The following is a 144,179-nucleotide window of genomic DNA, read 5'->3' as shown; positions in this document are numbered from 1 at the left end:
TACCCAAGCATCATAGGTAGTTCTCTCTATGTAATATATATTTGGGGTGCTTCACTGGGGAAACTGAACTCTAGTTTCTCCAAGAAGCAGATGAGGGATCATGAAAATATACATTTCATGTACTGTATCAGTTCCTATATATTAGAGAGAATTATTGTGTATTTTGGTATTTGGGATCTGGATCAAAGATATCATCCAGTACATAACTTTTTGCATTTTCTTTGTCATTGGGCATCCCAAGTAATATCTTCCTTATAAGAAGAATTTAGTTAGTAAATGAAGGAGTCAAAGGTTCTTTTCCTGTGTACGTAACCTGGCCCCCTGTGGGTATTAGGAGGGGTGAATAGGTTGACGGACTACTTCTTAACTAATTAAAGATATATTGGGATGATCAAGGGGGGTGCTGAATAATGAGCTCCTAGAAATCTATTGCTAGCACATGTTGGTCAAAGGCCATCCTCCTCAACACTTAATCCTTAAGTAGGGGTGTAAACATTCCTGTTTGTTAGGATTTTAAAAACTTATCAGGGTGGAGAAAATCTTACATTTATGGCGACCAGAAGTGGGATTTAGAACCCGTAATTCTCTCCCTCAGTGAGTAGAATAGTTTGAAAAACAAAAACAAAAACACATTTCTCCTGCCACAGCCTTTCCTCGCCACCCCCCCTTCCCCCCCCCCCCCACTCTCTTTGGAGTTTTCTCAGTGATGCTGCTGCTCCTGCTCCTGCTGCTGTTGACTGCTGCATCTGCCTCCCTTGCTAACTGCTTGAGTGGTCCTTGCTGAGCCTGAGCCCGCCTGCTGCTGATGTGAACCTGACCATGTCAACCTGGGGGTTCTTGAGAGCTACTTTCCATAGCCCTTGCATTGACAACAGCCTTGATTGCTGCTACCTGGTAAGCCAGGAGTGTGTGTGTGTGTGTTTTAGCAACAATTAGCTTCTAACCCTTTGTGTAATTAGAAAATTTTGTACCCTTGAACTACATTTCCCAGCATCCCTTTCCTCTTTATTGCCACATTTGCATTTGTTACATGTACATATAGTTCTGTAACTCCTCCCTAGTTCTCTCTCTTCTCTTAGTACCATGGTTGAGTTAACTCCCTTTTTACTCTGGCTTTTTATTTTAGCTATTATTAATAAATCTTATTAAATATGATACTTGGAGTTATTGTATATTAATTTTTGGATCTGGAGAACTTGTAATAGGTATCCATGAGCTTCAAAGGTTTGGGTTTTTTTTAAATGTCACAGCAAGTGGCTATAGAGACTCATGTGAATCCTAATGATAGCAGCTTTGTTTGCTATTGTCATTAAATGGGTTCTTGTAATTTGGGAGATTCTGGTACTTCTTTTAATGTGCATTACTTGTTATACTACTATTTTATAAAACTATTTTCTTAGTGAAAATCATTTGCACTCACACTGTGGATTATGCCCAAGTTAAAAAGGAAATGGATCTCATATTTGGGTGAGAAACTTTTGTATTGTGTCTCTCCTTGGACAAAGACAATGTGTCACTGATTGTGAACTATATACTTTTGGTTTTAAAAAATTTTATCAGTTTTTCCTTGTATGTACAATAGAGTATTTGAATTTTTCTCTCATTTTTGGACTGAAGCACATGTTAACAGTATTTATGGTGTTTTTTTTAATCTTGCACTAATATAAGTTTATAATATCCATTAGCCCTAATATTAATGCATATCCAAAAGCTTTAGACTATGGAAACCTACCATTGATTGTTAAATATTATGGGACTTTGATTAATGATTGTGTCTAATTCTGGGAGAAGGGATCACAAAAGAGCCATTATACAGTGCCAAGAAGCACAGGGTCAAGGAGATCAACCAGTCCCAGTGGGATTGATGAGAATCTGCACCAAGACAAAGGACTTTTTTTGGTGTTTGAGACAACATCAGATGCAGGATTTCCCCATGCCAGGTTCAAACAAAGTACCTCAGCTTAGCTATAATTCTGGCTCCCCTATCCCTGAGAGTGAAGGTAAAATCAGACCAGGGAATGATATTTCCCATTAATTTCAAAAATCTAGTCCCTTTTCTGTCTTTCATAGGTGTGGCAATTTTCTGTAGTCCTGGTTGCTGATTGGGTGAGTGCATGTTGCTAAAATGGTCCTACAGGCCTGTGGGACATAAATCACTTTATTTGGCCCTGATTCTAGGACCTGTTATGGGCTTATTCTTACTTACTCAGAATTTTTTTTATGCATTATTATACATACATATACATATACATACACATGCATTATATACAAAAGTATACAATTTAATTTTGATTTTTTACCTTTTCTTCTATATATGTATTTTTTATGTTTTTTACTTCCTTTTTACAATTGATTTACATACCTCATACCTCAGCCATGTATCCCTGGGTGATCCATGTATTTGTCAACATCCTTCTCAGGGGAGATTGTAAAATTGGAATATAATTCTACATTTATAAAGTTTTTCTTGTTTGAGAATAATTTTAGGATAAGAAATTTGCTTCCTTCTCTAATCAAGAAAGTGAACTGTTTAAAGAAGGAACCATGGAGATGCCTGCAGAAACCTCACACTGCACTAAAACATCCAGAATGAGCTTTGGGATGTAGTGAAATTGAACTGTGGGGGTTTGAACGCATTTATTTTGAATTTACATTCTTATGCCAAAGGAGACTGCCCCTAATTGGCTTTTGTCAATGCACCTAGAAAAACATTGGCTTTGTTCTCTTTCTTTTTTATTTCCTTCTTATCCTCAAATTATTGTAATTTCCCCTTAGGAAATACAATATTGTATAGACCTCTAGTTATAGATCTTTAGAGATATAAGTTGGTTATGTGTACTGATTCCAGGGGAAACTAGGCATGTAAATCTCAGAGATTTCTACAAGCTCGTTTTCCATGGGAATAATAAGGGGGATTGTGTAATTAGAATCTGTTTACCCTAAAAACTATGATGCCCAGCAGTCCACTCTCTTTCTCATGTTATGTGCTGCTGTATGGAGGTTATACATTTTGTCTAGCTCTGCCCCATGCTCTTCCTGTGATCCCTTTTGGTGGAGGTGGTATGAGGTGAGTGGCATGGCAGGAGAATCTACTCATGGGGATAATTTGCCTTTTTATTCCTTTACTTCAAGTGATTATTAATAAACTATAAAATATAATACTTGGAGTATTAGACATTAATTTAAATCTTACAGCTGGAGATTCTGTTTTTTGTTGTTCAGTCTTTTTCAGTTATGTCCAACTCTTCAGGATCCCATTTGTCATTTTCTTTACACAGATATTGGAGTGGTTTGCCATTTCCTTCTCCAGTTCATTTTACAAATGAAGAAAGTGAGGCAAGTAAGACTAAGTGACTTGCCCAGGGTCACAGAGCTAAGGGTCACAAGTAGTCTGAGGCCAGATTTGAATCCAGGAAGACGAGTCTTCCTGACTCCAGGCCCAGCACTCTACATCCACTGTGCCACCTAGCTACCCACAGAGATTCAGATAGCTGGCAAAATAAGGATCTGGAATTGGTCACTACTTAAATAGAAAACCACAACTTCCTTTTCCTGCTGTTGGGGAATCAGAAACTGAAGTGACTCAACTCAGTTCTAGAAGAGTTTATACCCCTGATTGAATGTTAAAATTTTCTCCTGTTCAGACTAACTTTATACATTTCTTAGCCTTTCAAATTGAGCTTCAAAGCTTTAAGTCTATAGTGAGTTGGTATAAACTATCTTTAATGCTGTTCCTCCTTTTAAAAAATTATTGACTAATCAATCCTGGTCTTTGTTGGTCCTTACAAATCTTTTCGTTGATTCATTAATTCACTTTTTAATATGGCTAATTTATTTCCCTACTTTCAAGGCTTAGTTAAAAAGGGATTTTAATTTAGGTACCTTTTGGTCCATTTACTCTTTTAAAAAAATCATCGTGATTTACTTATGTCTCTCAAAATTATTGCCAACCTTTGCTCCTAGGTGATGAGACCTGAAACTTCGAGATTTTCCTGCAAGTTGTTCATTTTTGTCACATAAGACATTTCCACTTGGCTTCCTACCTCACAAACGCATGATCTGGAATCCTTTTTAGATGCTTTTATCTCTAATTTATTAAGCAACTAAAAGATGTCATATCATTGAGAAGTTCATTGTATTCAGGTAAACTAAACCCTTAAGATCAAATTTTGTCCTCTTTCCTTTTTCCCCTAAAAAGTATTTTCCTTGAATTTTTCTGAGAGAATTCCCTCACACGGGATAGAGAAAAATAAGAAGAAAATAACCACCGAGTAGAATTCTAAAGCACCAGTTAAGGCTGAGCGTCTGTAAACTAACCAAGGAAACGACTTTTTCGGCTTTTTCTGCTTTTGGAGTCACTTTTCAAGTCGCTTCACTTCTCCGGTAGCATCTTTTTTGCTGAAAAGATATGAACACCCTCGCATAAAAGACGGAGCAACATTTCTGTAGCTCGCAACAAGCATGCAGTGCTCAAGACCTCATATTTGTCAACACAGAACAGATCCAGAGATATTAAATATTAAACAAGCCACCCACAAAGAATGAAGAAAGTGTCCCACATAACTTTGCCATTTGGGAGAGCGCGAATAGATCTATGGAGTTTGGGATTCCAAGAGTGAGTGAACACAATTCAACTCTTATTCAAAGAACAGATCCCTAGGCTCAGGCAATCTGCTGTCTAGATCCAAAGCCCAAATGCTTCACCTAGGGTAAGGAAGACTTCCTATACACTACAAATAAAGATGGTGATAAACACTGGCATGACCAAAAAATGTCGGGCACTTAGTAGGTGATTTTCAAAGCATGGATGGAGCAGCGATAGGGAACCAGACCGGAATCAGGAGGTCCTGGGTTCAAATTGGACTTCAGCCACTTCCTAACTATGTGACCATGGGCAAGTCATTTAACCCCCATTGTCTAGCTCTTTCTACTCTTCTATCTTGGAACCAAAACTTAGTATCGATCCGAAGACAAGATTCCAAGGTAAGGGTTTAAAAAAATGATTATGGGTTCATTGATTGCTATTTATATGACAAAGTTCCTATTTCTCTGAAATGGTTATATTTTACTAGCCTAAAAAGGAGTTAACAAGGCTGGGGCAGCTCTGCTCCAAGAAACTTCCTGTTTTTTCTTCATTTTAACGTAGTTGGCCATGGAAGTCTTTCAAGAGAAAACTCCCTGAGCCCGAGCTAACTGTCAAAGAAAAATCTATCAATGTGTCAGAAATGATTTTATATGTTAACATCACTCTATTAGACAATCATATCTAGCTTGGAGAGGCATGTCTGAGGGCAAAGCAAAGGGGAAATATGCCAGTTTGGACCTCTAAGTCAAAATTGTTTGGTGTATTAATGTTCAATTAAGTAAAATTATTTCTGGATGTCATTCCTAAACTCAGAGTGGTTGCTATTCAGTTGTGTCTGATTCTTTGGGACCCTGTTTAGGGTTTTCTTGGGAAAGATACTGGAGTGGATTGCCATTTTTTTTTCTTCAGTTCATTTTACAGATGAGGAAACTGAGGCAAACAGGGTTAAGTGTTTTGTGATTTGCCCACAGTCACACACTACTAAGTTTCAAGGCCAGATGTGAACTTAGAGTCTTCCTTAGTTCAGGCCTGACCCTCTTTCCATTCTGCCACCCAACTGCCCCAAACTCAGAGTACCATATCATATTTTCTGCATCTGATACAAAAATATTTGTGTCAGATCTTTCTGTAATAGCCTTTCACTGGAAACTATGGAGGTACTCACCTCTTAGGGAATAAATAGCTAAACAAATTGAGGCATGTGAATAATGGAATAATTGTGCCACAAAAAGATGAAGGAGTTCCAAAGGAAGCTGGGAAAATCTCTGTGAGTTGTTACAGACTGAAGTGAAAAGGGCTAGAACAACTGACATAATGGAAATATTATTTTTTTAAAAACAGCTTTCAGGGACTAAAACTGATGATTGCAAAGATAAATTAATTTCAAATCCAGAGGGTTGAAGATGAAATACACTACGTACCTCCTGTCAAAAAATAATTAACATTTAGCTAAGTAGCAGTGCATAGAATGTCAGATTTGGAGTCAGGAAGACCTGGATTCAAATCAAGGCTCAGCCACTTCTTAGCTGTCACCGTGGGAAGTCACTTCATCCCAATGACCTAATCCTTACTTGCTCTTCTGCCTTAGAATTGGAATTTAATATCAATTCTAAGAGGGAAGATAGGGATTTTTAAAGGGTTTTGTTTTTTTTTTTTTAGACTTGACCATATTTAGATTTTAAATGTGGAAATTTGTTTTGCACATGTGATGAGGATTTTAGTTGTCATTTTTTCATCTTGTCCAATGAGTGGAAGAGCTCCAGTCCTATGTTTTGGCAGTTGCTGCTTCTCTCGCTAGCCTTTCTGGCTTCTCCCTTTTCTCCCTTTTCCAGGGGTTCCTCGCTGCAATCAGGGGCCAAATTCCTCTCCGTCTGTTTCCTGGTCATCCTCATCTGTGGCCTCCTCGTTCTCCGTCCTGTCACATATTCGTTAAGCAGGGAGCCCCTGGCTGCATTTTGCTCTTGTTAGTCGGTCGTTTTCAACCACGTCCGCCTCTTGGGACTTCACGTGGGGTTCTCTTGGCACAAACACGAGTGGGTTTCCACTGGCTACCCCTCGTGTGGCAGAGAGTGGGCAGTGAGGGCAATGGGACCCTCAGACTGAAATCCAGCACGCCTCCCTGCTTAGCACTAGTTAAACATCACCTGCAGCACCTGCGGTTTCAGCATCAATCAAACATGAATGTGGACTGTTCCGTTCTCTATTTGGTGTACCTGATCCGGAACATTCCACGCTAGGCATCTGCTATGTACCCACTCGCTTGTACTCATTGCTTATGTGTTCTCAGAAATAATGAACGACCTCCAGCGGTCCTCCAGTTCCCCCGCGGCCCCCCCCCCCCCCCACTTTACCACCAAAACTGCTTCTTCAAAAGAACTTTTCTTACTTCGGGACTGAGCAGTTTGGGTCGCCCAGTCTTCCGGAGAGACCCTGCTACAGACTCGGGCGCTTTTCGAAACACTGTGCTGGAGCTGCCCTCAGTCAGAGGCAAGGAAAAGGTCTCCTTTAGCCCCTGCTCCCCAGCGGCCCCATGGCCTTAGTCTACCGGAGCTGTGCTCATGGCACGGGCCTGGGACCCCCAGAAACTCGGGCAAACTACTCAGAGGGAAATCCCTTTGCTCCCTCCCCCCGGGACCCTGAGAGGACTGTCCTCCCGCGATGGTCTCTGGGATCCAAATCTGACGACCCAGCCCATGGCTTCAGGGAGCGCTCCTCCCGGACCCCTGGCCGCCAGTCCCGTCCTCACGCAATAGAGACCCCCAGAACAGAGGCATTCTGGGAACCACCTCCCAGGCTGCTCTGCTCCGCTCGTGCTGTCTTGCTCGCCAAAGCTCAACTTTAGGAATAAATGTCTGGAGTCTTGCAGTGTTGCAATGGGACCCTTCCCGAGCCCCAGGGGTGCATGTGTGCACCCCACGACAATGGGATTATTTTGCCCAGGCCAGAACACGGCTTAGACTGTCTGGGAACTCGGACGTTGTCTCCTCCACTAATGACGGCTTCAACTCTCACTTGTTTCTAGACTGAGAACAGAGGGAAGGCTTCCTTGGTTCCCAGCTTTCAGGTTGATGACAGCTTCCTGTCTAAGCTTGAGAAGCTTCGCTCCCATAGATGTTCCACCCTAAATGGACAGTTTCCAGTTTCTCCTTTTTAAGGTGCCATCGAGAAGCCCCCAGACTCCTCGCCTGGAAAGATTCCTGGGACCCCGCTTTGTTAGCTTGCAGGAGGAAGCCACCCTGGGAGTGTCACGCCCCTACGGAAAGTCTCAGACCAACTATAGACCAACGAGGAGTTTAAGGGGGTGTTAAGTACCCTTGTGCCCCCGTGGTTTCTCCCCTTGGGTCAAAGTCCCTTACTTAGAAGGCCCAGCCCTGCGGGGCAGCGCGAGAAGGACCCGAAGGGTTCCGTGGGGTCCCCTAGTGAAGCCGATCTTAGGACAAAGCACAGGCTTGACCAGATGCCCGTATATACATGTTTCCTCCCAGCCCCACAAGGTACCTCCGCAGCTCCAGCTGTACAGGGTGACGGGCTCGTGTGCCCGTCCTGTGCGGGATTCATTCATTCTCCCTGTGCTGTGGCTGTTGATTCCGGGCTGTGGAGGGGAAAAAGAAGACGGCCAAGAGGAGAGCCGGGAGCTTGCCTTCACCCTGGTTGAGGCAGCAGCAGGACCTTTTCTTGCTAAGACCAGGCCCCGCGGCAAACACTGCCCACCGCGGTATAATACCGTGAGATCCTGGCGCTGTGTCAGGTGAGCCCCGGCTTTCTGCCTGCTTCATGGGCTGTGAGGCCCTTCTCCGAGGGTACAAGACAGCGTGCCCAGCGCAGAGACCTTTACTCGCAGGCTTGCGTGTTCCACACCAGAGAGCAATGTAGAATGTCTGGACAAGAGGCAGAGCGAATTCTGCCCCCTTTGGCCTTCCCAATAGACACAAGAAGGGTCAACAACGCTCAGAATACAAACTGGCCTGCACTACGGCTCTGATTATTGGGGATGCTGTGAACCACTCAAAATGCTCTTGGAAGTTGCCAAAATGACATAAAATAATTTTCTGTAGTTGAGGTGATGCGTTGTCTCACTTGATCCTGTAAATGTCCTGTAAACCTAAGCAGACATATATTAAAATCTCCATTTGAAAAGAGGCCAGAGGGTGGAAGAAGAGGCCTTTGAGAGCCTCAAGGCCGAATGCCTTTCATTTTACAGATGAGACGGATCAGAAATCATGAAGAGCGCCCACGCCTTCTGCCTCCTTCCCTTCCCCATCATATTACCATTTGGGGATGATTTGCCCGAGAAATTGCATGCCCTCTTCCTGCATCTAGTCCGACTCCTTAGTCTAGTACTGAAGACCCTTTTTTAACATGGAACTGTACCATTTCCCGTGTTCCCTTCTACTTCCCAATGTATAGCCTAGATCCCCACCTAACCAGATGACTTGTCCTTCTTTTTGCTGCCTCTGTACGGTGGTTCTAGCTCTGACTTCAACTCCTTTTTATTGCTCTTCTTCCTCCTTGAAATAGATCCCCAGACTATAGCCAGCGAATACACATTTATTGTCTTCTGGGAAAACAATATTCCATCCGTTCATATACCACAATTTGTCCAGCCCTCCCCCAGCTGTTGGGAAGCCCCTTTATTTCCACTTATTTGCGGCACTACAAAAAGTGGCTGTTTTTGTACTTGCAGGCAATTTCCTTCTCATTCTGGGTTCCAGCAGCATTTCTGGATGGGGAGAGGATGGACATTTCAGCGATCTTTTGTGCATAACTCCCGACTGCTCTCCAGAAGGATGAATCCGATTATGAAGCTGCGATTCCCAGGCATAACACAGGGAGCCTTGATCGGAGTCACTTGCTTATCAGTAAGACAATGTGATAGAAAGTTTCTTGGCTCTAGCCAAGGTGGCCTGATCTTAAGTCCTCCTTCAGATACCGGCTTGCTTAGTGAAAACGAATGTCATTAAAAATTAGTTTCCCATCTATAAAATGAGGGTCCCAGACATTAAGCTGGGAGGGAGTCCCGGGCTCACTGAGTAAAATTTAGTTTGACAGATGAATCCTCCAGGCCACTGGTCCAAGGCCGAAGAAGTCACAGTTCAAGTTCAGGTTTTCAACTCTAAGTAGGAGGTCAAGGCAGGCACCATGATTGTGCCTAGCAGGCACTCTAAAATGTTTTTCTTTCCTTGAGTGACTATTGAATTTGTCACGTCATTACCAGAAATTCACATTGAGAACGGACTCGCGTCAGCTACTAGTAAGCACGAGAGAAAGAGTGTGCTTATAATCTAATATGTAGAAAGCAAATAGGGATTTTTTCTGCATCAAAGGATAAAGATTTGGTATTTTTTAAATTGCTTCTCTGAAAAGGCACGAATGGCTTGGTTATTTTGCTTTTATTTAACTCGGGGAAGGCGGCTGAGGAGGAGATGGCCTTTCAGGAGCACACGCGGGTATAGAAGAGAGATCCTGTCAGTATGATATGCAAGCAGAGTTGAATTCCATTTTACTGAGTAGATAAGAAGTAGAGCAAGGGAGAATCCTGCTAGTTTGCAGTCTGATACCTTCCTATGAAGTGTGGTTTTACGAAACAATCATCTATTTCTACCTAATAAGCATCAACGTTTCCCTGTGAGTCTCACACAAATGGCAAAGTTCTCTATAAATTAAAATGCAACATCATTTGGGGTGCTGCAAGTGTAGCCTTTATTTGTCTCCTGAAACATAATAATAAAAGACAGTTTAGATACTATCTATGGATTTGAATCACTTTCTACTTGAAAAGTTTAGCCATTGTTGTTTAGAAGTTACATATGTGGGGGGCAGCTGGGTAGCTCAGTGGATTGAGAGCTAGCCCTAGAGACGGGAGGTCCTGGGTTCAAATCTGGCCTCAGCCACTTCCTAGCTGTGTGACCCTGGGCAAGTCACTTGACCCCCATGGCCTAGCCCTTACCACTCTTCTGCCTTGGAGCCAATACACAGTATTGACTCCAAGACGGAAGGTGAGGGTTATTTTAAAATTTAAAAATTAAAAAAAAAAGTTACATATGTACATATAAAGAACATTTCCTATTAAAGGTAGGACTAAAAGAATCCCCAGAATTCTCCACGTTACATATTCCCTCTGACTTTCTACGCTTTCCTTAGCAGATGTCATAATTATCCCTTTAAGTATTTCATTATTCCTTTGTTGCTCATTGAGGGCAATGGGACCTAATCTACTGAAAATACAGGACTCAACTTATCAACAATGTGCTTCATTTCTTTTTTCCCCTTTTATGTTTTACAATAAAAACAAAACAGAAGATATCATTTTATATTGGAATCAACCCTGTTTGTGGGCATATCCATATAGTTTTCATTTTTTAAACCCGTGTAAATCGGGCAGTGTCTAAAATGACTGAAGAACAACAAAATGAACCATTAACTCTAGTATTCTTTAGTTTTGTGGTCTTTGCTTGCCAGCATTGTTGCAACCTTGCTTCTTATTTAAAGTATTCCATTAACCATTTTTGCTTTTTAAGGTAATATTATGCCTGAAAGTTCTGTCCTACGGATTATCACTTAGTATGAATAAAATGTAAAATAACTCATCATGCTTCAATCCATTTAACGGGATTCCATAAATGAAATATGGAATCCATAAAATGAATCCACTTCATTTAAAAGAAGCTTATGTATACACACATATGTGTATGTGCAATAGTTGTACAGTTGTATAGTTAAAATGGCTCTGAACCCTGGGAGACTACATTTCCCAGGGCCCTCTATCCCAGCTTCCTCAGACACATCCCTCTTCCTTTGTGGGAGGCGTCTGAAAGACGTAAAAAACGAGAGAAGCGCCTTTTCTGCAGAAGAGCCTTTTCCTGGGAGGGAGCCTTTGGTCCCTGCATAGCTGCAGGAGATCTAATTTTCTCTAGCCTGTCCCCAACCTTTACTTTCCTAGCCCAATAAACATATCTAACTCTCCCTAGAGTCTGGCTTGATTCAATTTAATTCCAGAGCCATAGTTATAGCTAAAAAGAAAAGCCTGGTCAATTTCCCTAGTGGAGGGGGGGGGGCTGCCCCCTCCCTTCCTTTCCCTACCTTTTCTCCCTTATTCTCCCCATCAACACAGTATCGTACACTATTCCTAGTCTTCTTCAGTTGCATATGTGTAGAAGCATGAAAAGATCGCTATTTCGGGATAGTAAGAGATGCACCATCATACACTGGGAATCAGACTGGATGTGCAGGCAGAGCTCATAGGTTTGAATATTGGCTCGGCCCCTTACCAGCTCATACATGTAACTCACTTGGACACGTAACATCTTGGCCTTAGTTTCTTCATCTAAAAAAAATGAAGGTGCTTCACCGGAGGACCTCTGAGGTCTTTCCTACTTCTATGATCCTTTTGTCAAGGGGCTGAGATTTTGTATGTGTTCCCAGCTCAGCTGAGATAGTTACAAGAGGTTGATCATCTATTATTACCGCTTTAGGAACTATGGACATCTTTTTGATTGGAATCAGTCTGAATTGTCATTTCTTTGGACAAGCCCCTAATACCCGCTTGCCCACATCAAAAGCAACCCATCTTGGAAACAGAGTGGATGTGGGGAGTGAGAGATAGTGAAGAATGCGGGATAATTCCTCCATCGCAAGCCCGAAGGACTGGGAGGATAATTAAAGGAATGGGAAAAGCAAGTGGCTAGGGAGGATTTAGGGAGAAAATTAATGAGTTTAAAATTATTTTTTCCCTTTTTTTCCATGGTTACATGCTTCTTGTTGTCTCCCTCCCCCCTTTCCTTGCCCGTCCTGGAGCTGACCAGCAGTTCCACTGGGTTATACATGGATTATCACTCAAAACCCATTTCCATGGTATTTCATTTTTGTAATAATCTTTTAAAACCCCAACTCCAAATCATACCCCCTAGAGAGAAGAAACAGATCCTATGTTTCCTCTGCATTTCTGCTCCCGCAGCCCTTTCTCTGGAGGTGGAGAGCATCTTTCTCATAAGTCCCTCAGAATGGTCCTGGATCAGTGCATTGCTAGAGCAAAGTCAGGCTCATCTGATCGCCCCAGGGTTTCAGTTACTGTGTAGAATGTTCTCCTGCTTTTGCTTATTTCACTCCACATCGGTTCATTTGCTTGTTCCAGTCCTTCTAGAAATCCATCAATTCATCATTCTTCATAGCTTTTTATCTTATCTCTTGATTTCCGACAAATAGCAGCATGGAGGGAACCGCTGGCTGCGATGGGAGACTGGATTTTTCCCTCCAGTTAGAAAGGTGGGAAGCCTGCCTCTCTCTCTCTCTCTCTTTCTCTTTTGTTAAGGGCTTATCAGTCTAGTAATATTAATTTTTATTTATAGCAACATCAGGATGAGGACAAAGTATAGGGGTTCATCAGGGAAGGCAGAGGAAGAAGCTTGCAGCCACAGGAGACAGGAGACCCTGGTCACAACTCCAAGGTATGCAAGAGCACTGAGGCTTCCTCACTCTAATGGCATCGATTACATCACAGAACAGAGAAGAGGCCATTAACACACCGCTCCTTATATCATCCCACCTTGGAAGAACTGAAAGCAGGGAGATCCCCAGTGCCAGTTCTGAAGGCAGCTGCACAAAGAACCTGAAGCTTGGAACACTGCTTCCTTCACCACAGTTATAAAGCCCAAATTTAACAGTTATTTTAAACTAAAAGAAAAGAAAAAGGAAGGGAAATGAGCAAACAACAATAAAAAAGAAACTCAATGTAAAAAGTTATTTTCGTGACAGGATAGATTCAAACTCAGAAGCAGACAACAGTCATCCAAAGCCAACAAGAAAAAAATTTTTTTCTTAAATTTTACTTTAATTTCTTTTTAAACCCTTACCTTCCATCTTAGAATCAATACTGGATATTGGTTCCAAGGCAAAAGAGAGGTAAGGGCTAGGCAATGGGGGTTAAGTGACTTGCCCAGGGTCACACAGCTGGGAAGTGTCTGAGGGCAGATTTGAACCTAGGACCTCCCATCTCTAGGCCTGGCTCTCAATCACTGTGCTACCCAGCTGCCCCCCTCCAAGAAAAATATTAACTTTTCTCAAGTCCAAAAAGAATTAATGGAAGAGCTCAAAAAATATTTTAAAAACCAAATAAGAGAGATAGAAGAAAAATTTGGAAAAGAAATGAGAGTGATATAGGAAAATAATTTTTTAAAGAGTCAACAGCTTGGTAAAGGAGTCACCAAAAAGATATTAATACCTTAAAAATAGTATAGGTCAGTGATGGTGAGCCAATGGCATAGGTACCAAAGATGGCACACAGAGCACTCTTTGTGGGCATGTGGCCACTCTGCCCCCCAAGTTCATTACTAGAAAGGTAGAGGGACTCAGGCAGAGTCCCTTCCCCCTCTCCATCATGCCTGATGACATTTTTTTTCACATCCCCCATCCCTCTGCCCAGCAGCCCAATGGGAGCACATAAGGGTAAGGTGGGCAGCTCACAGGCAGCAGAGCTGGAGGGAAGCAGAATGCTCAGGCCACTCCCCTACCCTCCCCCTCTCTACAATTGCTGAGGACATTCCTCACTTTTTCTGCCCCTCCACCCAGAAGTCTAATGGGAGCACTTCCTCTCTCCCCTGTGTGCGGTAAGGTGTGCACCCAATGCTAAATTTTGGGGGGAAGGACACAGCATACAGTCTTTGGGGGGAGCTGGTATGGCACTCAGTTTGGCGGGGTTGGATGGGGGCAGGGCCTGGCACTCCATGTCTAAAAGACTTGCTATCACTGGTATAGGTCAATTGGTAAAGGGGGTATAAAAATCCAAAGAAAAGAAGAACTTTTTAAAAAGCAGAATTAGCCAAATTGGAAAAGATAAACAAAAATGCACTGAAATGAATAACTTCTTAAAAGATATAAGGAAAAAGAGGTACAAATATCCACTGAGGAAATGAACTCTCTACAAAGTAGAATTGGCCAAATGGAAAGGGAGGTACAAAAAAGCTCACTCAAGAAAATTATATCTTCAAAATTAGAAATGGGAGTGGGAGCTGATAACACCACAAGACATCAAGAAACAAACAAATTCTAATGAATGGGGAAAAAAAAACAGAAGAAAATTTGAACTATCTTATGGGAAAAACAACTGACCTGGAAAATGAATCCAAGGAGAGGTAATTTAAGAATTATTAGACTACCTGAAAACCATGATAGAAAAGAGCTTAAATATAATCTTTCAAGAAATTATCAAGGAAAACTGCCCTGATATTCTAGAACTAGAGGGCAAAAGAGAAATTGAAAGAATCCACTGACCTCATCCTGAAAGAGATCCCAAAAAGATAATGTCCAGGAATGTTACAGCTGAATTCCAAAGATCAATGAGAAAGTATTGCAAGCAACCAAAAAGAAACAATTCAAATATAATGGAACCATAGTCAAGATAATACAAAACTTAGCAGCTTCTAAATTAAAAGATCAGAGGGCCTGGTATGTGACATTCTAAAGAGTAAAGGAGCTAAGACTTCAGTCAAGAATTACTTACCCAGCAAAACTGGGCACAATACTTCATATAGGTTTTCAATGAAATAGAGGACTCTCAGACATTCCTGATGAAAAGGCCAGAGGTTAGAAGAAAATTTGTCTCTCAAACACAAGACTTAAGAGAACCATAAAAAGGTAAACAGAAAGGAGAAATCAAAAGGCAGTCAATAAGGTTAAATTGTGTATCTGGGGAAATTATTCTTGAAATGAGAAAGAACTTTTTCATTATTACGGCAGTTTGGAGTACACATAGAAAGAGGGCAAAGTTGTGAGTTGAATATGATGGGATGATACAAAAAATAAAACAAAATTAATACACAAGAAATACATTGGGAGAAGAGGAAGGGAAAACTAGAATGGAGAGGCATGAAAGAGTATCACAGTGGAGGACAAGATGAGGGAGATAGGGAGAGCATGTGAACCTTACTCATTAGAATTAGCTCAGTGGGAGAACACACACAACTGGGCATAGAAAAAGATATATGAAAAACTATACAAGAAAGTAGGAAGGGAAGAGGGTAAGAGAAGGGGGTAGGACTGAAAAAATGAGGACAAATTGGGGGATGTGGTGGTCAGAAACAGGGTAAAAAAGACAAAAAGGAATACACAGTAATCATAAAAGTACAAAAAAAATTTTACAAGTCTCTAATAAAGGCCTCATTTTTCAAAAAACAGAGAAATGAGTTGAATATATAAGAATACAAGTCATTCTCCAATTGATAAATGATCAAAGGATATGAACAGGCAATTCTCAAATAATTAAAGCTTTTGCAAAAAAAAATAAAAGCTCTAAATCACTATTATTTAGAGAAATGCAATTTAAAACAACTCTGAAGTATCACCCTATTCCTATGATAGTAGTCATTAAAATGACAAAACTTGGAGGGGTTGTGGGAAAGCTGGAACATGAAAGCACCGTTATGGGAGTTGTGAACTGATTCAATCATTCAGAAGAGCAATTTGGATGTATACCAAAAGGGCTATAAAACAGTACGCACACCCTTTGGCACAGTAATATTGTTACTAAGTTTGTATCCCAAAGAGATTAAAAAAAAAAAAGGATGGGTCTATATGTATAAAAATACTTAAAGCAGCTCTTTTTAGGAGGACAAAGATTTATAAATGAGGGGCTACTCATCAACTGAGTTTAAGTTATAGTATATGATTATAATGGAATATTAGTGTGTTGTAATAAATGACAAGCAGGGGGCAGCTGGGTAGCTCAATGGGTTGAGAGTCAGGCCTAGAGATGGGAGGTCCTGGGTTCAAATCTGGCCTCAGACACTTCCCAGCTGTGTGACCCTGGGCAAGTCACTTGACCCCCATGGCCTAGCCCTTACCACTCTTCTGCCTTGGAACCAATATACAGTATTGATTCCAAGTTGGAAGGTAAGAGTTTAAAAAGAAAAAAAAAAGAAAAAGAAATGACAAGCAGGAGGAGCTCAGAAAAACCTGGAAAGACTTAAAACTGAGGAGAGCCATCCAGCAGTCTCTCTGAGGGCTCGAGGTTTTTCTCCATCTAAGTGTGACGATTGGGTTGAGTTATGAGGTGAGAGACATTATGTGTTCAAACCCGTGTATATACACAGGCATCACACACAGTGTTCTGCCATAGTACAGTGGTTTGTTTATTATACAGGGTTTCAAGTACATACTTCTTTGGAATACAATCAATTTTCTACACGTGATATTCTGCATTCTGATTGGATAGTATCAAGTCACTTAATCAACACTCTTGTGATGTTACGACGACAAAGAATTCCGTGATCATTTACTACTTTCTACAAGACTCTGTGACGTATATGACTACCACGAATAAAGTCGTTTGTAGCTTGGTACCCCTTGACCTGCTGAGAGGATCATTGTGCTTTTGGTCAGTGTTCACTATCCATCATAATTGCTTGGGAGATGACTAATAAAACATTTTTGTATCTAAGTGCAAAGTTAAAAGGTGATTTAAAGCAGACGGAATTTGGGGTTTTCCTCAATTTACAAGTTCTGTTTTTCTTGAGTTACTTTGAAGTGCCTAGCAATGCTGCCTGGTGTCTGTTCATCAACAAATTCATTGGAGTGGGATAACTGTAAGGAAAGATTTATTGTGGTGCTCAAGTATTTGGCCAGTGTTTATTGTGGGGCCTTGAAGTGTACCTCTGCTTGAGTGAGAGAAAGGAGGGGTGATGGGCAATCATCTTTGGGCTTTAATTCTGTAAATGTGATCTTTTGGGGGTAATAACCTAGGGGGATTAAAGTGGGATAGATATATAGATATATATAGATATATATTGATCTTATAACTATTTGCTCTCATAGTATTTATCCTATATTAGGAGAGAATGATAATCATAACATGTCCATTAGTTAGGAAAATTGGAGGGAGAGAAGTCACAGAAGGTGGTCAATGCAGGGAGGGCTTGTCATAGGGGGAAGGGGGGCTGCCTTGCAGTTCCCGTCTCCCAAACTGCGACCTTGTCAGTCAGTGGGGGTCTGTTGGCTCCCCACATTTAACAAGCTGTGCACATTGTACACAGTGACAGCAATACTTTACAAGGAACAAATGTGAATAACAACTATTCTCAATGATAAAAAATGCCATCTGCTTTCAGAGAAAAAGAATTAGTAGAGTTTTTTTACAAGTAACAGGTAGATTTGACAATTATGATTCATAACATCATTTGAGATCTGGTCCTGGTAGACCCTCTGTGCCTTCCTCTGATTAGTGCCCATACTTTGTGCCACTCTACAATATGCCATCCTGTCTTGTAACCCTGGATGGCAAAGGGTTGCCAAGACAAAACAAGGAACCAGCATCCCAAGAAGTGGCAATAGGCAAAGAAAGAGGTCTTACGTGGAATATTATTTGTACTACGTGTTCGAGGTAGAGCACAGGATTCCAGAGAGTGAAGAAATGTGGATAGTATAGGTAAATTCAAAGCGAGAGGTTAAGACCAGAATAAGCAGCGGTCATGATAGCCATCAATCAAGAGGGCACAGAGACAGAAGAAACCCATCACTCCTCCAGTCAGCAAACAGGCAAAACATTCAAACAAGCAGTAATCAGGAATTTAGATTCACTGGTACCACTTTCCATTACATAAACAGATCATAAATCTTGTGTTGGGGACACATATTCTTAACTTAGTGCTCTTTAATACTCAATACAGCAAAAAGAGTGAGATGTATTATTTTTATAAATAACTTTCAATTGCTGAAAGTTGGTAATTTGATTAATATTAAGTAATTTAAAACTAGATGTAAATGTTATATAGTTATTATTTCTCCATAAATATAACTTTAACAATCTGTTGGTCTTAGACAATAACATATTAGTTGGTGGTAGCTGGGTGGCTCAGTGGATGGAGAGTCAGGTCCAGAGACAGGAGGTCCTGGGTTCAAATCTGACCTCAGACACTTCCTAGCTGTGTGACCCTGGGCAAGTCACTTAAACCCTCATTGCCTAGACCTTACCACTCTTTTGCCTTAGAACCAATACACAGTAGTGATTCTAAGACAGAAGATAGGGGTTTAAAAACAAACAAAAATATCAGTCAATTTAAATCAGAGGAATATTTGAAGCTCTCCATTGAAACTGTCATATGTATATAATTTATAAATGTTAGTATAGTTTTTAAGTGCTAATCTTAATTTGGATTCGAGAAGCCAAGAAAATCTATAACAATGAAAAATGATTTGATAGGGAATATCACATAGCTAAAATATCAAATCTGACTGAATTAAAAATTATTATTCTCAGTAGGAAATGGACTGGCAGTATTGCTGGCAATCTACCAGATATAAAAGGATGAATTGGCTTTAGTATCTGAATTGTACTTTCATGTTTAGAGGTGTATAAAAGGTTCATACAATGATAAGATAATAGATTTAGTGCTAAAAGGTCCAGAAAAGTTAAATGATTTGCCCCAAATCACACAGATAGTAAATAGAACAGCTAAGCAGGTCTGATGACTCAAAAATACTGGTCTCTCCAGAGCCCTGTTGTCAAACCTATGGCATGCCTGAGGACATTTCTCACATGACCGGCTCCTCTTCCCAGCAGCCCAATGGGAGGGCTTCCTCCCTCCACTCTGAAGTGAAGTGGGGGCTCACATGCAGTGCGAGAGTTGCAGTTTAGGCACTTGGTCTCTCAAAGGTTTGCCATCACTGCAACTTGGAGGGCCATAAACTTGTTCTTCTTTTAATATTTTGACAATTCTATTTCTACTTAGGCAGTTTCCTTTGACCCTTATTTTTATTTTATCAATTTAAAAATATTCTGACAATGGCTTCCCCAGACGGCTAATGAGGTCTGAGACACCAAAAAGATCAGCACCCCTCGCTGTAAATCACTGTAGACCTTTGCTTTTATATATGCATACATACATATTATATCGATATCCCAAGTGCTAAATTAATTTCGTATCCTTTCAGATCATTAATTATAGAAAACTTTGATGATCTTCAAAGGAGCAAAATCCTCTGAACATCCCGGTGTCTGGATATAAGAATAAACACTTATATCCACATCTACCTACATTCAAATACGTATTGGACCTTCCCAAAAGCACAGTCTTTAAGAATAATACTGGTTTGAATGATATTGTGTATCATTTTATGTACAAACGTTCAAAGCATTCTTAGATAGAAAATGAGTCGTTAAATTAATTATAAAACGCAGCTGGGTCAGCCAGTTCTGGGCCTGAAAGCAGAAAGACGCATCTTCGAGAGTTTAGATGGAGCCTCTGGGTGGCATCCCAGGTATGTTCCAGTCTTGGGAGCGTCATTGATGCACTAATGCTGCAACCTGTGCGCTGACGCACCAGACTCGCGGGCATATTGTTTCTTGATCATTGTAGGCTCTGACCACTCTCCAAACGTACAGCCCAAAGGGCAGGAGACTTCCTGGGCAGGACATTGGCTGCTGCGGGGTCCTGGCTCCCACCGAGATAGACCAGATTCCCTACCAGGTCACGTGTTTGATTGACCTCCTCCTCTTTGAGCTTGTGGCAGTCCATGGAGCCAGTGTTAAATCCTAGGGCCCGTCACATGTTCATTGGCTGCCTTCGTGGCTCCTCCAATAAGAGTGGGGAGACGCGCGGCTCTCAGAGGAGCGCACGCTGGAGCCCATGTTGTTGAACTCTGTCTTGAAGTGGGGCACTTCATAAAGCGAGCCGGACACCCAGAAGTTCAATGAATGGAGCCAATATGATTTATTAGCAACACATAATGACTGGCGAGGGCAGCCTTCCTCGTGAGAGCTGCACGGGACCGGAGGGACAGCGCAGCTTTTATAGGGCGCAAGATACAAAGCAAGCAATGTTCATTAGGAGGCCTAGCCTCGATGGAGCCAGCGAGCAGCCTTAGCGTCTGGAAGCTGAATTGGTCGCTGGTGTGGGGTGCGAGTCATTCCATCCATCTCTCATCCCAGCTGCCCGCACGAAGGCAGTTCTTTTCTCGTGGATTCTCACTGTTCTCAGCTGGCTGGCCTTCCCAGGAAAGCTCAGTTCTGATTTCCACTTTCCCAGGGAAAAGAGAGTCTTCTGGCCAATGGCTTAGTTCACCTCCCTTCAGCCTCCAAGTCTTCTGCCTTTATTGTGCTCCCTCCCTCTCTCTCTATCCCTTTCACCCATTTCCTCACTCTCAGTTTCTCACTTTCCTTCTCAGCTGTCCACCCCCAAGATATTCATTTGTGGCCGCAGGCTGTTACACTCAGGCTAGCTATGTGACACGGGGAAGGTCACTTCAGCCTTTCTGCCTCAGTGTCCTCATCTGTAAAATGGGATTGTAGTCCAAAGTGTCACTCTCCTGATCTTACGGATCCTTGCAGCAGTACAGAAGAAATGAGTCCGCAGAGTCATACAGAAAGCCGAGAAGATACAATGACATGAACATTAGCTTCCCATCAGGCTCCTCTGCAGTTTAGTAACTTGGCCCCGAGAGCAGCACAGCTCCCCTCAGATCTCCGTGTCTCAGGGAGCTGGTCGAGTTTCAGACGCGCTTTTCTGTGACAGTCTCGGACAGGTCTGTCTCCCTCTCTCGGCAGATTGGCTTCTTTGGTTCCCCGTGGCCTGTGGAGACCTTTAGATGTTCCTGCTCGGTCTTGTGCACAGCAGATCTCCCTAGAAGAGCCGGACGCAGCGGTTACCACGTTCTTGTGCATAGATTCCCCCCAAGTTCAGTGACGGCACAAATGAATTAACCTGTGCATCGTCAGAAAGAAATGGAAGTCGGCCACAGAGGGAGGGAAAGCCTGGCACGTTCCACAGCTGGGGCCTGGAAGCTCTGCAGATCCCGAGTCTCCGGAGGGAGGCGCTTGCTCTCCTCCATACGCTTTTCACTAGTCAATCAACTCCGGATGAGAAGGAAGCTGCAGAACCGAGAACTCAGCCCCGAACACCCACCTCCAAACCACTTGCTGCTGCCTTTAAGCAGCGGGACCTGGAACAGGATGAGGAAGAGGACGGTAAGGCTTGTGGCCTTTGCCAGGAACAAGCACTGTTTATTGCAGCTGCCCTGTCCCACCGACACCTTCCCAGAAGAAGCCAGCTGCAGACAAAATGGGGCTACTCCAGAGCACCCTGTTTTCTTTGTGGGAAAGAGAGCTCTGGGGTACCCTGAGAACCGCGACAAGCAGGGTTTGCCTTCAGTGGGGAGAAGCGGAACAGAAAGAGCAAGCCCGGCCCCCACTCTTCCCATCACTAGGGGGACTGGACGTGCGCTAAGGCCATGTTCCTCACTGCTGCAAGTGGCCTTCCCCAGGCCTGTGCTCCCACAAAACCTCAGCAGGAAGCAGTGCTATGGCCACGCCGCCACCCTCCACATTTGGGCTCACGTGCTGGATTTCCTACAGGGTGGCTCTCAGAATCTGCCGTCTTACTCCTTAATTGTGCCAAACTGGGGCGATTTCTGAGTGTCACATCGGAATTCAGGCTCTGCTGGGTGTCTCGCTACCTAGCCGACTCCTATCTGCCAATTAAACCTTCCTGCCAAAATAATCAGCCTTCCGGTTAGCCAGAAATCTAGCACTAACCGGAAGTTGTTCTGAGATCAGCCGGCAGCCAACAAGCGAGTGAGGAGCAATTAAGAAGGAAGACTTCCCAGTCACCAAGCAATACTCCCAAGCTCCTTGCTGTAGCTAGCATTTGGTAGCTGAGGAAAAAACACAGAATCATTAGTCAGAAAAAGCCCTCTTTAAATGAGGAAAGGGGTTCAGCCTCGCAGAGCTGCCCGCCCCACACCTACGCAGAGTCCCAGGATTGAACTCTGCTGCCAACCGCCCTCCATTGGACCATTCCGAGGAGCCATTAAAGCTGAGAAGCTTAAATGCCTTTCTAGGGAAGCCTGGGGCCTGAGGATGAGAGGGGCAGTTGATTGACTTTTCAATGGTAAGAAAGGAAAATTAGGGGGTCCAGACCCGAATAACAGTGAGGGGCTGATGCTTTACATTGGAAACAAAAGGGAAAGACCCAGCCCGGTTCTTGGCAGACAGAACTACTTGCCACTCTGCCAGCCCAACAAGTCAGGCACCTCATCTCAGTGCAGCTCAGACCACTTCAGACCACTTCGTGTGCCTCCAGCGGCCTCCCCTCTCATCCTCCACCGAACTGTTGCCCAAGAGACCGAGCCTCGCCTGGGTTCTCGAGGGCCGCGGACCTCGGATCCATTCCGTTTGACAGAGGACAGGCCGGAACCGGAGCCCTTCTCCCTTGCCCGGGCTCCTCCGTATGGCGCAGGGAGAGTCTTCCTCACCAGGAACACTGTTGGACCATTGCAGAGAATTGGCACTCAGCCTTGGCCACAGAGGAAGGATCAGATGATGCTGGCAAAGAACTCTCCAGACTGAACCCCGAAATCCCGCTTGTCCGTGTGCGCTCTGCTGGGCCGTCCCCTGCGGCTCTTCCGCGGCCTCCCTGCACCTCTGAGGACGGCCTCTAAGCCCGCCTTCAGCCATTGGATTTCACGTGAACTTGGTGGGGCGCGGCCATTTAGGCAGAACCATTGACTGGTCCTCTTGTGGGGTCAATTGCTCCGCTGCGGACTCTTCTACCATCCCAACACCGAGAGCCTCCTCGGACCCCCAGACGCTCCCTTTTCACAAGCAGAGTCCGATACTTACGCTTTAAGCTACTGAGTCACAAAGCCAGCATTAAGCACATGAGAAATCCAGATGAAAAACGACAGAAGATCCTCGACCATCAGCAAGAAATGCTGTGACTGGAAGCTCTGAAATAGGAACGTGGAGGCAGCCCGGCAGCCCGGCACCAGGAGGACTCCTCTTCCGAGTTCGGATCTGGGTTCAGAACCTTCCTGGGTGCATGACCCGGACCCATCCATACCGTGACCCGGACAACTGCAGGGTCTTCGCCAAGAAAACCCCATGTGGGGCCTCAGAGAATCCAACAAATGCCCGTGTTAAACCACTAAACAGGAACAAGGAAACGATCAAGCCTGCGTGGATCACATGAGAAACCACGTGTCAGACACAGCACAGTGCCTGGCGGGTAGCAGGTACTGCGGGAATGTTTTAGCCCCTCCCCTTTTCCCTTTTCTCGGAGAACAGCAGCAAGAAGCAGCAGACTTATTACAGTACAGCAATACGATTCTATTGTACATCAACAGGTAATAATCGGGTAACAGTGATCACGGGGACATCATCAAACACAAGCGTGTGTATGGAATATGCAGAAATACAGCAAAATCAAGGAAAGCTGTTCCACAGAAAAAAGGAAGCGACTAATCCCAAACAAAACAGCATTCAAAACGCCACCCTGACTAATGGCTTCAGACAGAGAAGAAAAGAAAATAGTACAGAGAAAAATGAAAGCACACTTCAGAAGGAAACTGTGTGTGTGTATATATGTGTGTGTGTGTGTGTGTGTGTGTGTGTGTGTGTGTATTTATTTATTTATTTAAATCTAGAAAATAGGGAGGCGGTTGCTTAGCTCAGTGGATGGAGAGCCAGGCCTAGACATGGGAGGTCCTGGGTTCAAATCTGGCCTCAGATATTTCCCAGCTGGATGACCCTGGGTGAGTCACTTCACCCCCATTGCCTAGCCCTTGCCACTCTCCTGCCTTGGAATCAATACACAGTATTCCAAGACTGAAGGTAAAGATTTAAAAAAAATCTAGAAAATGTAAATTAAAAAAATTTAATTTAATATCTAATATTTTTTCTCAAAAATAGTCAATCTGGGATTAAACTTTAAATACCAGGTTAGCTAATGAATTAATATATAATATTTTAAATTAAAATAAAAAAAGAACTCTTTTTAGTAAGGCATAGTGAATGAATGTGCCACTTAATGCAAGAGATTTTGCTTAATGAAAAGGTAGTAGAAACTTCATTTTTTAATCAAAGTAGAGAACCAAAGATCCTCAAACAAAAATAATATTCCTCAAGTTCCCACCTGCAGCCACTAGATGGTGGAATCTAACAATGGATGAAGTTCTAGGCATGTGAAAGAACCCCAAATCCCAGAAGTTTAGCCGCCTGCATCCTGCTTACTCCTAGGACTGAACAGCTTAGGGATGAACGCTATGGAGCCTCGTGACTCATCCATTTCTGCCATTTAACAACTATGAGCGTCAGTGAAAGCATCCACAGGACGAATAAAAGCAGTCAAACATTAAAACGCAGATTCTTTGTCGTTGGCTCCGGCTCTCTAGAAAGGAGATAGGAGGGAGACCTAAAGGATGTCAGACAGCAAAGAGTCGCCCTTTCCTCCTCTTTATTCCGCACCACAAGCTCCTCACGAGCTCCAGCCTCCACGTCCTGCTGCCATTCCTTGGGGTAGAGGCCCCGGCTGGAAACACTGCGAACATTCTGTATGACGTTCTGGTTTCCTAACCCTGTGGGGAAGAGTCAGCCTATTGATTCCCTGCCGAGTCAGGACTGAACATGCTCAAAGGAACTCAAGAGCCACAAGGCTGCTCTTGGCTGCTCCTGTGCTGTGTGGGTGATGACATGCCCTGTAAGCCTCGGAATGGGGGAGAAAAGGCTTAACTCATCGGAAAAGACAGCACAGAATGCTTGCTGATGCTAGGAGGAAGCAAGGAAGGCGAGAGAGTGAAATCTTTCCTGTGCTTCTGTTCATCCCAAAGAGCAGCAACAACCCTCGGTGTCAGTCCAATCCAGTCTCTGGATTCCAACTTCAAACGAGAGAGAAAAGAATTTAATGTTGCTTTGAGATATGATTATGGACCGTACGACTCACCTGCTGTGCTGATAGAACACAGCCAACCTTCTGTAGTTGCTTTATTAGCACTGAGAACGTAGAGGCCATCCCTGACATTCTCTCTTCAGAGTGCTCAGTCCAAGCAACGCCTTAAGCCCAGACCGTCATCCTCGTTTTTCTTCTCGGGAGATGCTGGAAATAAAACCCGAAGGCTCATCATCATCTCTGACTCCTCCGGATCTCATGGAAAAGCCGAGGCCACATGATTGCGTGTCTGTGAAGCAGGGCAGCAGTGATTTTGGACGCGTGTGGAAGGAGGGGGACGGTCTATTCGTTTCATCACTGCCTGCTGCCATGTTGGGAAGCTGTCTTCTCTCACCACCTGCCTTGGACTTGCTTCTTGTGGCTCATCGGTTCTCCATTCGTGTCTGTGATTCCTAGACACAATCCAACTCTTTGGGTGCTCCTCTGGGTCAAATAAAAAAAAGGAAGGAGTTCTTAAAAGAAGAAACCTGGGCTATCAACAACAATATGGGGGAAATGTTCCAAATCACAAATGATTTGAGAAATGCACGTTCAAACTGTTCTGCTGTTTCACGTCAAGTAGATGGCATGGATGCAGCAAAAAAGGGAAATAGCAATTTTTGGAGAAGCCGGGGGGAAACAGGCTGTTGATGGAGACAGAAATTAGTTTAGTTACTCTGGAAAGCCACTTGGAACTATGTTCAAAAGTCCCTCAACTCTGCACATCCTTTCACCATGATATCACTACTGGGCCTGTCTATACACGGAAGGGATCAAAAGAAGAAGAAAAGTGTCTCAATGACCAAACTCTTTGTATTTTGGTAAAGCACTATGGGGTTAACCCATCCCCAAACGAACACTTATGCCATAGGGAGAAATATAATCCTTGTGTATAATGACAATGGAAATTTTTATTATTGCTTTTAAGATCCAGATAAAAGTTCAAATATCATTACGATAGCCTGAAGAGCTATGCTGGAATATTAAGAGAAAAGCAACTAGAAAGGAAACGCATTTTTATGAGGTCATGTGTCCATGCCCATCGGGCTGCCGTTTTAAAACACTCCAGAAAATGGCCCCATTTCTTCCTAATGAGTCTCGAGAAGGTTTAGCACACAAGAAGGAGGAAAGGAGACGATTCTCCTCATCGTGGACTGTTCTCTGGCTTTGTTGAAAAGAAAAAAAGAGGAAAAACTGATCCTGAAGGGAAATGTGAAGAAGCACTTTGAAAACACTGGCATGATTATGTGGAGTAGATTGAATGATTTGGAATTGAGTTTCCAGGCATGCTCATGTATGTGTGTGTGTGTGTGTGTCTATCGAAATGGAGAGGAATGACATGTTACTGTAGCTTGCTGTTATGCCAGCTTGTCAATAGATTAGAGATCCAGCAATGTCATTGGGTAATTTCTGTTTTATGGATTCGAATGGGAGCTCAGACGATTTAGGGGGGATGTGCATTCTCCACTGGCTTGAGAGTTATTGATGCCAGAGTAAAGGGAAGTTCAGCAGGGAGTGAAGTGGGAGGCTGAATTGGGTGAGCGTGTCCAGATTCAGACCCAGTTACTGCCCAGACATCCTGAAACCTGGGCACTAAAACGTTCTTGTCCAGGCAGCCCAATGCGTCATCCCGAAGCTTTCATCTTGCTCAGCTAGCGTCGCCCAGCCAGCAGATGCCCGAGCAGCCTTGTTCCATGATCCTCTCCGGCCTCTTCAGTCCTTCTTGACGGTTTCCCCCTTGGGTTAGTCCTGAGCCTTCACTAAACATATTCATCACACAAAATCTTTTCCTGCACACACCGTAGAGCACTTGCTCTCTACAACACAAAGGGGATGCTTAATACATAGCGAATAGAGAAACCGAGGCAGATGTCCACGGCTAAAGCGGAGCTGAGTATCTCCAGTCCAGTAACTCTGAGAGCTCCCCTGAGTCAGGGCCCTGAAGTGTGGTCAGAGCTCGCGCTTGGCCATGCCTTCTGCACGGGCCTCTTCAGTGTTGCTCAAGATGCTCCCTGCTGCTGCTGCTGCTGCTCACACAGAGGCCTTTTCTTGGCACGACCGTCCCGTTAGTGTGAAAAGTGAGACAAGTGACCCGCCACGCCCAGAACACCTGTTTAACTAAGTCTTGGGCAGCAGATCAGAAACATTTCTGTGGGTTTGCTTCAGTCACTCTATTGTCACAACGCTTGCGTGAATCCCTTTGGAACTTTAAGGTAACCACGTTGTGTTTGTTATAAAGACATAAAGCCGTCACAAAGCTCTAAATGTTAGGAAAGAGCTTTTCTTGAAATATCCCTTCGTTTGCTTTTCCAGCATTTATTCTTACTACTTGCAGAAAATGGACATTTCATTGATTTTAAAATTTGTATTATCAAATTTGAAGGTGACATTTTCAAACAATCCAAGAGTGCTTCTGAGCCAGCTTTCTGGGGCTGCTGAAAGGAATAAGACTATTGACCTATTCCAAGTTTGGGGTTGTTTTTTTTTTAAACAAAATACTTCTTTTAAGAGGCTCCAAATGTTCTAGACACAGCATTCAGAACCCATTAACAACTGTTTCTTCCTGGGGTGAGGCTGGTAAATGTTTAACAACCCTCTAAGACAGGAAAAAAATGTATGTCTTGACCTACTTTTGAGTTTAATCTACATTATTCACACTTTTTAAAGTCTAATCAACAAACCAATAAATCAAGCCCTGATTGGAGTTTCAGAGGAATCCCTTCTCGCTACCCCACTGGAGCAGACTTCAGCACAGTGTCTTTTTCCATTGCTCTTTTATCACACTTTGTAGGCCTTGATTTACTCTCTCTTCTAGCTATCTAATCACACTAACAGTCAATCCCTCCCTCCCTGTCTCTCTCTGTCTCCCTCTCCCTCTCCCTCTCCCTCTCTCTCTCTTGAGACAGCAAAGGGGAAGTCTGATCTGAGACTGGATCCCGAGCACTAGACTAAATCCCCCCTTGAACCTGAGCACTGTCATCCCCCCTCAAAGATCCCAGCAAGAAGTGTGGCAGAAACCTGCGAAGACTAAGCAGCAGCCCAACAAGATCTCACACAGCTCCTTGACACTCTGGGTCTGGCCTTTGCTCTGCTGTGACAAAGACACTAAAGCTGAACCTCTCAAAGGCCAGGCTCTCACTTTGGAGGGAGGGAAGGGAGATGGAGGCAGACAGGGACCCCAACCCTTCAGACATCTTCCTATCTTACCCTGACCATAACTGTTAGAATAAAGACTGTCATTGACCCAAAACTGACTTCCTTGTGAGTGAAGGAAATAGGCACCGTGGAAGAGGGAGAGCTGATTTCTCTCTCTTCCTCCAAGGGAAGAAGTTCATCTACAAGCCCAGTTATTAGAGGGGAGTAAAGGCAGGGTTAGTGAGGAGTCATAGTTGAGGAGGACTGACGTGGGGAATAGCCCACCTCACCCTCCTTCTGCCTTCTGGTACATATCATCACCTCCTTCTATCCCTTGTCCTAACCTTGAAACAGGAAGACTCCATTCTTCCTCCCTTCATCCATAACACCCAAACCAGCCCTCTAACACACACTCATTGTGCTTCTCTGATTGGAGGGTAGAACAAAGAAGTCTTCCCACATCTAGAGCCAGCCTGACATTTAGCACAGCACCGGACACATAGCACGTGTTAAATACATGTTTATTAGCTGATATAAGATGGCACTCCATATTTATCACAGGATTTCTCCAAACATTTCGGATGTCAGCCTTCAGATAGCTGCCAGAGGATAGATCTAGATAATTCAATTGTTCATACTGTTCTTGGGAAAAACAAGCACAATTGGGATGAAGTACAATCACCACATCACTTCTATGGAATTAACGGACAAAGATGACAACCAACTTTGCAATTTCATTGTCCGAAAAATCACTAATTGGGGCATTCTAAGCAGTCCGATTGCATGTTTTCTCCAAATTCCAGTCTAATTGGGCATTATCATCCACATCTCACATGAGACTAGGATCCCAGCTCGTTTGCTTTTCAATGATGTTTCTGTAATTAGCCCCGGAGTAATCAATTTATTAGAAGGTCTATTTCAAAGATATTAGTAAATATCAGTTCCTGAGCCTCTTTTCTGAGGGCAACATCAAACAAATCTCAATTGATATGAATGCAAACCTACTTGAGCCCATTCACAAGTGCATTGACTAGGGAGCACATGAAGTATTGGACTTATATTCGATGAAGATATCTACTTCATTAATCTCAATGCTCTTAAAATTGGCACAGGAGCCTTCCAAGAATGGAAAATATGTCGAATATCCTCTCTAGGGATAATATTCTGGGTTACCTACCTGATAAAATCAGCTGTTCAATTACTGTCATCTTTACATCCAGCAAAAGCATGATAAAATAGAATCTGAAAAGTTAGTGAGCAATAAGGCAAGGTCCTACCTCAGAAGAGATGGTGATCTAATTTAAGCCCTTCCAACAGGTAGAATGAGTTCTTCATTATGACTTCTTGAACACGTATTTCAGAGAAACGCTCGATTACCAGGAGGCACCATTTAAATTAGTGACGGTGACACTACTATTTTCAAGTAAGTACACTTAGTAACTTGTACCCAGACAACAACTTGACCAGCAGAATTATAATATATGTGTGTGTATATTATAAATACATGTAAGTATGTATATGTGTGTGCCCTAAAAGAGTATGGTTGTTATTTACATCCTTGACCAAGAAAAAAATTCGCATTGCAGGTAACCAGTAAATGAATAAAAACAAAAGCTACCACCATAGCAAACAGGATAAATCTAGTCATCAAGGAAACATGCAATCTTTTCATTTTGGAGCCTATTAGAAAAGTAAACATTTTGAAATTACAACTGAAATTATGAATGCTATCAAAATAGAATAATATAGAAGTCAACCCACGCTACTGCAAACCCTTTAGAATACAGGGATCTCAGTGCACTTCAACTTTTTGCACAGGTGAAAATGCACACTTTAGTCTCTTAACAGGAGTCATTGTCCACTTTTGGTTTGGAGCTCATTTAACATGGCTGGGATATATCCAAATTTGCCATTTGGATCACCAACAATACTCAACAGAGTTTTTCCCAACAGACAGTCCATTCTGAAAATGGAAGACTTTCACATTCACTCTATCTCCCAGTGGGTACTGATGACACTTGGGTGGCTTTTGTTAGGCTTGACTTACTTGCTGTGGCACTTTTCCTAAAGGGGATCATAATCCCTTCCAAGATTGTACATAATTATATTTGGTTTCAAGACTATCTGGGAGAGGAGAAGGATGCATCTCTAACTCAAGGAGGAGATGCAATGCTTACTGGAAGGAGTAGCATGAATCTTTATTAAGGTTAGTCTTTATAGTCTATTGTATTTGGGATAAAGAATTCTTCAGTGTTCTATTTATTCTTTCTTTTTTATTTTAACTTTTCCAGGTTACATATTGATCTATCTTTTATATCAATTTTCTGATATTTTGCAATCCATATTCTCTCCCTGCCTCCCATCCCTTCTCCTCCCCAAGAAGACAGGTAATATGATATAGGTTTTACATATATTATCACATAATACATATTTCTATGTTCATCATGTTATGAAACAAGACTCATATTATTTACACTAGAGAAAAATTCAGAGAGAAAATAAAGTGAACAAAGGCATGTTTCCATCAGAATTCAGACTCCGTCTGTTTCTTTTATGGTGGTGGATGTGTTTTTTCATCATGAGTCCCTTGGAATTATCCTAGGTCCTTGCCTTGTTGATAATAGTTTATCACCATTCATTATTGTTGTTTGTTGAATGAGGGTTCCAACTTTCAGAGAAAAAGTAGACAGAGAGAGAGAGGGGTACAAAGCAAGGGCCAGACAGGCTGATGCATGATCTCCATAATCTCCTTTTATTATGACAGAGACAAACTTATAATGAGAGAGTTCTGTTAGGCAACAGATCCATATATCAAGATGTTCATTAGTGAAATGTGAGATGGTGCCTGTGAGGTGACAAAAAGATTTTTTTTGTTTATGTTGGATTGGTACAAGAAGTCTAAATTTTTTCCAGGAACAGAACATAAACATTTCTTAGAGGCTTATGAAAACACTTCATAATGAACCTTGAACATTTCCCTAGATAAGACTTGAAGCTTGCCGAAACGTCTCAGCTTTGTACGTGACTTTTGGCCAAGAGTAGCAGTGCCTCTGAGATTTGAACCTTGCCAGAAATCTAACGCAAACTTACAAGCATGTCTTTTATGGCTGCTTTTCCTCAGTGGTCCTAATTTGTCCTAGGTTCCTCCATAGTTGTTACTGTGTACAGCATTCTCCTGGTTCTCCTTACTTTACCTTGCATCACTTCATATAAGTTTTTCCACTTTTTTTTTTTTTGATGTGTGTGTGATCATCTTGTTTGTCATTTCTTTTTTTAAAAACAATATTTTATTTGGTCATTTCAAAACATTATTCATTGGAGACAAAGATCATTTTCTTTTCCTCCTTCCCACCCCCATAGCCGATGCATGATTCCACTGGGTATTACATGTGTCCTTAATTCAAACCCATTTCCATGTTGTTGGTATTTGCATTAGAGTGTTCCTTTAGAGTCTCTCTTCAATCATGTCTCATCAACCCCTGTAGTCAAGCAGTTGCTTTTCCTCGGTGTTTTTACTCCCACAGTTTGTCCTCTGCTTGTGGATAGTGCTTTTTTCTCATAGTTTCCTCCAGGTTGTTCATGATCACTGCATTGACACTAATGGAGAAGTCCATTACATTTGATTGTACCACAGTGTATCCGTCTCTGTGTACAATGTTTTCCTGCTTCTGCTCCTTTTGCTCTGCATCACTTCCTGGAGGTTGTTCCAGTCCCCATGGAATTCCTCCGCTTTATTATTCCTTTGAGCACAATAGTATTCAAACACTAACATATACAATTTGTTCAGCCATTCCCCAACTGAAGGGCATCCCCTCATTTTCCAATTTTTGGCCACCACAAAGAGCGTAGCTATGAATATTCTTGTACATGTCTTTTTCCTTATTTTCTCTTTGGGGTACAAACCCAGCAGTGCTATGGCTGGATCAAAGGGCAGACAGTCTTTTATCGCCCTTTGGGCATAGTTCCAAATTGCCCTCCAGAATGGTGGCATCAATTCCCAACTCCACCAGCAATGCATTTATGTCCCAATTTTGCCACATCCCCTCCAACATTCATTACTTTCCTTTGCTGTCATGTTAGCCAATCTGCTGGGTGTGAGGTGATACCTCCGAGTTGTTTTGATTTGCATCTCTCTGATTATCAGAGATTTAGAGCACTTTTTCATGTGCTTATTAATAGTTTTGATTTCTTTGGCTGAAAACTGCCTGTTCATGTCCCTTGCCCATTTATCAATTGGAAAATGGCTTGATTTTTTTGTACAACTGGTTAACTCTTTATAAATTTGAGTAATTAGACCTTTGTCAGAGGTCTTTGTTATGAAGATTGTTTCCCAATTGGTTGCTTCCCTTCTCATTTTTATTGCATTGGTTTTGTTTGTACAAAAACTTTTTAACTTAATATAATCAAAATTGTTTATTTTACATTTTGTGACTCTTTCTATATCTTGCTTGGTTTTAAAGTTTTTCCCATCCCACAGGTCTGACAAGTATACTATTCTGTGTTCACTTAATTTGCTTATAGTTTCCTTCTTTATGTTCAAGTCATTCACCTATTCTGAGTTTATCTTGGTGTAGGGTGTGAGATGTTGATCTAAACCTAATCTCTCCCACACTGTTTCCCAATTTTCCCAGCAGTTTTTGTCAAAAAGTGGATTTTTGTCCTAAAAGGTGGGGTTTTTGGGTTTGTCATAGACTGTCTTGCTGAGGTCACTTACCCCAAGTCTATTCCACTGATCCTCCTTTCTGACTCTTAGCCAGTACCAAATTGTTTTGATGACCACTGCTTTGTAATAGCATTTGAGATCTGGGACTGCAAGGCCACCTTCCTTTGTATTTTTTTTTTTCATGATTTCCCTGGATATCCTTGATCCTTTGTTCTTCCAAATGAACTTTGCTATGTTTTTTTCTAATTCAGTAAAAAAAATTTTTTTGGAAGTTCAATGGGTATGGCACTAAATAGATAAATACGTTTGGGTAGGATGTTTGATTTTATTATATTGGCTCATCCTACCCATGAGCAGTTAATGTTTTTCCAATTGTTCAAGTCTAGTTTTAATTGTGTGGAGAGTGTTTTGTAGTTGTGTTCATATAGTTCCTGTCTTTGTCTTGGCAGATAGATTCCTAAGTATTTTATTTTGTCTAAGGTGATTTTGAATGGAATTTCTCTTTCTAATTCTTGCTGCTGAGCTGTGTTGGAAATATATAGAAATGCTGATGACTTATGTGGATTTATTTGGTATCCTGCAACTTTGCTAAAGTTGTTGATCATTTCGATTAGCTTTTTGGTTGAATCTCTAGGATTCTTTAAGTAGACCATCATGTCATCTGCAAAGAGCGATAGCTTGGTCTCCTCCTTGCCTATTTTGATACCTTCAATTTCTTTTTCTTCTCTAATTGCTACTGCTAGTGTTTCTAGTACAATGTCAAATAGTAGAGGTGATAATGGGCATCCTTGTTTCACTCCTGATCTTATTGGGAATGCATCTAGTTTATCCCCATTGCAGATGATATTAGCTGATGGTTTTAGATATATACTGTTTATTATTTTTAGGAATGACCCTTCTATTCCTATGCTTTCTAATGTTTTTAATAGGAATGGGTGTTGTATTTTATCAAAGGCTTTTTCTGCGTCTATTGAGATAATCATGTGGTTCTTGTTGGTTTGCTTCTTAATGTGGTCAATTATGTGGATGGTTTTCCTAATATTGAACCAGCCCTGCATCCCTGGTATAAATCCCACTTGATCATGGTGGATGACCCTTCTGATCACTTGCTGGAGTCTTTTTGCTAGTATCCTATTTAAGATTTTTGCATCTATATTCATTAGGGAGATTGGTCTATAGTTTTCTTTCTCTGTTTTTGACCTGCCTGGCTTTGGGATCAGAACCATGTTTGTGTCATAAAAGGAGTTTGGTAGAACTCCCTCTTTGCTTATTATGTTAAATAGTTTTTATAGTATTGGGATTAACTGTTCTCTGAATGTTTGATAGAATTCACTGGTGAATCCATCAGGCCCTGGGGATTTTTTCTTAGGAAGTTCTTTGATGGCCTGTTGGATTTCATTTTCTGATATGGGATTATTTAAGAATTCTATTTCTTCTTCTGTTAGTCTAGGCAGTTTGTATTTTTGTATATATTCATCCATATCACTTAAATAGGTATATTTATTGCCATATAATTGGGCAAAGTAATTTTTAATGATTGCCTTAATTTCCTCTTCATCAGAGGTGATGTCCCCCTTTTCATCTTTGATGCTGTTAATTTGCTTTTCTTCCTTCCTTTTTTTAATTAGATTGACCAGTACTTTGTCTATTTTGTTTGTTTTTTCAAAGTACCAGCTTCTTGTCTTATTTATTAAATCAATAGTTCTATCACTTTCGATTTTATTAATTTCTCCCTTAATTTTTAGGATTTCTAGTTTGGTTTTCTGCTGGGGGGTTTTAATTTGGTCGCTTTCGAGTTTTTTTATTTGCATTTCCAATTGATTGATCTCTGATCTCCCTAGGTTGTCAATATATGCACTCAGGGATATGAATTTACCTCTGATTACCACTTTGGCTGCATCCCAAAAGGTTTGAAAGGATGTCTCGCCATTGTTATTTTCCTCAAAATTATTAATTGTTTCTATGATTTCTTCTCTAACTAAACGATTTTGGAGTATCATATTGTTTAGTTTCCAATTAGTTTTTTATTTAGTTTTCCATGAACCATTACTGATTGTTATTTTTATTGCCTTGTGATCTGAAAAGGCTGCATTTGTTATTTCTGCTTTTCTGCATTTGTGTGCCATGTTTCTGTGACCTAATATATGGTCAGTCTTTGTGAATGTGCCATGTGGTGCTGAGAAGGTATATTCCTTTTTATCCCTATTTATTTTTCTCCATATGTCTATTAATTCTAATTTTTCTAAGATTTCATTCGCTTCTTTTACCTCTTTCTTATTTATTTTTTGATTTGATTTATCTAAATTTGATAATGGTTGGTTCAAGTCTCCCACTAATATGGTTTTACTGTCTATTTCTTCCTTCAATTCTCCTAGTTTCTCCATTAGAAATTTGGGTGCTCTATTATTTGGTGCATACATGTTGATTAGTGATATTTCCTCATTATCTAAAGTCCCTTTTAACAAAATATAATTACCTTCCCTATCCCTTTTGATCAGGTCTATTTTTGCTTTGGCTTTATCAGATATCATGATTGCCACTCCTGCCTTCTTTCTGTCAGTTGAGGCCCAGAAGGTCTTACTCTATCCTTTAATTCTGACCTTGTGGGTGTCTACCTGCCTCATGTGTATTTCTTGGAGACAACATATGGTAGGGTTTTGGATTCTAATCCATTCTTCTATTTGTCTACGTTTTATGGGTGAGTTCATCCCATTCACGTTCAGAGTTCTGACTGTCACTTGTGGACTCCCTGGCATTTTGATATCCTTCCCTAATTCTAACCTTTCTTCTTCAGTTCTACCTTTTAGTCCAGTGCTTTACTTTAAATCAATCCCCCTTGTACTTCCCTTTCTACCCCCCTCTCTTCTTATTCCCTCCCTTATTTTCCCCTGTAGTCTTTTTAAAATTCCCCCCCCCCACCGTCTCCCTCCCTTGTACTGCTCCCCTCCCCACCAGTCTGTTTTTTACCCTTCCACTCCCGTATAGGGTGCAAATCTATTCCATTCTCCAATGGATTGGATGGTTCTTCCCTCTTTGGGTCAGTTTCAAAGTACGTAAGAGTTGAGTATTTCCTATCTCCAACCTCTTTACCCTTCCAGTGTATCGATGTTCTCCCCCCTCCCAACATGAGCTTCTTTGTGACATAAATTTACCCCCATTTGTTTCTTTTCCCATTTCTCTTAGTCATAACCTCTTTTCTTTTTTAGCTTTAGTCATGTATATATATATACATATACGTGTATATGTATTTATGCATGCATATATCTATATACCTATTTATGTCTTGTCCTTTCATCCTATACAGTTTGTCACTGTTCCCTCTGAGTGTAGTTCTTCTAGCTGCTTAGGTGATAGCAACAGTTTTTAAGAGTTGCCAATGACTTTGTTTCTTATAGGGATACATATCATTTTAACTTATTGAGTCTCTTAAAAAAACTTTTGTTGTTGTTGTTTTTCCCCTCTTTTTAAATTACCTTTTGATGATTCTCTTGAGTTCTGTGGTTGGACTTCAAATTTTCTGTTCAGGTCTGGTCTTTTATTTATGAATGCTTGGAATTCCTCTGTTGTGTTAAATGACCATACTTTCCCCTGTAAGAATATAGTCAGTTTTGATGGGTATTTTATTCTTGGCTGTAGGCCTAGTTCCCTTGCTTTCCAGAATATCATATTCCATGCCTTTTGGTCCTTCAGTGTGGATGCAGACAGATCCTGTGTTATCCTCACTGTGTTTCCATGGTATCTGAATGGCTTCTTCTTGGCAGCTTGTAATACCTGTTCTTTCATCTGATTGTTTTTGAATTTGGCTATAACATTTCTTGGTGTTGTCAGTTGGGGATTAAATACAGGGGGGGGGGGGGTCTGTGGATTCTTTCAATCTCCACTTTCCCCTCTTGTTCTAGGATCTCGGGACAGTTTTCCTGGATAATTTCCTCTAGTATTATGTCCAGGCTTTTTCTTTTGTCATGGTCTTCTGGTAGTCCAATTATTCCTAAATTGTCTCTTCTTGAACGATTTTCTAAATCGTCTGTTTTGTGAATGAGATGCTTCACATTTTCCTCAATTTTTTCATTCTTTTTGTTTTGTTTTATAGTGTCCTGCTGCCTTGTGAGGTCTCTTGATTCTAGTTGTTTTACTCTGGTTCTTAAAGATTGGATTTCATCTTTGGCTTTTTGGTCGTCTTTTTCCTTCTGGTCTGATTTTCTTTGAAGATCGTCTTTCATCCTCTTTATCTCGTCTTTCATCTCCTTTGCTTCATCTTTTATCTCCTTTGCCTCATTTTCCAGCTGGATGATTTTGGCTTTCAGGACACTATTTTCTTGTTTTAGTTCAAGTGCCTCTGTTTCCAGATGACTTATGTTAATTTTTAAGTTCTTTTCCCAATTGTCTTCAGCCTCTCTTAGTTGTGTTTTGAGTTCTTCCACAGCCTGTACCAATTCGCTGGGATTTCTGGTTTATCGTTTGCTGATCTCTCCCCCTCTGTTCCATTTGGTGAGTAGTAGCTGTCTATTGTAGTTTCTTTCTTCTGTTTCTGTTGTTTGTTCAAATTCACCCCTTCTTTACTCCCCATATTTGTCTGTGCTCTTGTTCCTCTCATTTTTTTGTTTTTTGGGGACTTCTATCAGTCTCCCCTCTTGGAGCTTTAACAGAGGATCTCTTGGTGTAATCTCTGGGGGAGGGTTGTTGCGGGTTTGAGCTTTCCTGTCCTCTGGAGGCTTTTGATTGGCTTAAAGTCCAGCAGTCAATGAGGATGGATGGGGAGCCTGGGCTTCCCTGTGTTCTGGAGACTTTTGATGGGATTGAGTTCTGCTTAGTTGGGCTGGGTTTACTCTGAGTTTTAAAATTTCTGGATGGCTTGAGCAGATATGGAGGATCTCCAAAGCTCTGGGCAGGCTGCCAGGTCTATGCTCCTTCTAGGCTGCCATCTTGACTTCGCCTCTTGGTTTCTGTTTTTTCAGAAACCCCCTGCTCTCTAAGGGGGTAGATGCGTGGCCTCTCTGGGCTCTGAGGGGTCCTGATGGGATTAGGTTCACCTGGTTTGGGCCGAATGAGCCCTGATACAATAAGCCTCCTCCTCCACAGTCTGTGTTGAATGCCTGGAGACTGGCCCGGGTTGTTTTCAAGGTAAGCCCTTTGCCGGTCCTGAGGTTTTTGTTCTTTCAGAAGCTCTGAGGGCTCCTGATGGGATTAGGTTCAGGTGGTGTGGGCCGAATGATCCCCGAGCCAAAAAAAGGAAGGAAAAGAAAAGCAGCAACCTCCTCTTCCACAGTCTGTGTTGAATGCCCGGAAACTGGTCCGGGTTACTTTCAAGGTAAGCTCTTTGGAGCAACCCCTTTGCCAGCCCTGAGTTTTCTGTTCTTTCCGTAGCTCTGAGGGCTCGTGATGGGATTGGGTTCAGCTGGTGCCCTATAGCTGGGACCTCCCTTGAAACTCAGATGGAAGGACCCAGCCAGGGGGCTACCGGCTTCCCCCTTCTCTCTATGTTTCCCTGCCGTCTGTGTTGGGCGCCCCGGAGACTGGCTCAGGTTGCTTTCAAGGTGAGTCCTCAGAGCCCTGAGGTTCCCGCTGCTGCCATGGGCTCAGCACTCTGGGTTGGGGGGATGGGTCCTGGGACCTTCTTTCTGTCTACCCCTTAGATCCGAGTGATCTAGGGTTCTGGCTCTTGGGGTGTGGTACCTTTTGATCCAGGTCCAGTAGGAGGTTTCCCCAGGTCTATCCTGTTCAGCTTGAATTTCGGTGGCCTAGGAGCACTCTGTTTGCGATCTGTAAGGAAGGGTTTCTGAGGTCTGAACTTTTGCTCCTTCTACGCCGCCATCTTGACCGGAAGTCTAAAGTCTCGGGGATTTCTTTTAGAAGGTGATTAGATTTTTTTCAATTTCTATTTTCCTCTCTTGTTCAAGAACATCAGGACAACTTCCCTATATAATTTAAAGCAATATGTTGCCCAGGTTTTGTTCTTTTTTTACCCCCTTCTTGTCATCACTTTTAAGCAATGAAATGATTCTTAGATATCTCCTGGATCTTTTTTCTAGATCAGTTGTTTTTCCAGTGACAGATTTCAGATTTTCTTATATATTTTTTCATTCTTCTGAATTTGTTTTGTTTCCTGCTATCTTATGAAGTCATCAGGTTTCATTTGTCCATTTCTAATTTCTAATGTCCTTTCTTCTTTGAGGCTTTGTGAATCTTTTCTTAGGGAGTTATTTTCCTATTTTCAGTTTTTGTTCTAAGTTGTTGACTTTTTCTGTCATTTTCTAATTTCTCTGCCAAGTCCCTTAGTGTTCATTTTGGACTTGACATCCTTTCACATTTTCCTTTGAGACTTCATGTTTTCCTTTTTTTTATTGCTGTCCTCTTCTGAGCTTACATTTTGATCATCTCTGTTGTTGAAATATTTTTCTAAGCATTGGGTTTTTTTCTGTCTTTTGCTCATTTGGGGGTAATTTTTTCCTTTGATTTTTGTCTAAATCCTGAAGCTTTTTCTCATTCTTGGGGTGAAGGGAATACTGTCTTGTGCTTGTATTGTGCCTGGGATTGGCTCTGTTGTCTTATTCCCAGACTGAACACTCCGCAGAAGTGGCTTGGTTGGCCAGTTGTGTGGAGGTTTACAGCTGTTCCATTCAGATGTGATTTAAACTGGGTCAATTAAGTTCTGCCCATTTCTGTCTAGGTTCAACCATGGACTAAATTCCTCCCAAGCTTGGTTGTATCCAGCTTCTGTTATAGCTGGATTATGCCAGGCTGCTTTCTTCCGACTGCTGCCTGTTCTGTACTGCACTGGTTTATGCTTTCCCCTGCTGAGGCTGGACTAAGCTGGTTGTCCCCTGCCCCTTGAGCTGTATTACATTGGTTCTGCTGAGGCTTGCTCAGTGTTCTCTCTCCTCATACCCCAATGAGATGAGCCCTCCTTACTCTTTCATCTTGTTGTTCTGGGCTGGTGCACTGCTTCACCCCTTGTTATGTTGATTCTATCACTCTAGGATTCATTTTGGAGTATTTTTGTTCTTCTGTGGTCTTTTGGAGGGTGTTTGGTGGGCTCTTGAGTATTTCTTACTCTGCCAATTTGGCAAATGGAAATTCAACCTATTTATTTTTTCAATTAGTCTACACATCTGGGGATGGCAAGGAGTGTGAAAGAACAGAGGAATTTGTTGACACTGGCAAAATTCTTGAAGGAACTTAGCTATAAAATGGCTACCTCTGCCAGAGTCCAGTTCTGATATTAGAAAAGTAGGAATAATATTATTTATCAGGGCCCTAACTACTACTTGAGTTTGGAAAAGCTTCCTGTCAACTTGACATCATACACATAAGGACTAGACCATTTCTTACCTTTACTTGGATTTAATGCAATTACATTCATTTGCTATCAAGTGCCAGGAAGTGAAGACTTTAGAAATTCTGCAGGTCTTCTTACATTTGGATTAGGTTATAAACATTTCTTCTGACAGGCTGAATACTTTGCTAAAATTCCTTTTATACCAATTTCCTTGTGACAAAAACAATATGTACTGAAAACCTTGAGTGTAATATGTACTGAAAGCCAAAGCCATCCAAGCACATAAGGTTTGAGATATGCATATAACTCCACTGGACAGTTCCCTTCAGTTTAGAAGCTCTTCATAGTCTTCCATCTTCAAACTTCTTTTCTGTTGGCATAATTTTGAAACTGTTTGAAATAATCTCCAGCTCTTACCATAGTATTTTTGTGGGTAAGGATTCCCTTTCCTACTGAAGCTCCTTTGCTTCTTTATCCACAAAATTATTCCCTTTAAAAATATGATCATCTTACCTAATGTGAGTTTGGCAACCATGAGGCTTCTAGAAAAGAGATAATCAATAGTCCAGGGGATCCCTTAGTTTCCTTGGAGGTAAGAAAGCCTTGATTTTTGGCAAGTTCCCCAAATATACTTACTCTCTGTATATATGTTTACTCTCTTGTCTGTACCTAATATTGAAGCTAGTCATAGCTATCAATTCAGCTGCCTAGGCACACTGAATTTCAGGTATAACATGGCCTCCCTTATATCATGGAGATTCACCATACCATAGGAATGAATTTCTTAGGTTTCCTTGAAAATTCTATCGACAAGAGCCATCTGTAAATAATATTAAATTAGGGTTCTGTAAAGGGATATCTGAAAGTTCTTTTTTTCCCTCAATTGCCACTAGGCATTCATGATCCCCCAGATCCTTTTTTCCTAAAAACAGAGGAGAGAAATTTATTAAATTACATCACCATAGAATAGTATTTAGGTTGGATGATAGGTCTTGTTTACAAGAAAAGTGCTGATTTACAGAGATATCGTGGCTAATGGACTTGCAATATAACCATTACTGAATGGGGAATATGCAGATAGGCAAAATTTCCTAGGATAAGACCTGTGCTTTCTTCTCTATACTAGCAACTGCCACCATTGTTTGTAGGCATTCCAGCATCCTCAGGGCTCCAGGATCCAAATGAACTGAAAAACAAGCTATGGGTGGATAATCTGGATTTAATTTGAAGATTCTACTTGCCACCCCTTCTCTCTCATATTAAAATAAATTGAAAGGTTTATTAAAATTGCATCTATCTATAACTATAGGGGATACAATGGCTGTCTTAAGGGTTAAAAAATCCTATTCAGATTATTCTCCCTGTTCTAAGGAATTAGGGGAATTATCATGCAGCATCAAAATTAAAGGCCTAGGAATTTTAGCAAAAGTAGGAATTCTCTGTTTGCAAAGCCTACCTAAATGAGAATTTGGTGTAACTGTTTCTTCGTATGGGGAAATCTCATTCTTAGAACTGGTTCAGTTCTGGAGGACAATGCCTTCCTTCCTTCTGCTGAGAGGACACATCCTATCTATCTCTGACAGGTAATACTGCAGCTTGTCCAAAAATGTCTTGTGTCCAAGAACTTAAACAATGCAAATGTATTGATTTTATTTTGTTCCTCAGTTTCAGAAGCTAGAAACAAATCAATACATTGAATAAAAAATTCTTGGTGCAATAAACAACTTTAAATTCTTCTGCAAAGGTCTAGAAAAGACAATAGATGAATTATGGAACACTTGGGGTTGCCATACATAGAGATTCCTCATAAGGAAAGACAAATAAAAATTAAGATTCTTTAACTAATGGAATGAAAAAGAAAGTTTGGTTGATTACAGATTGATTACTGCAAAGAATCACATGGTCATAAATATAAAAGTTATAATAAAAGCAGGATTAGGAACAACCATAGCCATTGGAATTAGAAATTTATTCATAGTCTTTAAATTCTTGTATGAAATAATAACCATGTCAATTTCTTTGCCTAATTTTCCCTTTTTTTTTCTTCCCTTAGTAGTAAGATGGGATATTAAATGGGGATTGTCCCTTTCTGATAACTCCTTGGTTTTCTAAATCTTCTATTATTGGTCCTATTCCTTCAATTTGAGTTTTAGACATAGAGTATTACTTAATGTATGGTCATGATTTATCTTTATAAGATTTTAACTTATTTAATTCCTTTTATCAAGCTAGTAGCTTTATTGGAGTGAGCCCTCAAGACAGAACCCATCTCCTTCAATTTGAGGTGCTTTTCTAGCATGAGATGGAACTGCTACTTTCTCCCATCTTTCTCCTGAACCTGAAGACACAAAATAACCAAATTAGGGGACTTTTTTTCCAGGGAGTTCCAAAAACATTCCCTCTGGAATACAGAATGTGACAGCCCATAATTTACATAGTAGGTCTCTTCCTAACAGATTCATTTTAGGTGCCTATGCCCTAAGACCATACTGTTACAATACAACCCTCCACTTGTTCCTTACAAAGCAATCTATTAGTCTCTTATGGATGGCTCTCCCTGTATGCACACTTTCCTTCCATTAGAACTGTGAAGGTGGTATTCAGAACTGTGTTGAGCAAGAGCTTATGCTCTCTCCTTCTTTCTCTCCTTTTTTCACCTTACTTGGAATTCCTTCTCTCAGGGACTTCCCAGAGGGAGTTGGGGAAGGAATGTCTACTTCCCAAAGACTGCTCATACAGGGCCACTCAGTGCTTCTCAAGGTGAGCCCACGTTGGCCTCTCAAGACCCTATTATGTCTTCTGCTTTGCATTTTCTGCCTGAACTTGGGTGACAAAACAAAGGATGCCCAGGTGGACATTATCAGCCTTATTGAAAACCTTGTGAGTCTGAGAGATGAGGGTCACCTGGGTGCCACTGTTGGTAACCACTGTTCAATGGGAGTTGTCCCCCAGGACTACCGCAGTGTTTCTGGAAGACGACCCCTGACCAAAGGATGAGCACCACGCTTGGCTTGGTTTACCACAAGAGATGGCCTTTGGGGGTTTTTTACACCATGTATACAAGGTGAAATGCCTGCTCAACAGTTTGTATCTTGATGTGTTCAGTTTCCCAGGGCAGTATAATAGTCCAGTAGTTATGAATTTCTGCTTCATGTTTAACATATTGGCAATGAATATTCATTTTTGGGTTCCAAGATTTTTTTTTTTTGTGGTGTAAATAACCTTCCTAAACCACATCTGTATTGTACACTTAGTGCCTTCCTTTTTGAAGAGACCCTCGTGAGCAGCCAAATCTAAGGTTTAAGTGATTCTCTTTGGGTCTTTGGGACAGAGATATAAAGGATTAAATAGAGTGGGAGATTTAGAAAAGACTGACTCCTCCCTTTAGAGAGAAGCGGGCTCCCCTACTGCTCAACCATGTTTATACATCTGGAAGCAGAGCTCTGAGGCCCTTTACAGGTGAATGGATAAACTTATTTGTTTTGTTGTTATTTCTAAAAGTTGAAAAATTTGTTAGGCTTCTGTAGTGACTGATATAATACAGGAATCTCAATCTCTCTCTCCCTCCCTTTCCTCTCTCTCTGTCTCTGTCTCTGTCCCTCCCTCCCTTCTGTCTCTCTCTTTTTCTCTGTCTCTCTCTCTGTCTCTCTCTCTCTGTCTCCCCCCTCTCTGTCTTCCCTCTCTCTCTGTGTCCCTCTCTGTCTCTCTCCCTCTCTCTCTCTCTCTCTCTCTTCTCTCTCTCTCTCTCTCTCTCTCTCTCTCTCTCTCTCTCTCTCTCTGTCTTTCTGTCTCTCTCCCTCTCCTCTCTCTCTGTCTCTCTCCCTCTCTTCTCTCTCTGTCTCTCTCCCTCGCCTCTCTCAGTCTCTCTCCATCTCTCTCTGTCTCCCTCCCTCCCTCCTCTCTCTCCCTCTCCTCTTTCTGTCTCCTTCTCTCTCTCTGTCTGTCTCTCTCTCTATCTGTCTCTCTCTGTGTATCTCTGTCTCTGTCTCTCTCCTCTCTCTCTGCACCCCCTCCCTCTCTGTCTCTGTCTCTCCCTCTCTCTGTCTCTCCCTCTCTCTCTCTCTCTCTCCCCCCTCCCTCCCTCTCCCTGTCTCTCTCCCTCCTTCCTTGCTCTCTGTCTCTGTCTCTCTCTCTGTCTCTCTCCCTCCCTCCCTCTCTCTCCCTCTCTGTCTCTGTCTCCCTCTCCCTCTTTCTCTGTCTCTCTCCCCCCTTTCCCCCTTCCTCTCTCACTCTCCCCCCTCCCTCCCTCTCTCTGTCTCCTCTCTCTGTCTATCTCTCTCTCCCCCTCCCTCTCTCTGTCTCTCTCCCTCTCCCCCTCCCTCCCTGCACCCCCTCCCTCTCTGTCTCTGTCTTTCCCTCTCTCCTCTCCCTCTCTCTCTCCCCTCTCCTCTCTCTCTCTTCCCCCCTCCCTCTCCCCCCTCCCTCCCTGCACCCCCTCCCTCCCTCTCTCTGTCTCCTCTCTCTGTCTATCTCTCTCTCCCCCTCCCTCTCTGTCTCTCTCCCTCTCCCCCTCCCTCCCTGCACCCCCTCCCTCCCTCTCTCTGTCTCCTCTCTCTGTCTATCTCTCTCTCCCCCTCCCTCTCTGTCTCTCTCCCTCTCCCCCTCCCTCCCTGCACCCCCTCCCTCTCTGTCTCTGTCTTTCCCTCTCTCCTCTCCCCACTCTCTCTCCCCTCTCCTCTCTCTCTCTTCCCCCCTCCCTCTCCCCCCTCCCTCCCTGCACCCCCTCCCTCCCTGCACCCCCTCCCTCTCTGTCTCTGTCTTTCCCTCTCTCCTCTCCCTCTCTCTCTCCCCTCTCCTCTCTCTCTCTTCCCCCCTCCCTCTCCCCCCTCCCTCCCTGCACCCCCTCCCTCCCTCTCTCTGTCTCCTCTCTCTGTCTATCTCTCTCTCCCCCTCCCTCTCTGTCTCTCTCCCTCTCCCCCTCCCTCCCTGCACCCCCTCCCTCCCTCTCTCTGTCTCCTCTCTCTGTCTATCTCTCTCTCCCCCTCCCTCTCTGTCTCTCTCCCTCTCCCCCCTCCCTCCCTGCACCCCCTCCCTCTCTGTCTCTGTCTTTCCCCCTCTCTCTCTCTCTTCCCCCCTCCCTCTCCCCCCTCCCTCCCTGCACCCCCCCTCCCTCTCTCTCTGTCTCTCTAGTGGATAGAAGGATGGACTTTGAATCAGAACGATCAAGGGCTTACTTCGCAGTCCGCCCAGAGCTAATGCACCGGGAGACACAAAGAGCGGCCAAAGACCGTCCTGCCCTCTTCCAATCTGAACGGAGGAGACAACACGTAAACAGAGGCTAAGCTACGTACATCCACATTTCATTACAATGACATGTAATGGTCAATTTAAATAAAAAGCTCTGCTTAAGCAGAAAACCATCCACCTGGGGATATTCTAGACTTAAGGGCAGTTGGGGAAGGTTTCCAGCCAAAGCTGAGCCTTGAACTGGAATGTAAGGGAAGCCGCGAAGGTCAGGCATGGGGGCGGCTGGGAGGGAAGGGGCTTAGTAAAGTGCAGAGCCCCGAGAGGATCCTGGGTACTGTTGTTGGAGCAATCGGAAGGCCGGTGTCACGGGATCTCTGCGGCTAAACAGTCAATAGCTGGGTGACCCTGGGCAAGTCATTTAACTTCTCTGTGCCTCGATTCCCGATCTGTTAACCCAGATCCCTCAAGTCCCGGAAGTTTTCCATTTAAGAACCCATTATCCTTATCAATAAAGAAAAGTCTTCAGGGCGCCTATGTGCAGCGTTGGTTCGGAGACCTTAGAAATGTTTAAAGATTGGATTTCTGCTTATGCTAAAGCTTATACTTTCTTTTGAAGAGATTCTTTCTCCTCTCCCAGGGCCGCTCACTCCTAGTCGGAGAACAATTTAAACCTCGAGGTCAGAAACCAAAAAAGACCTTTCAACGAAGGGATTTCCTCAGTGCGCCTGCGCAAACAGGCGGCGATCAAATCAGCCGCATTTCCTCCAGTTCACTGGAAGGGGGAGCTGCGAAATAATTCACTACCTATTTTCCCCCACCGTTCCTCCTCCTCCCACCCCACCCCCATTGTCCTGGGCTACCGTCAAATGAAAGAAGCGGTCCTTGAGGCGGGATCGTGGCGCTCTAGCCCCCCGCTGATCTCATCTCTATTACCTTTTGTCCTCCAGCCTCTCGCTTTGGGACGCTAGGCCCAGTCGCCCCGTTGCTAGGCGGAAGCAAGGCGGCCAAAGAGGCGGCCACCGCGGGATAGACGGCGGGAGTCCTGCCGGGAGGTTTGAAAAGTGGATACGCCTGCGGCCCAAGGCCCCGCCCGGCTAAGCCGGTGCCGTTTCGCCCCTTTAACGGCCAGCCAGGCGGAAGCCGCCCTCAGCTCAGCATCCTCCTAGGAGCGGAAGGGATATGAGAGATAGTGTCCGGGGCTAGGAACCCCGGAGGGGGCGAGGGAGCCGAGCAGCGGCTACGGCCGAGCCGGCAGGCGCAGGCGGCTGGAAGCCGACCGGGACTCCCGGAGGCGGGCGGCAGGCAGCAACCAGGGCGAAGGAGAGAGGCCCGACCTTCGGGCCGGGGGGTCTTCGGTGGAGCCCAGGGCCCCCTCCCAACCCCTCTCATTGATTATCATTCAAGATCCTTTTCTCCTTCCTGGAACTAGCTGCAAACATGGTCTCCAAGTCCGACCAGCTGTTGATCGTGGTCTCCATCCTGGAAGGTAAGTAGCCTTTCCAGCCCGTTCCCGTCTCCCCGTGACAGCTGGCGGGGAAGGACCCCTCATCGCGACCGCTCTTTAAGTGTAAAGGAGCTGCGAGGCTCCGGCTGTCCCCAGGGTTCTAATAAACGCCAGGAATGATGGTTCCATGGGAGAGATGATCCCAGGACATCTGCTAGCAGTAATAAGAGCTGGCAACTTGGGCCGCCCTTAAAGGTGGTAAAGTTTCCTTTTGTTTTGTTTTTCCTTTCTAATGGGCTCTCGTTTGATATTCCCAAACTGCCCGGGAGCTAGGTGCTGCTATTGCCCCACCTTTACCGCCGGGAGACTGGCAGACCGAAAGAGGCTTAACCCGAAGCTGAATGTGAAGTCAGTCGATAAACACCTTTTATGCTCCTCTACGTGAAACTGCACTAAATGCTGGGAGTACTAAGAAAGGCACAGGCCAACATCTGTGTACAGACGGGCTATCTGGAAGATGCATTGGAAATAATCAACAGAGGAAGGCAGGAGAGTTAAAGGGAATGCAGGAAAAGTTTTCTCTAGGGATCTTGGCTTCAGTGTATCCATGGTACCCTCTAGCTGCTACTAAAGAGGTTTTAATGGCTAGCAGTTAGTGCCTTCTTTTTAAAAGGACAACTTTAATGCACTTTCATTTTTGATAACAACAGACTCTTAAAGGTCCATTTTCTTCAACTTCTCTCTAGGATTGTATGTGTCAGCATTGCAAAATGCCAGATTTTGCTGGGCAGTTTGAATAGTTAGTAATGGAGCCCCTCTTTTCAAGACTAGATGGGAAATTTGGCAGATTTAAAAATACTTAGCTATTTGATTTCTTTTGTAAGAGGTAAGTGCTATGCAGAATTTTTTTAAGCGTTTACTGAAAAAACCATGTTTCTGGAGAAACAAATAAAAAAAGCATTTTAAGTCAAGTCAAATTTGAAGGAAAAGATACATATCCAATTAGAAAGGATTAGATAATGAATACTTTTAATTGCATTAGAGGACATTGTTTATTTCAAGTTATAAGATGTACCTTCTGCAAATTATTTTTAATCACTTGAACCGAATAGCCAGAAATATTTTATCTTGCTCATTGCATTGCTAGGCACTGTTGGAGACAGAGAAATATAGGTATGATGTTTAACCTCAGCTTACTGAGGCAGAATTGTTAGGTACAGAAAATGTCTAGTGAACTAGTTTGGAATGGAGTTCATAATGGCCACACGTGAAACTGGAAAGATAGGTCGGTACTACACTGAGAAGGACTTTAAATGCCTGGTTAAAGATCTTGTCTTTCATATTAAAGGTAATAGGGACCTAGTGAAGAATTTGGGGGTTGGAGGTGGGGGTGCAACTGATCAAAGTAATATCAGTTTGGGAACTGGATAGTTTGGTAGAAGAAACCAGGGAAATCAGTTGTATTATTGCAGTCATATAGGTGAGAAATTATTGAAAGCCTAAATTGTGATGAAAATCTAACCAATCCATGGTGATTGGATTATGGGGGTTGAAGAGGTTTAAGAATGAAGATTGAAAACCAATAGAGGCTGTTCAGAATTGTGTTGCTGTCAACAGAAATGGAGAGATTTGGTTGACAAGGTTGTTTTGGGAAGGGATTATTCCTGTTTGGGCTTCTTTGAGTTAGACTGATTAGAATCTAGTTGCAGGTATCCAGCAGACATCTGGTCTGAGTAATATAATATTGGAGTTGAGGAGAAACATAAAGACTTGGGTATCTGCTTTTTTATCTGTAGAGAGTCTTGGAGGACATCCTACTTAGTGGATGATTGTTTCAGTGAAGGGGAGTAGTCAGGAGGAAAATGAAGAGATCATCGTCACAGAACTCAAGGCAGGAAAGAGTACCTGATCGGGGTTTTGGACAGTGTTGGAAGCCATAGAGAGCTCATTTGAGACAAAAATGGGCACTGGATTCAGCAGTTTAAAGCTGATATGTTCAGGCAAGTCAGGAATTAATGAATGAATGAGAACTGCCTTTATTGAGTGTGAACAAGGCATTGTGCTAAGCCTTGTGGATACAAACTGAAAAGTGAGACAGTCCCTGATCAGAAAGATCACATATTCTAATGGGTGGAGACAAGACATATGGAAGGTTTTAGCTGATAGTCATATGGGATGGTCTATATTCCTCAGGCTGAAGAGGCAAAACAGATCATCTTTCAGGCTGGAGTTTGTCCAGTCTGTTGCTAAAGCCCATCCATTTCATCTTTCTAATAAATGCACCCCCTTCCCTCCTCCGATACTGCTAACAGTCTAGTGCACCCCCCCCCCCATCATCTCATGCCTAGATTATTATAGTAATTTGCTGATGGGTTAACCTTTCTTAATTTTCTTCCTCACTCCAACCAGCCATTAAAAGTGATTTTCTTCATCATACCACCCTTTCCCCCTCAGTAAACTCTGGTGGCTCCCTATTGCCTCCTAGATCAAATGGAAAAAATGCTTTGTTTGCATTCAACGCCCTTTGTAACCTAGATCTTTTCTCCCAGTCTTCTTACAAACCTTATTCCTTAAAACAGCTTTCGGTGCAGTGACGCTGGCCTCCTGACTTGCTCAAATAAGACACTGGGCTCCTGGCATTTTCTCTGACTTTCCACCCCTCCCTGGCTAGCAGACTCTCAACCTCTTTGATTACTGACCTTCCTGGCTTCCTTTAAATTCCAATCAAAATCCTGTCTTCCCCAGCATGCCTTCCCTAAACTTTCTTAATTCTGATGCTTTTTCTCTCTTTATTTCCTATTTTTCTTGCATATAGCTTGCTTTTTCTCTGTTTGTTTACATGTAGTTGCTCCCATTAGATGGTAAGTTCTTTGATGACAGGGACTATTTTTGCCTCATCTTGTATCTCTAGTAACTAGCTTAGTGCCTGTCATGTGATATGTGCTTAATAAATGTTTCATAATTGAGTGATGATGCCTTTTTTTGCAAGGAACCTGAGAAAATGAAGGTCGCTTTTCCCCTAGGAGTTTCATTTCAAAGTATATGAAGTGACTACGTAGACAGCAGTATTTAGGTGAGAGAGATCATCTTGGTCATGTCTAGATCGGTCAGGGAGGGGCTGATATACCAAACTGGCTTTGAGTTGGATTGTAAATAGGTAGCCTGTGGCTGAGTGGACAGCTGAGGGCATGACAGCGGCCAGGCTGCATCATCTAAGTGGCGGCGACAGTATGTATCCTCGCGGGGCAGTACCAGGGCTGTGCCTTGACCAGAGCAGAGAGTACAGGTTTTTGGAGTAACGGGAAATATGTCTGAATTGATCCCATGGAGCTAGATTGCTTAGAAACCTGCAAACTGCAGGAAAATTGCGTTTTGTCCGGTGGGAAAACGGGTCACTCTAAATTCTGAGCAAGGGAATGTGGTGATGAAAGCGATGTGTTAAGAGGCTGAGTTAGGTTACAGCTGGAAGGCTGCTGGCGGGTGTGTGTCTGAGAGTCAATAAAAAGATGGTTCCAGGAAAGAATTTTTAAGTGCTTCTTCTTTCTTATGTGTCTTTTTTGTGTGTAATGAATGGCCAGCATTTGTCCCTCCAATAACATGTTTTGTTGCTGCGGGTTCTTGCCTGATGCGTCTTTAGCTGAATTATGAGGGAAAATGGAGGTGAAAATAACTCTTCGTACCCCAAGTTTTGACCTCAACATCCGCGTGATTCAGCCGTGCTCTACTCGCCTTGAAGGCTCACTTTGAAAGGTTTTCAGGGTTGTTTGCCCTAGAGATGAGCCCTTCTCGGTGGTCGCCCAGGCAGAAACGTGCCGATCCTTTTGTTTGGGTGTAATAAGCTGGTCGGCGCCCTTTTTACAATGAATGTCCCGGTGTTCTTCCAAGTGAAGTTCATGCCGACGCGCTGCCTGCCTCTGTTTCTACAGGGCGCCATTTTCCCAAGCGCGCCAAGCACATGCTTGTGGTGGAAGCGAAGTTTGATGGCGAGCAGCTGGCGACCGACCCCGTGGAGCACTCCGACCAGCCGGAATTCGCCACCGAGCTAGCGTGGGAAATAGACAGGAAAGCCCTTCACCAGCACAGGTAATGTGAGTGTTCAGCCCCAGCGAGCGGCCCCGGCGGTGCCATCTTCGCCCTCCAGGCCTACCCAAGCAGCGCGGTGACTTCCGCAGCCCCTCGTGGTTGGGGCTGCGCGGGACCCCGCGGCGGGGAAGGGAAAGGAGTAGGGTTTCAGGCCAAGCTCCTTTTTTCAGAAACCAGTGAAAGCTGCAGCTCGCCTAATGCTACTCGGTAGGCTGAATCTCCCGAGCCGGATCTCCCGACTCCCCGGCCCGTTCCGCTCGCCGGACACCGGCCAAAGTGAGAGGGGCTCGCTTAGAGGGCTCCAGCCCAAGTTGGGGAAACAGCAGCCGCAGTGGAGGGAGGGCGCTGGCGTGGGGGTGGGGCAGAGAAGCGGCCCGGGAGCTGCGCGCCGAAGGAGGGGGTCTTCCCGGCATGGGCAAGGACAGCCGGGGCACAGATGGGAGCTCCGTGTGTAAAAAACTAGCAGCGGGCCAGCTTGTCTGGGTGGCCGAGCCACGCCCGCGGAAAGAGGGCTGAGGCCAGCTTCTCAGGAGCTTTAAATCTAGGTACAGGAGGTACGTTGTCTCCTGGGAGGGGGCCGCCGTGTCCCTTCTACCTTAAGGGAAGCGGGCGGCCGCGGCGAGAGCTGGGAGCTGGAGCTGCTCTCCGAGGACAGAGAAGGGACCAACTGCAGGGGACGGTCTTGGGCTTTGAGGGGTTTCCTACTGAACGCTTCTGAAGAAGTATTGCTCTCGGTGGGCACGCGGCTGCGCCCCCCAGTGTTCATTGCTAGAAAGGCAGAGCTGCTCCCTTCCCCCTCCCTTGCCCGTCTGCCCAGCAGCCCAGTGGGAGCGCACAGGGGGTAAGGTGGGCAGCTCACAGGCAGCAGAGCCGTGGGGGACTGAAGTGCTTGGGCCACTTCCCTCCCCCCTCTGCCCGTGCCGAGGACATTCCCCACTTCACCCCCCCTCTGCCCAGACAGCTCCCTCCCTCCCCTGTGTGAGGTAAGGAGGGGAAACATGCCCAGCACTCAGTTGGAGGTGGCAGGGCACAACACTTGGGCCCTGGTGGGGGGCAGTCACGGCATTCCAGCTCTAAAAGACTGGCCATCACTGCTCTAGGGTCTTCTAGTCAAGACGTTAAGTATTTGGTTCTGCTTGACCCTTTTCAGTTTATAAAAAGAAAAAACCTTCCAAGTTGTTTTTCAGCAGTTGAGTGTTTTAAAAATAATTTTTGAAATCTTACTCACATCATCATGATAGGCTCCATTTAAGAATATTGTTTCTTTTTGTCAGAGCAGAACCATAATAGCATTCCTTAAAAATGGACTGAAAACACTTTAAACTCCCATATTAGTCTTCTTGACAAGCTGCTTTTCCCTTCCATAGAGGTATATGGGCTATTTCTGGAAAGATGGCTGAATAAGTGATCTTGATAAACGCCACTTCCCGGTGTCACCTCAAAGCTGGGACAGAGGTGCCATATAAAGTAAGAGAACAACTGAAGAAAGCGATAATGCATAGGAAACATGCATAGGAGAAGTGACAGTGAAAAAGAAGAAGGAGAACAAAAGGCCTCGGTTCTAGGAAGTGTTTGAGGAGCAATCTCCAGAAGGAAAACACAGAGCTCTGCTGTACTTCTAGAAAAGAGAAAGGACTTCACACAAGAACCTCCAGAGTGGACCATCTAGCATCTTTAGAGTTGGAAATGAGCTTGCTAACGGGAAGATTCAGGAAGAGGAACGAGAGAATGGACAATGTAGGAAAGATAGTAAAAAAGTCAGGGTAGCCTTTGACTTTCTGAGGAGCGCAGTGACTCAAGTCGAATGAGGAAAAATGCAGACGCTGAAAATCACTACAAAATTTTAAACTAGCAAAATGAAAAACTTCTCTACAAACCAAAGCAATAAAACTTAATTAAGTGATACCAACTAAAAATCATTGATGTACTAGAAAAATACAGTCTGTATTCTATCTTCCAAGAATTTGTATAATAAAATTGCCTAGATGAAAGGGACTCATTGCAGTTAGATAGATCTATAGAATGTCAGCAGAGAAGAATTTCAAACTTAATCCCTCTAGAAAATGTCACCAAATTAAATGTCAAAGAGAGAACTCAATCGGCCAGAGGGAAGTAATGGAAGATATCAGAAGGCACCGATTCTAATTGCTTAGTACTACTCCGATAAGAAATGCCAAAAGGTGTATAATGAGTAGAGTTGGGAAGAGAATAGATTCATTGACTTAGAACTAGAAAAGAATCTGAGATTTAGAACTAAAGGGGTTCTGAGAGGTCTAGGGTCTAACTCCCTCCAAAACTAAGATACGGAACGGACTGACACCCAGGGAGGTTTAAGTGAGTTGCCTAAGGTCACAAAGCTATTGAGTGTGAGGCAGGATTTGAACTGGCATTGAGTTCTGGTTTTGATATAGCTAAATCACTTGTATTTCTTCAGCTGAAAACTAGTGATAAAACCTACATACCTTCTTCATGGGTTGATTGTGACCTTCAAATTAGAGAATTGTATTTAAAGTGCTTTGCAAAGCTTGAGGGAACTATGTCAATATTTGTTTTATTGTGCTCTGATGAGAAGAAAATCAAATATTTCTTAAAAACTGATACCCAAAGTGAAAATTAAAGAAGGTGGTGAGTAGGAATGAAGTTATTCTTCAACTGCAGTGGATAAGACTTTTAAAAAAAGTGTCTGTCTGCTGCGGGAACGGTTGGGGAGGGGAGGGAGGGAAAGAATATGATTTTTGTAACCAAGGAATAATGTTCTAAATTGACTCAATAAAATTAAAATAAAAAAAAGAGCATGAAAGGCAAAAAAAAAGTGTCAGTAAAAATAGAATGCTAAAATCTGTCTTCATATGATTGGCGAGAAGAGTGACGTGTAGTAACATGGGATTATAACAAAGTAAGGCAAACTTTCTGTGTGTAATGTAAAAGTGGAGTGGGGTGGCAGTGGTAGCATTCTATATAGGAGAACCGGATATGAGATTGGGGCGCTAAAAACAAAACTAACTAGGTGATTCCTTCTTAGCATTTGTGGAAAGAAAGGCATGATTACCGGATTAATGGTGGATAAAACCAAACTTACCCGGAACAACCTGAATGAAATTAGGAATAAAAATCTTCCTTTCTTTTTGTTATAAGCAATATATCCAGGGTTTCTTACAAAGATAGAATGAAGACCTTATTAGTATGTTATTCTTCGCTAAATACGAAAGATTTCAGATAAATAGAAGCAATTAAGAAAGTAAAGCAGGGAAACTTTCTTTTATAAATAATGGCAATGAATAAAATAAATAAAATTTAAATAAAAATTTGCTCTCGTCCCAGGTGGTTTCACAGTGTCTGATATGCTACACGAGGAAACAAAAATGACACCAAGAATAACAAAGACAGGAAGTAGAGCTAGGCGAGACCAAGTATAGACATAGGAGTTCCACATATACAGTAACAGAATTTTGTGTATGCTGAAGGTCTGAGTCTCAAGATAATCTCTAAGAGGGAAAGATATGAAAGGATTAGAAAAATCTTAGGTCCTATTTATTACAAAAGAAGGAAACTAAGAAAATAGTCGTAACTACAGAACCACCGATTGCTTCTGGTCTCCGCCTTCTCCAGTTTTTCCATCGTGACACATCTGCCAAAATGATCTTATGGGCCTGATCAAGTCACTCAGCTATTCACAAATTATCCTCAGCCAGTGTGGTGTAGGAAGCTGCCTAACCAGTCCCAACAAATCTGACTTAAATTTTCAGTGTGAGCATTTATAGGTCAGAAAGCAGGATTCGATTTGCTGGTAATTGTTGTTGTTCAGTCATTCAGTCACTCTGTGACCCCGCGAACCAGCGCATGCCAGGTCTCTGCTCTCCACGGTCTCTTGGAGTCTAACCAAATTCGTGTCTGTTGTTTCGGTGACACTATAAATCTCTCTCCGCTTTCTATGGTGCCCTTCTTTTGCCTCCAGTCTTTCCCATCATCGAGGTCTTTTCCAAACAATCCTGTTTTCTCGTTATGTGGCCAAAGTATGTCTTCGTCATCTTCAGTATCTGACCCTCCATTGAATAGTCTAAATTCATTTCTTTTAGCATTGACTGATTTGATCTCTTCGCTGTCCAAGAGTCTCAAGTCTTCTCCAGCACCACAATTTGAAAGGGTCAATTCCGTGACCTTCAGCTTTCCTTAGAGTCCAGTTCTCTCAGCTATACATTGCTACTGGCAAAACCATACAGACCCTTTGGTCAGAGAGATGATTCGTCTCTGATTTTTGGTGTGCTGTCCAGATTTGCCATACTTTTCCTTCCTAAAGGTAAGCATCTTTTAACTTCAAGACAGCAGCCCCTGTCTGCATTGCTCTTCGAGCCCAGGAATATAAATCTGACACTGTTTTCATTTCTTTTCCTTCTGCTTGCTAGGAAGAGATGGCACTAGTGGCCAAGTTCTTAGCTTTTTTGATGTTAAGCTTCAGCGAGCTTTCACCCTTAAGAAGCTTCCTAGTTCTTCTTGACTCTCTGCCATCAGAGTGGTATTCTCTATATCTCTGAGATTTTTATTTCTCCTGCCAACTTTTAATTCTGGTTATTGATTTGTCCAGAGCCTTGTCAGATTTGTTTCTCAGTCTTAAGCAATCAATTATTCTGTGTTCAGTTCTGATTATTGCTTCTTGGCCAACAAACAGGTTCTTCAGGAGCCAGCTAAGATGATCTGGTGCTCCCATCTCTGAGGACGTGCTACATCAAAGGCTTTAGTGTAGTCAGTGAAGTAGAAGTGAATCTTTTTTCTGGAACTCCCTTGTTTTCTCCATAATCCAGCGAATGTTGGCAATTTGGTCTCTAGTTCCTCTGTGTCTGAAAGGGAGCCTGCTCTTCCGAGAAGTCTTGCTTCCCACATTTGAAGCCGAGCTTTCAGAATCTTAAGCATAAGCATGCCGCCATGTAAAAGTAAGTGCAGTGATGAGGGATTGAGAATTTGAACATTTTTAGCATTGCCCTTCTTGGGACATACACGTCTTTTCTCATCTAAGGGCCACTGTTGGATTTGTTCCAGTTTACTGGCATATTAAGTGCAGCACTTTAACTGCCTCATCTTTTAGAATTTTAAATAATAGCTCAGCTGCAATTCCATCACCTCTACTAGCCTTAGTGTTAACAGTGCTTCTTAGCCCACTTGACTTCATTCTCCATTATATATCATTGTAATTATTGGTGATGTCAGGCTCTTTCTTAGATAGTTCTTCAGTGTGTTCTGGCCACCTCTCCTTAACTTCTACCTTTGTTAAGTCCCTGCCATTTTTATTTTTTATCATGCCCATTTTTGCAAGAATTGTTCCCTTGATATTTCTAATTTTCTTGAAGATATCCCTTGTCTTTCCCAGTCCATTGTTTTCTTCTATTTCTTTGCATTGCTCATTTAGGTAAGATAAGCCTTATATCTCTCTTTGCTGTTTCCTAGAATTCTACTTTCAATAAGGCGTGCCTTTCCCTTCCTCCTTTCCTTTTGCTTTCTTTCTTTCCTAATTACCAGAACTTTAAGACATTGCTGGAGAAAATTTTAATGCCGATCAAACTTAAAAGTGTGTCTGATTGGGGGTGGGGGGAGGCAGGACAGCTGATTGTTAAAGATTTACTTGCATAATTCCTCCTCTGTAGTTCTTCACTGCTATTTAAGGACTTACATATTATGGCTACCTACAACTTTCCAGCTATATTTCATACCACTTCCCTTCACAAACTCTTTTAAGCTAAACTTGACTACCTTTTCCCAAACTGTGTCTTCTGTCTTTCCCCTTCATTCATTAACATATGTAGTTGAAATATTTTTAACTAAACAATGCTTTCTTTCCATAGTATTTTGTGTTCTTGGGTCCTCAAAGACTATCATGCTGTATACATTTTCTTTTGATTATCCTATTGCATGGATCAACTTTTTTATTTTGTGTCCAATTTAGATGATTTTGGTAATTAATGGATTAATGGTTTATTATGCACTTTGAGATCTGGTAATGCCAAATCACCCTTATTTTTTTTTAACCTTTATCTTCTTAGGATTGATAAAAGTATCAGTTCTAAGAGAGAAAAGCAGTAAGGGCTAGGTTATTGGGGTTAAGTGACTTGTCCAGGGTCATATAGCTAGGAAGCATCTGATTTAGATTTGAACCCAGGCCCTCCTTTCTCCAGGCTTAGTACTCTATCCACTGAACCATTTAGATGCTCCTTCCAAAAATATTCTTAATTGTTTATTCTTCCAGATTGTTATTTTCTCTGATTTTATAAAGCATCCTCTTACTAATTTGACATTGTATTAGCACCACTGGCTTGCTATTATTTCTAAGATCAAAAATAAACTTCTGCTTACTATTTAATATTCTTCACAGTCTGAAACTTTTCTTTTTAGTCTTTTTAACACATTTCTCTTATTCATGGTCCAACCACCTTGATGTTCCTCCTATAGTGCTCTTTCTCCCAACTTTGTGCTAGCATATTCTTCTTCATTTCCACCTCTTAGAAACCCTAGATTCTTTTAGGACTCAGCTTAAGTGCTACCTTTGGTTTGGAGCTTTTTCTCGACACCCAGTTGCTTGTGCCTTCCCTACCAAGGCTGCCCTCTATCCCCTCCGGAATTATCTTGTATATACTTATTTATGTATATGTTATCTAATTCCATGAGCTCCTTGAGGGCAAAACTTGCAAAAACTATTTTCACTTTTTGTTTGTATCTATTTAGCACATACCGCTTAATAAATGCATTTTGATTCATTGATATATAGCTGTTATTTGCAGAGCCTGGTGCTATTTGCAATTAGAAAAAAAACATTGCTTTCACACATCTGACAATCGGTGTGGCTTCAAGAATAAAGAGGTGAAAGTCCTGTTGTAGTCTGCTCTTGTCCTTTTCTGGAATGTTCTATTCAGTTCTGGGCAGCACTTTTGGGGAAAGACATTGATAATATAGAAAACATCCAGAGAAGGGCGATCAGAATAGGAAAGGCCCTTGAGTTCATGCTCTGTGAGGCTCATTTGAAGGAACTTGGCATTTTTAAGGCTGTCCTATGGAGTTGTACTTCTTCTGGTCCCCAGGCATAGGACAAGAATATACATTAGTTGGAGCAGAAGAGCACCGACATACTTTCCGACTTAGAAATTCCTACTCAGAAATACAATCACCTGACAGCTCTAATTAACATTCAATGGCAAAATAGGCTTATCAATAGTGTGATTTTTTAATATAGGCAGCCAGTAAACATTGCATGATGTTTGTGACAATTTCCGTCAACTGGACATATGTGGGGAATAGATGAATAACATTTGTTACCTAATGATGAGCATGGATAGAAAACATCACTTGAGGAAATACTGAGCACAGTTCCATATGCCATAGTGATGGAATGCTGAGATTAAACATGGAAGACAAACCCACTAAGTGAAAAAAAGAGATCATTTTCCACGGAGAACGGAAGTTCAAGTTGTGAAAGCATCAGCATGTAAGATCCACAAATTCATAGCAAAACTAATTTGACTTAAAGGGATTGAAAGTCAAATGGGGAAGCTTCTTAATCTAATTGCTGGGGGAAGCCTCAGATAGCGTCCTGAGATGGGACTGTATTTTTAGGAAACTAACAGCATCACTGGCTTGATCTGAATATTGGCTTCACCAAGCCAGCAAGGGCATCTTGTCCCTTTTATGTAGCCCAGGCTTAGGTATACAGGCTGTACAGTTAGTCAAGTCATACAAGGCTTTCTGTGACTTGGCATTTTCATTGTTATAATGAAGTTCAGATTCAGGCAGTGATCACTACTTAGCCAAGCAATTATTACATATAGATATTGCATATATTCGTTGGCTGGGTTTAGATAATGTTTTCAGAGATTCAAGGAAAAAATACATTCATGGCAAAGCCCTAACGTTGTCAGCCATTTGGGGAATGTTATTTGAATTTGTGTAAGAAAAATCACAAAATTCTGTATATCTTGAATTAATAATACTCATTAATGTTGGCAAAAAAAGGCCTTTTGTATATCAAAATATTCATAGAACAACTATTTGCAATAGCAGAAATTTGGAAATAAACTATCTTAGCAGTTGAGGAATGGTAGAATAAAATGAATTACTTGACTGCTACAAACTATTATTGCTCTGAAGGAATGATAACTAGGAGAAATTTGAAAGATCATATGAAGACCAGTAGAAAGCAATATAGAGTGAACCAAAAAAAAAATGAAAATTAGTATAACTTTATAAAGATTATATTAAGTAGCAACAAAACAGATAAAAAATTTTGTACAATGTTCAGAGCACCTCCTTGCCCTTTTAATGAATGGTAAGCTACAAAACTATGAAGTTGCAATTATTCTTTTATATGTTTTTGTTTAGATTGTACATTTTAAAGGATTTATTTCTGAGTGTCAGATGTTTTGAAACAATTTCTCTGTAACGTTTAAATTTAGGGTTTTATGCTAATGTAAGAGTTATAAAGTAATATTGTGGTCATTGATTTTAAAATATTATAGCTTAAGTCACAATGGCTTTTAGCAGCTTTTATTTACAAAGAGGTGGAAAGAATGAAAGTGTAAATGTAAATAAAGAGACATTCCTAACAAGCCTACCAGCCTTTCTCTGGTGAAGTCTGGCTCAGCCCTGGCAGGGGTTTTCCTAAGACTCTTGCCTCCCACATGGATTTCCTGGTAATCCTCAGCCAGAAGTCCCAGTGGTGTCTTCAGCTAGGTTCCACCAACGCAGCCTCCTCCAGAGAAAAGGTAGGAATCTCAGCCACTCACCTAGCAAGCTGACACAGTATCCAGGGAAAAAGTATCCTTCGAGCCAGGAAAGGAATCTCCAGAACCTCTCTCCAAACGCCTGGAAGGGAATGAATGCGATACCATGCTGGTTTCTTCAAAATGCTGCTCTTTCCACGGCACTTCCTGTCACTCCCCTTTCTTCACAAAAACCAATGGCAGCCTCTCAATTTGCCTAGCACTGCCCAAGGTGAGGGCAGTGGCCTTTGGAGGTGTGAGCTTACTAGTCTAGTAAGTGACTCTTACTTAATGGTAAGTAGGGGTACTTTAAGTTCTTGATTTGATTAGCTAAAGATAGACAAGGGGAGAGTTAATCCTATCTTCACACATCTTTATCCCCCCCCCCCCCAAATATTTAGTTTATGAAGAATGAAGATTTTATTTATTTGATGTAGCCAGTTTATTGAATGAATAATTGAATATTTGATAGCCTTTTATGTTGTGGAAATATAATAAATGTTAACCAATAATTTGTAACTAACTGTTTAATTACTTATACAAATCTGTATGTGTTGTAGGTTGCAGCGCACACCTATCAAGCTCCAGTGTTTTGCTTTGGATTCTGTGTCTACAGCTAAAGAATCCATTGGGTACATCGTTCTAGATTTAAGAACTGCCCAAGAAATAAAGCAGGTATTGCACTTAATTTTTAAAAAATAAACCAACAAACATGAGCATTTACATATGGTACATGTGCATAGAACAGAAAACAGAATGTATTTGATACTATGAGTATATTATGTAGTTTCCTTTTTTAAAGTAGATATAAACTATAACATGACAATATCAGTATTTCCCTGCTCATTGGTCTTGTTCTATATTTTCTTTTTTATCTATAGGCGATGCCATTGTCATTTTCTAAATGGAAGCAAATGTAAAAATAAACTGTATAATGGGTTTTACCTGCGATAGATGCCTGTCCTTAAGGAAGTTATATTCTGTCTGAAGACTATAACTTGTATTCTGATAAAGCAATTACATATAAAAAGGCCAAGCTATATGAGCAGATCATATGGGGGTAGAACTTTCCCGAACTCCAATGTAAATCATTCATTCAATCTCCCAATTATTTCCTTTTAAAATATTATTTTTATTGATAGTTTGTTTTTTACATCCCTTTCATTTCCAAATGTATCTCTCCAACTTGTGCAGTGAGCCATCCTTTCCATCAAAGGTCTATAGAGAGAAGAAAAAACAATTTAACAAAACCAATCAGCCAATTAATCATACTGAACAGTATTCTACACTGTGAAAAGGAATTGGAAAAAAGTCCCAACTCTTCTTTGGAACCACTTGGTGATATTTCAGTATTGAGTTTCTTATTCTTTTTCTTTTCATCTATATCCTTGCCATCATTCTGTATCATTTATGCCTCTCTAAGTCATTGTGTATCAGTGTATTTATATTGTTTTCCGAGTTCAGCTTATTTCATTCTGTATCTGTTCCCATTAACTTTTTTGTTTCTCTGAATTCTTCATATTTATTGTTTCTTACAGCCTAGCAATATTCCATTAACGTTATGTACCATAACTTGTTTAGCCAATCACTCATTGCTGTATTTATCAAAGTGTTTACTTTGTTTCCAGTCTTTCCTGCCACATAAAGTGCTGCTTTAATCATTTTGATTATTTCTGTCTTTTAACTTCCTTACAGTATATGACTTGGTGGCATTTCTGAGTCTCTAATTCATTTTTTATTCATAAAGACCTTCACATCATGCTTTCAGTATTTTAGTAAAATACCATTTTTCTGCCCTGAAGCAGTTTTTCATCCCCTGGAAATAATTTTGAGTTTGCCTGGGAATTTATTTGCGATTTCTGAGATTTTAATCCATATCTTCTTTTAGATCTAGAAGAGCCCTTAGACAGACCGAATCCAACTTTCTTGACTTACACATGCGTTGAGAAATGACGACCTTGTGAAAGTCCCATGCATCATGCAGCAAGATACCGTAAAGTACTCGGGGAATTTTAAGAACATGCTTTCTCTACGACACCCCGGAGAAATGTATAGCATTAGTATTGTTTTCCCAGTTTTACAAAGGAAGAACCACGTGGAGAGGTGAAGTGACTCGCTCAGGGCACACATCTAGAAAACATCAAGGGGAGATGTTAAGTGATAAGCTTCTGACCCTAGGCCTCGCCCTATTGCACCATTCTGTATGGCCTTATAAAGTGGCATTTCGTTTTTTCCTCACATTTTTGACAAGAGATTTTTGTCAGTACCCTTTTCTAAAAGTGAAAACCTGCTTCCCTTCTTTTACTCCAACCTCTATAAAAGAACTGTAAAGAATTCATTTCAGTGTTCTTTAGATTGCTTCTTTCATTGTCATTCTGGGAAGAAAAATGTCTAATTTCCACTCCCAGACTCAACATACTCTATTCAGAACTCACTGTTTTCTCTAAATCCACTCCTCTAAATTTTCTTATTCTCAGTGTTGGATTCAACATTGACTCTTCATTTTTCTTTTCTTTCTTTTTTTTTAAACCCTTACCTTCCTGCTTGGAGTCAATACTGTGTATTGGCTACAAGGCAGAAGAGTGGTAAGGGTAGGCAATGGGGGTCAGGTGACTTGCCCAGGGTCACCCAGCTGGGAAGTGTCTGAGGCCAGATTTGAACCTAGGACCTCCCATCTTTTCTTTCTTTTAAAAAAAACCTCTTACATTTTGTCTTTGGATCAGTACTAAGTATTGGTTCTAAGGCAGGAGGGTAGTAAGAGCTAGGCAATTTGGTGTTAAGTGACTTCCCTAAGGGCTGGCTGAATTTGAACCCAGGCCCTCCCATCTTTAAACCTGGCTTTTTATCACTGAGCCACGTAGCAGCCCCTTTTTCTTTTTCTTTTACCCCGTCTATCCAATCCGTTGCTAAATGTGTTTTTTTAAACCTCCATGATATTTATTGATTCCATCCCTTTATTTTCATTTACACACATACTAAGGCCCTCATCCATCACCTCTCACTGAATTATTATTTTAGTCTTCTAAATTGTCTCCTTGCTTTTAGCCTATCTCCCTTCTAACCCATCTTCTGCTTACGTGCCAGAATAATCCCGTAAAGAGCAGGCTTGATTCTATGAATTTCTTACTCAAACTCTTAAGTAGTTCCCTTTTGCCTTTAAGAAAAAATATTGACAGCCTTCTTTTTAGCCTTAACAGTTACAGCCCTTCACAGTCTGGTTTAAACAGACCTCCTGGACTATTTCCTCTTATCCCTTTTTTCTCCAATCTCCATTTCAGCTAACTATTCCCTTATACAACTAGCGATTCCCTTAAGCAGCCATCTCATGTCTCTTTGCTATTCCTTCACCTCTTAGAATGCTCAGCTCTTTAGCCCTTTTCTACAGCGTGTATGGATTGGACTACATGGCCTTTCTGGTCCCTTCCAGCTCCAAGTCTGAGCCTCGGATCTTCAGATTACATACATCGATCGGGTTTGTCTTTATACAGTCTCCACTCTTAGAACATCATCTCTAGAGCGAGGGCTGTTCGTGCGTTTCTTTGTGACTTTCATGTAATAGACATTTGGCAGGCTTCGGAAACCATTTCAGTTGTTTCCTACATTGAAGGTAGTACGGATCCACGATGGGAATTACAGTAGCCAAGTAAAAGCCAAGCAATTATTTGTGGGATATTCTGATGCTGGTTACAAGTTGCTACTTGCTGGAGCAAAGTCCTGCACGCTGATACTGTTACTACTTCAGAGGGTTCCTATCAGTCAAGCAGCACACATTTGTGAAGTACTTACCATGTACTAGCCTGTCCGTCCCTCTCCCATCCTGTGTGTCTCTTGCCCACATCTCCTTTAATAGGAAGCCCTTACAGGAGGCTAGTCCCCTCCCTCCAGTGGGGCACGTCGGTGGTCTTTTATCTCCGTGACTAGCCCGTCTCCTCGTAGAGCCTTTCTTCTCTTGGGGGACAGAGCTTTATGCCGCTTTGTGTACTTGGGTCCCACCATGGGTCTCTCGTTAGGTAGGTGATATTGGCGTGAGATTTCTGTGAACACTGTGGCAACCCATAATTCACAGCGAGAGCAATAAAGCCGGAATTACATTTGAAGAAGGTGAAATTGTATTTTATGGACAGGCTTGGGGAGGGCTAAGTGTTGTTGGTTTCCCAAAGACAGTCGAGCTCAGTAGTTACCTCCTAACAAATCCTGGGCCCAGCTTATCCTTTCTTCACCTCTTGTTGCTGCCCTAGATTGATCCGTGTACTGGTAAACAAGGTCTATGAGCCAGCTCTCCTCCTGGGTTTGATTCTTGTGGATGGAGGACTGAACAGGGGAGCTGGTGTCTGACTTCTGGGGGTCCTTACGGGTCTCCTTGAGGAGGCTTTGTCGTGTTTGAGGCATTGAGACACAGCAAGTAACTCATCTGAAGATGCAGGAAGATTTCAGTAAACCTCTTCCAACAAAGACAGGCATCTTTGGGGAGCAGGTCTCCATCATATGTCTGCCTAACCGGATACCAATAATCTGGATTGTCTTAGGAGGCAGCTGTGCTTTTGTCTCTATCAAGGAATATTATGTGATAGAAATGGGAGAAATCATAGCGAAATATTTATCAAATGATTATCATGTGCTAGCTTTTATGATCATTACTTTACATTTATCTCACTTGATCCTTACAACAATCCTAGGAGGTAGATCCTATTGCTATCTTCATTTTACAGATTATGAAACTGAGGCACAAAGGCTAAGTAACCAATAAGGGTCTGAGGTGGTATTTGAACTCATTTTTCTCTGATTCAGGGACCAGTGTTCTATCCACTGTACCAACTAGCTGCTCCTAGATGAAATGCTATTCGAAGACAACTTTCAGGCTTCTTTTAGATCTTTTGATTTCTTTTTTTGTAATCAACAGTCAATCGGCATTTTGGGGTCTGGGATGGCATGCAGCTTTGTGGCTGTAAAGATCTGCTGTAGAATATCATTTGCAAAGCCTTTCTGTATACCTCTAACATTTTTGTCAAAGATGCCTTTGACGTATGTTTAAACAGTTTTGCAGATATCAGAAAGTTATTGTGAATCCCATTTTTTGTAGAAACAATGTTTATTTTTTCCAATTGTTGGGTATTGTTTCCTCTTTTAAGACAGCTCAAGCTTTTTGTGTATCTTTGCTATCTTAAAGATTGTATTGTTCCCAGCAGGTACTTCTTCTTTCATTCTTTTTGTTTTTTGACGTTCTCACTCAGCAGTCTTGCTGATGAACGTCCATCATCTTCTTCAAGATTTTGCGAACAAACTTCTGTTCTAAATGACTCTTGTCCTAGACTGCCATAAAGAATACTTTGATAAAGAAATGGAGTGTTTGCTGTCTAAGGCAATTTGTAGTGCAGTATAAGCTCCTTGAAGTGGGAGATATTTTTCATGTTGTCTTTGTGTGTCCACTAACTGCCTAGAATAGTGTCCAACAAATGCTTGTGGAATTAGGCTCTTTTGTGCTCTTTGCTTGGGTGATTTTTTTTGCAGCTTAAACTTCTGTAAGAAATGATGATAATCTGTGGCAATATCTGATAGTCATTTCTCAGCTTGTTTGATCTGGGCAAATAGAAAGTATTTCACACTGACTTGCACACTGGTTCAGCCGTTGTCTCCTGCCTCTTCAGACAGGGCTTCATGTGTGTCACCCACGTAGCTTCTCCAAGGAAGTTTCATGACTACAGGCATGCTTTCTAGACCATCTAGAACCCTCTGCCTTCCTTGCTTTTTCCCCGAGCTATATTTTTGCCATCTTCTCTATGGCTCACTATCGTGTCAGTTGGACGAAGCATCGAACTAAGTTGGTGATTGGTAAGTTATCCAGCTTGTTTTCTGCATCAGGGGCTGCACGTTTGGTTTCAGTTCTGCTCACTGTGATCCCTGGAAGGTGGGAAGCGCAGGCGTCCCGTGGCCTCGCCCAGCCTACTCCCTACGGCCACGTACGTGCCCACGTCAGCCAGCTCCTTGTCGCCGCTCGTCCCCTTCAGGCACTCTTCTCTTTACTTCCTTCTGCTGCGGTTTGGCGCGGAGGGTCGCTCTCAGGGAGCATCGGGGTGGCTTAGTGGGCTGAGAAGCCGGTGCAGAGACGACGGGCCCCGGGCTTCAGGCTGGACGCGCTCTAGGTCTGCCCGGGCCGGCTGCCTTCCGTTGGGACCGCAGTCACGATTCCAAGATGAGCAGCTTCATTTCCTCTTGTAGAACGGGCACTTGCTGGCCCTCGGGTAGGCGCTCACGGCGGGTCAGAGCACGCTAGTGGTCAGTCAGAAGCCTTGTTCTCGCTGTCGCCCCCTCACAGCGCTCGGCGCAGAAGCAGAGGAGCGTGTCGGGACGGCGGCCGCTTTGGCTTTGGCTTGTTTCGCGGTTGCTTTGGCCAGCCCGCCCGTGGCGGCTCTCCTGCCGTGCACTACCCTCGTTACGGGAAAGAGAGACGGGCCGCACGCCTCCCCGCTGGTCCCCGCGGGCGTCCGGCCTTCGCTCTTGCCGCCTCGGTGTCTCAGCGAGGCATCGCGGTCACTGTCACGGCAGCCGGACCGGCGCTGTCACGCCAACGCGCGCCGCCGCCCGCGCTGTGCTTGAGTGCGTGATGAGGCTCGAAGCACTCGGAGGAAAACAGCGCGGGTGGGCCGGTCACGGGCTCCTCCTGAAGGAAGGCGCGCTGCATGGCTGCGCTGCCGGAACAGTTCGCACTAGTCACGGTTGGCTGGTGAGGTCGGATCCCGTCGGCCCTCTCGCATGGCGGCACTTGTTCAGCCCTACTAGTGTCCGTTGGCGGAAGCCTTCGTTCTCTCCGAGGCGGGCTTCCATGAAGCGGCTCTCTGGGGGCCGGAGCCGCCTTCTGGAGCTCGGGCCCAATGACTTCAGGGCTCCAGGACGCCCGTTCCAAGGACGGGGTTTGCTCCGTGATCTGCTCGGAAATAGGAATCCGCCCCAGTGGGAAGTCCCGAAAATGCCCCTCCCGCCCCCCTCGTTCCCCCACAGGTCGCCATGCACTTTTCATGCACTTTTCTGCTCTGAGAAGCGGGGAGGGTGGAGAGAGAAGAGCCAAGCCCTGACCTTGTCTTTGCTACACGCCAGTCCAGAATTCCAGGGGGGAAGAGAGCCCGGGACAGGAAAGGGGGCTGAAAGCAGCTAGAAAAGTGGGCAGAGAAGCAGAGAGAAGATCGGGCGTCTTACACGGAGGAGTTTCTCCGCATGACTCCTTTTATGCAGGAAATGGGGGAGCCTTGTAACATCCGTAACATGCTGCTCTTGTTTACTCACTGCTGTCTGTTGTGTTTCCTTGGGTTCTCCAGGCGCCCAAGTGGTACGCGCTGCTGAGCAATAAATACACCAAGTTCAAGTCTGAGATACAGATAAGCATCGCTCTGGAAACCGACACCAAGGCGCCAGCGGACAGTTTCAAGGCCAAGGAGGCGCCGCCCAGAGAAGGAAAAGGTTGGTACTCGCGGAGCATGCCGAGAACGCGGATTTATGGGCTCTGTGGGCGGGGGCGGGGGGGGGGGGCGTTTGTCCTGATCAGTAGTGTTCTTGGTGGCGCGCGCCCGTCTCGGAGCTTGCCTCTCCGCTCTCTTGCGGAGCCACAAGTAGTAACTGTGTACCGTGCTCCAGGCACGCTCCAGGTCCGAAATGAGGAGGCGAGCCACTCCCTGCCCTCAGGGAGCCTGTGCTCTAGGCACGTGCGAGTAAGCATGGAGGCCTCTCAAAGAGGCGTCTTCTCGAGCTGAGCCCCGAACAGAGAGACGATGTCAAGAGATGGAGGCGACAGGCTTGCAGAACAGACACGCAGAGAGTAAAATGTCGCCTGGTGGTCGGCAGGCGCGCAGTGGTGTGACTGAGAGGCTTCTTGAGGGAGCTCATCTGCAAGCCGGCCTATGTGGGGGGAAGTCATTGGGGAAGAGCCTGAGAAGACAGACCAGGGCAAAAGGCCCCACGTGCCGTCTAGAGGGGCGTCTATCGTGGTCTTTAAAAGCAGCGAGGAGCCCCGAAACGCACTTCCCTGGCGTGGTTTTGGGGTGTCCCTTTGGAGGCCGTGGGGGAATCTTTGTAAAAGGCCGGCCTGCCTTCAGAGAGCTCAGGCCTGCCCTAGTCAGGGACGGGCGGTGCGTCTGTGGAAAAGGGCCGAGTGGGGAGGAACCATTCGTGCGCCCAGGGCATCGGCGGGGTCTAGGCCTCGTGACTCGGGTTTCCGGGGCGCTTCAGCGCTTCGTGTAAGACGTTTTCCGGCACGTGCTGTGGATTGGGCTCTGCTGGGCGTCCAGCCGTGGCTTGGGGCTTCTTTCCCGTCCACGTGCCTGGTGCCAGCCCTTAAAGAGCGCTGGGTGGCGTCGGGCGATCGAAGCCTTTCCGCAGAGTCATCCGAGGGTAGCGGGCGGAGCGTCAGCCCGGAGAGGCGTGAAGGGAAGCTGGGGGAGGTGAACGGGCGAGCGCGCTTCTGTGAGGGGCATCGAAGGAGGCTCAGTGAGGAGAACGCGCGTCGGGTCTGGAAGGGAGCGCACGGCGCCCTGGGTACCCGAGCCCCAGAGACCCCGCCCCCTCCCGTGGGACCTCTCGGCGGGGCCCACTGTCCCGGGCGGGTGGCAGGGAACGAGAGCGAGCCGCCTTGTAACGTGCGCCCCACGCGCGCTTGCTGAACTGTGAGGAGACCTCCATTCCTCATCACGGAGGGCGGTGGTCACGGCCTTGAGATAGGGTGCCCGGCGCGGGGGAGGGGAGATTGGCGAGGAGCGTGCAGAGTGTAGCCCTCCTGCCCCAGAGGCGTGGAGGCCTTGCAGCGCGGCTATAAGACGATTAAATGGATTGTTTTCTCCGTGTAAAGTGCCCGCTGGGTTATCCGGAGTGGACCCCAAGAAGATCGTCGCGGTCTTGAACGAGGAGGAAGGCTACCACCAGATTGGACCAGCCGAACACTGCAGAGACTTCTTTGTGATGTCCGTGACCATAGCGTTTGCCACCCAGTTGGAGCAGGTAAGCCTTTCTGCCGCGTCGAACGAGGGAGCCTTTTGGAGATGATTGGAAGCCAGAGCGGGGGGCGGCTCAGGGCGCAGAGCAGGCCCAGAGACGGAGAGTCCGGCGGGCAGTGGGCACCGGACGCTCGGAGCCACGCCGCCTCGGACACAAACGTCTTCGTTGTCTGTCGCGGCGTTTCCTGAAGTGCGCCGTAACAGGAGCTTTGCGCAGCGGCGTGGTGCCACGCAGAGGTGCCAGTGCAGTCCGACAGAGACGCCGCATCCGCGTCTGCGTCCGTCTCAAACCCCGCTTGTGTTTGGAGCAGCACCCACTGGGCAGAGGAGCGATTCAGAGAACTCGTCCAAGGTCCGGGCCTCACTGATAAAGCACCCAGCGCCTTCTGAGGCCGCCGTGAGTGGGTGCGCTGATCAGCCTTTCTGGATGTGCCCGGACTTCTGGGCTCATTGGTTGCGGTCCAAAGTTAGCGCCTTTTTTTAAATGAAGGGGCCACATTAGGGAGTGAGAAGGACGCACCGTAGCGATGCCTATTCCTGCTCTCACCGGCACTATTCCTGCCCCCCCCCCCCCCCAAAGGGGGCGAGTCCCTCGGGTCTTCCTGCTTCTGGTGTCAGCGCCTGCATCTTCATCCCAGGTGTGCATGTCCGTCTTCCCCATTAGACTGTCCTCAAGAGTAGGCGCTAGTTTGGGCCTCTCTGATCCCTTCGTCCCAGTTGAGCTGTCATCGCTGGCCACGTCTTTTTCCTGTCGGGCACGTGCGGGTGCATTTAAGTACGCACAGGCACTTCCGTAGTTCTGGGTTGAGGAAAGGCCCGAGTTTGACGTTCATGATCATTTGGTCTGGGGCTCCTCTTAGATCTTCATCATGGGATTCCCCTGCCGCTGTTCACTCCCTTGTCTTCGGATTGTTCATAACATTCCATCATCTTGTTCTCCCAGAATTCACATTTTATTGTCTTTTCATGATTCTGCCTAACTTTTACGACTCATTCACATGTTGCTTTAAGACTGATAACGTGAGCAGTTCAATGATCTTTCCGTGCTTATACCGATAAGTATTCGCTCGAGGCTTCACACTTAAGGCTCCTAATTTGGGTCAGTGCTCTTGGACCACACTGCTTCTTGTTTGTGTTAACCCTTCAAGATCATGGATTGAAGGGTATCGTTTACAATGATGTAGGACAGGAATTCCATCATTCTCTTAGGATATCATGTGGCCAATAAATTAAAGTCTTGAAAACTGTCATCCATCGTATAAGAAATCATTTTAAGAGACAGTGGAAAGTTGAATTTGCAACTGTTAACAATTCGTGTTCTTTCCCAAGATTTTGAGAATTGGTTCTTTCCTCCAGCCAACTGGATTTGGATCGTTATTTTATATTTGACCTGAGCATATAATTTCAAGAATAGCATCAAAAGACCTTCATTCATGATGGCAAATCAAGAATAATTTAGATGAATTATTTTTTTTATTTTAAAGAATTTAATTTATTAATTTGTTTGTTGATTACATAAAATTTTCCAAATATTTCTCTCCTTTCTGTGAGAGAAAGAAAGAAAGAAGGACTTTGCAAAAAGAGACTAAATGCAAGAGTTTGCAAAGAGGAAACTTGCTGCATGCATAGAACTAAAAGGCATATTCTAGAGCCTGGGGAAGAGATAAGAACGGACCTAGTGAGGCAGTTGGAAGCCCTTGGTTCCTGTCCTTCAAGGAGATCTGAGAGGTTACTTCCTGTGGCTTGGTTCCTCTGAACCAAGTGGGAGTTGTCCTACCTGTTCCCTGGGAGCCAAAGGTTCCTGCTTTCCTGTTATCCTGAGGTCCTGTCCATCCTATCTCCACATTGCCGTGTTCCTGTGTCCTCAGTGCTCCCTGATGTCCGAAAGGGCACTGCCAGTACCCGGTAAAGCCTGGGGTGGAAAAGGCCTGAAGCCACCTTGGGCTTAGGCCCAAGAGGGTGAACTCCCCAGGAGTCCGGAGCTGTCCTATTTAATGAACTCCAAACGGGCCTGCCACTGATATGAAGAACCAGTTAGGTCAGATAGTTTACTGAATGTGGCTTTATAGGGAGAGAGTAGGGAAAGGCAGCTGGAAGAGCCTTTAAGACAACTGCTCGTGAGGCCCATAGGCAGGGGGGGAGTGTCCAGAGTTTGGAGCGCAGGGACTCCTTGGCTCCTGGTCCTCCCCTCCTCCTCTCTAATGCTTCTGCCTTTTTGTTAACTGGTCGTCGCTTTTGGCCTCCGAGCTGCCTGTCAGGCCTACCCTCTGGGCAGTGGATCCAAACGTGACGCAGCCCTTACACAGATCTCATCATGCACATCGCCCACCTATTTCATCATGTGAAAAGATGATCCACGTGGAGAAACTGCTTTTCCTGTTGGTGTTAGTTCATCCTCGGGAGGCGGCCGTTCACACGTCGTGCTCCAGTGTTAGTGCTGTAACTGTCATCTCGTTCTGCTGTTCGTAACTGAATGTCGGTCTTCACACCTGCTCGTCATTTCTCGTAGCACAGGGGCAGCCCGTCATAGTCGGACGCTAACCTTGCTCAGCCGGGCTCCAGTTGAGGAGAGTCCTCCTCATTCCCAAGTCTTTGCCACCGCACAGGGAGCGGCTCTAAATAGTCTTGAACGTAGAGGTTCTTCCTTTCCCTGATCACTCTGGGTATGAGTCTAAAATGATATCTTCAGTAACAAGACACGGCATTTTATGAGGTTTATTAAGGATCGTCAGAAGTCAAGGAACGAAGAGGACACAGAATAAAAACCGCCTGCCCATGGCCGATTGGCCCATTTAAAACCCCCTCAGCACCATCACTGCCGAGTCTACATCAGAGAGGAGGAGCCTCCGTGCCCACGCCCCTTTATCCTCTGTCGACAGGAAGTACGGAATGACAGGAAGTCAGTGGGCTCTTGGGGTATGTGGTTCTTCTTGAGGGCAACAGATTTTCAGTTCTACGTTGGAAACAGCCAACAGTGCTCTTGCTGGGCTTAAGGGAATACACAGTTTTATATTTCTCTGCGCATAATTCCAGAGATCGTTGAAAAAAGAATTAAGACTATAGGCGTCAAAACTTTTTGTGCTTTTGCTAACGATGGAGTGATGGAGACTTGTATGCTTTCCTGAAACGATCTTTGAAAAATATTTATGCTAGAAATTTGAAGGTGATTAGAAGTTATATTTTAGGAGTGTCATTTTCAGTACAAAAAAGATTGAAATCAGATATTAATTTGCTTCTCTTTTTTCATTACTTTGTAGTTAATTCCGTGTACAATGAAACTTCCAGAGAGACAACCTGAGTTCTTCTTTTATTATTCACTACTGGGAAATGACGTTACAAATGAACCATTCAGTGACTTGATGAACCCGGATTTTGAACCAGAGAGAGCATCTGTTCGAATACGTAGCAGTATCGAAGTACTTCGCATTTATCTCTCTTTCCATTCTAAACTTCAGGTAAAGGTTTATCTTCATCTCGTAAAGGACGTTTAGCATAGCGATCCCTTCTGCCGATCTAATTCCGGTTTTCCGGTGACTCCCGTCTTCTTTTTGTCACGCCGTCGTTATTACTCAGGCTATCAAACTCTGAACTAGCGGGGGAGGCCGGCCTCCACTCTGACCGCCGTCAGCCTCAGGCAGAGGCTGCTCTCGGGGCTCTTCACCCAAGGCTCTTGGGGGTGCAGCGCTGGGTGGCCGCTGTTTCTGTCCTGTGCAGACAGGCCTCCCGAAGGAAGCCAGTGGGTCCTCTGACGCCGTCCTACGCTTTCTGTTTCGCCCTTTGCCAGACTCGGGTGGGAGTGACGAAAGAGGGCTCCGAGGACCCGGCGGCTCAGTTCGCTCCGCCGTGCAGAGGACAGGAAGCCTGAGGCGCCGTCGGAAGTTGGGCTGGGGGGGGGGGTGTGAGTGGGAGAGTCTCGTGAGTCATGGCCTGCAAGGCCAAAGAGTGTCTTCTTTAATCCTCGCAATCGGACCTCTTCTAAATGGGGATGATGTGCCAGAGTTTGAGCAATTGCATGTGTCTCACTAGGGGAGGTTCTTTCCTTTTTTTTAAGCCTCCCCTTCCCTCTTGGAATCCCTACTGTGTCCCGGCTCCAAGGCAGAAGAGCGGTCAGGGCTAGGCCCCGGGGGTCAGCTGGGAAGGGGCGGAGGCCAGATTGGAACCCAGGACCTCCCCTCTCCAGGCCGGGCTCTCCATCCGTCCCCCGGCGGAGGGACTCCTAAGAAGCCAGACCAGGTAGAAACTTGATGAACCAGCAACGGAGCAGCCTAAGCCCTGATTACCCGCTGCGCTCATTCAGCAGCATAGCCTCCCCTGGCGAGCTCGCCACCCCCTGCCTGTCCTCAGTGCCCGCGAGAAGGCGCACAGCGCAGTGGAGAGCTGCAGCACGCGGCGCCACGATAGAGCCGCGCCGGAGCGCCGGGACCAGAGGACGGGGCACGCGCCCAACCCTCGGGCCTGGTGCCCGCTCGAGGCCGCTTCTGGTTCCCAGGAAGCCGCGTGGGCTAGAGAGCGCGGCTGGGAGCGCGCAGGGAGTGCCCGCGTGGAAGGAGGCGGACACAGCGCCGAGAGCTCCCTCCCTGGGGACCCCCGTCAGGGCACGAGGAGCTGGAAAGGAATCCAGTCCGGAGAGCGAGCGCGTGAGCGGCGAACCAGACCTCCAGCCCTGGAAGTGTCGGCGATCCGTGCAGTGACAGCGGGTCAGACGTCTCCCCCGTTGCGAGGCAGACGGCTCTGTGGGTCAGGAGGGCGGCACTGTGGCTGCCGGGAGAAGAGAAGAACCCCCGGGGCGCGTCTCAGCAAAGAGAGGCCCTGAGCACGCCGGAGACACGGGGACAGAAGCACTGGAAGGGAGCTTCCAGGCAGCCGAGGGGAGATTTGCGGGGCAAACTGCAGGATGGGTTTCAGGGCTCCCAGAAAAGCGAGGTAAGGAACGGAGACGGTACGACAAGATTGCCCAGCTTTTCTGAGCCTAGAATGAAGTGCCTGTCACGAGTCCGCGCCTTCCGGAAACCCCCAACCACCGCAGTGTCGCAGCCTCACAAGGCGTGGAGCACGATATAAGAGAAACGTCTAGCGACAGTCTGACTATTCCTCAAACAAAATCCGAACCTAAAGCAGTCGATATGCTTCTAAAGCACCACAGAAACAAGAGCTAAGCTCTCGACAAGAACACAGAAGGACAACAGAGATCGTTTTGGAAAGGAACCAGCGCGCAAGAATTACAAGATAAGAATTGGAAATTATTCAGAAGAAAGAATCCAAGACACATGCCCTAGGAGCTTTAAGTCCAGGAATAATACAGAAATCCAAGGACTGGATGAGGAAGGGACAAAGAAACACAATCTAGAATAGACAGAAGACAAATAATGAACCAAAGAAAAAATCCCTTTTTGAAGAAAACACCAGAAAATGAAACCTGAAAAAAGTAATTTAAAAGTTGAAGAAGAGGAGAAAAGGGGAGCTTTTTCTTGACAACTGAAAGTAGAAAAAAGAGAGGAAGAATTAAATGTTGAATAAAATTAGTAATGAAATTTAAGAATTAAATAGCTAAATAAAAGCAAGAGAAAACTAATAAGTAAAAACTTCAAAACGAGGAGAAAATAAAAACAAATAGAAGGGGGGGTGCTTTAGGGTAAGGAAAGCTGAAGTTGCCTTAAAATCAGTTAAGCTAAATAACTGAAAAGATATAATGCTGTCTTTATAGAGGAAGAAAGAGAAAAAATAGTAGAAACTAATGGAGGAAAATAATAAACCTCTAATGTACAACTTTAAATGTTAATTGATTAATGAATCCAATAAAATAAAGAGACCGATTGGATGAGAAAACAAAACCCTACAATCTGTTGTTTATAAGAAATACATTTTAAAACAACCTTTATTGCTTAACCCTTAACTGCTCTTCTGCTTTGGAACCAATACACAGTATTGATTCTAAGGCAGAAGGTAGAAATTAAAAAAAAAAAAGTATATTCTCCAAATGCCTTAGCATCTAAAATTATAAAGGAAACATTAATTTAAGCACAAGAATACATAGAAAGTAATATAATAGTATAGTAGGAGATTTCAATGTCCTTGTCTCAGTTTGGATAAGTTCAATAACCATAAACAAAAGGGAAATATAGAACTGAACAGATTGGCTGGAGAAACTAGAGCTAGAACGACTGTGGTGTTTTCTGAATGAGATAGTTAAAGAACATTTTTAGTACCACAAAAAGTCTTTACATAAATTGACCATGTACTTAGGGCACAGAGTCATTGCCAACAAATGGTTTAAAAAAAGGATATAATAAATATTAACCGTTATAGATTAAAATGTAATAAAATAATAATTTTTATTTAAAATAGTAAATAAAACATAATAAGAATATAGTAATAGGAAGACCCAGTTGGAACTTAACAATAATATTCTAAATGATGAATGGGTCAGAGGACAAATTATAGAAACAACATTTCTGGGATGTATTCAAAATAGGCCTCTGGGGGGAAATCATGTCTCCCCCTCCCCACCCCGTGTGTGTGTGTGTGTGTGTGTGTGTGTGTGTGTGTGTGTGTGTGTGTAGTTAAAATATAAGTATACATTAAAATTATAGGAGAAATTTAGAAACCAAAAACCAAAAATTAAAAGCTCATTATTCTTTGAGAACAGTAGACTGATTTATTACCTTTAACTAATTTGATTTTAAAAAAAGAGGGAAGGATATCAAATTAACAAAGTAGCAAATGAACAAGCTTTTGTTGTGAATTTACAACAAAACCAGGAGAAATAAAAAGAATAATCTGAACCTATTATGCAAAATTCTACGCTAATGAAATCGAGTACACAAAAAAAGATTACTTTTAAAAATCTAAAATGTTCAACGTGACAGAAGACCAAATAAAGTTCTTAAATAACCCAATGTCAGAAAAGGAAATAGAAATAGCTTTAAAAAACTACTGAAATGGGGGGAGTAGGGTTGAGAAAGGGCAGATCCTAAAGAAGTCAACTGGAAAATTCTATCAGACTAAAGGAACAATTAGTACCCATACCACATAAATTGTTCTCAAGTATTGAAGGGGAAAGGGGAGATGAAACGAGCATTTATTAAGCACCCACATGTACCAGTTATTCTGCTAATCCCTTTACATGTATTCTCTCGTTTAAACCTCACAACAATCCTATGATCCTCATTTTCTAGTTGAGTAAACTGAGGCAGATAGCAATTAAATGACTTACCCAGGGCCACAAACCTAGTTAGTGTCTAAACAAAGATTTGAATTCAAGTCTTCCTAACTCCAGGGCCAACATTAAATCCACTATGCCATCTCACACTTTACCTGAAAAAAATATAATTTTTAAAATCTAATACTAATGAATACTGATTCATTAATTTTAAATAGAATCCTGTCATAGACTATGATGATTCATCAAATAAATCATTAGTCATATATAACCATGTTGAATTTATTCTAAGAATGCAAGGATGATTCACTATTTGTAAAAGCAACAAAATGATATTAAAACCATTCAGAGCCACCTGATTATCTTGATAAATGCAGAAGAAAGTCTTTGACAAAGTACAACAATTATTTATGCTTAAAACAAAATGGGAAACCATGGAATTTAATAACCCAGATATCCATAAACCAGAAAATAAATCACTTGGGGAAAGCCGTCTGGTAGAAAGTAGACTTAGACCAACGTCTTATACCCTATTTCCTACTATGTTCAAGATGAATATGTGACCGTTATATCAAAGATCATACTCTAAAAACTTTAGAAGAGATCATATGCCTCTTCCAGCTATTGGAAGGAGATACATTTTTAGCCCAACGACTGATTGCTTGAAACGGAAAACTTCTGCAGAAACAAAATTATTGGACCTCGGAAGAGAAGAGGCCAAGTGGGAAAAAATTTGTGTATCAGATTTATCTGATCAGGTTTTGGTATCTGAGATAAAGAGACAAATGGCATACACACTTACATATGCACATACATGATCAAAAGCCATTCTTAAAGGGAAATAGTGAAGGATGGGAACAAACAATTCTCCAGAGAAAGATTGAGGACCACAAGGACAGAGAAGAAAGCACCTACACACACTAAAAAGCACTTTTTTGTGCTAACAAAGAATTGTAAACAAAGAAGATTCTTATCAATCGAAGAATAAGTAAATGATGGTATGTGAATGTAATGGAATAGTCACTCTGTGCTGTAAGAAATTAATACTGAAAAGCACAGAAGAATCTACACGAACTGGTGAATTGTGAAGTAAGGAGAAGTAAGACAATATACACAATAGCTACAACATTGTAAATGGAAAGAATAACAATAAAACAGCGAATGATGCAAAATTATGAAGAATAAGCTTGTTTTCGAAGATGTGTGAGATGACATGGCACCTACGGGGAGATCTTCCTCATTTTTTCATAAACTCTATTAAAGTGTCAACTACAATGCCAAAATACAGTATAAACACCAAATGCAATCACAGAATATCTGTTTATGTACAGCATTGGCTTGTGACATTTGGAGTTAAAGTAGAACACTGTCAGAAACTATTTATCTGTTTTTATAATCTGGAATTCTTTTGTCCATTTTTTTCTTAGAGGAATGTTGCTTATTTTATGTTAAATATCACAAGTATATACTTGTTTAACATTTGTTAATAATACCTTTATAACTGTTCATCTGTTTTCATATAGTATGTCAATTATAATTTCTTGGATTTCTTCTAGGAATAAAGTATTTAGATCTCCTTTTTTCATACAGATTTGGAGTCTTTCCTTTTCATCCCGCTGTTGATTATCTTTAAGATGGAACCAGTGTCTTTTATAGTTAAATGAGAGCTCTTCATTCTAGCCATTTTAATTTTATTTTACCATTCTATTTTTAATTGTATTTTAAGGAAAATCACATTCAATTGTTTATATGTTATCAATAAAACAATTTAATAAATCAGTATCTGAGACTTGGATTTTTAATGTAGATAGAAAACTTTTCCAAAAACACCATGAACATTAACAACAAATTAATGAATTAAATCTAATAATGTTGGATAGCCTTTTCAAAACTATATATGTGGACCACTTTAAATTTAGCTAAACTCTATTGCATAACTGTGGTCTTGTGAGAGTAGAGTATGACCCCCTTTGGGGGAGTAATGCTATATTTTTATTTTTCTGTTAAAGTTAATATATTTTTGGTGAGAAGTGGGAGGTCTGGGGGAGAAGCACTTTTGAAGATTCATTTAGCAAATTCTTCTTACTTAAAAGATTCATCTCTGCTGTGGAGACCAGTCGCTTGGAAGCACAGAAATCCCACTCACTGGATTGTTGAAGAAAGGAAGTACAGACATCAACCAGCGCCCTGTAGCAGTTGAAGGTGCTTTTAACCTTGATCCACCCAACCGAGCCAAACAAAAACTTCCCCCGATCCCCCTGGAATTGGCACCTACTGTGGGAGTATCTGTGGCTTTACAAAGAGAAGGCGTAAACGCTCAGGCAAGTTTAGCTTTTCTCTCCTCCCTTCTCCTCCCTTTTCGGCCTCGCCCTCTGTTTGAAATGGACTTTTTCCTCGCCTCCATCTGGGTGCTGCTCAAGCACACCTTCCACCCGGAACCTTTATCCCTCCTCCCTTCCCGAACTGTCTTGTGCTCTCGGCATTTATCCTCTTTATAGTTCTTCTCTATGCTTCGATAGGTACTGCACGCCTCCCTCATCAGAGTAAGCTTTTGCAGCTGTCACTCCGTTCTTTGTGCCTACATAAGTACGTAGGAGGCGCCTCATAATACGTATTGGTTCTTATTGTTGTATGTATTATCATTATGCACATGTATGTGAATTTGAATCCATCCAACTAGTTCACAACACAGACTGGAGCCTGCTACAAATAAAAGATCTCAGTTCTGAGCTCAAGAGCCAAACGCTGTGCTGCAGGAAAGCTGGAGGTCTCGCCGGGCGCCGCGGCTGGCAACGAGCCCCCTTAGCTGTGTAGGTTTCTGATGGTTAATTAGATAAGCCGTTGATATGGTAGAAGGCCCCGAGGCTGTTAAGAAGCATGCAGTGGGGTTTGGTGCCAAGGCTAAGTCCCCATAGGGTCAGATGGAAAATTTAGTGAATCTCCCAGAACTTGGCCTACTCCGGGCAAAGCAACCTGTCTTGGCCGTAGTCCTTTGGGGAGTCTCTGTCGGATACGTCTGCAGAGGGTTAAACAGCGGCCAAGCTTGCTTTCCTGCGAGCTCCTCAGGCCTTCCTCCAGGCACGGCTCCCAGTGAATCCGGCTCCTTCCACGTGGGTTTCACTGCACACAGCTGAAGTTTTTATTCCTCCCCCCGAAGCTCTTAATATACTGAGTACCCTACGGTCGATAATTAGAGCAGTTAATGATTATAATGGGAAGTTCCCCACCGGGATCCAAGTCTAAGACGTATGATTGGGTCAGCGTGGGATCACTTGGCTCATGTGCAATTCATCCATTTACCTCTCAAGTCATTCTAAGTCACTGGCCCAGGTTGTGCTCTTCCCGCTGAAACAGTATTCTGTTGGGCCTCCTGCCCCGAGGGGATACCGGTTTAGATGGGACCACTCTTTCCCCCTCCAGGAACCTTTAGTGAACTTGTGCTTTGTTGGCTTCCTTTTCACTGGTTTTGTCAGAAAGGAAAGCTTTCTGCCAAGGAAAATGTACTGCGTGAATTCTAAAAGCGATGTGGCAGCAATCCTAGAATTAGGATGAGAAATTGAGTCTCCTTTGACCCAAACCTTAAGTTATGCCCTTACCCTTCTGCCTTAGATTTGATGCCAAATAAAATTGGTTCTAAGACAGAACAACAGTAAGGATTAGGCAATTGGGGTGAAGTGACTTGCCTGCAATCACAGCCAGGAAGTGTTTGGGGCCAGATTCGAAGCCCTGGGGTTCAAGTGAATCTTTGATTTGGTTGACTCTCCAGACCTGGTTCTCTATTCACTGGTTCTCTAGTCACCTAGCTGTCCTCTGTTAGTGTTTTACTATGACTGAGACTGACCAAGATAGACACTAAATAAGCTATTCTGGCATCCTCAGCACATTGGTATGTGGTAGCTGCTTTGGGATCTCTTTTCTAGCAATTGATCCTTTGCAGGCTGATTAGTAAAAGCAGGAGAAGTAAAATAAGAACTGGGGAAGATGGTTGGGGAAATAGTCAGGAAAAAAAGAGGAAAAGAAATTAAAAGTATAATTCAACCACCTTTCTTTCTCCCACTTGATAGCATTTCAAGGTAATTACCCATTCATTAATGGCCAAGGGCAGTCTCCTTCCCAGAGTCCCCTAATCCACTCTGTTAATTAGACTGTACTATTCTCCTAAATTATCTTGCCTTTCCCCACTAGGAATACTTTGACACTAAATGTCAGAGTCTTTTTGTTTGGTCAAGAACAAAAATGATTTAGGAGAATGTAAAATAGGAAAAACAGTTTAGGATAGGAAGGATCAGAGTAATGAAAGGTAACATTTTTAAAAACAGCCTTAGATTTGCATAGATAGAAAGGAAAATAATTTTCAAATTGCCTTTTCTCTGCAAATTATTTAGCCTTTGGTTGAATTCAAGACCCAAGGTGAGCAAGAGCACTCAAAGAAGAGAATTTTAACACCTATCCAGGAGAAATCATTAACTGAAGAGAAATCACCCCCTCCATCACCTGTTCCACTTCCGAATAACCAGTCACCACCGACTAAAGATGATGCAACAGAAAGTGAAATAGAAAGTTTACAGTATGACAAGGACCCAAAAGGAAATCAAAAAGGTAAGCTGGTCTTTTAATAACTTTTCATCAATAAACATTACCAAATATATCTTCAGAAGGATCAGGTTTTTAAGATTCAAAGTAAAAATTGCATTTTGTTGCTTTAAAATAATTGAGAACTCAAATTAACATCTAATTTAATCAGTCTTCTAGTTGAAAACTTTTAAATAATTAATTTCAATAAACATTAAGCATCTACTATTGTGAGCAAAGAACACTTGTTTCCATTAGTACCTATTCATGTTGTAGGCTTGAGTTGTTTTTTTAAATCTACTTTATTTGTGCAATAGAATTGGCTTCAACCCAGAAACTTATTGTGAGTTAGGAAGCCATTTTTTGGGGGAATCCTTATCTAGTTACACAGTTTTAGAATGATTCCTAATTCTTCATGCCAAATACTATCTTTTACTAGTTCATATATTCTAATGATCTTTGGCCATTAAATTGAAAGTGACGAAAGCCTAACTAATGCCTGTCTTTGGTTTGGCACAATTTTTATTCATTGGTGGTGTTCTTTTTAAGTCAAATGTTTATTAAGCGGTCACTATATTCAAAGTGAGAGGCACAATAGGGTCAGCCTGGAAAACAACAAGACCTGAGTTCAAGTTCTATCTTTGACACTGATTGGTTGTGTGGCCCTGAACAAGTCATTATCAATCTTCCAGGACATTCTCCGAGACTTTAAGTTGTAGAATTTGTACTTATCAGTTTGGTACAATAACTTCCTGCATGGATGGATGGGAACCAAACATTTTTTAAAAAGCAGAATGAAGCTTAACAATGTTCAAGACACTTTAGTAAGACCTGAGGAAATTGTTTCAAAAGAATTACTTCCTTTTTGCCCCCAGTTAACCCAAATCAAATAGTATTTTTATATCTATCGTATGCTCTAAGATTTTAAAAGATTCATTGTTAAACTTAGTGTTCAAAAGGGACAGATCTATTTAAATACTCAAATAATGAATGGACTTAATTTGGCCCTTAAAGGAAATGATACTTTTTGTACTATGTATCTTAGAAAATATTTTCTTTGTTAACGGAAGAGTGAGCTACGGTTAGCTTCTCTCTCTTCATTCTGACAGGTGGGGCAGTCAATTAAAATAGTGACGTGGTGGGAGGCTAGAGACCTGCACTGTTCCACTAAACCTTGATTAACCTCGCAGCTGGCGACTTTGGTCAAGTCCTTCTGGCATTCTTGGGTTTCTGTTTCCCCTTCCAAAATGGGAGAAGAGCATTCCGATCCCCTGCGTAGGGCTAAAGGAAGGGGTCCTTTTGAAACGGATTGAAAACCCTTGGGAACATTTTAGTGAACTCTTAATTTTGTCATTGTGTTCGTGCCAGCCTTGACTTGTCCCACGCCAGCCTCTCAAGTCCATCTAGTGACAACATCCAATGCTTCCGAGATGACTTCAGGACAAAAGATTGCTGTGCCGGCGTCGTCGCACCACTTCTGCTTTTCGATAGATCTAAGGAGCGTCCAGGACCTCGAAGTTGACTTTCCGGTCAATTGCATGTTAAAGTAAGGCCTCCTTTTGTTTCAGACGCGTTTAAGAGAAGCCTCTTCGGGGAGAGTAGAGTCCCGAACCCTTCGCTTTCGGACCTCTTTCCTGTGACAAGGAAATCACTTTAAAAGACTGATATATATTAATTTAAGGTCGCCAAGGAATTCAGCTATGTAATTCCTAAATGAAAACTCAAGTCAGCCGTTAATCTTTTATAGAGTTTAATTACAAACAGGAGGAAGAAAGGTATTAGAGATAGAGAGAGAGAGGGAGAGAGAAAGGGGAGAGAAGGGAATAGGGCTTAAATACCCCTTCTGTTTAGGCTGGGCCAAAAGGCCCAAGCCCTTAGATAGCTGGGGCAATGAAAGGAGATCAGTCCCTATTACTCACGTGTCCAAAATGGAGAAACAGTCACAGCGGCCTCCACCTCCAGCTTCTTTCAGAGCAGCACAACCTCTCAGAGCCAAAAAACTCTCCAACCAACCAGAGCCAAAACTCTCCAACCACCCCCGTCCTCAGACCCCTCTCTCTTTAAGGAAACCATCCAAGTTCCCTCCCCTCAGTTCTCACATCTACCAATCACTGTCCATGTCTTCCCTGTGCCAATGGAGGCTCTAGCTTAACCCAAGACTGCCCAGAGGTCTGTGGCTTTGCACATGTCTGTTGAAGGTCATATTCTCAAATAATTAAATCTTGATCTTTTGCTACAGCCCTTCCTAAAACCTGTTACCCTGAGTAGGGTAGAGATTGGAATAATTACATTTTGATCTATGCTGCAGCCCTTCCTAAATCCTGTTACCCTGAGTAGGGTGGAGATTGGAATAATTAAATTTTGATCTATGCTGCAGCCCTTCCTAAATCCTGTTAGGACTGAGTAGGGTGGAGATTGCAATTTCCAAGACCTGGTTCTGTCATTCCAAGTATCTCTATTGTATCAATTCTAAAATCAATCATGACTCAAAGAACTTCCTGTTCTATGCTTAAGCATAGGTCAAAGCCCTTTCCATTGTTCAGCAAAAGGTTTCTGTCCTAAAGTAATCTTAAGAAGGGAGGAGGAAGAACCTCCCATGCCAAGGGGGTTCACATTCCAATAGAGTTCCCACTATCAATAGGAAATTTTTCAAGTATGAAATTTCCCAATGGTGAAATTTCCAACAATTATAAGTCTAAGAAATTTTAAGGTTTACATTCCCTAAAAAAGAGCTGCTGCTTTGTCGTTTCCTTGGGTGATGTCACGGCCTCCTCTTCTGTTTTGGCGCCCGTTTCAGAGAGGCTCCGCTCAACGGGAAGGCTTGAGAGACCCTGCCGTCGCCAGCGGCGTTGCCGGGAGGTGCGAGACGGTCCGCAGACAAACCTGGGGCGCAGAGCTTCGGCTTCTTGGAGGACGCGGGCCGCAAATCGCCCTGAGCGCAGCGGTCCAGGAAGCTCTCCTAGCCCTGCGCCTCCTTGGCTCTGGGTGGGCGTGTCACGGGTCCGGCTCTGGGGCCGGCCCTCACCGGCCTCCTGCTGGAAAACCTCCAGCAGAAGGGTGATGGAGCTCGCCCAGGATCCAGAGGCCCCCAGGGGCTTGCGCCTCGTTCTGGCGCAGACGCTGTGCGCGCGTACGCTGGGACAGAGCGGACCCAGAGCAAGGTCTTGAGAAACCAGGGACAGACGGCCGCACGGCGGGGGCTGGAGGACGGCCTGCACGGGGGAGAGGAGGCAGGCCTTGGGGAGCAGCAAGGACGGGGGAGAGCAGAGCCGAGCGACGCCAAGCTGGAGGGTCGCCCCGGAGAGTCCACACAAAGGGAAGCGGCAGAGCAGACTCCCGGCCTGCCCCGGCACTGTGAGAAGGCACTGGAGACAGGGAGGGACCCTGCCTTGGGCCCACACAAGTGAGGTTATTTTTCAGCTGCCGGAGGCGGGGGGGTTAGTGGGAGGAAAATCCGGAGGTCGGATGAGTTGGGAGTGCTTGCTCAGTGACCGGAGGGGCCGCTGGCCAGCCCAGGGTGCCAGGCCTGGACTCAAAGGTGACCTCAGAGTTCTTAGCGGAGTGACCCTGGGCGAGTCACCTAACCCCGCTGTCTAGCCAGAGGGCCAGGGCTTAACAATTCCCCAGGAGAACGACCCCGGCCCGAAATGGGACTTGGGCAGCAAGACCGGGGAGAGGGTGTCGGGCAGAAGTGGCGGGGCAGACGGACGGGAGCTGGGGAGTGGGCGCCGGGAAAAGAAGGGTTAGCGGGGCTTCTGTGCTTTCGAGGCCGGCCCTCGAGGGGAGGGGCCTTTGGGGAGAGCCTGGACGGCCCCCCCTCATGCTGCTGGAGCGCGGGGTGCCCACAGGACATCCGTGAAGACCGGAGCAGACTGTTGGAATCAGCATCAGCGCGCGCCGCCGAGGCCCGCCCTCCCCCCTGACGCTGACGCTGACGGCCGCTTTGGTGGAAGAGGGCCTGCGTGTGACCCTGCAGCCCTACGGAGCTCCTCTCCTGCCTTATGGGAGAGCTGCGGGTAAAGGGGGGGGAGCCGGGGGGGCGCCAGGACAGTGTCGGGACTCGAGGCCGGGCTGCCCGCCCGGCACACAGGCCCGGCTACCCAGCCGGGAGAAGGCTGCCCGCCCGGCACACAGGCCCGGCTACCCAGCCGGGAGAAGGCTGCCCGCCCGGCACAGAGGCCCGGCTACCCAGCCGGGAGAAGGCTGCCCGCCCGGCCCACAGCCCCGGCTACCCAGCCGGGAGAAGGCTGCCCGCCCGGCACACAGGCCCGGCTACCCAGCCGGGAGAAGGCTGCCCGCCCGGCACACAGGCCCGGCTACCCAGCCGGGAGAAGGCTGCCCGCCCGGCACACAGGCCCGGCTACCCAGCCGGGAGAAGGCTGCCCGCCCGGCACACAGGCCCGGCTACCCAGCCGGGAGAAGGCTGCCCGCCCGGCACACAGGCCCGGCTACCCAGCCGGGAGAAGGCTGCCCGCCCGGCACACAGGCCCGGCTACCCAGCCGGGAGAAGGCTGCCCGCCCGGCACACAGGCCCGGCTACCCAGCCGGGAGAAGGCTGCCCGCCCGGCACACAGGCCCGGCTACCCAGCCGGGAGAAGGCTGCCCGCCCGGCACACAGGCCCGGCTACCCAGCCGGGAGAAGGCTGCCCGCCCGGCACACAGGCCCGGCTACCCAGCCGGGAGAAGGCTGCCCGCCCGGCACACAGGCCCGGCTACCCAGCCGGGAGAAGCTAACGGAAGCCCTCGGGAAGCCCCGGAAGCTTGGGCCTCGGTCCGGCCAAAGCTCCGGCAGGGCTGCCCACTGTGTAAAAGGAGCTCTCGCAACAGCATGTAGGAAGGCCGTGCCTAACCGGCAGGGGCCCGGGGCTGTCGGAGCACCAGTACCTGCAGGAAGGCCGACTAGGCGGACTAGCAGGGAAGCGAGGCCCTGGCCGGAGGACCCCGAGACGTCGTGGGGGGCTGGAGGCAAGGGCGGGCTTGAAGAGTGCCGAGGATTCCCGAGACAGCAGGAAAATGAGGCCGCAGCCAGTGTCAGACCTCCTCCTTGAGAACGATCTGTGGTGGGCGACGGCCACAAATGTACGCCGCGCTTTGTGCAGGCGTGGAATAGCCGGCCGGCCGGGACTGGACTTCGTCCGCCCCTTTCCTGCCTCCTCTGCGCAGGCCCGAGTCTCTCTGGCCTTGCCGTGGGGGGTAGAGTGGAGAGGGAAGAGGAAGAGGAGCTGGTGAAGGAGACAGAGAAGGAGCCGTTTGAGAGGTGTGATGAGAGCCAGGAGAGGCCAGTGTCGAGGACACCAAGGGGAGGGGAGGACCTTTAGGTGTCAAGGAAGGTGAAGACCCGCGCTGTCAGCCAGGTGATTGAGAAGGGAGTGGCTTTGATTGTGCGGGCCGTGAGGCAGTGTAGACAGTGCAGATACTCTTTGACCTCATCCTTCTGGGCGCAGTTTCCTCATCCCTCAGAGGAGTGCGTTGGGACACGTGTCTTCAGGCTCCCTTCCAGCTCTAGCATTCTGTGACTTGGAGCCGGTCAGCCGAAAGTGGTCAGCATTTGTGTTACTGGCCGGCAGCTAAAAGTAGACGGTGTCTCTCACTGCCTAGAGTCTATGCCGACTCCAGAATTCACTCAGAAATCTGACCGAGCGCCCATTACGTACGGGACACTGCGCTGCATTGTGGGAGAGCAACAGATGTAGGTGAAGTGTGACACGCACAGCTTCGAGGGCGGACAGAGCACAAGTACCGCTTTTAGTTATAACATTAATAGTATAGGATCAGACAGTTGCAGAACCAAGTGCTACCTGAGGTACAGAGATTGAATTCATCACAGACTAGTGATGGGGGAAGATGGCGTGAAGGAACTGACATTATTGCTTTTAAATGGTAGCAGAAAGAAATTCACCAACAAAAGAAAGGAAGGAAGGAGACATGTTAGCACAGGCACCCTGAGCCAACCGTTTTAGCCATATGGCATATTTGGGGAGTAGAGTGGTGAGTTTGGTTGTAACACACAGAGTGTATGGAAGGTAGCCATATAAAAGGCGACTAAAAAGGTTCTGGTACAAGATTGACCACACGTAGGCTTGTTGGTAGGGGGAGGCTGCTTACAGGGAGTGGATTAGGTTGCTAGAAAAAGTGCTTGTAAATTGAAATTATGAAATGAGAGCCACGTTTTATATGAAAAGCATGTTATAATACAGGGCTACATTCATGTATATTTTTTTGGAGGAGCTGTTTTGCTGATGAAAATTGTGCCATAATGTATCCTTCTCTGTGTACAATGTTTTCCTGGTTCTGCTCTGCATCACTTCCTGGAGGTCGTTCCAGTTTCACATGGAATCCCTCCAGTTCATTATTCTTTTCAGCACAATAACATTCCATCACCATCATTTACCACAATTTATTGAGCCATTCCCCAATCAATAGACAACCCCTCATTTTCCAATTTTTTGGCAACACAAAGAGCATGGCTATATTTTGTACAAGTCTTTTCCCTTACTATCTCTTTTGGGGTACAAACCCAACAGTGATATGGCTGGGTCAAAAGATAAGCATTCTTTTCAATCCCTTTGGGCGTAGTTCCAAATTGCCCTCCAAAATGGTTGGACCAATTCACAACTCCACCAATAGTGTATTAGTGTCCCAATTTTGCCACATCCCCTTCAATATTTATCACTTTCCTTTGCTGCCATGTTGGTACCTCAGAGTTGTTTTAATTTACATTTATATTTCTCTAATCAGGAGGGATTTAGAACTTTTCTTTTTTAATGTGCTTATTGATAGTTTTGATTTCATAGTGTGAAAACTGCTTATTCATGTCTCTTGACCATTCCTCGATTGGGGAATGGCTTGATTTTTGGTAAATTTGACTTAGTTCCTTTTATATTTGGGAAATTAAACCTCTGTCAGAGAGTTTTGTTATAAAAATGTTTGGTCTTAATTTCCTTCCTTTCCCACAGATCTGAAAGGTATATTGTTCGATGTTCACCTAATTTATTAATGATTTGACTCTTCATATTTAAGTCATTTACCCATTTTGAATTTATCTTGGCATAGGGTATAAGCTGTTGATCTAAACTTAATTTTTCCCATACTATTTTCCAATTTTCCCAGTGAAAGCTATTCTTTTCAAAGTTACTTAGCATCTCCTGTTATCCAGTGGGCTTCTATATAAATTTATATATAAGAAACCTTCCTTTCCTTTCTCTCTTATTACCTTCTCAAATCAGTTTTTTAAGCATGTAACTCAGCAGTTCAAAACACAGCTGAGAGATCAAATGAGTATAAAACATTTTTTTTCTCTTTTCTCCTTAATTTGAATTGAATACAGCCTTTTTTTTAAACCTAAAAGCAGCTAGACCTTAAGTGGCCTTAACCAGAGAAGCTGTTTACAAATCTCCCTTCCCTTAGGGAATAAACAATCCATTTAGCTAACCCTCACTGATAGTACTGTCTAGATTGCTCTTAGCTAGTGGTTAGAAAACCGTAGAGGAAATTTTGACCTTGTCCTGCTCCCCACATGTCTCTAGTTTTAAAATTAAGTGAGAAGTAATAAAGCCTGGTGAGGCCTGCTAGGCAAAGCAGAGGCTTTACTCAAAGAAAGGGAGGTAGAGGAGGCTTGTGACCCCTCCCAAATGAAACAAAAACTCAGCCTTAGTCTCAGGCTTTGTTTTCTGTCTTCTTTTTGACTAGGGGACTTGATTGGATTAAAAGGCTCTTAAAAAAAAAAAGTACACTGCCCCCAAATCTTTTTGTTTTCACTCCCTGACTTTTAATCCTGATCCAGTAGCGACATCTACTGACTAAAACCAAAACTGCAAAAAAAAAAAAATATATATATATATATATATAATATATGTATACATATAAATGAATACTACATTCTATGAAATTTGTATGGCGTTTGATAAATTAGGGACATTAACAGTTCCAGAATACTTCCCATTTCTTATGTTCTTAGGCCATTTCATTTTTATACTCCTAAATACTGTGATAAGAAATGCTACCTTGAAAAAATGTAAAGCTAAAATGCAGGAAAACATGCAAAACCAATTGCATACTTTTAAATGCTTCTTACAGGATCAATTGGCAAAAACTGACCCCACCAAAAACATGTCTGATCCATACAAACCTACTTCTGAACCTCTAAATGAGGAAATTTCTTCCCCTGAAATGGAGATGGAAAACACCTCTCCTATAGCTCATCTGCTAGACTGCTTCTCTTGTGGTCTGCAAATTTTGGCTGAGCTTGCTTTCCAAGACCCTTCTTCTCAAACCCCAACTTCTGAAATCCCAGTTTCTCCTGTTCCTTCTCCTACCCAAAAACCAATTCTAGCCCCAAGGAAATCTCGTCCTTCTAAAGAAACTTTTTTGAGTCAAACTGACTCACAGGTACCAAATTCAACTGAAGGCATTTTTCATCTAAGAGAAGTACCTGAAATAGGATGCAGTGGGGATGTGGTGACTAAGGCAGAATATACCTTTTACTCCCCATGAAATAAATGAATTCACACAAAATGTTCTCACATATGAACAAGCTCCCTTTTTCTTAATGAAAAAGATGACAGACATATTTTTTGAGTATAATCTGTCTTAGAAAGACGTTGAGAACTTGCTCCAAGCTTTTTAAACCATATGTGAGGAAAATAAAATAATTTCTCATGTCAGTAAAGCCCGGGGGCACAATGCAGCACACTGGCTATTTCAGGATCCCGAATGAGACTGTAACAACTAAGGAACATTTACAACTATACCTTTGTAGGGAGGCCATCTTAACTGCCATAAGAGAGTGAGCTGACAGTAAAGCTAAGTGAACAGAATTTGAAAGAATTAAGCAAAATAAGGAAGAGACACCCTCCATATTCATGGACAGAATAATTGAGTTTGGGGGTCAGTACTTAGATTTTGACCTCTAAAGAAAATTGCATGAGACAAATTAGAAGACACTTTGTCAATAACTCTTGCAAAGTGATTAGGGATTATCTTAGAACTCATTGCCCAAAGTGACCTCAAATAGATCTTGAAGAATTACGAAAAGCCGCTCTATATGTTTAAAAGGGAAACAAAGAAAAGGAAGACGAGACTAATGATCTCATGGAGAAAATTGAGAAACGATTGACATATTTTACAGATAAGATTGCTAAACTGGAAAAAGGGCATGATAAACCAATGGTATTGCCCCTCTCCAAGAATCTAATTATCAATCCATTACATGCCAATTCTGTGAGAAGAAGTGCCACAGAATGATAGAGTGTAGAAATTTATTCAAGGCAATTAGAAAGAATATGTAGTTTAATAACAACTACAGAAATAATAATTATAGAAATAACTATAATAATGATAATGGAAACCAGAACTTTAGGAATGATAACTATAGGCATAGATCCTGGGAAAATGATAACTCAAACTAAATGACTCCACAACAATTTAACTTAAATGGTGGTCATCCAAAAATATTTGGGGTGCTAATGCCCCTCAGGGGGTGCCCAAGGAACTTCCCAAATACTATGAAGGTGTCCGGGGGGCAGGGTGGGCTAGGGAACAGGAATCAGAGTATACAACCTTTGATTTTCTGGATCCTGATGGCCTACTCCTCAATGTCCCTATCCACTGCCCTCCCTCCCCCATACTGATGAGCCCCATGCTAGCTTAAAGGTGGGAACACCTATTATGATTGTCTTTTGGACACTGGAGCTTCCAGGTGTGTATTAAAGAGTACCCCTGATTTACATTGCTATTCCTTTGGCTCAGAGATTTTAATGCGAGTGTCAGGGATACCCCAAAGAGTTAAAAAGCTTTCCCCTAGGATAGTGTCCGTAGGACCCCTAGAAGTACAACATTCTTTCCTCTTGATGCCTGACTCCCCTTTAAATTTGCTGGGGAGGGACCTTCTATGCAAACTCAGTCACAATAACTTGCTTCCCAGATGGTTCATTATCATTGGAAGTACCTGAGGAATCTTTAAATTTACTCCCTGTACTTCTCTCAGAGAACCTGGAGGGGAAAGAGCATCCCAGTTTTGTAATACCTGCAGATACACTGGAGTCTCTTTGGGCCACATCTTCTTCTGATTTAGACTGACTTAAGTCGGCTGTTCCTGTGCAGATAAAAACTAAATCTAGCCCACCTCCTTCCATTCCTCATTATCTCCTCTTGAACAAGGCAATTGAGGGTATTACCCCAGTAATAAGCTCATTAATTGACCAGGGACTAATAATCCCTTGTAAATCTGAATAGAATTCACCCATCCTGCCCATTAAAAAACCAAAAATAGGGCCCGACGACAAATACCTCTATAGATTTGTACAGGATTTGATGGCTGTGAACAATCATGTTATGAAGAGACACTCCGTAGTTTCCAATATACTTATGACCATTTCTTCTATTCCTAACACAGCTACATACTTTACAGTAGTGAACTTGTGCCCAGCCTTCTTTTCCATACCCATTCATGAGGATTCCAGGCATATCTTTCCTTTCATCTGGATGGGCTCTGAGTATACATGGAGTCGTCTGCCATAGAGTTATGTGGAAAGCCCGAGTTTATTTGCACCAATTTTGAGCCAAGACAGGGATAATATAGTATTTTAAAATAGTAAATTAATCAAATATATAGATGATCTACTCTTGGCTTCAATAGACGCAGAAGCATGTCAGGAAGATAGTAAATACCTTCTTTTGGAATTGCACAAAAGAGGACACGGTGTCTCCCTAAAGTAGAATATTTGGGGTTCATCCTGACTGCGGGTGCTTGTTATATTTCTCCCAAATGAATTGAAAATATTCGAAATTTAAGCGCTCCTACCACTAAGAAACAGCTGAGAGCAATTTTAGGAGTAACAGGGATTTGTAGACAATGGATTCCTTGCCATGGGGAAATTACTACACCCCTTATAGCACTAACAAGGGATTTGATTCCTGAACCACTTAAATTACAGCTGGGACACCTGTCAGCTCTATCACATCTAAAACAGTCTATCCTATCTGCCCCTGCTCTAGGCATCCCAGATTACAACATGCCATTTACTTTGTATGTACATGAGTGAAGAGGGGTAACTTCAGGTGTTTTAACTCAGACTTTGGTACCTTCTCAGCATCCAATTGCTTATTATTCAGCCTAACTGGACCCAGTAGCTTCAGGAGCACCACCATATCTTAGAGGAGTAGCTGCTACAGCCTTACCAGTGACAAAAACTGTTGATCTAGTATTGGGATGCCCATTAACAATTATGTGCCCACATGAGGTAGAAGCACTGTTGCTAAGGCATAGAACACAAGCATTCTCGGATCAGAGAATTACAAAGTATGAAATAACCTTGTTAAATAGAGAAAACATTACCTTGAAATGCTGTACAACTCTTAACCCTGCCACCTTGCTTCCAAATTTACCAACTTCAGGAGAACCATTACACAGTTGTGAAACCGTAATGTCCATAGCTGAAAAGCCTTGAGATAATCTCTTGGACACTCCCCTAGACAACCCAGATTTGGTCTTATTTACTGATGGTTTTTCTTTTATGAGGGATGGCATACGCTATACTGGAGCAGCTGTAGTCACAGAATTTGCCACTGAGTGGTCAGCTTCACTGCCCCCTAATATTAGTGCTCAAGGTACAGAATTCATAGCCCTGGAACAAGCCTGTATAATTGCCAAGGATAAAAATGCAACAATTTATACAGATTCTCGATATGCTTTTGGCATTTGTCACTCAGTCGGGATGCTACGGCTCCAGAGAGGATTTTTAACCTCAGTTGCAAAATCTATAGCTAATGCAGAAATTATTAATGAAGTTTTTTCTGCTCTCCAGCTGCCTGAAGCCCTAGCTGTAGTTCATTGCTCTGCCCAAACAGGGGCCACTGACCCTGTCTCTAGGGGAAATGACTGAGCAAATACTGCTGCAAAGCTAGCAACCATAGAAGGGCCTGAAATAATTTTGATGACTTAAATTCATCACTTTCCTATAATGAAAAGGAAGTGGAAAAATGGAAGCAAAAATTTAAAGCAAAACAGATTAATGGAGTATGGGTGTCATCTGAAGGAAAACCCCTTCTCCCTAGAAGTTTCTATCACCAAATTTGCCAATCTGTTCATAAAAATGGTCACTTTGGCAACCAGGGCATCGTGGACTCTGTTAAGAGAGTATGGATAGCCCCTGGTATAACTACTATAGCCTCTTAAGTGTGTACAGCCTGCTCTACCTGCCAATATAACCAACATTCTTTTTGTGGCAAAGCTTTTGATGGATGTCCTCTGGCTTACACACCTTTTGAGCACCTACAGATAGATTTCATAACAATGCCAAAGGCTGGACATTATAAATTTTGTCTAGTCATAGTAGATCAACTGTCCAGATGGCCAGAAGTATTTCCTACAACCGGAGCTACAGTGGCTTTTGTTGCTAAAGTGCTTTTAAAAGAGATTATACCTCGCTTTGGCTTGTCAGCACATATTGATTTAGATAGAGGAAGTCATTTTACTGATTCTGTCCTTAATTAGATATATTCTTGCTTGGGGATGTCTCCCAAATTTCATGTACCATAACATCCCCAGAGCTCAGGCCAAGTTGAAAGATTGAACAGAGAGCTTAAAACTTAGATTGACAAATTGTGCACTAAGACACATTTAAAATGGCCTGAAATTCTTCCTCTAGCCCTATTTTATCTTAGATGCAGTCCCAGAGGAGACCTACACATCTCACCATTTGAGATGCTTTTTGGACATCTACCTATACAGGCTAAGCCTTTCTCTCCTGCGTATATATCACTATTAGGGGGAGATAGTATTATTGCTTCCTATATACAGAAATTAAAGCACAAACTGCATGAACTCCATGAATCCGGAGCTGCAGTACAAGCTGGATCACTAGACTTTTCACTTCATGCCCTGAACCCAGGAGACAAGGTGTTGTGGTGAAAATATCACCTTTAAAGATTGTTATAATATTAATTTATGGTCGCCAAGGAATTTACTTATGAAATTCCTAAAACGAAACACTCAAGTCAGAATGGAGTTCATGGTGAATGGGAGTAAGAAAAGCGGAGAGGGAGAGAAGGAGAGAGGAGAAAAGGGAAAGAGGTTAACTCAACCTCTGGCCAAGCCAGAGGGAGATTAGGCCCAAAGGGCCAAGGTAGAGAAGAAAATCAGTCCTTGACTCACGTGACTGATCTGAAGGGAAGCTCTCTGCGGGCCTCCTCCCTCCTCAAGCTCCTAGCACGAACTCCCACCTACGTCTCTCCACTGGAAGTCAGCGAATTCCAGAGGCTGTTCCCTACCTCACTTCCTGTGCCTCACAAGTGCCAGTGGTGGCTCAAGCTTGGCTTAGGACAGCCCAGGTGGGCAGTCAGTTAATTCTGATTTGTCATTGACTAGCACATGCCCGTGTGGTGTGGGTGTGCACAATTTTTGGGTGCTAGACCAAGCAAGATGGAGATTTTAAAATCCACAAAGGTGTATATAAAGAATTCCCAGTGTACTGGAGCAACTCGGCCTTCCTGGGAAGGGCCATTCTAAATATTGTTAAGTATTCTAACATCTATAAAGATTGGAGAGAAGGACTCTTGTATTTATTGCTCACATGTAAAGAGAGCATCTTCTGTTGAGACTGATTGACTGTATCCTATCACATGAATTGGAGATAATAATCCATAGACAAGCAGATACTGTTTCTGGGAATACATTGAATTCATGAATTTTTTCCCCTTATTTTTATTATTGCATTTCTTTCCTTTTTTTCATTTCTTGTATATACAATCAATATTAATTTTTTATTCAGCAGTAATAGAAGTTTAACATATATATGTACTTGCTATAATATTAATACCCCAAAGCTTTAAACTGTGGGAATCTGCCATTTATTGATAAAATGTTATGGGACTGTGATTAATGTTTCTGTCTGATTCTAGAAAATGGGATGAAAAAGGAGCACAGACTTAACCTGAATAGTGCCAAAAGAGCACAGAGGTCAAAAAGAAAGAAACCAATCCAGATAGGATTGATTCACTTCTAAGCCATTACAAAAGGACTTCAACCTTGTGTGAGACTCAAGGTTGTGGATGCTTGATATATGTTAAGTCATAGGACTTCCTTGTATCTACATTCTTTGTGAAATACTCACAGACAAGTACCAAAGTTTGACTATCATCCTGGCTCCCATATCCCTGAGAATGAAAAAAAAAAATCAGACCAGGGAATGACACTTCCCTATCGCATACAAAATTCTAGTACTTTTTCTTTTATAGTATGGCAATTTCCTATAGTCTTGGCTGCAGATGGGTAAGTGAAATATTACTGCATTCTGTCCTACTGACTTGTGGGATAGAAATAACTTTAAATTGAACCCTAATACAAGGGCCTGTTAGAAATTTATTGGACCTTACAAGGGAGTATTATGAATTTATTCTTGTTTACTCAAAATTTTATATATGTAGATTTTGATATTTTGATTCTGTTTTTGAATTTTTTTTCTTCCAAAAGTGTAACTTCCATTTTTTCTTTGTTTTTTTTTTCCTCTTCTTTTGATAATTGATTCATACCACCCCCATAACTCACCATGCATCATGAGCTGGACTGGGTGTTTCTCAACACTCACTTCAGGGGGGATTGTATTTTAATAAAAATTCAAGATTTTAAAATTTTGTTCGAGAGATCTTAAAGGAAAGAAGCTTGCTAACTCCTAAATCCAGAGAATAAACTGTTGCAGAAAGATGCCAGAAAACCTACACTACATCAAGAAGATCCAAAATGAACTTTGGGTGTGGTTGATTGAACTCAAGTTTGATTGAACATTTATTTGAATGTATAGTCTTATGCCAAAAGGGGACTGTCCCCTAATTGGTTTTTGTCAATGCACCCCACAAACATTGGTTTTGCTGTCTTTTTTCTTTTGTTCTTCTATTCCCCTCTTTTATCTAACTATTGTAGTTTCTTCTTAGAAGGTGAAAATTTGTTCCTGCAGTTAGAAAATTTAGAAGTGCAATATGATTATGTTTAGTGATCATTTGGGGAGACTAGCACCCCAATCATCTTCAGGGGGATTGTGAATTTTAGATTTACTCCACCCTGCTTAGTCTAGCAATCAGGAATGTATACACCCCTACTTAAGGATTAAGTGTTGAGAAGGATGGCCTATGACAGACATGTGCTACCAAAGTGACAAATAAGAAACAACTGACAGACCCCCTGGGCTGTCCTAAGTCAGGCTTAAGCTACCATTGGTACATGTGAGATGCAGTAAGTGATGTAAAAAATGGTCTAATATTTTGTGTCACTTCCTCTCTCAGATATCTGTTTGTGGAGAGGTGGCTCTGGCTCTCTTTTTGCTGTGGAGGTGTTGAGCTCAGGGTCTCTCTCTCTTGGAGACGCTGGGTTTGAATTCCGGTGTGGCTCGTTGCAGTGTTTTGGCATCTTAGCATGGGTCAGGTGAGGCATCTTCCCTGAGCTCACTCAGAGTTTAGTCTGATTCCTTCTTTTTCCTTTACCTGTCCTAAAACTCCATCCTCAAAGGAGGTCCCTTATCTCGGAGGAAGCCTCGTGGCTGGAAGGTCTCTGAACTCTCTTTGGCTCAGACTAGGCCAGAGAAATCTTATACCCTTTTCCCTCTCTCTTCTTAATTCCTTCCCTCTATATTAAGTAAAGGACCATAAAATTCCCAAACTGACTTGAGTATTTTTATTGGGATTTAGCTTTCGATTTTATTAATTTCTCCATTGATTTTTAGGATCTCTTATTTAGTTTTCTTTTGGGGATTTTTTAATTTGTTCTCTTTCAAGTTTTTTGATTTGCACGTCCAATTCATTGACCTCTGCCCTCCCTAATTTGTTAATATATGAACTCAAGGATATAAATTTTCCCCTGAGTACTGCTTTGGCTGTATCCCATAGATTTTGAAAGGATGTCTCATCATTGTCATTTTCTTCAATGAAATTATTAATTGTTTCTATGATTTGTTCTCTAACTGATTTTGGAGAATCATATTATTTAATTTCCAATTAATTTTTGATTTGGTTCTCCATGTACCCTTACTGATCATTATTTTTATTGCATTGTGATCTTAAAAGTTTGCATTTATTATTCTGCTTTTCTGCATTTTTGGTCATGTTTTTATGACCTAGTACATTGTCTATACCATGTGCTGCTGAAACGAAGGTGTATTCCTTTTTTTTCCCTATTTATTTTTCTTCATATATGTATTAATTCTATTTTTTCTAAGATTTCATTCACATCTCTTACCTCTTATTTATTTTTGATTTGATTTATCTAAATTTGATATTGGCAGGTTCAGGTCTCTCACTGGTATTTTACTATCTATTTCCTCCTTTAATTCCACTAGTTTCTCTTTTAGAAACTTGAATGCTATACCATTTGGTATATACATGTTGATTACTGATATTTCCTCATTGTCTATACTGCCTTTTATCAGGATGTGTTTACCTTCCCTATCCCTTTTAATCATATGTATTTATACTTTAGTTTTGTCAGATATCATGATTGCAACTCCTGCCTTCTTTCTATCAGTTGAGGCCCAATAGCTTTTGCTCCAACCTTTAATTCTAACCTTGTGAGTGTCTACCCACCTCAGGTGTGTTTCTTATAGACAACATGTGGTAGGATTTTGGATTCTAATCAATTCTCCTATTTGTTTTCCTTTCATGGGTGAGTTCATTCCATTCACATTCAAAGTTATGATTGCCACTTGTGTATTCCCCAGTATTTTGATATCCTCTCCTAGTTCTGTCCTTTCTTCTTCTGCTGATTCTTTTTAAACCAGTGGTTTGCTTTTAATCAATCCCTCTAATCCCCTCCCTTAATATGCTTCCCTTTCTGGTCACTCCCTTTTTGTTCCCTTTTTATTTTTTTAGGGTCTGTTAAGTTCCTAACTCCCTTTTTGTACTCCTTCCCCCTTTCCCCACCTTAGTTTCCCCTTCTCACTTTTCCTCTAGGTTAAGATAGAATTCAAAACCCCAATGGATCTAGATGCTCTTCCCTTTCAGAATTGATTTCACTGAGAGTAAGGTTCAAGTATCAACTATTAGCACTCTCTTCCTCTCCTTCTTATAAGAGTATTCTTTCCCCCCACTTCCCTTGCGTATCTTTGTGTGATAAAGATGATCCTCTTTATTTTATTTCTTCAAGTATCTCTTGGTGCCATCTTTGATTCCCCCCCTCCCTTTTACTTTTTTTGAATAGCATCTTATAGCACTTATTACCCCAATCTCTTCCTGTGAATTATTCTTGTAATTACTACAGTAGTGAATATAATTTTTGAGAGTTACAAATAACATTTTCCCCATGTATTAATATAAATAATTTGATCTCATTGGAGCCCTTAATGAAAAATGTTTGAGAAAAAAAGAAACATTTTTCCCCTTTTCCCTCCCTTTTTTTAAATTATATTTTTATTAAAAACCCTTACCTTCCATCTTGGAGTCAATACTGTGTATTGGCTCCAAGGCAGAAGAGTGGTAAGGGCTAGGCAATGGGGGACTTGCCCAGGGTCACACATCTGGGAAGTGTCTGAGGCCAGATTTGAACCCAGGACCTCCCATTTCTAGGCCTGAATCTCAATCCACTGAGCTACCCAGCTACCCCCTCCCTCCCTTATATACCTTTTCATGTTTCTCTTGATCTTTGTCTTTGGAGATCAAACTTTCCACTTAGTTCTGGTCTTTTCTCTACAAATACTTGGAAATCTTCTATTTTGTTGAATGCCCATACTTTCCCCTGGAAGTATATAGTCAGTTTTGATGGATAGTTGAAGACCAAATTCTCTTGCCTTTCTGAATATCCTATTCCAAGCTTTGTGGTCCTTTAGTGTAGAAGCTGCTGGGTCTTGTGTAATCCTGAGTGGTGCTCCTTGGTATCTGCATTGTCTCTTTTGGGCTTCTTGTATAATTTTCTCCTTAGCTTGAAAGCTCTTGAATTTGGCAATTACATTCCTGGGAGATGTCTTCTGAGGATTTTGTGTAGAGGGTGTTCTATTAACTCTTTCAATGTATATTTTTCCCCCTTGTTCAAGAACATTAGGGCAGTTTTTTTTGGATAATATTTTTTAGTATGATGTCAAGATTTCTGTTTATTTCTGGCTTTTCAGGTAGGCCAGTGATTCTCAAATTGTCTCTTCTTGTTCTGTTTTCCTGATCTGTCATCTTCTCAGTGAGATATTTTATGTTTTCTTTTATTTTTGTCAGTCTTTTGACTTTGCTTTGTTAATTCTTACTGTTTTTCAAGATCATTGTCTTCCATTTGCCTAATTATGGTCTTTAAAGACTGGTTTTCCTTTTCGGTTTGGTCTATCCTGCTTTTTGTACATTCCAGTATTTCTCCAATTGGGAGTTCTTTTCCTTTAAACTGTTATTTTCTTTTTGAACTATTTCACACTTTTCTTGCTAGAAGGCGTCCATCTTTTTGATAAGCTCCAATTTAAACTCTTCAAGAGCTTGTGGACAATTTCCATCTTTTTTGGAAGGTTTTGGTGCATTTATTTGAATTTTCTCTTCTATTTCCTTTGTAGCTTGGATTTTTCCTCCATAAAAATTTTCAGGGTCAATTCCTTCTTGTTTTTCTTGGTGGAGGGAGGTTGTTGTTCCTGGGCACTATTTGCCATCACTGTGTTGGTTTTTCCTTCCCTTTTAAATCAGAAATCTGAGTGAGATGGGCAGGCTCTCTTTTTATAGAGTTAAGGAACAAGGGTTTTGCCTGAAGCAAGCTCTCAAATCTCTGCAGCTTCTGCTGTTTGCTGCCATTCTCTGTGCTATCTTCCCGTGAGTGCCCATGGTCTTCGCTCTTTAGCCTGCTGGAGTTTTAGGTTTAGCTACTCTCAGGAGTAGGTCTTTGGTGCTCTTAGTCAGCTTCCAAGAACCTAGAGGTGCCCTTTACTCACTCACTGATTCTGACATGTGCTGCCTCTGCCTCTGACTCTGTAGGTGGGATGGGGGAGGGTAGATCAGCTCACGTTTTGGTGGGAGCTTTTTCACCCCCTTTTATTGTGGAAATGCCCAAATCCCATGTACCTTCAATGCTGCGCCCTACTGTAGAGTCCCTTCGTTCATATGAATTTGTTTTTTTTGGTCTTTTGAGTTAGTCTATATCAGTGGGTGCTGAGGAGAGGACGAGTCCTACATCTAGACTGCCACCATGTTTGTCTGGAAGTTCCTGAACTTGGTTTTAAAGATATTTTCATAGCTTTATTTTTCAAAATTATTTTCCTTTAATGCCATGTATTTTCTGCTTTACAAAACATTATTTTGAGAAGGGAACCATAGTCTTTCACCATGCTTCCCAGGGACTTAATGACAACAAAATAAAAAGATTAATCTCTGCTTTAGAATATAGGTAATTCATAATCTTTTTTGCAAAAAAATTTTCATTGATATTTTTTATTTTCCACTTCTCTGCAGTTATTCTAAGTATCCCTTTTTCAGTGCTCCCAGAGAGCCAACCCATAGGACAAATATTATTTTTAAAAGAGTAAATAAAGTCAACACGACTGATTGATATATTGAAAAAGTTTGAAAATGTGCAATTTGTAACCCTCTAGTCTGTCTCCACAAAGGAGAGTAGCATTGGGGTATCTTCTCGTTTTATACGAATCCTTTTTTTTCTAAGTTTGTTCTATTCACTTGTTTTTTTGGTGTGTAGTTATTTACATTGTAGTTACTGTGTACATATTATTGTCACTTCATTCTGTATCAGTTCATGTAGATCCTTCTGTGATTCTGTGTGTTTATCACATAGTACAATAGCATTCCATTACACCGATGTACTACAGTTTGTTCAACCATTCCACAGTTGATGGGCCTCTACTCTTTTTCCAATTCTTAGTTATCACAGAAAGTGCTGCTATAAATCTTCTGGACTTTCTTCTTATGGATGTCTTCATTGTAATGGAGTGTGTAGTTAAAAGAGTGGACTACAATGGGACTTGATTTCCCTATTTCTGTATTGTTTTCCACAATGGCGGCATCATTTCAGATCACCACTAACAATGTATAGTATACCGGTCCTACCCCCGACATTGACTTTTGCCAGTTTCTTGTCATTTTTGTCAGTTTGCAATATTTGAGGTGAAACCTCAGGATTGTCCTTATTTGCACGTACCTTATTGGGGGCTGTACACCATCCTCCCTTCCCCCGCACGTGAGCTTTTCCTGGTGTCGTGTCCCCCTCCTTCTGCTCCTTGTTCTTTGGCCTGGCACCAGCGGTGTTTTCAGATTCGTAGCACAGATGCAGCGGGGTCCTGAGGGAACCCGGGAGGCTTTGCATAGCAAGGTCTTAAAAAGTCTTTTGTTGGATCCTGGCGGTGCTTAACGGGGAGACAGGTCTGCTTTTATCTTTGTCATGTGACTTTGTTTTGGAAAGATGCAGCGGTGGGAGAAGCAGGTAAAATGACTGCTTCCATCTTGTTGTGTATGTAACCTGGACGTGATTGAATAGCCTTTGAAAACTCTTTTTCTTCTATTATGTTCTAAGTATTGCTTCAGCTTTTTAAAAAGTCTTCTGTTTAAAGGCAAGTTCTTTATTCCAAAGATAATTCAGTGAACTAAAAGAGAACACAAATTTAGACTTACAGTACGCCTTCTGATAATTAGACATCAATTTTTATGCCAATTTTTTTACTTGGTTTGTATATTGAAACAGTGATATTGAAGTTGCTATCAAAAGCATCCTGATCATTAGTCTGTCTTTAAGCATAAACTTAAAAAAATCTTTAATTTGTGAAATAATGAGGGTCCTAGGATCATAGAATTAAAGGAAGAAGGGATTTTAGAGGCCACATAGTCTGTGCCCCTCTTCTTAAAGATGAGGAAACTAAAGCTGAAGATGCTAAGAGAAGTGACAGCAGGGATTCGAACCCGAGTGTGATGGCGGAGTCAGAAAGCTCTACGTTGAAATATGGCCTCAGACACTTAGTAGTTGTATGACCCTGAGGAGTCCCTTAAGTTTCCGCCTCCTCTCTTTCAGCGTTGCTGTGAGGATCCAGTGAGGTCATGGGTGTCAAGTACACACAGCAGTGCCTGACACATAGGAGGCCCTTGGCAAATGCTTGTTTCCTTCCTTCCCCTAAGCCTCCGCTCTTCTACTGCACCGCTTCCTTTCCTACTTTGCAAACTGACTCGGAGAGTCACCTAAGAGAATACAAAGTGAAAAGCCTTTGGAACTCTGCGGTCCTCCACAAGCGTACGTTCCTGTTGTCCTTCGCCCGTGAAAAAGGAGAGCGATGCCCTTCTGGGGGTTTTGACCTGGGCCCGTGCTGTGGAAGTGTCAGGCCTCCTTTTCGTGCTTATGGAAAGGCTTATCTTCGCTCTCGTGTTGGAGGAAACCCGAGGGTTCATTCAAGGCCGTCTTCTCCCTGTGCACATCGGTAAACTAAGGCCCCGCTGAGGAAGACACTCCTCCGCACAGTCACGATCACACTCGGGGCTGATGGCCGAGCCCAGGTCCTCGGATGAACGCGAAAGCAAAGTAACGGAGGCAACTTCCTGTTCAGGGAAGGCCACTTAGGTAAACCTGTGGATGCAGTGACACAGTTACATCCGTTTAGCAATGTTGGAAGAGCTTTAAATGCTTTTCTTAGCAACACTGAATAAGTCAGTGTAATTCTATCCAGAAGCTTGATGACATTTATGCAAATACAAATACGCTCGATTAATTCATCTTCCCCTTTTTCCATTCTATTTGATTTCTAGTTAAATTTCATTTCCAATTGCGTTTTATCTTGGCATTTACGTCTTCTATTTCTCTTAACAACCCGCATGCTTTTTCTGTGGCGCCAGGTATTCCTATCCATTTTTTGGAAGTGCTGCTCCTATTATGACGAATCCACCCGTAGAAGTCCGGAAAAATATGGAAGTCTTTCTTCCCCAGTCGTACTGTGCATTTGACTTTGCTACTTTGCCTCATCAGCTCCAGGATACCTTTCTGAGGTAGGTCTCTGTGTGTCACTAAATAGTAAGGCTTCCCACATGTGTAGGAGATGAAAGACTGCTCATTTGTGTTTTCATATGCAGGGAATCCCACAGAAAAGATGCAGAAGCGTTTGAACACGCACACAGGAATTCCTTTAAAAAATCTGTTACTAGTTGAGCTTCTGCTTAAGGTGGAAGACGTTCTTAGCTTTCTGTACTCTTTTATCTGTCTGTGTTTGGATTGGCGAGCCAGCAGAACTAGCAGACGTGAAAGAGGAAGGCCCGGAAACATGGCATTGCTGAGAGCTAACTTGATACACGTGTGGACTTGCACAGAGATGAGTTCTGGGCCGGGCCCAGATGACGTGCCTGTGCCCTTTGGCATGTCATGCAACCTGTCTGGGCCCCGTATTCCTTATGCGGACCATGGAGGTTTTGCCTCGTGCTCCCATCCCGGAGAAGGTGACATGCCTTATGGCAAGCATCCTTTACTCGACGCAGAGTGGGTGGGAGTAGACGTGAAACCTTGACCTGGACTTGGAACACGTCATGAGTCCACTGGTCTGGGAGGCCTTCAGCTCCAGGCATTAAGGACAATTCACTTTTGCTGCACGTTCTTTCACTCAAAATGGGGGTTGGGAAGACATGGCCAGGGCGTGCGGCATCTCAGTGCAAAGCATTTCCTTCAGTGAACTGTATGTTTTCTCCTCCCTAGGTTACCACTGCTTGTTGAACTATGGCATAAGGACAAAATGGCCAAAGATTTACTTATTGGAATTGCTAGAATTCAGCTTTCGAATGTCCTATCCTTAGAAAAAACTCGATTTCTAGGTGTTCATGGGGAACAGTGTTGGCGCCAAACTTTCAGTGAGAGGGTTCCTGTTACAGCAGCACAAGGGTAATGTCTTTACTAAATATTTTATTCCTTTGGACGAGATATCTTTTATTATATTTCTACTTTCATATAATCTTCTAATATCCATATTCTTCCTAGCTACATAAAATAAAAACATCATTAAATACTGTGCATATTAACTTCTCATTTTAAAAAAAATTTAAACCCTTACCTCCCGTCTTGGAGTCAGTACTGTGTCCTGGCTGCAAGGCAGAAGAGAGGGTAAGGGCTAGGCCATGGGGGTCAAGGGACTTGCCCAGGGTCACTCAGCTGGGAAGTATCTGAGATCAGATTTGAACCCAGGACCTCCCATCTCTAGGCCTGACTCTCAAAGCCACCCAGCTGCCCCCCTCATTGTTTTTTTTTTTATTTTATAAATTTTCTTCCTCTTTCCCTCTTGGGATTCAAATGACTTGATAAATTTAAAATTAGGGTACTAGATTTTGAGCTAGAAAGAATATTAGGAATTAAATGGTCAAAACCTTCATTTTACAGATAAAGGTGACGTGGCCTGCCCAAAATCCACAAGTAATAAATAAGTGGCAGAGTTTGGATTTGAACCCACTTCCTTTGACTCTATTTTTTTGTTCTTTCCACAACATAGTATTGGCCTTAAGAGGAAAAAAAAACCTGTCCGTTCTATGGTAGGATTGTAGACCTGGAATGGTAAAGGGTTGCGAGCACGTCTGCTCCCGTCCCCTAACTGTACAAACCAGGAAACTGAAATCTAAAGAAGCAAGTTTGCCCGAGTTCACACCGGAGCGCATTTAGGCTTCTCCTCCGGCTTCTTGAATACTCATTTTCTGGGAGTAGCGGGACAAGCGTGTCTGAATATACGTTTCAATTAAGGATACATGTCTGCTCTGCTCAGGGTGATTGTTCTTCCGTCTCGTCAGTCCGCGATGTGCACGTGCCCGTCCGAGTAAGCCTGGAGATAGCGCAGCGACGCCCCCGGCGGCTGGGGCCCTCCAGGGCGACCCCTCTCCCGTGTCTCGCACACACAGTTTGCTGAGCAGCGGGTCGCTATGATGTGTCAGTGCAGACAGTCAGGGATCGCCTCTCTCCGTGGGTGTGGCTCTCGCACCCAGGGCCGCCCGGGTCGCGCTTGCTCGTGGCCGTGACCCAGCTTCGCCGCCGCCTCCCTTGTCCCCGTCGCTCCCTGCAGGCACTAGTTCTCAGGCCGCTGGCCCAGGGCCTGGCCTGTGGCTCGGCCGCTGCGGGCAGCTCCGGCCAGCTCTTGGCCGGCCACATGGCGGACGGGGCGGGGGGCGCGTGGGCCGCTGGGCCGCGCTCCTCGGGGCTGAAGGCGCTCTCTGCTTTGCAGGGCGAGCCACAGGGTAGCGGACCTCTCCTACACGCTGACTCTGGAGGACCACGGGCTGGTGCGAGTGCGCGAGATCCTGATATCGGACTCCTCCCAGGTGCGTGCGCGCCGCGAGCTCCTCGGGTACGCTTGGCGCCCGCTCTCGGGCCCGCCTAAGACGTGCCCCCGTGTGCTTTCTCCAGGGCTTCGCTGCAAGCCGACCCGAGCCGCCTCCTCCTCGGGCCCTGTGCGGCCCCGAGACGCCGGCGGAGCCCCGAGAGAGCCTGGAGTACCGGGCGGCCCTGGAGCTGGAGATGTGGAAGGAGATGCAGGAGGACCTCTTCGAAAGCCAGGTGAGTCCTCCCGCCGCCCACAGCCTCGCTTCCCCCCGGCGAGGCCGCCTCGCCGCACCGGCAGCCGTGGGAGGAGAGAGGACGCAGAGACGTCTGTGCGGCGGGCAGACAGGGCGGGCGAGGCCTCCGAGCGGGGCCGGCCTGAGGGCGCTCGTCGCCCGAGTCCCTTCCGCGGGCTCGCGCCCCTCCCCCAGCCGCAGTCCAGCAGTCGCTTCACGCAGAGCTGCCGGAGCCTGTTACCTGCTTGTCTGCGGACAGGCGGGCAGCGGAGCCCAGAGCCGTCAAGGGGGGCTCTCGAACTCGGCTTCTGCTTCGAGGTTTGCCCCGGAAGCCAAGGCCCGTCTTGGGCTCGGGCGTCTGGTGGGGGGCAAGAATGAGCCGGCGCTCTGCGGCCTCCGTCGCCACTGGCAGCGGCTTGAAGAGAGGGCGGCGGGGGCGGCCAGCAGGGACAGGAAGCCCCCTCTTGCCTGCAGGGGCCGTGCGCTCCGCAGCGCCCCCGGGAGCCCGTGGCCTCGGTCCTGGGCCGAGCGGGGCGTCAGGGCCCCAGCGGCGCCCCCGGGAGCCCGAGGCCTCGGTCCTGGGCCGAGCGGGGCGGCAGGGCCCCAGCGGCGCCCCCGGGAGCCCGAGGCCTCAGTCCCGGGCCGAGCGGGGCGGCAGGGCCCCAGCGGCGGCTGCCCGGTTATGCCGCCCCAGGCTCCCGGCTTTGCTCCTCCTTATTTAGCTGGTGATGTCCGGCGTGTGCTCCGGAGCCTCAGAGCTCCTCACGAGCAGCACGTTTGAGGGCCTTTACAGTGGCAGCGGGAGACACGGCTGGATCAGGCCAGCGCGCGTCCTTGTTCTCTGCCGCGTGCCGAGAGCCGGCTCGGCCCCCAGACACGGCGACTCGGAAACGGTTTCTGGTGACGGCGCGCGCCGGCCGGACGGCCCCGCAGCCCTCTCAGGCGCCCCCGAACTGCCCTTCCCCCGTTGGGCCGCGTCAGAGGGTCCTTGAGAGCTCAGGGAGAGGCTCCTCAAAGGGAGCTTTTCTTCTACAGCACTAGCATGCCGTGCTCAGCAAGACGAGTCCTCGTACTCGGCCAGTGACGCTCACAGGAAGCCCGGCGCGGTCCGGCTGCCTGGTAGAAGCTGGAGCTCAGCTGCTGAAGGGCGCCTCCTGGAGCCGAGCCCTGCTGTTGGCCCGCACCCTGTGCTCGGGAGGCTCTCTGTGTTCCTGCTTCTTTCCTGACTCTGCGTTTTCTTTTCAACAGCTGAAGAAGCGAGAGCTGGCTCACATGCAGGCCCTTGCAGAGGAGTGGAAGAAAAGGGACAGAGAAAGGGAGTCGCTGGTCAAGAAAAAGGTAACCCAGTTCTTTAGGGACGCGGTCCGCAGCTTTACTGGAGAGCGTTTCAATCTGAGAAGATCAGAAAAGGGGATAATTCATGTTGTCTGATTATTTCTCGGAGTGATAAAGCGTTTAAGCCATCTACAATAAACTCTAAAAAACGTCCTTATACAAAGAAGTTCATCTCTGAATAGCCCTGAAATGAATTTAAGGGCCTGTATTTAATGGGATGTATGAGATGATAAACCCAAATCTTGGCCTAACCAAGTTCATTCTTAAGGAGGAAAAAAATTTTTGTTGCTGATTTTTTTTCCTTTTTAAAGTATTGACCTTATGTTGACCTCGTGCACTAAACGTCGGCTTAATATCTACAAATTTCTCAAATTATATGCTTGTGAAACTCACTTGATTTTACCTGGTATCTTTCGTTTCCATTTTTAATGTTGTTAAACCAAGGGATGCTGTTGGAATCACACCTCATTTCACAAAGGATTTGATGTGTCTTCTTTGACTTCTTGTGAATAAGACATTGAAATGTAGGCTGAATGATACCGTCGGCAGGGAAATTCACAGCTGGCCGAACAGCTTTGCCAACAGAGTTCTGATGAATCGTTTGAATCCCGACTTGAGTGATAGCTGTAACATTGCTACGAGTTCTGTCCTTGACTCTTCGCAATGGAACTGGACGTATAAGATCTCAGACTTGGAATGAACCCGAGAGGCCATTCATGAAGGAGTCCCTTTGATGATATTCCTGATACATTACTGTTGAAGTGTTCTAGTGAACCTAGTTATAATCATGACAAGAGGATCCACTCCATTTCTAATGTCTGTTAGAAATTAGGCTTCAGCATACTTTTTTCACAAATTTTTTGTTTTTTTTTTAAATGTGTGTTTCCTTTTGTAGCGGGTTAATATGGAAATATGTTTTGTACCCTTTAGATGTAATTGATACCCTATCGCTTGTCCTCTTGGTTTGGGGCCAGGGCTTGCAAGGGAGAGAATTTGGAACTAAAAACTTTATAAAGGAAGTAGAAATATTTAAAAGTGACATTGGGAAATATTGAACGAAATGTAAAAATTATGGGGAAAAAGAAATTGTGCTTCATACTAAGCTTAGATGAACTTTTCATCCATTAATTATTTTCTGTATTTTGGCTAACACGTTTTAAGTGGACTTTGATAAATTAATTTTGAGTCAAAGATGTCAAAGGGTCTGGAAAATATGTTATATGAAAAGCAATTGAGAAGATCGTTGTATTTAGACTGAAGAGATGACCAAGAGAGAGAGATATTAAGAATTGACTCTTGATATCATAATGTATATGATAATAATTAATCTTAAATATTTAACAATAGCAACTAAGTTTATTTGGGGTTTATCACTGGAGATCTAATTGAACACTGTAAGACCTATCGTCTATCAGATTCTTTGATAGGATACTATCTAATTTTTTTCTTCCAGCTTTGAGTGTCTATGATTCTAAGCTTTATACTAAACTTATAATGAAATATATATTTAAAATTTCTCAGGAAAATAACATATTTTTTTATAATACAATTTTCAGGTAGCAGAATACACCATTTTGGAAGGAAAACTTCAGAAAACTTTAACTGACTTAGAAAAACGTGAACAACAGCTTGCCAGTGCAGAAACAGAGGTATACCTTACCTAGACTTAATTTTAGAAGAGCGTACATCCATGTATTCAAAGCATATTTCATTGTAATCTGGATTTCTAACAGTATCAACAGAACTATTCCTTTATCGTTCAAATATACATTCTATTTTTGGTGAGAAGAAGTGGGTGAAAAAGTTATTTTTAGTATGAATCAATAATCCTTGTCATACAATTCCATTTAGAAGCTTGGTGGGTTTTGGAGGAGTTCGAAAGCGTTAACCAGTGAGGTAAGGTGAAAACGAAGCAATTTATACGTCTGCCTCCTGCCCCAAATGATCTTTAACTAAACAAGAAGATTCGTGTTACAAGAGATGGACAGAGTCGCCATCTTGTATCCCTTTCGGAGTTGAAGAGAGCAAAGACTTAAAGCAGCCTGGTAGACCTGTTTCGTCCTTGTGCCGAACAGTTCCCAGTGCTTGTTTTTGTCTCGTTAGAGAGGGGCCGCAGTCTCCTGATTACAACCTTTAGTCCAAACAGCATTACAAACTAGCTGATAAAATGGGGATTGTGAGGTTCCAGAGAGCTTCGGGAAGGGGGAGTTTATTTCATCTGCGGAAACCTTGGACTTATCAGTTGGGAAAAAAGTAGGAGAATATAAACTGAGTTAGATGTCTGATGCAGCTTGATTTATAGCTTTGCTTCAGGGGCTTTCAAAGTAGTTTGAAAAGAGTTTGGCTTGAACCGAAGAAAGTTCATTTTCATGTCTCTCTGCCTCAGTCACCAGAAAGAAAACCGGCCACTGCTGCCAAGCCAACAGACAGATATTCTCAGAATGCAGATATGTCCCTTAGAATCTACACACTGGAGGTGTCCAGGTGGTTCAAAGGATCCAGTGAAAGATAAAATTACCCACTATGCTGACTAGTTTTTGTTTCCTTTTAACTTCTTTTCCTTCCCACGTCCCTCCTGATTGGATTGAATTGGTTTTTTTCTCAGATAGACAGTAAGAAGGTGGCCCATTTTTCCTCTATTAGGCCGATTAGATACATCATTTTCCTATTTCACTTTTCTGTGATGATATTAAGGGATAGGAGATCATTTCAAAAGGAAACATGTAGGTTTGGGTAGTTTATATTTTATTTCTAAATATACCATTTATCCTTTTTACAAATGTTAATATAGTTGTTAGAGTGCCTGGAATCAAAGTGGGCAAATGTGCATTGATTTCATTTTGTTTTACACAAAGTATTAAGGCACCGTGTGAAGGGAAAGGAAGAGACAGATAGTAAATGCAAAGAAAAAGGGAGACACAGAGTTTTGGAGAACCGTTAAATGAATTCAGGCTGTTTTCATTTGTAGAGAGTGAGGAGCTGGGAAATAATAAAGGTGGAAGCCAAGATAGGAGCCACCATGGACGGAGGAACGTTTTCCTAACGAAATCCTCAGGGAAGAACAAGAAAGTAAGGTCAGGCAGAGTTGTTAGTGCTGCTGCTAGCAGTGATTCCTGTCCTCTTCTGAGCTCTGCTTGAGTAAGGGAGGCCCACGCCACCTTCAAGAACACAAAACGTGAATGGAGGCTGCGTCTAGTCTCCCTCCTCTCGACTCCTTTCCCACACGTCTTCTTGTTAGCACAGAGGACGTATGTCCAAGAATAGGACTCGGGTACATTTTCGTCTTTCTGTCGTAAATAGGAGGCTTTTGTCTCCACCACAGTCACTTGAGACCGATGCTGAGTCACTGTTAGTCATGCTTTATTTATCAGTCAGTCCTAGCCATTTGGCTGAGCCCTTGGAATACAGGAAAAGGGCCAAAAGGCAACCCTTTCCCACAAAACGCAGGCTCAAAGGGAACTTTTGAAATATTCTTGAAAGTATCCAAAACCAAAACCAGCACCATATGCGGTGAGAAATCCCTCAAAGCTTTCTTGGTAAAGTGGGGGTGACCCCCCTTCCCCCTAGTTCTGTAAGTGCCAGCAAAAGCAATAACAAAACAGTAAAAGGCATAAAGAGAGACAAAGAAGAGATAAGCTCATCCCCATCCGCTAATGACATGTGGCGGTTTGCTTAAAAAATCAAAGGGAATCGGCAAATATACTAGTTGAGATGACAGCTTTAACAAAGGTTTAGTCTACAAAGTTCACAAAAATCAACAGCATTTTTATAATTATAAGGAAATCCAAGAAGCAGTTATAGGAAAATCACATTCCAAATAACTGTAAAATACATACAATATTTGGGGATCATCTACTAAAACAATCCAAAATACAGGTTTAGATTCTTTTTTTTTTTAAGTCCTTACCTTCTGTCTTGGAGTCAATACTGTGTATTAGCTCCAAGGCAGAAGAGTGGTCAGGGCTAGGCCATGGGGGTCAAGTGACTTGCCCAGGGTCACACAGCTAGGAAGTGGCTGAGGCCAGATTTGAACCTAGGACCTCCTGTCTCTAGGCCAGACTCTTAATCCACTGAGCTACCCAGCTGCCCCCTACAGAATGTTTCTTAATGATAGAATGGCTGGTCCACGGCAATGTAATTAAAAGTGACGGGACTACCAAAGTTAATTGATGGTTTTAATGTCACCCCAATCACACTAAAGAGGGATTCTTTATAGAACTCAATAACAAAATCCATTGAAAGAAACAAAAGAGGAATAATGTAAAGAGAGTAGGGATGAAGAAAGAATAGCATTTCCAGTCCTCACACTATGTTATAAAGTCTACCTGGCTTTAGTTAAAAAATAACTAGATCATTTGAACACAGGACACAAGAGAGAATAAAAAACAATGAACTCCCTAACACAGCATCTGATGAACCTGAAAACACAGTTACCCGACTCCCTATTTGGTAAAATCTATTAGAAAGCAATCTGTCAGAGATTGGGTTTTTGACCAGCAACTAAAACCGCATTCCACAATAAATTCAGAATCGCCTTCATAATAAATATTTTCAAAGGGAAAGAAGCAGGTAATATGTCTGGTACAACGATGAGGAAATGAATTCTTAACTAAATACCGTATAGAGGCAATGATAAAAAGGAAGAAGAGAAGCTTTGCATGATCACAATTCGTTTATCTTAGTTAAGCAAAGAAAGAATCAAATGGAAACAATTCCTTGTACCACATTTCTCAGAGACGGGTTTTATGTTCAAGATATAAAGTAAGCATTTATTAAGCGCCTGCTATGTGCCAGACATTGTGTTAAAGAGGCACAAAACAACCTCTGACTGTTGTTGTGGTTTTTACGAAGGGGGGAGGAAGGTTATACCCAAGGGAAGAATCCCATCTAAATGAAATGAATTCATTAGCAAAGAAGGGAAAGGCAAACGAGGACAAGGGGAAGGGGTTTGCGCCTGACTTTTCCCAGTTATTAAACTAAATGCCCCCGTTTCCTAAGGCTAAGTCCAACAGGGAACCAGACTTGTCACACACAGAGTCCTCGGTGGGTCGGGCGCAGGGATCCAGCTGAGTCCTCAGCTGTCCCAGGAAAGAGCGGTTCCTCCAGGTTCCCACTCTGTCCACCAGAAGGTGAGGAGCATTTCCTCTCAGCCCCGATTGATGGTAGTCAGAGAGGCTGCTTGCAAGCGGCCCAGGAGAGTCCAGGAGAGATCTGATCTGCACCTTCCAGGCTTCACTTTCAGCTCGAGACACACAGTTAGAAACCTGCTCCTTTCAATGACCCAGCGGCCCTTGGAATCCGGGCCTGCCGGTCGTGCTCTTGCTGCTTTTACCTTCCCTTGGCACAGACCTCAGGAATCTTACCCTCCGATGAGGGAGACAACATGGGAACAAGTCTATACAGAGTGAATCCTATAGAGGATAAATGGGAAATAACTAACCAGAGTGACGGCACCAGACTTAAACCTCTTGGGACAGGTTTCCTGTAGAAAATGGCATTTTATTTGGGACTTAAAGAAAGCCAGGGAGGTCAGTAGGCCAAGATTCAAAGAAGAGGCCAGGGAGCAATCGGAAAAAATGCCCAGAGGCAAGGAATGGAGTGTCTTATTCATGGAACCGTTAGGAGGATAATGTTATTGGATGAAGAGTCCATGTCAGGGAATAAGGAGTAAGAGGGCAGGAAAAGGAGGAGGCGGCCAGGATATGAAGGGCTCTGAGTGCCAAATAGCCTCTTGTCTTTGGTCCTGGAAGACCTGAGGAATCGCTGGAGTTTATTTGAGCAGAGAAGTCACTTAGACCTGGGTGTTGGGAAAGTCACTGATGGCTGAACAGAGAATAGACTAGAGATTTTGAGGCACAGAGACTCGTCAGCAATTGTTTTAGCCCTTTTTGTCTTAGATGCTTTCTTGCTGGCAGACTAGTCCAGGCACAACGTGATGAGGGCCTGCCCAGAAGGATGACTGTTAGAGGAGAGAAGGAAGCCTATTTGAGAGATGTTGCAAAGACCTTCAGAACAGATTGTATAGGAGGGATGCGAGGTAGTGCTGAAGCCAGGACAGCCCCCAGGTTGTGAGCCTGGGAGACTAGAAAGCTGGGCATAGGGAGTGTAGGAATGGGAAAGGGTTGGGGGAAGGTAATTAGTTCTGTTTGGACATGTTTAGTTTAGGATGTCCCAGGGCATACAGTCTGAGATGTCTGCAAGACGATTGGAGGTCATCAAATGAGTTTGGCCATGATCGGGAGGTGTGGGTGTGACCAGCATAGAGATGGCAATCAGCCCATCCGTGCTGACGAACTTGCCAGGTGACACAGAAGGAGCAAGAGGACGGCAACCCAGCAGCCACCTGTGGTGGGAGGGGCGCTCTGAATGCAGCCAACAGGAGCCTCAGAAGGGTGGTCCCACGGGGAGAAGGAGAACTGGGATAGATAGGCATGTGCTACGCTCAACACCTAGCAGGTCTTTTATGAGTATTCATGGGATCGGATCATTGGGCTGCATACATACATAGAGCCAAACATCGTTTACTTAGTGTTCAAAAGGATATGGTAAGTGGCCAACAAAGTACGTGAATATAATCAAATATTGCTGGACTATAAAACTGTAATAATTAAAGGGATTGTCAAGGACAGAGCAGGTATGGGGATAAGGAAGGTTTTGTAACAAGGAATGGAGGAGTTGCAGGGACAGGGAATATGTATGCTGGTGAGGTAAAAGGAGAGAGATGTCCCCTGCCAAGAGGCTGTCTTTGAAAAATGGGGTTCCCGAGGAATGGGCCTGTGGGAATGTCTTCTCTATGGATTGATGTTGAAGATACCCCAGGACAGGTAAACACAGACCCCCTGAGGGATAAGGCCCCTCCCCCCCCCAGACCAAGGTCCCCCGGCAGGGGTCCAATTAGGATCGTTTATGGTTGAATGACTGTCCTCAGTTTTAGCTCCCTCTATGTTCCCCTGAAATGATTGTTCTGCTCTTATCTGACTGCAGGTTATTTAACTCAAGATAAATTTAATAACAGGTTTGGATTTGGGGGGGGGGTATCAGGGAAGAAGGAATCAGGATTTCCCTAGATTGGTTTTGAGTCTCTCTCAGCTTTGGAGCTGAGGTCAGGCCTCGCAGGCTGGTGGAGGGTTTCTTTTATTCCTGTCTATGCTAATCTGTGCTAGTTTTCTTAAATTATAAGTCTTTAGCAGTAGATAGCAAGAGGAAGAAAAGATTCTGACCTTCAGAGCTGGTTGGGCCTGTCTCTTCAGGCTGACACCCCTAAAGACCAGCCTCACAGTTCAAATCACTCCCCTTAAATCCTTTTGTTCGATGACACAATCACAGGGATCCAGGTAGAGCACACAGCTGGGAAACATCCAGGAGTAGAGGTACTTCTATCCAGAGACAGAGAGAGGGGCTCCTTCCAGTCCAAGGGCCAGGAAGAGAGTCCCAGACCAATTGTCACTCTCCCAGTCCCCTCCCCCCACCTAACTGTCACTCTTGTTAATATCTTCTCTCTAACATTCCAACTGCTGTTTGTTCCACCTGAGTGGCAGAAAGTCCAAAACTTGCTTCAGTTTTCCTTTCCACAAAAATGACAATTATAATAAATGGAAAGAAACAAAGTGATGTAGAGTAAGGTAAATAGAACCTAGAAATTAATATACATAATGACTACAACAATGTAAATGGAAAAACAACTACAAAACTATTGAAAGTGAGAGTTACAAAGAATAAGCCTGGCTCCAGAGGAGATATGAGAATACACTCTTCTTTCTCCCACTCCTTTGCAGAGATGAGAAGACTACAGATGTGGATCATTACATGTATTTCCAGCCTTTTTCAAAGTATGGCTTAGCTTTGCTATTTGCTTTTTCTCTTCTTTCCCTCTCTTGTTTTTTCTTTAAAAAATGTCTTTGTTCTAAGGCTTATCTGAGAGGGGTAAGGGATAGGGATGATGGGAAATTTTTTATATTTACAGAATTATTCCAGGCAAGTCAACTGACTTCTTTGAGTTTCATTTTCCTCATCAAAAGGTAATAATAATACTACCCACACAATGTACCACCTCTTGGGATTATTTTGAATAAATTAATATAAATTGCTGTTATTTGTTTTGCAAGGAATATACATTTGAATAGTCTCCTTATTGTCAGATAGTATTCATTTTGGATTCTTGTTGGAAGGTTTGTGAAAAGCATTTAGAGTTTTTCCATCAAGAAACCTTTTTTTATTCACATTTGATTTGAAAATATCAGTTGGCAAACCCCCCAGAAGTGGGGGATGCCAGGGCAGGGAGATTACTGTCCAGATCTGGACTGAGCTGAATGCATTTCTTTTAGAGGAAGGGAACAACTCCTGTAAGTCACACACCTGAGGCATCAGGACCAAGTCATGTCATTCCCAATTCAGAGCTTCCTTAAAGACAAAGTCCATTCTGAAATTCCCAAGAATTTGTGTAACTTTAGGAATTGCTGGGCCAAATTCAACTTCTGTGGCCCAAACCTCAAAGCGACCAACTCTAATCCCGGACATCTTCTGGACCGAAAATTCTGGTGGCCAGCGCAGAGGTCTGTCTCTCAAGGAGAACTCTGGCCTGGTTTTCACTTTTCAGGTCGCTTGGAGAGTCTGGTCCATTCTCCGCATCCTTCATTGTTCTTTTTCAGGTCTTTCCCCTTATGTCATGTTGTCCTTCATTGGGCTAACTCGGGGACCACGTCCCCGTCCTCATGCCTCCCACGGAAAGCTCTGGCCCTGTGTCGCTTCTGTGATATTTCTACTCAAACCTGGCTTTGACCAGTGGGGGGGATCCCAAAGGGAACCCCAACATCAGTCTGGGCTGAGTTGATAAGTCTACCATATGAGCCGTCGGCAAGGATTTTATGTGCGCCGATTTCTCATGCTTTCAGTAAAGCTGTGGAAAAGGAAAGAAAACATATGGTGCATCATTATTAACCCGGACACTGGAATGCTGCTGAGGGTATTCACTGTACAGTTCTCATACGCGAATGCCAAACTAGGGCATTCTTGCGTCTGTCTCATAATCGCCTACGTGGCTGAGACACGCTGCGTACCTGTGTAATGTGGATCCATTTCTCTGAGCTTCTCTCCTGATGCACTTCAGCCCATCCTTCCCACCCTGCTCCCAAGAAGCTCGAATAATGTCGCTTGTACACACGTACGCCGGTGAGGACGAGGCTCAGAGCTCAAATGAAGCGTGATTAAAAAGGGAGCTTTGGGATCGTGCCCTTAGGAGGCAGCATTACCAGTTGGTGACCTCTTGCTAAACATGTCCTGTGAAGGAGCTTCACTCGAGTGTCAGCCAAGTCCAGTGGCTTTCGCAGCCTCCCATCTTCAGATTTCTGTGACTGAGATCCAGACTCCTCCAGTCCGGCTCCCAGGAATCCGGATGGCACGCAATCGGGGCTTGCGATCATCCAGAAGGAAGGGGGAAGATGGGTCGTGCGACGTAGCCTCAGGGAGTTCGTCCATTGCGGCCCAGCATTTACGTGATGGCACTCGTCCTCCTTTTGTGCCGGCTGGCGCCTTCCCCTGCCTGAGCCCCTCGGACGGAGGCTAGAAGCCCGCCTCTGCCTGAGCAGCCCCCGTGGCGGCGGCCCGGGAGCATTGCCAGGGGGTTGGGGTGAGAGTAGCGCGGCCCATCGCCATCTTGATCGCAGAGCCGCTCCCGCTTCTCCGCTCCCCAACTGCGCACACCTCGCCCTCGAGCAGACACTCCCCTCGCTGGGGTCCTCGTCGCCCAACGCGCATCCAGGAGAGACCGCTCCGGAGACTGGAGGACGGACCGCAGAGGACGCCTGAGGCCGCGGCCAGTCAGAAGACACGCAGCGATGAGGGCTTTGCAAGGAAGGAAGGAAGACGTGGGACACGGCGCGCTGGCAGTGGAGACGGCTGAGGGCACGTGGCAGGCCACGGTGAAGCTTCGGGACCGCCGCGAGGAGCAACCACGAGAGGAAGGAAGAGGCTGCTGCAAAGCGGGCGCGCGCTTACTGTTCCGGTGGCCACCTGCCGTCCGCAGTTCTGTGCCAGGCCCGCCCCGCCGCAGACACGGCGACCCGGGGAGGCACGCACGCGCTGCCGCAGCCCTGCGCCGGGCAGCGAGCTAGCGCTTCATTCACCGCTCTTGTGTCCGGCCGCCTGAGCAAGACGTCCGTGCCTCCACGGGCATCTCTGCGTCGCGCCCGCGTGCCTGGCCTTCTGCTCGGAGGCCTGCAAACTTCCATAAGCAGGGAGACCTCTAGGAGGGGAGGCTCTTACAGATAAGCTTAACGGGCCGTCAGACCCGCCGTGAAACCTTGCAGCATCAGCGTCACTCAGAAAGCACGTTGAGCGGCATCCTTAGTGCTGCAGAGCCGTCCCGTCCCAGCCCCCAGCAGGTGCCGAACCTGCCCCGCCTTCTGGCTGCTGACTGCCCGCCGCGGGCTCCTGCTCCGCACGCCTCGCCCTCTTCGTCGGGTGGCAGCCCCCCCTTCCTGCAGTGACTGCGGCTAAGCTGCAGCGGTCAGTGGCTTGTTTGAGTCCTCTTTGGGTTCGAGATGACTTAGGAATTCGGATCAATGTCCAGTAATCAGGCACACGGAGGAGCTGGGCATGAACACCTGGCGGGATGGACATCTGGCACGTGGAGGAGCTGGGGATGAACATCTGGCGGGATGAACATCAGGCACGTGGAGGAGCTGGGGATGAACATCTGGCGGGATGGACATCTGGCACGTGGAAGAGCTGGGGATGAACATCTGGCGGGATGGACATCTGGCACGTGGAAGAGCTGGGGATGAACATCTGGCGGGATGGACATCTGGCACGTGGAAGAGCTGGGGATGAACATCTGGCGGGATGGACATCTGGCACGTGGAGGAGCTGGGGATGAACATCTGGCGGGATGGACATCTGGCACGTGGAAGAGCTGGGGATGAACATCTGGCGGGATGGACATCTGGCACGTGGAAGAGCTGGGGATGAACATCTGGCACGTGGAGGAGCTGGGGATGAACATCGGGCACGCGGAGGAGCTGGGGATGAACACCTGGTACGTGGAGGAGCTGGGGATGAACATCGGGCATGCGGAGGAGCTGGGGATGAACACCAGGCACGTGGAGGAGCTGGGGATGAACATCGGGCACGCGGAGGAGCTGGGGATGAACATCTGGTGGGATGGACATCTGGCACGTGGAGGAGATGGGGATGAACACCTGGCACGTGGAGGAGCTGGGGATGAACATCGGGCACGCGGAGGAGCTGGGGATGAACAGAGGTATCTTTCCGTAATTCGCAGGACGGCCTGGAAGCTGATGAGCTCACCAAGAGACGGAGTGTGGGGACAGACGCCTTTCTAGTGCCCACCCTGCAGGATGCTCCAGGACCGGAAAAGAACGTCCATGCAGGAAAAAAGGGATGCGGTTGAAAGCCTGGATAGAATGCAGAAAGATCAAGGAGGGGAACAAGGTAATGAGGATGGATCGACGGAGAGCATCGTGGGGAAAGGGAGGGAAGGTCGCCAGCTGGATCTCCACAGCCCCGGTCGGGAAATCGACCAGGCTTTCTTAAACTATACGATAATTAGGCTTGGGAATTCAATTAGATCAAGCCAGACTTTGGGAATATTTGGGTAGGAAAGAAAGGTCTGGGAAAGCCAGAGGAAAAAAACAGGGACCAAAGGCTCTCTCCTGGGAAAAGGTGCCTCTCCAGAAAAGGTGCCGAAATCCATGCTTCTCTCTTCTTTTTATGCTTTCTCAGACACCTTGCACAAAGGAGGTGGGAGGTGTCTGAGGAAGTTGGGGTGCAGAGTTCTGCGAGATTAGTCTCCCAGGGTTCAGAGCCATTTTAATGTGCACAAATTTCTAGGACTTTGGCTGAGAAATTGAGAGGCACAGGTAGCTTAAGGAAATGGTAGGAGCTAGCAAAGTTATCTTTAAAATGGTATGATTGGGGGGGCAGTGGATTGAGAGCTAGGCCTAGAGACGGGAGGTCCTAGGTTCAAATCTGGCCTCAGACACTTCCCAGCTGGATGACCCTGGGCAAGTCACTTGATGTACAGTATTGACTCCAAGACAGAAGGTACGGGTTTAAAAGAAAATGCTATGATCTGGGGCATGTTTGAAGGAAACAAAGAAGGAACCGTCAAAAAGGAAGAGGCTGTAGATTGGAGAAGTGAGGGCGATTGCAGTTCTGTTCTTCTGTCGGTGATGGAGGGTGGATTGAAGCTCCTGTGTGTCCCTCCGTGAATACGTTGTAGTAAATATTCTTTTCTATAATGGATTCGGTTAGAGCTGCTGAGATCTTTTCTCGCCGAGAACGACTCTCTGAAGGCGTGGCGATGGTGATTGTCACGTGCCCTTATTCAGGAAGCTTCCTTTCTAACGGGAGAGGTGACAAGTTCACACAGAAGACGGTGAATCGCAGTGTATTAAGTCACAGCTATAAAATGCTCCTTCACAGAAGGAACCCTGAGAGGAGAAGCCTACCTTGGGAGACAAGTCAGTACTCGGGGGCAACTACAACATGTACTGGTCGTGCTTTGACTCGTGTCGGGTCGCCGTCGCTGCTCTGGCACCGCTTCCTTCGTTCTGCATCACTCACAGTATTCCTGGATTGCTTTGAATTCTTCCTGTTTGCCATTCCTTACGGCAAACTCGCACCTTCTTGCCCCCGCGCTGTGGCGTGTGTGCTCGGTTCTCTGTTTCCCGGTGGGGGCTGCGTGTTTGCTTTCAGCTGCTCCCAGGGTGCCGGTGCGCGTCTCTGGGGCCGTCTAGGAGGGCTTCACGGGCTGCGCACCCTTCCACCCTGCCTTCCCCAACGGCGGTCCTCCCACACTCCCACCAGCCACGTCTCCGTTTGTCTTCCAACACGAGCCTTTCCATCTTTTGCAGTATTTGCCAGCTTGCTTTAATTGGCATTTCTCTGATGCTTACTTTGAGCAATATCCTTTGATCATCTATTTTAATACGCATTTTTCTTCTCGTTCTTTGTTTAGCTTCATAGCCTCATAATTGTTTCCTCTTTCATAGTCTTTGATCAGTGATTATAAGAATATAACCTTTTATTCTCGTTTCTTTTATAATAAAACGCTTGATATTTGTGTTGCTTCTCCGTTCAGACGTTAACAGTTCTTCCCGTACGCTTATTTTAAGCTGCAAAGAAAGAAGAAAGAGCTGCACTTAGATCACGAGAGAAGCCTTCAGGAACTTCAGGATTCTATCCGGAGGATCAAAGAGGAGTGCACGCACCAGGTAGACCTGGAGATAGCCAAAATGAAGCAACTGGAGACAGAAAAGCAGAGGCTTCAGCAGCAGGTCAGAGAACGTGCCAAGCCGTGCCAGGAATCCTTAAAATGTCATTGGGGGCTAGCTGGACAGAAATGCAGGCCTGGAGACAGGCGGTCCTGGGTTCGAATTTGGCTTCAGACTCTTCCTGGCTGTTAACCCTGAGCGAATCGCTTCACCCTGGGTTGCCAAACTCCTGTCGCCCTTCTGCCCTAAAACCAGAGTCCATTCTATCTACATCTCTTGATTGGATTTCCATGTCATTTTATCCAATTATCCTTGTAATCAAATTCATGACAATTATAACACCATAGAATTTTTCATGCCTATGAAGACGTCTAGTATATTTCCAGTAAGTACATTCTATTAGATCCTATTAAGAGTGAATTTTTAAAAAACTGAACTGAAGATTTCCCTAACATTTTCTCTAAGAAACACTATACTGGAAAAAGTTTTTTTGCATCTGCTCTTAAAAAGTTAATTTACCAAATTAAAATAAGCTGTGATTGAGCTGCGTTTTGTCTTTTTACTGTAGCTTCATGACGCTGAAATTAAGTATAAAACTTTGGAAAAAGAATTCCAGCATTTCAAGGAACAGCAAAACAGCAAGCCAGAAATCCGTCTGCAGTCAGAAATAAATATTCTCACGTTGGAAAAGGTACCTTACTTGACTTACTAAATATAGATCACTGGGAATAGGTAAGCTGGTGAAGAATGCTACTCGGTAAATAGTTTATCCACGCTAATGACAAGAAACATAAATTTAGAGCTGGAAGGTAGGTTAGAAGCCATCTAGTGCAAACCCATCATTTCACAGATATGAAAACTGAGGCCCAGAGAGTCCTACTGACTTGCTCAAGATCACACAGATGGCAGAGATAGGACTTAATCCGAAGTCCCTCCCTCCCTCCCTCCCTCCCTCCCTCACTCCCTTCCCTCCCTCCCTTCCTTCCTTCCTCCCTCCCTCCTCCCTCCTTCCCTTCCTCCCTCCCTCCCTCCCTCCCTCCCTCCCTCCTTCCCTCCCTCCCTCCCTCCCTCCCTCCCTCCCTCCCTTCCTCCCTTCCTCCCTCCCTCCCTCCCTCCCTCACTCCCTTCCCTCCCTCCCTTCCTTCCTTCCTCCCTCCCTCCTCCCTCCTTCCCTTCCTCCCTCCCTCCCTCCCTCCCTCCCTCCCTCCTTCCCTTCCTCCCTCCCTCCCTCCCTCCCTCCCTCCCTCCCTCCTTCCCTTCCTCCCTCCCTCCCTCCCTCCCTTCCTCCCTTCCTCCCTTCCTCCCTCCCTCCCTCCCTCCCTCCCTCCCTCACTCCCTTCCTTCCTTCCTCCCTCCCTCCTCCCTCCTTCCCTTCCTCCCTCCCTCCCTCCCTCCCTCCCTCCCTCCTTCCCTTCCTCCCTCCCTCCCTCCCTCCCTCCCTCCCTCCCTCCCTCCCTCCTTCCCTTCCTCCCTCCCTCCCTCCCTCCCTTCCTCCCTTCCTCCCTCCCTCCCTCCCTCCCTCCCTTCCTTCCTTCCTTCCTTCCTCCCTCCTTCCCTCCCTCCCTCCCTCCCTCCCTCCCTCCCTCCCTCCCTTCCTCCCTTTTAGAGGAGAGGACAGATCTTAACATATTTGATGGTAGAGGGTAAGGAGCTAGTGGACAGGAAGAGAGATAAAAGGGAGCAGTGCTAAATAAGACTAGACCAAAGTCCAAGAGTAGTTGGCAAAAACAAGGCAGACAAACACAGGAAAGGGGTTAACTGGGACTCAAACGGCTCCCTTGGGACAGGAAGAAAAGAGGAGCGGACAGGTCGAGCTGCATGTTTCGAGATGGTGACCAGGTGGAGGGGTGACATCTTGAACGGGGAAGGAATAAGGTTGGAGAGGGCTTTCGACCGACGGCCTTGATTTCTTGGTGTTAGGAGGCCTGGTGTTTGCTGGGGTCGAGGAATGCTGAGGATTTGGGGAGTCTAGAAGAGGTTTGGCATCGTCTCGGGTGGGAGTTCACCAGAAGCTAACAGGCATGAAAGCATTTCAGAGCAACAGTGAGGGCTCAGAAGAGCGTAAGCCGTACGTTTGCAGTCGATTTGCCTTCAGTGCGTTCTGATCTTCATTGGTCTGGAATGAGCCGAGCGGTGACAGAGAGTGTGAGGAACCGTCGCTTAGGGCTTAGCAGCATTCATGGCAGGATATCAGAAGGCCAAGGGACTGCACTAGGCTCAGAGAGCCCGACTGAAGGTGGCCCGTGGGGGGTGCTCAGGTAAGGCCAAGCAAGAATCCAAGGGGGCCTGGGACCGAGGGATGGCCGGAGCAGGGACTTCAGTGTCCACGAGCGGGTGCGTTTGGTCCTGAGGATGGAGGAGGTGGAAGGTGGACGGGGAGCCCCGAGTTTGGAACATGGCGCTTCTGAGCAAGGATGGCAAAGCGTGGATGTGCACGAGAGGTAAACTGAAGATGGGATCTTACCGGAAGCAACGGGAGAACTTCGGAGGCCCGGCGCTACACTGCCGGGGTAAAGCTTGACGTGGCAGAGCGCGGTGGCGGGCTTCTAGGGGAAGAGAAAACGGTTCAGCTGTTATCAAGCGATAAACGAAGATGAGTGTTCAGGGAGAACCTAGATCCGCTGCGCTCCTCTTCTGTGTGCCAAGCCGGGTGTCGGGGGAGCCAGCTTCCATTAGGGGAGAACGCAAGGAATCGCGCTCCGCAGAGCTGGAGGGCGTGTTGGCGTCTGGGCAGGATTGAAAGAGGAGTTCTGGTGGCCGCTAACGGCGGACAGTTTGTGGCGGTTTGCAGTCGTTTCATCCGCCCTTCACAGTAACCCCCGAATTAAGTCACCCCATCTTAGAAAGGGTAAAGCTGGGCCTTGGCAGCCTGAGTGACTTTGTCTGGACTCCGTCGGGCCAGAACGCGCATCTTCCGGCAGTCGGGGAGGAGGCGAGAAGTCCGGGTGGGATGAGCGGGAAGGGAAATGAGCGCTGGGAAGGGGCTGGAGACGACCCGAGGCTCTCTGAAAGGCCGACGTAAGTGAGCTGCGAGGCACAGCCTACCAGCAGCGGAAGGGATGACGCAGGACAGCCTTTGTCGCGCTTTGCTTCTGGAAAGCTGTATAAAGCTGTGACCGTTATGCCCAGGGATGGATACGGATTTTGTTTGTTTTTAAATAGGTATAGACGTAACTATCTACTCAAAACTCATTGAACTTTCATCCATTTCCTCCCTAAAATGCTATGTCTGTATAAACATTAGGTTGTGATTCATTTCTAAAAGTTACCTATCTTAAAAACCTTTCACTTTCATGCTTAACGATAAAGCTAATAAAGTCATTCAAAGTAATAGAAATGAGTAGATAACAAATTCCTTCTTTTATCAATTCTGTTTTTAATTGGATTGGGTATTATAGAGTCTTTTATGTGACTCTTCAAGATTTCTTGCCTCTAGGTGGTGCTATAAGTTATATAATGAAGTTAGTGGTCAGGTTCTATCTAGGTTTGATATCAAGATTTTATGTAATCTTTGCTTTCATATTCCTTGTCATCAAAAATATAATTCTTCATAAATTAGAAAAATGACCGAGAATAATATGAATACGAAGAGCTGAAGTTTACATAGAAGATCGGAAGCATGTTTAAGGTATCCCATTTTACTGGCCATTTTTTCTCACTACAATTGAGTTGTTCGAGTCATTAATGATGATTACGTTTGCTACTGCGAGGATAGTTACTACTCAGATAAAACACGAAGATCCTCTTGAAATACAAGCCAACTTACAGCCAAGATTCAATATGTTTGGCCAGTTAAAGGAAAGTTTGTCATTGTGGTACTGAAGAGATGATGGGAAAAAGGAGAGGAAAAACAATGTAATGGTGACGTGCTTAGCGCTCAGTGGCATAATGGAATGAAAATCCTCCACATCTCTGTAATTGAGCCCATATGTTACGGGCATGTAAAACAGCTTTTCTTTTTAAATAACATGAAATCCTTTTTTTAAACATAACAGAATTGTCACTATATTTAAAAATCAGATATACGTCCTTCCAGGAACGATATTTTTCTAGGCCTAAACTAGCACAATAGTGGAAGATGTTTGGGCAAAGGTGGTGACGTAGGCAAATGGCTCTTCTTGATTCACCCAACTTTTCACCCTGAAGGGGTGCTATTAGGTGTTCTGAATTTTAGAAGAATATTTCTCTTTACTTAATATTTAATTTTCATATAATTACAGACAAGTTCAACCTTCTGGAAATAGACTTTATATTATAAACAAGTCCTTTTAATGAATTTATTTCTTCAGAAATATTTGTTCAGTACTAATTTTGTGGAATTTAATAAAAGCTAGTCATTATTGGCGATACAAAGATGAATAGAACTTGACTCCTGCTTTATGGCTCACAATCTAGTAATAAAAAGTATTTGAAAAATTAGAATATGAAGGTGCAGTACGAAGAGCCACAGCAATTTAGAGGCTGAGAAAAACAGAGATTATATTTGAAGAAGGCCGTATTTTTGTTTGGTATTGCAAAATGGATGGAACTAAACAGGCATAGAAGGGGAAGAAGAGTATTTCGAGGAGAGGGAAAACATGTAAGAGTCAGGAGTTCTGGCAGGAGTTCAGTGGATTTAAATTAAGGGGATAATAAAATATAACAATTAGATTCCCACCTTCACAAACTTAGAGTAATAAAGATTCTTAGAGATAATCTTCCTCCTGTGTGTCATGCACTGTGCTAGGTGATAGGTGCCCAAAGACAAAAAATAGTTCCTATTGTTAAAGGAATTTTCTTAATACTATTATGTACAAAAATATATCGGAATAGTTTATAAATACAGCATCTGTACAAGAATAGTACATAAATAGACGATTCCCAAGGAATATATATTCCCTTGGGGAAAATGTCCTGCCCATAAAAAGTTAAATACAAAGTATATGCAAAATGGTTGGGGGAGGAAGAGGGACTCCATTAGTAACTGAGGATGATGAGGATCAGTTTCCTGCAGGAGGTCGTATCGAGTGGAGCCCCAGAGGATGCTAGTAAGTCTGAGGCGTGGAGAATAGCCTTGGAAAGGGAGAACGTCCTAGACGGGGAAGAGCAAGGAGTCTTGTTTGAATGGGAGGGAAAGGGTGTGGATAAGAGGACGTGTAAAAGCACCGGGGCCAGGTCAGGATGGACTTTGCAGACCACTCGGCAGAGTTCTCTTGGGTTTTCTTGAGCACGGAAGTGACGTGGTCAGGCTTAAGTTTCAGGAACGCCCGTTTGGCAGCTCTGGGGGAGGCCGATTCTAGGTCAGAGAGCAGCGAGGAGGCTGTTGCACGTATCCAGAAAGACGTGATCAGGCCCGAGCTGTTCTGTGGCCAGAGTGCGGCCCGATGGCTGGACACAGTTTGGAGAACAAGACCCGGCAGGGGAGGGGACGAGATGAGGAAGCGGCGAGGAGGACCTCGAGATGCACAGCGGAAGGACCAGAAGCACGAAGGAGCCAAATGTCAGGAAGGGGGAAAGTTTAAAGGAAGAAAGAGAAGGGGGGGGGGGGGGCGTCATTGAGTTTGTGATCCGTTGAGAAACCCGCCTGAAGCTGTCAGGTAGGCAGCTGGCGATGCGAGACTGAAGTGCAGAGAGAACCTGGGCGTGGACTGAAATTCAGAGAGGAGAGAGTGAAAAAGAGAAGGGAAATGGAGCCAAGTGCGCTGGGGACACAGAGAGGAGGCCAGTACAGCCCCTGCTCTCAAAGGCGGTGTGTGTAGGAGGACGGAACACACGGGAGGGTTCAGCCACAGGGCAGACGGAGAGGTCGGCAGGGCTGAAGTCACAGCAGCAAGGCACGTCTGGCTTCTTTTTCTATCGAATTCTCGAATTCGCAGCCTAGGAACTCTTCTCAGCCTCCTCCTTACTCAACTGTTGACTCTCCTTCTTCGCCGAACCCCCATTTCCCCTGCCACCATTTGCACTCAGTTGTCAGATCTCGCCAATTTTCTTCGTTGGTACAGCCAGCGCCCTCTTCATCCCTCTTGTTTCTTACCTGGACTGTGAGGATCACTTCTGCTTCCTCTTTCTCGGTGTTCCCTACTTCCCCTCCAAGACGTCCTCCACCTAGCTGCCAAATGGAGAGTCTTCAAATACAGATTTGGTGTTCCTCCCCTCCTCAGGCAGCTCCAGTGGCTCCCTATTGCCTCTAAGATAACATTCTTCACAATAGGGCTCCAGCCTACATTTCCACACTGTTTGCACATTCCTCTCGCTCAGTCCCTAAACATTCAGGCCAGACTTGCCCACTTAAAAGATGTTTTCTCTTTGCTCTCTGCCTTTGCATGTCTGGAAGGCCTCTCCTCTCTAAATCTCTGTCCCTTCTTAAGACTTGGCTCTTGGACCATCTCTTCCAAAAGGTCTGTCCCGGGTGCGAGTGCTGCAATCCTGTCTGTGGACCAGTATTCCCTTGGCAAAGTCAAAGGTGTCTGAGGGTAGCAACCCCCCTGGTTGTGTACCTGACTCTTCCCACCCTAGCAAGCTCTGGCGTGTGTCGAGGCCTAACTAAAGTGGGTGTTTGAGAACAGGAACGAATCATCGAGCTGCCCACTAGAACTGTAACGCATCTGCCTATTAACTCGCCCTTATCAACGTACAGAATAGAACACAAGACCCAGTAACACTCCAACTTCCTGTAAAGCCCTCAGAAGTCCAGGGAGAGCAGCAGACACGAGCCAATGAGGAAACAAACTGTCGATGGTGCTTCCTCTCCAGTGCTGGTGCTCAACATAGAAGATTAACTTTAATGGGAAGGACAAGCCGAAGAACCACGAATATGGAAATCATAAAGAACCATAACAAAAGAGCATATTTTTTCCCAATCATTTAGAGGAAGTACCTCTGTGTGTGTGTGTGTGTCTCGGTCTGTCTGTGTCTACGTGAGGACAACAGAATAGTTAATGTTAACTGGAATCTGGCATTCGGCTTTTCTCATCATGTTATTTAGAGATGGATTTTCTGAAGATTGATTTTTTTTGGATAGTGAAGAATCTTCATTCTGTAAAAACATTGAGAGCGCTGTGGGAAAGATTGGATTATTCTGCATTAAAAAGCTGGCTTGTTAAATCAGTATTTTCCTCTAACAGGCGCATTTTTACATTATCACTTAAATAGTAAAACTGTCTGTTGGCTTCATTAATTGCTTGGTACGTGGTTTGAAACGTTGAGAAAGTACATTCCAAGAGCATAGCCAAGTTGGCTCCAGTTCATTCACAACAGATTGCCTGCTGCAAGTAAAAATAATCATTTTTATTAAACAATTTTAGTGTTTTTTCTTTATGTATTTGAGAAGCAGTTTAAAATGAAAGCTATGCATGTTGTTAAAGATGTTTTTTCCTTTGAGCTTGTTTTTATTTTGGACCCTTCTCCAAGGACCTTTGACGACACATTTCTTCAGGAACCTGCCTTTTGATCAAACATTCTGACTGTTTTCTCTGGTCTAGAACTTTGCAAAATGCAATTATAAAAATAATCTCTGCCAGCCCGCTTCATTTTCTTTTCTATCATAGAACCAAACTCCACATAAAAGCTTTTAGCCAAAGGAATAATTTGTTTCTAAGAATCCAAAGTGCCAGCTAAACTGGAATGCTAACAAAATTGTCTTTTTATAGAAAAAAAGGAATGTTTTTCACCACACGAAAGATCTTTCTATAATATACATATATTAAACACATTTATAGTAACTGTCTGGAGGCTATCACTAATCCAGGCCCTTTGTGTGTCGGCTGTTAGACCATAAAAATAAGGCTATATTTTAAACAAGAAAATGTTCGTGTGCCATAATATTTACACTACATTCTATAACAGTTTTTGATTATGTCATTTGTTACACTACATAAACTCTTTTCTTTGGGCAGACTCTTTGTGTATATGATCTTTCAGTGATTGTGTACTGCGGCCTCGCGTTTCATTTGATATGATTTTAATTACTATTAGGTCGAACTTGAAAGAAAGTTGGAATCGGCGACGAAGTCTAAACTACATTACAAGCAGCAGTGGAGTCGAGCTCTGAAGGAACTGGCCAGATTAAAGCAGGTATGTGAGCCGCCGCGTTGTGCTGTTGTTGTGGTGCCGGCTCTTCTTCGAGCTTCTCGGCCTCGCGCGCTCGGCATTCTGTGAGCTCTTGTCGAGCTTCTAAAACTCAAGACGCTTCCTTTGAAGGCCGGGAACGTCGTCCTCCTTCTCCAGAGGGACGGGGCACAGCCTTCCCTTGCTCGAAGCTAAGACCACTTTGGGACACGGTTTGTAACTGGTTCGCTCTCCCTCTCCTTCATGGGATGGTGGGAAGGTCGTCGTGGCCGTTTCCAGCTCATGCTTGTTTCTTCCACTTTGCTTAGAACCAATGGCTAGTCAGGCCCCCTTTTCTGGTGGGATTATTGGAATCTTCATGGGGAAAAATGAGGATTATTGAGCAGAAAGTCTTCCACTTAATACCGTCTCTCGCTCTGCCCTCTCCCCCATTTGCTCAGAAATTTTAAAAGCATGATATAGATTTACTTCCCAAGGACACGTGGCGATCTACTGGGAGAGCGTAAAGGCTCGAAAGAGGAAAAAGTGCAAAATCCTTGTCGGTTTTCTTGGTTTGTTTCCTTTGCTTTTCTTTCCTTCCTACCACTGGAACCCAGTGACAGGGAACAAAGAGCCTGGGAGCAGAGACACCTGTCCGAGGGACCTCTGTGGGCAATTCGCCATCATAAGACAATGTTTGCGCATAAGTGCTGACGGAGAGTTTTCAAGTGAACGTTTGAAAAATGTCCAAAGTGGACTCGCTGGAGTGGGGGGAGATGCTCAAACGTTGCGGTCACAAAGGTACAGAATTCTGGAGTTGGAGGCTACTTCTGACCATCCGAACATTTTAGTATTTTGAAGGTTAGTCGTGATTCAGCGCTATGCCGAGCTTGGCTTTTGTCCAAAATCCCGATTTTTCTTCTGTCCTATTTGGTTTGATCCCCCCAATCTTCCTTCGTAATCATGCGACGGTGTTTAACGCACACACGTAACGCCGTATTAAGTATGATTGAAGACTGTCAGCTAGCAGATATGAAAGACCACGTTGGGGAGCTATTGAGAAGAGGCAGCACTTAAACTGCCTCCAGGGAGCCTGCGATAGAGACAAACTGAAAAGGCGAGCCAGCTGACTTGGTGAGGGCACGAGAGAGGAGTATCGGGGAGGCTCGCCGGCAACAAGGCTGCGTCGCAAGAATTGAGGAGTGGAATTAAGGAAGCCGATCGATCAGAGCCTCCGCTGCGACTCTGAGAAGGCGAGCCAGCTGACTCGGCGAGGGCACGAGAGAGGAGTATCGGGGAGGCTCGCCGGCAACGAGGCTGCGTCGCAAGAATTGAGGAGTGGAATTAAGGAAGCCGATCGATCAGAGCCTCCGCTGCGACTCTGAGAAGGCGAGCCAGCTGACTCGGCGAGGGCACGAGAGAGGAGTATCGGGGAGGCTCGCCGGCAACGAGGCTGCGTCGCAAGAATTGAGGAGTGGAATTAAAGAAGCCGATCGATCGGAGCGTCTCCGCTGCGACTCTGAGAAGGCGAGCCAGCTGACTCGGCGAGGGCACGAGAGAGGAGTATCGGGGAGGCTCGCCGGCAACGAGGCTGCGTCGCAAGAATTGAGGAGTGGAATTAAAGAAGCCGATCGGAGCGTCTCCGCTGCGACTCTGAGAAGGCGAGCCAGCTGTGGGGAGCTCGTGGTGCGCTCGTGCAGAGCGCTCAATCGGGAGGACTGACCGCCTCAGCACAGAGCGTGGTGACCTTCAAGCAAGAGTTTGCGCTATTCCCCAGTGTGTGGTTCTCCAGAATCCTCTAGCTTCGTCATGGTGAAGAGCGGGTACACGTAGCTTTGGTGCTGGTGGATGGCCTAAGCGAGGAGTGCCCACGTCCTAGGACGGGGCCATAGAGACTGAGAGGACGCCATGAAACCTACAGTCAGAAGGTCAGCAGGACAGCACAAGGCCATGTTCGGGAGGGTGCGGGCCCCTAAACAGAACGTCGGGAGGCTGAAAAACCCAGAGGATGTTGGCACAGTAAGACTAGGAAGTTGTGCTGAGAGGGTGAAGATATCTGCGTTTCCTGCGTGTGATCGTTTTAAGAGATGTTATATATATCCAGTGCAGCTAAGAGACTGGAAAGAATAAAAATGTGGACTTAAAGATGATCCAGAAGCAGCTTGAAAATGAGGATAAAAACGTAATAAGAGATTGAGTAGAAATGTGAACTCGAATGCATGGAGCTGCCAGTACAAAAGCAAGAAAAGGAATGTTTGCAAAGATAAGAGGACATTTGAGCAGCATCGAGTGTTGCAGAAACCAAGGTAAAAAACCTAGATGGCGTAGGGGAGCTTTTTATTACTGCAGTAATAAGAAGGAAGAAGCTAAGAAAAAGATCTTATTGCTGAATCCTTTCCAAAAGAAAATCACAGCAATAATTTCAAGAAAGTAGTCAGTAAGGATGCCAGATACTAGAGACCAGAATGTAAATCGCCCTTCAAAAAGTTGAGTAATGAGGGTGGCTCCATGACAGTGGATAGAGGGCTGGACCTAGAGCAGGGAGAATCTGGGTTCAAATCCGACCTCAAGACACTTCCTCCTTGTGTGACCCTAGGGAAGTCACTTAATCCTGTTACCTGTCTTGCCCTCCTGTCTTAGAATTGTTACTGAGGCAGAAAGTTAGTGTTAAAAAAAAAGTTCAGTGATGGTCTACAGATCAGCTGAAGACTCCCTAATCTCTTAACAGGGTGATTCATTTGTGATGACGTAAGGAAGGAAAAGACGGCTGCAGCAATAAAGGGCATGTTGTGAGCATTTTGATTAGGGTAGGCTTAATGCAATGATAAGTTCAGAGCTGAAAGGAATCTCTGGTCTCCTTTGTCTAACCCATCCCTACATTTTATAGAGAAACCGAGGCCCTGGGAAGGCAGGCATCTGCCTGAACTCATGCATGAGGGCCCGCAGTCTGCCCCAAGCACTGATCCTGCTTCACTGCCTCTATTGCTACGTTCTTTGGAGAAATGCACAGCAATCTGAGTTTACTTATGAGCAGTAACCTAGTGGCAATGAAGATAGTGGCATGTCCACGGGAATTTTTTTTTACCTTTTGAACAGCATTCATAACTATGTGTATAAATTGCCATAATATTTAAACAATCTTCTGGCCTTGGAAGTTAAGAAATGAGAAAATAAACTAATTATATTCTTAATGAAATCTGAAAAACTCACGTCTGTTTGCTACCATTGTATACCCAAACGGCGTTAAATCATAGCTTGAGAAGCACCACTGTAGGGAAAGGGTAAAGAAAGTCCGTGGATTGCACTAGTTGGTGACGTTGTGTAGTTTGGATTTGGACTGTCTGTCACTTCTCATTGGTGTGAAAATCACTTCAGAATTTTCCAAAAACTCTTGATTCAAAACACATTTATTGTGGATTGAATATAAAATTGGAATTCTTGATCTGTTTTTGTTCCGAGGATAGTTTGTACAATTTCTTGTTTAAATTGGATTAGTACCATGTTAATTTTGCATTGCCTCTGGTGAATAGCCACGGGGATGTAATCCGTGCCAGTAATTTGTCACAGCAAAGCCCTCTGGAGGGCCATACAAAACATTTGTGTAGTGTGGATTAGACGCTGAAAGCCCTATAGTGGATGGTTAATAAATGCTAATGACAAAACCCAGCTGGCAAGTCGTAGAAATGAGATCTAATGCTTTATGCCCATTGCCAAAGAAATGTTTAAACAGAGCTTTCCATTACTCAAAGGTGACCTAGTACAGTCAGTTTGTGAATTCAAAAAGCATCATCTGCTAGCTAAGTATTTAGGAAAACTCTCTTTTCCTCGGCTTTGCCACCATAAAAGTCCGGGTTTCCAAACGATGAGATTTCTTTGTTCTTTGCTCACTTAATAAGTTCAGCGACAGCGATGACGGCATAAAATTAAGTGAAACACAAATATGTTTTCCAACTTTGAAATTAAGGAAATAATATGCAGACATTCTGTTTGTTCTTGTGGGGTGAAGTGTAACTTTGGGTATAAAATGGCATACGTTGTTGGAAACTTAGAACAAACAATTCAGTTTCTTCCTTTTATTCTCACTCAGGTAAATTTGTCAAATGTAAGTAAAAAAAGGGAAAATGTAGAAATAGTTTTAATGTGCTGCTTGGTTCCCCCCCCCCCCCGCCCAAATATCTCTCAATTTATTGACAAAATAAGTAAGGAATGTAAAGTATGGAATCTTCAATGCCTCCTGAACAGCCCTTTAGAGATCTACAGGAGTTATGGGCAACTTTAGAATCTTAATATCGTACCTATGTATGAAGGAGAGGCAAATGTTCTTTTAAAGAAATGAATCCTTTTTTAAAGAAATGAGTCATTTTACTCTGTCTAAGGTAGAAAATTCGGTGTTTTCATTTTCTGTATTAGTGCAAAGTATATTTTCTAAAAAAGTCCTGAGGTTTTGCATGCAAGTTCTTTACCATATTTGTTCACCATAGATCTGTTTAAAAACAAGCCGATATATTAAGTTTAAAAAACACAGACTTCATTGGCTGACGTGGGTGCTATCTTGTCCAGTTTCTTGCTTATCCACCGAGAGTAATTAATTTGATTAATTTAGAAGTGATTTAGCCAAGGATGGAATATAAATCTTTGTTTTAAAAAAACGGTTGGAAGGCCAAGTCTTGGTTAAAAACTGTGTCTTGAAACCATCCAGGCCCTCCTACTGACTTGTCAGCTCTGGGTTATTTTCAGAAAACTTGACTTGAGTTCCTTAGCTTCAGTTATAAGTTTTTCCCACAGACTTGCTTGGTATCTGTGAGGAGGAGAGTGAATAGTGGCCACTTTTTAGCTATTGTTTAGTCTAGTATATATGTATGTTTACATCTTTCCCCTGGATTTATAGGCAGCTATGGCAAAATAAAGATTGTGCTCCCTTGATGGAAGAGCTTTTTATCCAAGAGCACCTGGCAGCAGGAGGATTTCTTTTCCTGGTTCTTAATTTTATTTTCTCTTTAAATGTTATATTAATAAAAATTTTAAATCATTCCAAATAAGTTTTGGAAAAAAGAAAATTCTTTAATTTTTTGGAAATTATTTTAAAAATTAAAAATTAAGTAATTCAATTTGGGTAAAGTAAGGATCATCAACCAATGGCAAAACAAATTTCTCAAGGACTTAAGTAATAGAATTTATAACGAAGAACCAAATTAGTAGTTCAATTCAATAAGAATTTATTGACTTTGACATTTGCATATCACTAGTGATATATATTTAAGGAGTAGACAATACTACAGAAAATATCTAATTTTACTGTAGATTATTTGTTTTCAATTGTGGGTTTTTGTAGGAAGGCAGAGCAATTTTACCCATACTTTTTTTTTTATGGTGTATATAGCTCTTGTTAAGATCTCCCCCTACACACACTCCTGATTTTCCCCATGTCATTGTATTTACATTTTACTTCATATCATTATGAAAATCATAAATTATTTTTAAAATTGGTAAGTTTACCTTCCATATTCCACTGTCAGCTTATGAATTCCTCAAGTTAAGAAAGAGCAATAGACTTTTCTATTGTCATAGTTATTTCTAGACTGGTAAAACAAAGCTTGTTACAAGAAAGTTGTATTAAGATTAAAGTGGTAACATGGGAGAGTAGGAAAAACACTGGACTTGCAATCAGAAGATGTCAGGCAGAATCACAGCCCTGACACATGTTAGCTATGTGATATGGGCACTCCACTTATCTTTGAGCCACAGGATCATCTGGAAGAAGTCATGTGTCACAAGGAATCCCTCTTCCACCTAAACAATGTCCTGGATTTCCTCCATTACAGTGGCAAAAGACCGCTAAATTAACCCCTACCAGAATTTACCAGTTAATGTCACTACTCACTGACATAAAGATAACCTTTTGTCCACAACTTTTTGTCATGTTCTGCTCTCCAGCTAATCTTAAGATTTTTTAAAAGTTTGAAAAGAATTCATTGATTAAGGATCTTACATTGAGGAGAAGGTATGATAAGTATATGTATGTAGCTAGAAGACCTAACTACAGTTAACCAAACAGGACCTATAACTTAGTCCAGAAATATAGTCCAAAACTTCTATAATAGCAGTCCTTTCTTTGCCTGCTCAAAGAAATAACATTTGTATAATTAAAAATCTGTTACCCTCAAAAATAACTATGTTTCCTGGGAGCCCACTGACTTCCTGTCCTTATGTACTTCCTATAGACAGGGGATATTAGGCAGGGATGTGGAGGGTCCCGCCTTTTTTTTTGGCTCTATCGGCGAGCATGGCAGTGGTGAGTGGGGATTTGAAATGACTAATCAGCCGTGGGCACATAGTCTTTATTTTGTATCCTTTTTATTCCTTGATTTCTAATGATCATTAATCCCTTAAAATATAATATTTTATTATTGACATTAATTTTAATTTTTACATTTATGGCAACCACTTGGAGAAGGAATTCTCAATCTTTTTAAGACAGCCTAGATAAAAAATTTTTTCAAGCCACGTTTCTCCTGCCAAGGTTTTTCCCTCCTTGAAGAGACCTCCGAACTGCCTTTTTCTTTCCCTACTTTTTGCCTGGTTGCTCTCTCTACAGGCTGGGCTATTTTTAGCCAGGGGATACTTGGTGAAGAGGAGATAAGTCACTTCTCTCGCCCATCTGCTTGAGCCCATGTTCCTCAGTTCCTCACTGCTGCCTCTGGCATTGATGATCCTGCTTCCTCCTGATCTCCGGCCCCCAGACCCTGATCACTCATCCGGCCCCAGCCCCAGCCCCGGGTCCCAGATTATTGGTAGCTGCCGCTGTGTCTTTGGAACTCAAAAATGTGGAGCCTCTCTCTGGGCAATTGTAAAAACCAGGGTATATTTTCTTTAGGCAACAATTAGCCCCCTAACTCCCTCTCCACGTGGCTGGGGAAACAAACTGCTCCCTAGAATTTTACCTTAGGGGTAAAGGGGAAGGGAAGAAGGAAGTTGCTCTTCTATACAGGAAGTAAATTACAAGCATGGCACACTCTTTGAAAGAGCAGTGCATTGCCTATTTCAAACAGCTTCCAGCTTTTGGATGTTTTTTTCATGAGTGCACTGATCCTTTCACTTAAATTGCCTGAGATTCAGGGGAGAAATTCATCTCCCTACAACCCTTTGCCATTTGGGCCTGCTCAATCTCTTAAGATTCGTCCAATTTGGAATTCCTTCATACTATGCTCAGCAAGGAGTTCTCACTCACTATGGAAGATCCAAGAGCTCTGACAAAAGGAATCTGAACAGAAAGAGAAAAAGGAACTTTAGAGTCTGGAGGTGAAATTTTTAAGCCTTTTCAGACTCCATTGTTTTATGAAAGTCTCTTTATTTTATCATATTTTGCTGATTGTCTGCTTTAAGATTTAATTTTGTTGTTTTAAGTTCATATATTAATCTGATCAATACTATTCTGTTATGCTGAATGATTTTAATCTACTGTGTATTAACTACTGTTATATTCTGTTACCTTTCCCCATAACTATACTGAACAAATATTATTGAATAAGCCCATTTAAAAAAAAACAGCTTTTTCTTCCATTTTTCCTTTGTTAATTGTCACATAGAGGATGTATGAATTTCATCAAAACTGATTACAATTGTATAACAATCTTTGAAAAATTCAATGAGCTAAATATCTTAAATTGATTTTTAAAATTTTTTATAAAACCCTTACCTTCCGTCTTGGAATCAATACTATGTATTGGTTCCAAGGCAGAAGAGTGGTAAGGGCTAGGCAGTGGGGGTCAAGTGACTTGTCCAGGGTCATATAGCTGGGAAGTGTCTGAGACTAGATTGGAACCTAGGACCTCCCATCTCTAGGCCTGGCCCTCAATCCACTGAGCTATCCAGCTGCCCCCTTTAAATTGATTTTAAGGAGTCTTCAAACATGATTGAAAAATTTTTTTTCAACAACTCTAACTGATCATTTTACCTGCCTCTGAGTTATTTGTAACAAGAGGTAAAGAATCCATTTTAGTAGCTGAAGTGAAGCACTATTATAATCCCCATCTCTGCATTTGTAAAAATATGAATGGATGGGACATAACAGTCTCATACCAAAGGATCTGGGAAGTTGATCCCAGGGCATAGTACCCCTGGATGGCTCCCAAGAGGGAGCATCTCTCATTTATAACTCTTCAGCTTACTGTACCCTTCCACCAGAATGCTTTAGATTCTTGGTGACATTTTTAGACCCAACATCAACAGTACAGAGGTTTGATTTTTTTCTAGACTCCTCTGCCACATTTTTTTAATGATGGCAGTAATAGATTTTTGAAAAAATAAAAATAAATTTGCCAAGGGTGAAACATTTGCTACACCTGTAAAAATTTGTGACAAGTATCCATGAATTCATAGGCTTTAAATGTCATACAGCAGACGCATATGAATCCTAATGATAATGGGTTCGATTGCTATTGTAATTAAATGGGCTGTTATAATTTTGGGGATTTTGATACTTCTTGAATGTGCATTACATGTGGTACCATTGTTCATTATAAAAACTATTACTTTGTAAATAGTGGTTCATGGCCAAGTTTGAAAAGGAAATGGATCTCTTTTTTGGGGTGAGAAACCTTTGTATTCTACCTTTCCTTACCTGACACAGTGTATCAATGATTGTAAGCTATATATATTTTTTTATTTTTTAAACTCCTTATTTTTGCTTGCATGTGCAACATACTATTTCAGTTTTATTTTTCTCACCTTTTTGTATTTGTAGCACGTCAACGGTATTGAGAAGATTTTTCTTTAATTTTTTTGATTTTGCACTAATATAAGTTTAAAATACATTTGTTCTAATATTAATGCATACCCCAAAAGCTTTTTGTTTAAAAAAGTTATGGGACTTTGCTTAATGGTTTTGTCTGATTCCAGGAGAAGGCAATACAAAAAGAGCCATTGCACAGCACCAAAGTAGCACAAAGCTAAACTGCATAGTGCCAATCGAGCATAAGGTCAAAGAGAGCAACCAATCCCAATGGCATTGATAAAATTCTGAGCCAAGACAAGAGGACTTGAACTTTTGGGGGGTTTGAGGTTGTGAGTTTTTGAGATATGTCAGAGGCAGGTCTTCCTTGTCCCACATTCTACCAACTATCTCAAATTTGGCTCCTACCTGGCTCCTATAATCTGGTCCCCTTTTCTGTCTTTCACAGTGTGGCAAACTTTCTATAGTCCTGGCTACTGATTGGATAAATGCATAATTGCTTAAATCACTTTAATTGGGGCCTGATTCAAGGACTTGTTATAGTTTTATTTTTCCTTTACTTAAAATGTTTACACATAAAAGTTTAATAGTCTATATTTCATCCAGAAGTTATTTTTTTCTCTTTTATTTGGATTTTTTTTTGTTTTAGATTTCTGTTGCCAATTGATTCATATACCTCATAACTCAGCCAGGCATCCCTAAGTGATCCTGTGTTTTTCAACACCTTCAGGGGAGAATGTATAATTATTCTAAAATGCAAAGTTTAAATTCTTTTGAGAGTAATTTTAGGTTAAGAAACATGCTACCTCTCCAAATCCAGAAAGTGAACTATTTGGAGAAGGCACCATGAAGATGCGAAGATCCAGAGTGAACTTTGGGATTTGGTGATTTGAACTGTGTGGGGTTAAATGCATTTGTTTTTGTATGTATACTCTTATGCTGAAGGGGACTGCCCCCAACTGGAATTTTGTCAGTGCACCTAGCAATCATTGGTTTTATTCTCTTTTCCTCTTATCCTCAAATTATTGTAATTTCAAAGTTATAGTTACAAGATCCATTGGAGAGTCTAGTCTTGCACGGATCTCAGGGGGAATGTATAATTGAAAATCTATTACCCTAAAAAAGAACTATATTTCCTGGGAGCCCACTGACTTCCTGTCCTTTCATACTTCTTGTAGACGGGATATTAGGTGGGGACATGGAGGGTCCCGTCTTTTTTTTGGCTCTGTCAGCGAGCATGGCAGTGGTGAGTGGGGATTTTGGAATGACTAATCAGCCATGGGCATGTGGTCTTTATTTTGTATCCTCTTTATTCCTTGATTTCTAATGATCATTAATAAATCCCTTAAAATAGACATTTTATTATTGACATTAATTTTTATACATTATAGGTGGTTTGATGACAAAGTCAGAGTGGCATACTACTATGTGAATTATAAAGCAAGATTATAATTCCAAGTCAAAGACTAATTGAATTATGTTTAATTCTGTAGTATTAAATATTTAATAACTTTTCCTAGCGTGAACAAGAGAGTCAAATGGCCCGTCTTAAGAAACAACAAGAAGAGCTTGAACATATGAGATTACGTTTTCTGGCAGCAGAAGAGAAAGACACAATGAAAACTGAGCGACAAGAACTATTAGATATAAGAAATGAACTCAACAGGTATAGTATAGCTGCCAATAAGAGATATGTTAAGATAATTTTGAATTACATAAATTATAAGCAGTTTAGATGATAAACAATTTTTAAAATATTGTCTTAATATTTGCTTGTGTTAATTCCCCTTTGCCTATTTTGATATTAGCAAAGAATAAAGTAGTAACTACAAGTTAGCGTGAGCTCACTATCATATCAAACTAACCTTATTTCCTTTCTTAATAGTGTTAATAGATAGGGGGAATGCTATGGATATGATTTATCTTAATTTAATAGTAGATGATCAACCTAAATAAAGCTGATTGGACACCCAGTACCAAAGTGTTGATTAATAGGTTACATGTTGGCCTGGATAAAAGGCAATGTGATGGTCAGCTTAAGGTAGGCTATATAGTTTCTTAGCCGTTTCCTGTGAAATATTTGTAACTATTACTTGGAATAAAAGATAGAAGACTTGCTTATAAAATTTGTATTTAAAATAATTTAAAATGACAATAGAACCAAGATTTTAAAAGATCTCAGCACAGATGTTGGGTAAAACCAACAAGATAAAGTTTAATTGGATAAGTATAAATCCTTCTTGTATTTAGATTTTTTTTTAAGTTATTTAAGTCCAAGAGAAGAGCAAGACCTGATTTGACTGCATTTCTTGTGAAAAAAAGGTTATAATAAACACAGCTCTCATACAACATGATCCAACTTTCTGTGTTTCCTTTTTCTAAAACAGAAAAGCTAACTCATTATTGGTCTTCATTTATAATAATATAATGTCCACATGAAAGGAAGTTAATTGAGCCTTCATCAGACCACATGAGGGCTATTGTGTCCATTCCCAGTATTGTATTTTAATAATTGGCAAGCTAGAGCATGTAAAGAAGAGAACTTACAGTATAGTAAAGGGTCAGGAAAACATACATTAGTTGAGAGAACTAGAGTTTTTTAGCCTAAGAAAAAATAAATGATGATCAAAACCTCCTGAAATAACGGATAGGATAGTTTAATAAGAATAATAATAACAACTAACTTTAATATAGCACTTATTATATGCCAGTATGCTAAATAAGCATTTTACAATGAGTATCCAATCTGATCCTCACAAGAACCCTGGGAGGTAGGTGCTATTATTATACCTGTTTTACAGAAGAGGAAACTGAGGCAAACAGAGACTTGCCCAGGGACACTTGGCTAGTAAGTGTCCGAATGTGGATGGACTTGGTGCTCTATACACGGCACTCTCTAACTTCCTCATTTAGGAAGAGTGCTGGACTTTTCAGTCAAAAGACCTCTGGAGTTAGTGTCGCAGATCTTCTACAACCTGCCTGACCCTGGACAGTCGCTTTTCTCAAGACGTTGATTTTCCCGTCTCCTGAAGTAGATAAACGTCGACATCTTTTGTAGCTCAAGCCAACATCGATCCTGTGTAGGCTCGGTATAGAGAATGATAGCAGGTACCAGATGTTCCTCCATGGGCCTGACTTGGAACTCACATGTAGAGTGAGGATCGGAGCCAGACTCCTAGGAGGCGGGCGATCTGGATCCAGGAGGACGTGTGGTTTTGTTCCCGTCTTCCGGAGTCCCTTCGATTGTTTGACTTCTAGAGATGACTCGGCAGCAGAGGTACGACGCCAGGTCAGGCGAGCATCTGTGTACACAGTGCTGAGTCTGCTCTCAGGAGCCCCAATTGAATGGGTGAAGGAGACCGGTATGCAAATGCCTGTTCTGAGGACAGTGACGGGCATCCTCCAAAATTAGGTAATGAAGGGAGACACCGGCGCTCCTTTCCCCTTCCTTTTTGTCAGCCTTTGCTGACTGCTTGACTTGGCCTGATTTGTCTCACGATCAAATAATTTGGAATGTGGTTGTAGATACTAAAATAGAGACGTGGTCGCCTATCAAAGTGGAATTTATTTCTGTTTGTTTTATCAGGTTAAGGAAACAAGACTCAGAACAGTTCCAGAATTCCAGAGAGATTGCAAGTGGAAAAATGGAGAGTTTGGGTGGAAAGGCTTTTGAAGAAGATTTGGATGATTATCTGACTCGCCTAATAGAAGAAAGAGATACTTTGATGAGAACGGGTGTGTATAATCATGAGGATCGGATAATAAGTGAACTTGACCGTCAGATCAGAGAAGCTTTGGCCAAAAGCAGTACCAGTAATTAATAACATTTGGAAAATCTTTACTAAGACTTTGAGCCTTAGTTCTAATTTCATTGTAAAACTCTGAAAGCAGAAAAAAGTTGAAAAAGCCATTTTCTTTTTTTTAAATCTGTGAAAAGATTTTTTGTTGTTATAATATTTATTTGGTTTTTATTTACTTTAAATCTATCTCTTCTACCTTTCCCACACTGGTTTTATTTGTAATTTCTTTTTATATACTCACTAAGCAACTTTTCAGTGTTTCTCATCATTTATCATTTGATGGCTAACTTTCAAAATAGCTTTTCACTAAATTTGTCTAGGAAAAGATGACTGCAGTAATTCCCAATGACATAATTTTATACATTGAGCCAAAAAATATATGTTGCACTTTATAAATGCCGTGTCCTGTTACATGTGTGTAAATATCTTAAACGCTGAACACCAGTTGTAAATAAGTTTCATTTTCATTCTTCTGTAGACAGCATGCCTTTTTTTCTGCAGATGTTGAAGAGAACGTCTTGAAGCAGGAAGTTCAATTCAGGGAAGTCATTTTTAGAATTAGGCAGCAAAAGAATGGATACCCAATTAGTTATTTGTTTTACCACCTGTTAAAGAGGTTGTTTTTTTTTTAGTAACAAGATCCACTGACCTCATGCTTACATTTCTAAAGTATTTTACTCTTAACTTTTTAGACAAGCATCTTGATATTTGTCTTTTCTTCTGGTCCCATATACAAGCTGGAATTGTTTTCTCTTTTCTTTGAATTGAAGCTATTCCCTTATTTCAATAATAGTGACAGATGAGTGCAAATCTTCTCTTCCTCAGTGGAGAAACAGACATTTTAAAGACTTCAGCTGAGAAAACAAATGAATGAAAATGGATACTAATGTTTTCCCTTTCATTTTAGTCTTTTAAAAAAAGTAAATGAAAAGAATTCATTGGATTTCTGTAGTGCCAAGTCGGTAAAACTACAAGTGTTGCCTTCTGTTGTTTTCTTCAGAGCCAGGCACTGTACTGATTCAGAACTCACTTTAGTTCCCAGAGCAACATTTTCACCTCCTTTTTCCAATGTATTTTATCAGTGTACTCAAAATTTTCTTTTGCAACTTCACTGGGCCAGTTACATGAAAATTCCAAAATGGGATAATTCAAAAACTTGACCCCTTAAAGAAGGAAATGCTGTTTACCAGTAACTCCTACAAAGTCATAATAGAGCATTTTGAAGATTAACCGAACTTTCTTTTTTGGATAGAGGCATGTAACTTCCTTAAAGAGATTGTTATTTTTATTTATTTTTTTTTGGACCAAGTGCTGGTTGTCTAAAAACAACATGACAGTAAGTAAATATAAATGTATGAATATAATGAATAAAGGGATGAATCATAGGATTTTAAAATATTAATTATGGCTGGATATTTTCTCTGAATGATTTTGTGCTACTCAAATAGAATTGTAATCTTTTTGTGTGTTTGAAGGAAAGCTTGTTGAAAATATTGTCACTATTTCTTTTCAGTTTCTCTGTGGGCTGAATGTGACAGTTTTCAAACACTAGCGGGTGCCTAAGAGAGGAGGGTTGTTCTAAAATGAGTGTGTGGTTTACCTTGCCTGAGGGAAAGTGATGTATTTTTTTCTATGTAATTTAACAAATAAAATCGGAATTTTATGCACTTTTGAATTGAGTAGTATATTTATATGATCATGTGCCTTTTGCTTCTCAGTAGTACGGGTGAAATGTTCTAGACAGGTGTGGTTGTATGCCGTCTTTGCGCTTCTCTCAGGTACTCTAGATTGCAGATACTTTTACTTATAATGGTGAGGATCTGATAGTTTAATACCCTTTGTAGCCCTTTCAGCATAAGTCATTCCACGTGCAAATAAGCCTTCTCTGGAATTGTGGGTTATGCCTTTAATAGTAACAAAACAAGATGGTATCATTCTCTGTAAGGGCAGTTTTCCATTATCAAGTGTATTGGGAGGCAGAGGGAGATGTTTGCTTATTTACTTGCCTATTTAGTTTGTGAACTAATGAGATAAGTGAATAAGCATAGCGTATGGACCCCATATATAAGATGGCAAAATATGGTTACACTGTCCTTCCTGAAAGCAGCGAGCAAGTGATTCGAGTGAAAAGCAGATAATTCCGCAGTGACACCCCTTGGCGGCCATGAGCTTTGTTGAAAGATGCTCATCTGAAGTAAATGATGATATTTCATTAAACGTTCATTTAAAGGATTTTCTCAGGGCAGTACTTTTCCTTCTGTTGATCCAAGGTATTTTTAAATAGCTCAGGTAGTGGTTCAATGGTGTCTCCCCAAGGTGGCCTCTCTCTGTTGATCACTCTTTTGGAAGGCTCACATTACAGGTTCAAACGTGCCTCCTGGGCATCATGTGCAACTACAGGTGGCAGAACTCCATGGAAATATGTTGATTCTTAGCATTTGGTTTGGCTTTAAAGACGGGTAACAAGTTCCTTGCTAACTGTGCTTTCATGTTGAAGTCTTTGCTGCACTGATATCTTTGGAAAGGTTCTCCTTTTTGACCATGAAAGTCATCTTTAGCCTATAAAGAAAATATTGTGAAAAGATTGTTCTTCAAGTGACACAGCGAAACAGGACCTGTCCCAGGATCTGAGCGTCATTTACAGACAAGGGAACAGGACTATCATTTTGACGACAAAAATGGACTCGTCATTGTTTGAATGCGGTGTCCCTCTCTTCGGAAACTCGCAGAAGTGCTCCGATTGCAAACCAGGAGTCGTCAGCTGGCTCCCAGGGAGCCCTTCTCCATTGCCTTACTTCAAAGCTTGGATAAGATAACATCAATGTGTAGAGATTTGTAGCGTTGGCCAATGGTTTCTTTGCTATCTCTGAAGCGCTGTCCTCATCCTTGCCCTTAAGGAGCTTATAGCCAGTCCCCTCTTCTCACCCTCAAAGATCACTGGCCCTGCAGTCCTTTCCTCCAATTGGCAGCTCTGCCTAGAACTTCCTCTTTTAAGGAAAGTCCCCAGACCAGCCAGTGACGCCTAAATGTTCCCTCGGGGCTGGCGTCTTCCCCTCCAGCCTTCTTTCAGCAGCATCATTCAGTCGCCTCCAGCCCTTCTGTGAAGTGGAGCTTCCTAAAGGGACTGACCGTCAGTCCCTGCAAACAGATCGATGAGGGATCTCTTCAGAAGACTTTGCCTCTCTCGGTATTGGGCCGAATGCCTCTGACAGTGGGGATCCTCTCCAGGAGGTGCAGTCACCGCGCTTGTAGAGCGTCTCCTGGGCAGCCAGCCTCTCCGTGTGACGAGCCCGGAGCTCCGCGGGTGTGTGTCAGACCCAGGGATATAGAATCTAAAATGCGACATTCCAGGCCTCCCAAGAGCTTCCATCCCTACGGAGGAGAAGCGGGTTGTACGCAGAGCAGAGCCGAGCAGTCATCCGTCCAGTGGCTTCCCTGCAGCAGGCTTTTAAAGAGGTTTCTGTCTCGAGGAGTTATGCTTATCTCAGCGTGCTCTGAGCTGGCAAAAGCGAACGGCCACAGCCCCGCCTCCGGCATCCTGGGCGCAGATTGGCTCAGTGACTGGGTTAGTGAGAGCGTGGGGAGGCTCATAAAGCCTAAAAATCTACGTAGGTACAATAATAAAGAGAACAGAAGCCCGCGCCTCCGGGTGATCGTGGGCGTCTGGAGTGGAACTCCCCGCCAGGTTCGGGATCCCTGGCTGTGTGGGTCCAGAGCAGATGGCTTTTGGAAGGGAATCCCTTGAACCACCCGGAGGCCACACAGCGCTGTGACCACCAGTGGAGAGTTGCTATGGAAACAGCTGTATCCATTTTACTTTCACTGCTGTTAAGTATAGCTGTTGATCAAGTAAGAACAAAATACGGGGTCTGCTCCATAGGAGGAAAAAGCCGGCAGTAACCCGATGATTAGGGGAAATACTCTTGGAAAAATGGCTTCCCCCCTGCACGTGATTATACCAGGGTGTGGTCACAGCATCACATGACTGTTTTCTTCCTGGTTCCCCATGAGGCAGGGGAGAGAATGCCAGGAAGTCAAAGGGCACCCAGCAGGGACCTTTTTATTGGGCCCAGAATGCTGGGAAAGCCATGGTCCTTAG

At 43.7% G+C, this 144,179-nt stretch overlaps 1 protein-coding gene and 1 long non-coding RNA gene across 6 annotated transcripts; one reads left to right on the top strand and one right to left on the bottom strand.

Annotated features, from left to right (window-relative positions):
* The first annotated feature begins 43,238 nt into the window (after positions 1-43,238).
* On the top strand, positions 43,239-141,747 carry CEP120 (centrosomal protein 120). Of its 5 annotated transcripts, XM_056803953.1 has the most exons (21): positions 43,239-43,410; positions 45,477-47,019; positions 50,904-51,060; positions 60,359-60,473; positions 67,109-67,250; positions 68,632-68,780; positions 72,034-72,231; positions 78,029-78,256; positions 80,321-80,534; positions 81,876-82,053; positions 102,276-102,425; positions 103,123-103,305; positions 104,627-104,723; positions 104,809-104,958; positions 106,206-106,295; positions 107,849-107,941; positions 119,426-119,587; positions 120,093-120,215; positions 127,478-127,576; positions 137,801-137,946; positions 139,867-141,747. In XM_056803953.1, the coding sequence occupies exons 2-21, from the start codon at positions 46,971-46,973 to the stop codon at positions 140,099-140,101; spliced, it is 2,958 nt and encodes a 985-aa protein (XP_056659931.1). In that variant the 5' UTR covers positions 43,239-43,410; positions 45,477-46,970; the 3' UTR covers positions 140,102-141,747. The 5 variants fall into 5 exon arrangements, with proteins under 5 accessions (XP_056659931.1, XP_056659932.1, XP_056659933.1 ...); XM_056803954.1 differs by lacking the exon at positions 45,477-47,019; XM_056803955.1 differs by lacking the exon at positions 127,478-127,576.
* On the bottom strand, positions 60,907-64,511 carry LOC107649507 (uncharacterized). The gene is made up of 2 exons (XR_001623252.2): positions 61,734-64,511; positions 60,907-61,016 (listed from the first exon to the last, which is right to left on the bottom strand). It is a non-coding gene; the product is annotated as an uncharacterized LOC107649507 (long non-coding RNA).
* Positions 141,748-144,179: the final 2,432 nt, after the last annotated feature.

Source organism: Monodelphis domestica, chromosome 7 (genome assembly GCF_027887165.1).
Source record: "Monodelphis domestica isolate mMonDom1 chromosome 7, mMonDom1.pri, whole genome shotgun sequence".
NCBI classification, from domain to species: Eukaryota; Metazoa; Chordata; class Mammalia; order Didelphimorphia; family Didelphidae; genus Monodelphis; species Monodelphis domestica.
The sequence above is the reverse complement of the archived record's forward strand: the minus strand, read 5'-3'. Positions and strand labels throughout refer to the sequence as shown.

Excerpts from the sequence above, each read along its gene's own strand:
- CEP120 (XM_056803953.1), top strand. The coding sequence starts at position 46,971 with ATGGTCTCCAAGTCCGACCAGCTGTTGATCGTGGTCTCCATCCTGGAA. Across the intron at positions 80,535-81,875 it reads CCCAAAAGGAAATCAAAAAG|CCTTGACTTGTCCCACGCCA; the intron begins GTAAGCTGGTCT and ends TGTTCGTGCCAG. Across the intron at positions 104,724-104,808 it reads TGATATCGGACTCCTCCCAG|GGCTTCGCTGCAAGCCGACC; the intron begins GTGCGTGCGCGC and ends TGCTTTCTCCAG.